The sequence below is a fragment of the Acomys russatus genome, chromosome 21 (genome assembly GCF_903995435.1).
Source record: "Acomys russatus chromosome 21, mAcoRus1.1, whole genome shotgun sequence".
In the NCBI taxonomy this organism is placed as follows: domain Eukaryota; kingdom Metazoa; phylum Chordata; class Mammalia; order Rodentia; family Muridae; genus Acomys; species Acomys russatus.
In genome coordinates this window covers 52,393,780-52,534,756 of record NC_067157.1, presented here as the reverse complement: position 1 = coordinate 52,534,756, position 140,977 = coordinate 52,393,780, and the positions used below count along the sequence as shown (strand labels likewise).

General features: G+C 47.3%; 7 protein-coding genes and 2 non-coding genes across 9 annotated transcripts; 4 read left to right on the top strand and 5 right to left on the bottom strand.

Moving 5' to 3' along the window:
* Window positions 1-16,683: 16,683 nt before the first annotated feature.
* On the bottom strand, window positions 16,684-17,680 carry Mas1 (MAS1 proto-oncogene, G protein-coupled receptor). The gene has a single exon (XM_051164310.1). It carries the CDS (start codon window positions 17,678-17,680, stop codon window positions 16,706-16,708), a length of 975 nt encoding a protein of 324 aa, XP_051020267.1. The 3' UTR covers window positions 16,684-16,705.
* Window positions 17,681-44,487: 26,807 nt separating this feature from the next.
* Window positions 44,488-53,743, top strand: LOC127205247 (mas-related G-protein coupled receptor member H-like). Its single transcript, XM_051164449.1, has 2 exons — window positions 44,488-44,791; window positions 52,736-53,743. The coding sequence occupies exon 2, from the start codon at window positions 52,765-52,767 to the stop codon at window positions 53,728-53,730; it is 966 nt and encodes a 321-aa protein (XP_051020406.1). The 5' UTR covers window positions 44,488-44,791; window positions 52,736-52,764; the 3' UTR covers window positions 53,731-53,743.
* An 11,645-nt stretch (window positions 53,744-65,388) lies between these two features.
* Pnldc1 (PARN like ribonuclease domain containing exonuclease 1) lies at window positions 65,389-88,867 on the bottom strand. Its single transcript, XM_051164488.1, has 19 exons — window positions 88,718-88,867; window positions 88,280-88,337; window positions 87,888-87,961; window positions 85,339-85,378; window positions 84,019-84,142; window positions 83,759-83,847; window positions 80,567-80,667; window positions 77,208-77,284; window positions 76,870-77,013; window positions 75,461-75,530; window positions 73,877-73,962; window positions 72,660-72,715; window positions 69,761-69,825; window positions 69,317-69,370; window positions 69,135-69,177; window positions 67,571-67,670; window positions 67,102-67,277; window positions 66,917-67,015; window positions 65,389-65,738 (listed from the first exon to the last, which is right to left on the bottom strand). Exons 1-19 carry the CDS (start codon window positions 88,791-88,793, stop codon window positions 65,675-65,677), a joined length of 1,596 nt encoding a protein of 531 aa, XP_051020445.1. The 5' UTR covers window positions 88,794-88,867; the 3' UTR covers window positions 65,389-65,674.
* A 1,698-nt stretch (window positions 88,868-90,565) lies between these two features.
* Mrpl18 (mitochondrial ribosomal protein L18) lies at window positions 90,566-95,143 on the bottom strand. The gene is made up of 4 exons (XM_051164451.1): window positions 94,939-95,143; window positions 94,471-94,657; window positions 92,709-92,940; window positions 90,566-90,740 (listed from the first exon to the last, which is right to left on the bottom strand). Exons 1-4 carry the CDS (start codon window positions 94,988-94,990, stop codon window positions 90,669-90,671), a joined length of 543 nt encoding a protein of 180 aa, XP_051020408.1. The 5' UTR covers window positions 94,991-95,143; the 3' UTR covers window positions 90,566-90,668.
* Window positions 95,144-96,730: 1,587 nt separating this feature from the next.
* Tcp1 (t-complex 1) lies at window positions 96,731-105,885 on the top strand. The gene is made up of 12 exons (XM_051164655.1): window positions 96,731-96,929; window positions 97,880-97,965; window positions 98,123-98,251; window positions 99,407-99,504; window positions 99,859-99,969; window positions 100,513-100,694; window positions 101,623-101,749; window positions 102,891-103,066; window positions 103,502-103,625; window positions 103,912-104,104; window positions 104,220-104,383; window positions 105,594-105,885. Exons 1-12 carry the CDS (start codon window positions 96,866-96,868, stop codon window positions 105,808-105,810), a joined length of 1,671 nt encoding a protein of 556 aa, XP_051020612.1. The 5' UTR covers window positions 96,731-96,865; the 3' UTR covers window positions 105,811-105,885.
* LOC127205462 (small nucleolar RNA SNORA29) lies at window positions 99,652-99,788 on the top strand. Its single transcript, XR_007832669.1, has one exon. It is a non-coding gene; the product is annotated as a small nucleolar RNA SNORA29 (small nucleolar RNA).
* On the top strand, window positions 103,682-103,809 carry LOC127205461 (small nucleolar RNA SNORA20). The gene has a single exon (XR_007832668.1). It is a non-coding gene; the product is annotated as a small nucleolar RNA SNORA20 (small nucleolar RNA).
* Window positions 105,886-105,942: 57 nt separating the features above from the next.
* Window positions 105,943-117,127, bottom strand: LOC127205379 (acetyl-CoA acetyltransferase, cytosolic-like). Its single transcript, XM_051164654.1, has 9 exons — window positions 117,020-117,127; window positions 116,620-116,754; window positions 114,736-114,917; window positions 113,081-113,198; window positions 110,587-110,730; window positions 109,572-109,694; window positions 107,829-107,983; window positions 106,529-106,639; window positions 105,943-106,155 (listed from the first exon to the last, which is right to left on the bottom strand). The coding sequence occupies exons 1-9, from the start codon at window positions 117,072-117,074 to the stop codon at window positions 105,985-105,987; spliced, it is 1,194 nt and encodes a 397-aa protein (XP_051020611.1). The 5' UTR covers window positions 117,075-117,127; the 3' UTR covers window positions 105,943-105,984.
* A 4,259-nt stretch (window positions 117,128-121,386) lies between these two features.
* On the bottom strand, window positions 121,387-138,519 carry LOC127205377 (acetyl-CoA acetyltransferase, cytosolic). Its single transcript, XM_051164652.1, has 9 exons — window positions 138,448-138,519; window positions 137,859-137,993; window positions 134,489-134,670; window positions 130,701-130,818; window positions 126,173-126,316; window positions 125,158-125,280; window positions 123,842-123,996; window positions 122,236-122,346; window positions 121,387-121,849 (listed from the first exon to the last, which is right to left on the bottom strand). The coding sequence occupies exons 1-9, from the start codon at window positions 138,500-138,502 to the stop codon at window positions 121,679-121,681; spliced, it is 1,194 nt and encodes a 397-aa protein (XP_051020609.1). The 5' UTR covers window positions 138,503-138,519; the 3' UTR covers window positions 121,387-121,678.
* Window positions 138,520-140,977: the final 2,458 nt, after the last annotated feature.

Sequence of the window (140,977 nt, the reverse complement as noted above, 5' to 3'; positions counted from 1 at the left end):
TTTCTTGCGGTTCAAAGTTATGTAGCATCCAAAGGCCCCCTGGTAGGACGCACCTGAGCAAGAGTGGGCCAGCCAGAGACAGACAAAGATGTCTCCGCTGCAGCTCAGCCTCAGGGGCCTCCGCTCCTTACTAGACGTTATGCATGTCACCAGAGGTTGAAGAAACCTCTCTCAAGTTATACAAACCCAAGACTTCTAAAGAGCCTGGAGATGCTTGGGCTCCCAGAAGGATCTGTGAACAGGGTTGCATATCCATCTATCTGGTCTTTTTGTAATCCCAGTCATATTGTTGTGGACTTCTAAGGAGTCCACAGCCATCATTAGATAAACAAAGGGATCCTGATATGATGTCCAGTGTTCGGAATTTAACTTCAAATTACCAGCCATACAACCCCTGTTCCCCACCCCACCCCCAAAAAGGTACAGACAATACAAGTCTACTGAATTTCGCTCGCTGCAGATAGTTAAGAAGCACAATTCATAAAACAAAACACCACCTATAAGCAGTGCTAAGGGATGAGTCCTGGCTTCTGCAGCCCCAACAGGCCAGGCTCAGCCACCAATCTCAAATGCTGATTGGTGAACTCAGAACGGTGAGACCAGAGATTGGACCCCTGCACAATGGAAGTGGGGACACAGAAGGGCTCTGGTGACTCGGGGTTCATCTTCTGAGTGTTGGCTCGATCCCTAGAGTTTCTGTTTATTGCTTTTCCCTTTATATTAATCTCCCCTTTTTCCATAGGGTCATAGTCTGCAGTGCCACCATGCCTGGTTTTATGGGCTGGCAACAGGACCCAGGACATTTGATGCCAGGCAACCCCTCTACCAGTGGAACTGCTTTTCCATCCTTCAAGTACTTCAGCCTTGAAGGAGATGCGATATATTGAATATTCCTGGGTTTTTTGTTTGTTTCTCTTGTTGCTGCAGGTTAAAGGCGTGTGCCACCACTGCCCAGCAATTATTGTTTTCCCCTCCCGCAGACAGGGTTTCTCTGTGTGTAGTTCTGACTGTCCTGGAACTCACTCTGTTTTGGTTTGGTTTGGTTTGGTTTTTCAAGACAGGGTTTCTCTATATAGCCTTGGCTGTCATGGGCTTGCACTGTAGACCAGGCTGGCCTCGAACTCACAGAGATCTGCCTGTTACTGCCTCTGACTCCCGAGTGTCAGGGTTAAAGGAATGTGCCACAATGCCCAGCTTGGTTTTTAAGTAGACACATCTTGAGTGATTGACACACCTATCTCATCTCTGCAGACTTTCACCCTGCCTGTAGTTAACCTCTGGGGCCAAATGAGTGTCCAGTGTTTTTTTTGTTTTGTTTTGTTTTATTTTTTGTTTTCCATTTTTCCTTTTTTTGAGACAGGGTTTTTCTGTGTAACAGAGTCCTGACTGTCCTGGACTCTCTTTGTAGACCAGGCTGGCCTCAAACTCACAGAGATCTACCTGCCTCTGCCTCCCCAGTCCTGGGATTAAAGGCGTGCGCCACCACCGGACATCTATTTATTTGTTTATTTATTTATTTATTATGTATACAGCAATCTGCCTGCATGCCAGAAGAGGGCAGGAGATATCATTATAAATGGTTGTGAGTCACCATGTGGTTGCTGGGAATTGAACTCAGGAACTTTGCAAGAGCAGTCAGTGCTCTTAACCTCTGAGCCATCTCTCCAGCCTCTGGCTTTACTGTTTTTACCAAGCATAATTTCCAAGTGTGTGTTTAATCACTGTCAATAATGAAAACAAAAATCAGGAAGCACCTAGGAATGGACCTCACAAAATATGTGCAAGACTATTAAAAACTACAAAAAGATTTTATATACATGTTTAAAAATACCTGATATCCCAATAATATGCTTCTTTCCCCAACACTGACCAACATATGCAATACAATTCCAAAGAAAATTTTAATAGAGTCTTAAATATTTATCTAGCTCCTCTACTGGCAGGACTGAATGGCATGAGGCCTCAGAAGCCCCTGCTCTCCAAAGTGCTGCCTGGGGACAACAGCAGGCACCGTGTTAAACCTAAGTGCTTTCCCAAGGCTGACTCTCCCAAGTCTGCCACCTCAGAGTCTTTCTGGCCTAAGGAGCTGGGGTGACCTACTTTGTGTGTGGAGTTAATAGGCCAGAAACCTATTGACTTAATAGGTGGACATGGATGTTGTTGAGGTGGAAAGCATTACAGAAACACCTCCATGGTGTTTGAAGGCATGTGGACTGTGCAGAACTCCTGACCCTAAGGACTTCCAAACTGTTTTTGCCAATTGTGTCAGCAGAGAATACAAAGAACATTCCTATAAGAACTGGTATTAAGCTGGGCATGGTGGTGCATGCCTTTAATCCCAGCACTCGGGAGGCAGAGGCAGACGGAGTTCGAGGCCAGCCTGGTCTACAAAGTGAGTCCAGGACAGCCAGGACTACAAGAGAAACCTTGTCTCAAAAACAACAACAACAACAAAAAACAAAAACAAAAAAAGGGCTTTGCAGCACAGTGTGCTTCCACAGTGTATACCTGTTTCTTGTCCACCAGAAGAAGAGAGTAAGTTAAAAAAAAAGGGAGTGGCACTATTTGTAGGTGTGGCCTTGTCGGAGGAAGTTTGATCTGAGGGTGGGCTTTGAGGTTTCAAATGCTTAAGTCAGCCCCCCCCCCCCCGCCTCCCCACCTACTGCTGCGGATCTAGACATAGGAACTCTCAGCTACCTCTCCAGCACCGTGTCTGCCTGCATGCTAAATGCTTCTTACCATGATGACAATAGACTAAATCTCTGAAGTATGAGCCAGCCCCATTTAAATATTTTCTTTTCCTTTTGAAGAGTTGCCACAGTCATGGTGTCTCTTCACAGAGACAGGACACTAAGACAAGGCTGTGGGTACGGCGCCTAGCACTGGGCACTGCATAATACCAAGTTTGGGGTCACATCTGCGATGCCAACCCAGGGGAGGTAGAGGCAGGAGGGTCGAGAAGTTTAAGGTCATTCTTAGCTACACAGTGAATTCCTGGCCAACTTGGGATATGGGTTTTGTGTCAAGGAGGCAGAGGCTGTGTGTGTGTGTGTGTGTGTGTGTGTGTGTGTGTGTGTGTAGGGGGATTTAGAGTAATGGTTAATGCATATATATATATATAAATTTTTATTGTATTTATTTTGTGGGGTTGGGGTATCAGAGAATGATTTTTCAGGAAGTTGATTCTCTCTTTCTCCTGTGTAGGTGCCAGGGATTGAACTCATGTCATTGGGCTTGGAGGCAAGCACCTTTAACCTACTGAGCCACTGTGGTCCACAACAACACTGAACAAAGACATTACAGGCGGCTTGAATCATCAGAACCAAAATTTCAGTATGACATACAGAAAGGGGAGAAAGACAAATCATTTCTTTGTTACTAGGTGCTTTTTTTGTATGGAGAAATTTTCCTTTGTTAATTCATTCAACAATTATTGAGAGATACAAGCTGTCAAAGAAGTAGCCCTGCCAGCACCTAGCTGCTGCAGGCCAAGGGTGAATGCCCAGCCTGGACCACTCCAACACAGGAAGAGGCTCCAGAAACAGGAAGTGCCCTAGGGCCCTTGAAGACTTTACATTTGTTTTAAAACATTTAAACTCTCTGATGAAAGATGTAGATAGTGGCTGATTATTACATAACTCACTTTTATTCATAACTCTGTGTACTGTTGGGGTTTTGTTTTTGTTTGTTTGTTTGTTTGTTTGTTTTTTGGTTGGTTGGTTGGTTTTGGTTTTTTGAGACAGGGTTTCTCTGTGTGGCCTTGGCTGTCCCAGACTTGATTTGTAGACCAGGCTGGTCTATGAACTCACAGAGATCCACCTGCCTCTGCCTCCCGAATGCTGGGATTAAAGGTGTGCGCCACCACACCCGGCCCAACTTTGTGAACTGTTAATTCCTCCTAATTCATTGTTCAAATATTTTTTTCATGCCCATTAGCCTTCTGTTTCAACATCTAATTTCTCTCCTTTTCCCAAGATGCTCCAGGGCTGCCCTTCATGTTACCAGCCCCATCTGTCTGTGTTTTCCTTCTGTTCTCTCCATCTTGCCACTTTCTGCTCCAGAATGTTGATGTCATTTGCTTCCCTCAGGGCCCAGACCCTGAGATCTGGTTTCAGTAGGAGTGACCTCTAGGCAGATACCACTCACAGAGCAAGGATGCTCACACACCAGCCAGGCCCTGATCCAGGCCCCAGAGAAGCATCCTGGTACCTGGCTCTCCTCAGCTTGAGGCAAGCGTAACATGGCCTGCCTCTTGAACCTGAGATAAGCGCTTTGGGTGGTCCCATTCCGCCTCCTCCCCAAACTGCAGCCATAATACACCAAACTGTGGCAGCTGGGATGGGGGAGGAAGGCAGGGACAGCGAAGGAGGCAGAACATTCAGGTTTGCTTTTCTGCCTGGCACTAGTTATCTCTCTGGACAACATTAAGTGTGAAGGGACAGCTTAATTTTCCTCAGTGACTTCCTAAATCATCTGTGTCACACAGACATTTCTCTTTTTTTAATTAATTTATTTATTTTTATGTGTGTGAATGCTCTATCTCCATGTACACCACCACGCCAGAAGAGGACACCAGGTCTCATTATATATAGCAGTGAGGGTGTAGGGGTAAAATTAATGCCACATTCTCTATTTAATCTATAATCTGCAATTTATGCCGTGGCCTGTGAATGTTCTGTAAGAACCTGTTCTCCAGGTGACTTCACTTCTCCCTGTGTCCCGGGAATAATCACACACTGCCATAAACTAGACCTGCCAGCAGTTTCCAGAAACGCCACCTGAGCGATGAGCTGAAATAAAACAACTTCCCTGAAGACTCAGTCCACCCAACCTGCCTAAGGAACTGTGAGGTTTCCACAGCCTCACCTATCCCACCCCTCCAGGAACTGTGACCAAAATCTGCCCAGCCTAAGAATATAAAAACCTTAAAATTGTTCAGTTCGAGGTCGCCTCACTCCTGCGTGCAGGTGGACCCCAGCGCGCTGGAACATTAAAGCCTCTTGCTTTTGCATCGACCCGGTCTCCGTCTCTCTCATTTGCTGTTTCCCGGTATAGACTCTCCCGACCAGAGTCTTATAAGCCACCGTGTGGTTTCTGGGAATTGAACTCAGGACCTCTGGAAGAACAGCCAGTGCTCTTAACCTCTGAGCCATCTCTCCAGCCCCCACACACATTTCTTATCTTCCTTTTCAAGATGAACACGGAGAACAAAGCCTTGGTCATAGAAATGAGTCTAATATGATTGAGTCAGTGGTCATGGTCTCATTGTGGGAATATTTATTGTCTTGTGAGCTGAGGAAGAGAGCGCACGCTTGTTAAGGCTGTAAATATTAAGTGAGGTAATGCGCATGTGCAGAGTGCCTGCAAACAGGAAACAGTCTTACAGCAGCGCCACTTTACGCAAGGGGGATACATTCCAAGACAGTCTGACTACTCAAGTGTTCAGAATCCTGTGGTGTGGCCAGAGGCAATCTACCCCTCCTTGTCTGCTCTGCAGCCTCTTTGTACCAGGACTTTTGTGGCCTTGGAGCCGTTATTAAGCAAAGTAAGAGTTACTTGGACACCTGCGCTGTGACTCTCCCGGCAGTCAATCTGATGAATCTGAAAACTGAGATGGCTAATAATGGAAAGTGGTAGATACGGGAATAGTGACTGTCTCAAGTGAGGTGGAGACTAGATTGGGCCAGACTTCATTGTGCTGCTCAAACTGGTGTTTAATTTAAAACCTATGAGTCACCGATTACTTTCCAGAATTTTCCATTTAGTGTCTTCAGACTGCAGCTGGCATGATTAAGCCTAAGGGTAAGCCGAACCTCCCTTCAGAGGAGACTACTGTGGTCTCAGGGCCAAGATGCAATTTCATGTGGACAAAGCCTTAATTCCATCCCCAGTACTGGACAAACAAAACCCAAAACAGCAACCACGCAAGAGACCGCTGTACTCTCTGCTTCTCACAAGGTAGTGAGATTTTATTTGGATGTTATTATTTATGCGAGTTAAACCAACCCAGGCATGTAAACAGTAAGGATGCTTGCAAAAATAAATAAATAAATAAATAAATAAATAAATAAATAAATAAAAATTAAAAAATCATAGACTTGTAAAAGCACCCACAGTGTAATTCCTTTTTATTCACTGACTTATTTGCATACAGATTATGCAAAAACTGTACCATAGAATCCACCATATTTAATATATAGATCTCTTCAACAGGATATGAAATGAATAAAAAAAAATCTTAATTTTGTTTCAGAGGCTTACTCAGGATGATGAATATTTGTCATACCGGCCTTGAACTTGCTACGTAGTCAAGCCAAGGCTGATCCTGAGATCTTGATACTCCTGCCTCCACCTCTCCATTTATATGGTGCTAGGTAGGAATCGAACCCTGGGCTTTGTGCTTGCTAGGCAAGCACTCTACCTCCTGAGCTCTGCCTCCGGCTCTTCTTTTTCAGTTTGCTGCTTCTCTTTAACCCTAGAGAAAGGACTTCAGAGCAAGGAGAGGGGATAAAAGGGACAGCATCCCCATACTTGGTCTTGAATCTGTACATAACTTAAAACTGTGAGCAGAGGAGGCAGGCGGCAAGGGGGCAGGTAACACAAGGCCAGAGAAACCGTGAATGGCTGCCAAAGGCACAGACAGAAAGACCCTTGTCACCTATGGAGGCCCAGCTCACACAGCGAGTGGAAGGGACAGATGCCCCCTTTTCCTGTCCCTAGCAGCTAGGATAGGAGCATGGACACTGACATTTTCAACTGCTCCCTCGCCAGCACTTTGGGAGGACAAATAAATGACTAGAATGTCTTGGAGGCATTCTGGGGCAGCGGTGGCAGTAGCCCAGTCTCCAGGGGGCAGTGCGGCCAGCGCCAGAAATAGCAAGCTGTCGAGGCTGCCTTGATCAGGTGACTTAGCCTCCCTGGTACAAATCCAAGAGTTTTCCCTCCTATAGGTCAACTCTGACCACTTAGCCTAAAATGTACAACAGCATACACAGCACACCACACAGAACACAGCAGATACAACCCAACAAGACTCAAGACAGGGCCCGGGCAAGGTAGCGCACACCTTTAATTCCAGCACTTGGTAAGCAGAGGCAGGTGGATCTCTGAGTTCTAGACCAGCCTGAAATGTGTGTGTGTGTGTGTGTGTGTGTGTGTGTGTGTGTGTGTGTGTGTGTATGTATTTCCAGGCCAGCCAAGGGTACATAGTGAGACCCTGTCCCAAAACCAACAACAACAAAAACAACTCAATACAGCACACCACAACACAAGACAACCAAGAGAGCACAATACAATATGACATGAAGGGTCTAATTTATATCAGAAATGCCCCCAAAGACCTTGCGCTTTGGCCTTGAAGACTTGGTCCCTTGCACGTGGTTCTAGGGTGGGAAGGAGTGGAAATCAGGCAGCTGGAACCAGAGGATCACGGGAGCCCAAGAGTCCAACACCAGCCTGGGAGCAGCACAGCCCTGAGTCATAGGATGGGTTACCATTGCTGTGATGAAACACCATGGCCAAAGCACCCTGCACGTGGGTGTGTGGTATTGCCTCACACTTCTGCAGCTCTTCATAGAAGGAGGTCAGGACAGGAACTCAAACAGGGCAGGAATCTGGAGGCAGGAGCTGATGCAGAGTCCATGGAGGGTGCTGCTTACTACTTTGCTCCCCATGGCTTGCTCAGCCTGCTTTCTTATAGAGCCCAGGACCACCAGCCCAGGGACAGCACCACCTACAATGGGCTGGGCTCACCCCATCACTAATTAAGAAAATACCCTACAGGCTTGCCTACAGCCTGATCTTACAGAGACATTTCTCTGTTGAGGTTCCTTCCTCTCAAATGACTCTAGCTTGTGTCAAGTTGACATAAATCTAGTTAGCACACACTGCATCAAGAAATGAAAAGTTAGCAGGGCACGGTGGCGGCGCACGCCTTTAATCCCAGCACTTGGGAGGCAGAGGCAGGCAGATTGCTGTGAGTTCAAGACCAGCCTGGTCTACAAAGTGAGTCTAGGACAACCAGAAACCCTGTCTCAAAACACCAAGGAACGAAGGAAGGAAGGAAGGAAGGAAGGAAGAGGTGGGCCCAGTTAGAGGAAGCTGAGTCACTACAGTTGTACCTTGAATGGGATATTTGATTCTCATTCTCCTGCTATCCCCACTCCCCACGTGGCGTGAACAGTTTCCTGTGTCAAGTCATGGGGTGCCATTCGTGGGTGGAGGAGGAATGCTTTCCTATTCGTTTTAATTTCTGAAGCTTTGAAGAAAAATTCTCTTGTTCAATATAATAAAAATGGAGACTTTTGAAAATAAGAAGGAGTCGTATGGAACCCAAGATATTTTAATTATGAAATTCAATGGGCACGAAGTCACTTTGTCAGTTACTAAGAACACGTCTACATGCTCACCCCATGGCCAGTAAGCAGCAGAGGGGCCTCTGCCCACAGTAGGGGACCTTCTGTAATTCAGGCTGTGTCCTGCCCACTGGCCTGTAGCTCCAGCTCCAGGAGGACCCAATACCTTTGGCTTCTGCAAGCATCTACACTTACACACACACACACACACACACACACAATTTTTCTTTTTTTTTCCAAGATAGGGTTTCTCTGTGTAGCCTTAGTTGTCCTGGACTCACTTTGTAGACCAGGCTAGCCTCAGCAATCCAACAGCCTCTGCCTCCCGAGTGCTAAGAATTTTTTTCTTTTCTTTTTTCTTTCTTTTTTTTTCCACACATACAATTTTTAAAGTAACAAACATTTTTAAAAGGAGCTGGACATGGTGGCACATGTCTTTAATGCCAGCATTCAGGACAGTGGCAGAAACAGGTGGATCTCTGTGTGTTTGTGGCCAGCCTGGTCTACAAAGTGAGTCCAGTATAGCCAAGGCTACACAGAGAAACCCTGTTTTGAAAAACCCAAATAAATAAATAAATAAAGCAAATGAAACTTATTTCTCACAGTTACAGAGGCCGGAGTCCAAGGTCAAGCCTGCGGAACAGTTGACTGGTGAGAACTATTTCCTGGTTCATGGACGGAATTTTCTGGCTATGTCCTGGCTCCCTTGGTCCACTTTTATTTTTATTTTAGGCTCAGTAGCAGTTTTATTAGAGAGAAAAACAGAAGCGGGTGCCCCTGGGACCTAATATAGTCCCCCCCCCTCTCTCTCTGAAAGAGGAGGGGCTAGAAGGGCTAGAAGCATAAACACTGAAGGGCTTTGAAGTTATAATTGTTAGCAGCTGTGGGGCTCAGGAAGCCTGATGAGAAGAAGGAGGACATCTGCATGGAGGAGGGTGGGGTGAGGAGGAGGGTGGAGGGAGGAGGGGCGTGGGGGAAGGAGGGGCGTGGGGTGAGGAAGAGGGTGGGGTGAGGAGGAGGATGAGGTGAGGAGGGTGGGGTGAAGAGGAGCATGGGGGGAGGAGGGGTGTGGGGGGAGGAGGGGTGTGGGGAGAGGAGGTGCCTGGGGGGAGGAGGGATGTGGGGGGAGGAGGGGTTTGGGGGAAGGAGGAGGATGGGGGGAGGAGGGGGGTGGGGGGAGGAAGGGCATGGGGGGAAGAGAGGTGTGGGGGGAGGAGGGGCATGCGGGGAGGAGGGGGTCTTCAGAGAAGGAGATAACTGACCAGAAGGTCAGAACACTGGTACTTAGGATTTGGGCTGGTACTCCACCCCGCCAAAACACACACAGAAAAAAGGAAAAGAAAGTCAACACCTTTCAGAGTTAGAATCTAAGAGAAGAGGCAGGCTTAGCAATCATTGTCTATAATCAACTGTCTGGGTTCTCTTTTATAAGACTGCTCATCCTAGCTAGGCATAGTGACATTCACCTTTAGTCCCGGCACTCTGGAGGCAGAGGCAGGCAGATCTCTGGGTTCAAGGCCAGTGTGGTCTAGAGAGTGAGTTCAGGAGAGCCAGAGCTACACAGAGAAATCCCATCTCAAAACAAACAAACAATTAAAAAGAGTGATCATCTTAGTCAGGATAACATTGATCTCATGACATAATTACTTCCTAAAGACCCCACCTCCAAAGACCGTCATGGAATCAGGTAGGATTTTAAAGTGTGACTATTGAGGGGGAAGGGAGGGATACAAACATCAGATCCTATCAGCTGAGTTCAAGGTTGGTGTCCTAATTAGCTTTAATTGTCAACTTGCCACAGCCTACAGTTATCTGAAAAAAACTAAGAATTGCCTAGATCGGGACTGAAGAGATGGCTCAGAGGTTAAGAGCACTAACTGCTATTCCAAAGATCATGAGTTCAATTCCCAGCAACCACATGGTGGTTCACAACCATCTCTTCTGGCCTGCAGGCAGAATGTTGTATACATAATAAATAAATAAATCTTTAAAAAAGAATTACCTAGATCATTTTGGTCTGTGGGCATGGCTGTGGGGGACTGTCAAGATTGCTAATTGGTGCAGGAAGGCCTTGCCCGCTGTAGGCGGCACCATTCCCTAGGCGGGCTGGTCCAGGACTACATAAGAAAACTAGCTAATCATGAGCTAGCTCCATGCGTTCCTCCATCCTTCTGGATTCAGTTCCTGCTGTGTTCTTGCCCTGGCCTCCCTCAGTGATGGACTGTGGTTGGCGTTACTCTGTAATAGCAAAGGGAAGAAACTAGAAGAACCAGGAAGGAAAGTCAGCAAGCAGGTACTGGGTAAGGATCACTGTGGAATTGTGGACACATCCATCTTCAGCCTCTTAGAGAATAGCTAGACTCAGAGAACAAGCTGACATAGAAGACCAAGATGTGCCACGAGGCTAACAGGCAAGCCTTGTCCTCTGACTCTTCTACATCTGGGCCCTGATAGAAGACCTTTCCAAGGTGAAATTCACCTGGAACAAACCGCGTCTTAGATCTGTGGAAGCAAAAGGCAGGTGAGGAGATGTTGGAAACCTCCAGAAATCCAGCATGCTTATGCGCTGGCTGGTGTAGCAAGTCCCCGAACCAGGGAAAGGAAAGTCAGTTGCCTTGTGGTCCTTCAGGCCTCAGCTGTTCTACTTCCACTTTTAAAAGAGTCTGGTCTGGGGGCTGGAGGGATGGCTTAGTGGTGAAGAGCACCGCCAGCTCTTCCAAGGGTTCTGAGGTAAATTCCCAGCATCTACATGGTGGCTCACAACCATCTATAATGTGATGTGATGCCCTCTTCTGGCCTGCAGGTGAACATGCAGGCACAGCACTGTATAAATAAATCTTTGTGAGAGAGAGGGAGAGAGAGAGAGAGAGAGAGAGAGAGAGAGAGAGAGAGAGAGAGAGAGAGAGAGAGAGAGAGAGAGAGAGAGAGAGAGAGAGACTGGTCTGCTGGGAAGTTCAGTTTGACACCTGTGAACACTGAAGCATGCCCCAGCAGCATGATGGGGCCTGGTAGATTTTAATGGTATCTCTCTGCGCCAGGCTTTGTAGTAAGTATTTCCACCTTTTGATCAAAAGCACACGCCAATAAATCAATGTGGTAATGAACGACCTTTGCAGCTGAGCCCCATGAGGTGTTTTTGTACCTGCTAACAACAAGGCTTCCATTCCCTGCTTAGGGCAGGGAAAGGAACAGAGTTTCCAAGTCTGAATCAGCCCAACATTAGGAGTGTTTGGGTTTTGAATTTGTTAGCAACTAAATTTGATTCATGTTGAACTTGGAATCCATATGTGAGATCTGCTTCTAGCTCCTACCAAAAAAAAATTCTTATGCACAACTATTTCAGTCCTTTTCTCTGCAAACGTCTCTTCATTCCTTCAGAACGCATAGAACACAGTTTGGTAATACTGAATAAAAATGAATCTAGAGGATGAATTTGGAATTGTATGTACAACCAGCTCACCACAGAAAATGTGTCCTTAAGAGCTAGAGAGATGGCTCAGCAATTAGGGGTGTTTGCCTTTCTTGCAGAGGACCTGGGTCATTTGTGTGCATGTGACATGGATCAGGTACCAGGAGAGAGTTTTCAGAGAAGGGCACAGAGGCTGGAAACCCTTTTCTTTCATCAAGAACAGGGTTGCTATTGTTGTTTGGCTGCTAAAAGATGGGGCCCTCAGGCAGCCCAGGCGGACTTCAAACTTGATAGGTAACCAAGGCTGGTCTTGAACTCCTGATCTTCCTGCCGTAACCTGTGAAGTGCTGGTGTTACAGGTGGTTGGAATGTTCAACACCCCCCTGGTCTCTGCCATTTGAATTTGAGGTCCTCAGTTAGTGGCCGTGTTTGGGGAAGCTTAGAAGGTATGGCCTCGCTGAGGGCAGGCTTTGAGAGTTTAAAGACCCCTGCCATTCCCACAGTGTTCTCACTGCTTCCTGTTTGTGATTCAAGATGTCAGCCCTCAGCCCTCAGCCACCATGCCTGCCTGCTGCCATTTTTCCCAGCTATGGTGATGAAGCACGTTTATCTCTTTGGGACTGTAAATCCAAATAAATCCTTCCTTCTATATGTTGCCTTAGTCATGGTGTTTTATCACAGCAGTAGAAAAGTAACTAACACAAGGTATATGCCACGTGCCTGGCTTAAACCTGTATTGTATCTGTGTGTCCTCGTCAGCCCCAGAGTCTACTAGAAATGGCTTCTAGTGATTTGGGCAAATTGCTTAAAAGCCTGGTGGTACAAATTACCTTTTCTTCTCTTCTATATTTGCAAATTTATTTATTATCATTTCAGTTTTTATTTATTTATTTTTGGTTGTTTTGTTTTGTTTTCTGTTTTGAGATAGGATCTTGCTAGGAAGCACATGGTGCTCCCCCCAGCCCGGACCAGCCTTTAACTCAGGGTGCTCCCCCTTGCCCAGCCCAACCCAGCTGTAAAAATATGGTGCTCCCCCCAGCCCAGCTGGTAATGCGTGGTGCTCCCCCCAGCCCAGCTGGTAATGTATGGTGTTCCCCCAAGCTCCTCCCTCTTCAGTGCTGGGATTACAGACCTCACCACAACATTTGACTCTTTTGTTGTGTTGTTGAGATGGTATCAAATGTAGCTCAGGCTACGCTAAAATTGCCTGTTGAGCTGAGGGTAGCATTGATTGGCCTTTCCCACCCACTTTGGCCTTTTTTGAAACAGGGCCTTATACTATAATCACCATAGCCCAGGCTGGCCTAAACTTACTATCTAACCTAGACTCAAATTTAGAGTATTCCTACCACCTTATTTCCCTAAGTGCTGAGATTATAGGTATGAGCTACCACACCTGGCTTAAATTTTGTATTGCATCTATTTATTTGTGTTTGTGCACACACTACACACACACACACACACACACACACATACACACACACACACACACACATACACACACACACACACACACACACACACACACTTTACATGTATATATGTTTGGGGGGAACATATACCACATCTTTCAGCAACCAATTTTCTCTTTTTACCACATGGGTCCTGGAACTCAAACTCAGTTAGGTTTGGCAGCAACCACTCCCAACTTCTGGTCCCTGTTGCTGGCCCTAGATTTAACCTATTGTTCACGTTGAGAATAGATTTAAAGGAAGAGAGAGAAATTTATCTTTTTGTTGTTGTTGTTGTTGTTTGTTTTTTGTTTTTCAGGACAGGATTTCTCTGTGTAGCCTTGGCTGTCCTGGACTCACTCGTAGACCAGGCTGGCCTCAAACTCACAACGATCCACCTGCCTCTGCCTCCCGAGTGCTGGGATTAAAGGCATGCACCACCACACCCTGCGAAATTTATCTGTAAATATTCTGACAGGCAGTGGTGGCCCATGCCTTTAATCCCAGCACTCAGGAAACAGAGGCAGGCAGATCTCTGAGTTCAAGGCAAGGCTAACCTGGTCTACAGAGTGAGTTCCAGGAAAACAAAACAAAACAAAAACAAACAACAAACAAAACCTCACACAGAATTCCAAATCCCACCTCTTCACAAGGCATTGCTTTTGGGAAATTGGGGAATGTTCAAACATTCTGTCTCCAAGCTTCATCTGTAGGAAGGCAACAGATTAGGGTTTCTGGCCAGTTCACAGTGTTTCCCTTGAGGTCTGTGTGGTTTGACTGTGTCCACAAAGCCCCATTGGTAAAGGCTTGGCCGTGAGTGTGTGACTTTACTGGGAGCTGCTGGGACTTTGGGTCCTCGCCAGTAGTGGGTGGGACTTAGGGGGAGGAAGTTAGGATATTGGAGGCTTGGAAGGGGATATTGAGGTGGTGAACAGCCCTTCTCCACCACATGCCCCAACCATGATGTCTTATGCCACCACAGGCTCAAAGGAATGGGGCCAGGTGATTGTGGACTGAAATTCCAAAGCAATGAGCCAACGTAAATACGTCTCATAAATTGGCTTATCTCAGGAATCTGTCCTAGTGACAGAAACCCGACTAACAGAATCCCTTCGGGGATGTGATGAGACTGACCCCCCTCCCCCTGTGCCAATAGCACAGAACCCTCCCCACCTCCCCCATACACTGCCGGCAGAATCAGAGGGGAGCCACTCTGAGTGGTATACTCCACTCTTCCCTAGTACAGAAAACTCCGCTCTCATCTGAAAACAAGATCGCTCTAAATGTCACCACTCTATAGCAGCCCATCTGGATTCCTGAACACAAGCTGCCTCTCTTCTGAATCAGATGTCACCACGTACCGCACCGAAAAGTCTCCTGCATCCAACTTGGCTAGCAACAGGGTCTCAGCTCTCCCCACAGCAAAGCAGCCCAGCAAAGACTGGCATTTTCTATCGCTTCTGACAAGGAAACTAGGGGAGAGGGCAGCAGAGAGGAGCCATCCCCCTAGAGATCACCTGGTCCTGCAGAGTACAAACAGTGGAAACAACTAACGGCTCGTTCATGGGTTTGAACATTTGCCCACATGAAGAACCCCAGCAAGGCCTGCCATCTCAGTGAGACTCCCAGAAGGCATGTCGGGAAATCGGCTCGGCCGGTGTAGTGGTAGTCTATAGGCTAAGACAGGGTTCAGTCAAAATCCAAGCTGGGTGGTCTGGGCATGGCAACTCAGAGCAGGCAGAAGACAGCTTGCCTGAGCCAGTACTGAGTGGAGAGGCCCAGTATGTCCCGCAGAGGTTAGTCTTGGGGAGAAGCATCCAGATACTTTCAAGATGTGCCAGCCTTCTTACTAGCTGCCGCCACGAGTCTCCTTCTCAGAACTATGAAGCCCGGAGGCTGGCGCAAAACCCTTGCCGAGCGAGAGTGAGGACCAGAATTTGGATTCCCTGGTACCCACACAAATGCTGAGTGGCCATGGTAGCCTGTCTAAGCCCTGTGTCTGTCTGGAAGGTAAAAACAAGGATGGGCAAAACTAGTGTGTTAGACTATCCCAGGTGGCGCCTCAATATTTGACTGAGAGAGCCAGTCAGTGAATAAGGGGGAAAGCAATGGAAGATTCCCTGCATAGCCTCGGGTGTCCGTGCGCACGCTAACATGCACGCACACCCACCGCATATGTAGCCATACATTTTCATATGTATGTGATCTGTACATGTGCGTCCATGTGCGCATGCACACACACTGAGGGTGGGGGTGATAACATGCACGCACACCCACCACATATGCAGCCATACATTTTCACAGGTATGCGATCTGCAGGGGTGCATCCATGTGCGCACACTCCTTCACTGAGATGGGAAGAGGCATTAGATGCAAGGGTATATATGAGGCTGCAGTCAAGAACTTCATAGCTATAAGTAACCCATCACTGTTGGGGAGCAGGCCTTCAGGAACCCAATAGTCCCCTGGATCTCCTGAGTTAAATTGCATTTGTGAAACTGCATGTGCAATGAAAAAAATCAAAACATAAACTTCCATTTCACCTATGGAAACATCCATTTCACACATGTTTGTTTCCAGAACTTAAAATGCTGTCTCAATATGTGGCTGTCTAACCTGTAGCAGTTGCTGACATTCTAGAAGAGGTGTCATACTGTCAAAAGCGTTCATGCTACAAACCAAAAGACCCTTGAGAATCTACATTCAACATTTAAAAACACATAGCTGGGCGTGGTGGCGCACACCTTTAGTCCTAGCAGTTGGGAAGCAGAGGCAGGTAGATCGCTGTGAGTTCGAGGCCAGCCTGGTCTACAAAGTGAGTCCAGGACAGGCAAGGATACACAGAGAAACCCTGTCTCGAAACCATGATAATAATAATAATAATAATAATAATAATAATAATAATAATAATAATAATACAGAATAAATAAATAAATAAAAACACAAGGCGATATTTATATAAGCACTTTGGGCTCTAGATAAAGGAGAAGGAGAGACAGACGTTTGTTGACTTTGACAGTGCACCAGGGTGCTTTCCCTACCGGTCATACTAAACAATAACCTGAACAGTGCAGACTGTTACTGTCTCCACTGAGGGAGGAAGTGAGGCTCCCCAAAGCCACTTGTCTGAGGTCACATAGGATCGGACAGCAGTCATTGCACGGCTCTCCCGGGTTCTCCAGGTCTCCAGGGAAACTCCTGCTAGAGCAGTTTTTATAGTTAACTGTCGATTGCTACCACACAGCTAAGAGAAAAACGAGTCTTTGATAAGGATGGAAAAGACAGGACTCCCTCATGTTGGGAGGCATTTCCAGAAGATACTAATAATGCAAGCTCATCATTGCTGAGACTCCCCTGCCCCCCATGCATGTGGAATGCTTCCTGTCTATATCGTGTTTAGGAGATTTAAATGGACCCAAATTGCAATCCAAGCACAAACTGAAAGCCACCCGCAACCCACTGCTCTGTCCACAATTCCCGCGGTGAGGTCCTCAGACCACCGTCTCGATGGAGACGGTGTTGCCATCGCTCTCCTGGCGTCTGGGCTGCGTTTCGTCTTTGAAAGCCCTGGTCAGAACCACTTTTAAGGACTCCCTGAAGCGCTTCTTCTTGCTGCTGCCCACAAAAAAATAGATGAAGGGGTTGGCGCTGCTGTTGATGGTGGAGAAAAGCAGAGAGATGTTATGCAGGTTCCCAAAGGCTGACCAGTATTCGTAGTACAGCAGGTAAAGGACCCGCATGGGCATAGCGAAGATGAGGAAGACGATGATGGTGACCATGATGACGATGTACAGCTTCGAAGAATGGGAGGCCCACGTGTTCTTCCGTATCTTCACCACCAAGATGGTGCTGGACACTAACATGAGCGGCGTGAACACCAGGAAACTGAGGATGGCGATAAAGATGATGACCGCCCGACAGTCACTCTGAGAGTGACTCTCCTCCCCGCTGTCGATGCACATGACATACTCCATGGTGGTCACCAAGCACGAGAGTGCCCACAGGAGGGCACAGACGAACGCCGACTGGTGCTTGGGGCGGTGGCATCTGTACCAGATCGGGTAGAGGACTGACAGGCACCTCTCCACGCTGATGGCTGTCAGCAGATAGAGGCCTGTGTTGTAGCCAAATAGGAAAGTCACCGATAACGTAACGATGGTATAGTAATGGCCGGAAGAGAGTTCGTGGTCTAAAGCGTAGTCGATGGACAGAATGAAAATGCAGAACAGCAGCGAGATGTCTGCAACGGACAAGTGGGCGATGTAGACAGTGAAGGGGTTCCTCCTCATCCGGAAGCAGAGGAACCAGAGGAGGATCCCGTTCTCCACAAATCCCAGAGGGGAGATGCTCATAATGGCCCAGTGCACTATGGGAATGGGTGGGTGTGAGCCTCCCAAAGAGGCGTTCCCGCCGGAGGTATTCATGGCTTTCTCCTCAGCAAGGGATGTCATATTTGACTGGTCCATGAAGGCCTTTGGCTGGGCCGCTTCAGCTAATTTTCTGTAAAGAAGTCAAACAAACAAAGCCTATGAAAGAGACAGCTTGGGGGCTTGGCTCAGTTAGGGAAGTACTCAATTGGATCCCCTAAACCCACATTTAAAAACCAAGGGCTGGGGAGATGGCGCAGTGGTTAAGAGCACTGACTGCTCCTCCAGAGGTCCTGAGTTCAATTCCTGGCAACCACATGGTGGCTCACAACCATCTATATTGTTATCTGATGGCTTCTTCTGGCCTGCAGGTGTACAGTAAAGCACTCATATCCATAAAATAAATGAATAAATCTTAAACAAACAAACAAACAAAGAACCTAGGTGTGGGCTCTACTCTGACCTCCAAAGACACCTGAAATAGGGTACACAAACATATAAGCAGGCAGAAAAGTAAATAAACCACTCATACAATCAAAATAAACATAAATAAATAGGGGCTAGAGAGATGGCTCAGTGGGTAAGAATTTACTGCTCTTACAGAGGACCTAGGCTCAATTTTCAGCACCTACATGGTGACTTATAAGCATCCAAATGGGGGAATCTGATGCCTTCTTCTGACCTTTGCAGATACCAGGCATGCAGGTGGCACACACACACACACACACACACACACACACACACACACACACACAGGCAAAACACTCATCTGAATAAAGCTAAATAAAATAAATCATGAGCCAGGCATGGTGTTACACTTCTGTAATTCCAGCACTCAAGGAAGTAGAGACAGGTGGATCTCTGCAAGTTCAAGGGTTAAGTCTAGGACAGCCAAGGCTACACAGAGAAACCATGTCTTGAAAATAAATAAATAAATAAATAAATAAATAAATAAGGGCTGGAGAGATGGCTCCGAGTTTAAGAGCACTGCCTGCTCTTCTGAGGGTCCTGAATTCAATTCCCACCAACTACAACCATCTATAATGAGATCTGATGCTCTCTTCTGGCCTGCGGGGTACATGCAGGCAGAACACTGTATATATAATAAATAAATAAATATTTTAAAAAATAATAATAAATAAAATCTCATTTAAAAGAAAAATAAACTAGTGAAATTTATTCTGGAAATCTATTTTATTTAACCCAATGAGTTCACAATAGCATTTTATCAAATAATCAATATAAAAATAAAAATGAAAAAAAAAGGTTACATTTCTCACATGCAGTGTATACTTTAGCAGATGAACCACTCTTCTTGTGCTGAATAGGAGTGGGTGGCCAGTGGCCCCCCCCCCTTTTTTTTTTTTTTTTTTTTTTTTTTGGTTTTTTTAAGACAGGGTTTTCTCTATGTAACAGCTCTGGCTGTCCTGGAACTCGCTTTGTAGTCCAGGCTGGCCTTGAACTCACGAAGATCCACCTGCCTCTGCCTCCCAAGTGCTGGGATTAAAGGCATGTGCCACCACTGCCCGGCCCAAAATCTTTTTTTTTTTTTTTTTAAAGATTTGTTTGTTTGTTTATACAGTGCTCTGCCTCCATGTACACCTGCAGGCCAGAAGAGGCCATCAGATCACATTACAGATGGTTGTGAGCCACCGTGTGGTTGCTAGGAATTGAACTCAGGACCTCTGGAAGAGCAGACAGTGCTCTGAACCTCTGAGCCATCTCTTACTGTCTCAGCTCAGGCTTTGAACTGTCACAAAATGAAAGTTCTCATACAAAGATGGGTAGTCCAAGTTCTTAGGCGCAAGCCCAAACCAAATACTGAGAATGTGTGAAATCAGACCTAAGCTGGGTTCTTAGGGAAGGTGGCAGGAGCATCCTCCTGCCTCACATGAGGCTCACAAGCCCAGTTCCCTCCAGACCTTGAAGGCAATCTGCTCTTGCTTCTCACCTGAGAAAAAAGGCTCTCCCGTTTGACTGTAATCACTGTCCATAACCTGTTCCTTTTGTCCCATGCCTTGCTTTTATGATCCGATTTTTATTTTCACTCAGCTTCTCCCCCTCTCCTCAAACACTTCTAATGACATTTACGAAAATAGTTGAGAAACCTGCTTGAACACTTTAAGCCCAACTCTGTCTGTGAAAAATCAAACCAACCGTATTCAAGTCTATAGTCAGAGATTCAGCTCTGTGATGACGGATGAGCAGACTTTCTCCATTCTCTCAGGATTTAATTGTCAGTTGTTGTACGGAGTGTTAAAAATAAGAGCCTCTGCGTGGTTTAGCTGGGGAGAAAGACCTATCTCTAATTCAGTTTGGCAAGTGGAATGAAGGAGAACTTGCCAAGACCAGGCAAGCGCACAGTAAGGCGTAGCTTTATATGGCTTGAAGGGAGGTCTTACATCACTGGGTCTTGAAGGGTCAGTAGGAATTCGTTTGCTGAATAAGCAGGAGAAAAGACATTATAAGAAAAAAGAATACTGTGCACAGGGGCATGCATCATGATAGGAAGTACAGAACAGTCCTGCTAGCCGGACAGGATGCGTGTTTGTTTGTTTGCTTGTTTGTTTGTGACAGGGCTTCTCTGTGTAGTAGCCCTGACTGTCCTGGAACTATCTTTGTAGACCAAGCTGGCCTCACACTCACAGAGATCCACCTGCCTCAGCCTCTGAGTGCTGGGATTAAAGGCATACACCACCACGCCTGGCTGGTACACACCTTTAATCCCAGCACTTGGAAGGCAGAGGCAGATGGACCGTAGTGAGTTTGAGGCCAGCCTGGTCTACAAAGTGAGTCCAGGATAGCCAAGGCTAACACAGAGAGACTTTGTCTCAAAAAAAAAAAAAAAAAGTGTGCGCCACCACATCCATCCAGCTCAGGCTGGCTTATATCTGTAATCCTAGCAGTCAGGAAGCTGAAAAGAAGATCATTACAAATTCAAGGCCAGCATGGTCTACACAGTGAGCTCCGGGCTAGCCAGGACTGTCTCAACCCCAGCACCACAGAAGGAATGGTTTTGGCCAGCTGGGCCTGATGGTGCACTCGCCTTTAGTTCCAGCACCTGGGAGGCAGAGGCAGGTGGATGTCAGTCAGTGATTTCCCCAGAGAAGCAGCACTCCCTTCTGTCCAGGACATCCCAGGAGTGCACACCGTTTCTGCAGGGATAGAGTAAATTGCATGCATTGCTTTGTTCTGCTGATTTTGATTGTGGGGTTGGAATGCAAATAATTAAATTATGAAAACTAATCCTCATTAAAAACAACAATGGGGATGGGGGGGATGAGGCCTGGAGAGATGGCTTAGTGGTTAAGAGCACTGACTGCTCTTCCAGAGGACCCGGGTTCAATTCCCAGCACACATGTCAGCTCACAACTGTCTGTAACTTCAAGAACTGACAGGCCTATACAGACATGCATATAGGCAAGACACCAATAAACATAAGATATATTTTTAAGAGATTTATTTATTATCTATATAGCATTCTGCCTGGTCACCAAAAGAAGGAACCAAATCTCATCATAGATAGTTGTGAGGCACCATGTGGGTGCTGAGAATCAAACTCATGACCTTTGGAGAGTAGTCAGTACTTTTAACCTTGAAGCCATCTCTCCAGCCCAAATAAATAAATTTTTAAAAAATATTTTTTAAATGTATATAATTCCTACATTATTTTTTTAAATAAATCTTTTTTAAAGATTTATTTGTTTATCATGTAAATAATGCTTTTGCCTGAATGTACACCTGTATACCAGAAGAGGGCACCAGATTTCATTATAGATGGTTGTGAGCCACCATGTGGTTGCTGGAATTGTACTCAGGACCTTTAGAAGAGCAGGCAGTGCTCTTAAACTCTGAGCCATCTCTCCAGCCCACATTGTTTATTATAGTGAGATTTTACTTAAATGAACACATTGTTAAAACAAACAAAAAAAAAACACATCCTAGTGCTGGAGAGATGGCTCAGAGGTTAAGACTACTGGCTGTTCTTCCAACGGTCTTGAGTTCAATTTCCAGCAACCACACAGTGGCACATAATAATCTATAGTGAGATCTGGTGCCCTCTTCTGGTACACAGGCACACATACAGGCAGGGTTCTGTATAAGTAATAAAGAAATACATCTTTAAAATAAATAAATAAAGCACATCCCAAATGTTACTTGAGCAACAGGAATTGCCAGCACACTACAGTAGCAGTTTGGGAGGCCTGGGAATCAGCTGTCCCTAGGTGCCCACCACCCCAATGCCCATCCTCCTCAAGGCTCCTGATTGTCTTATCCGTTATACATCTGATGTGAGTAGCTGGGATATTTGACGTTGCAGAGAGCAAGGTGAGTGGAACTGTAATTGCTGCTCATTGGCAAAACAGTCTAGCTTGGGATTACTCTAGCCACAGTGATGCTTTCCCAACAGCCCACAAACATCCCTGATGAGGGGGCACGCCTGCCTGGCAGGATGGCTGGTCTGGGGCCACTTCCTGTCTCCAGGTAAACCCAGCCCTAGGACTGCAGGCTCTTTGCCCAGACATGCAAATCATCTTGTTGTAGAATAACTGTGGTTGCAGGCTGCGTGTTTACCTGGCTGGCAGTGACAGTCGGAGCAGCAGGACAGCTCATCCCATCAGGTCTTGGAGGGAGCTTCAGTTAGGAACAGCTCCAGTGGAGCAGGTGGGAGCATCACTGTCAGTTGTGGGCAGCATCAGAGAGGTTTGCTCCCTCCTCGCTGTTCCTCATGGAAATGCCTCCTAGGGAGAATGGAATTTACTGGAGCATCAGAGTGTAGACATTAAGGCTTTAGCATCCAAAGAACCCTTCCTTGCTGCTTAACTGTGGACCCTTGTCACCAGCGTGGGAGACTGGAAAGGAAGCCAGCATCAACCTCATCTCACAGGGAAGGAAATTAAGGATTGATGCCAAGTTTGCAGCCTCTGCAAGGCACAACCCCACAGGCATTCCATGAGCACAGTGGTGCCCGAAAAAGCTCACAGATCCTAATCAGAGAGCTAGCCAGGTCTCCTGACTGCCAGCCAACAGCCAAGCCTGTTTCCCACTCACCAGAAAAGAAAGCATTGGTTTAGCCAAGCCTCTCACTTCACAGACAAATGGAAGCTCTCTAGCTTGGGAGGTGGACCAACACTCACGAGTACAGAGTCCAGCAAGCCAGAAGCCCTGACCCAGCTCTTGCTCTCTCACCCTGCCACAGGCCTCACCCCTTGTAGAAGTCTTCCTGAGCTTACGGTTTGCTTTTCCACCTCAGCCTGCCACTAACCTCCTATCTGAAGACTTGAGGCACCATGTTCTCTGACGGAGGGGACTCTTTTCCTTCTAAGACCTAGGTTTGATTTCAAATTATGATCTCATCTGTGGTGGGTCTAGGATTCCTTTGCCTCCTCTCTACATTGAAAGTCCATCGTGATGGTCAATGTTTGTAATCACAGAGGCAGGAGGATTACTACAAGTTGGAGGCCAGCCTGGCTTACATAGAGAGTTCTAGGAAAGCCATCAAGAAGCAGAATGACCTTTGGGGACAGGCCAACCCACTCCTACCTGCATAAAAGCCCCACCCCCAAGAGCCATCTTAGTGGGCTCCTCTGTAAACTACTTAGCTGTGATACAAAATGGGGGAATTTAATTTTTATTAGCTTTCATTCCCATTAAAAAACAGTATGTTCTCGCTACAGAGTATTAGGAAATTTCACATGCAAGACAAGTACTCAAAATTAACCTTATTTAAGGCTTGGAATACTCCCTTATCTTTTTTTTTTTTTTCCAATGTCTCAAAGACTTTTTTTTTTTTAATTAGGATCAATCTAAGATAAGGGTTGGTATCATCCATTTTCTCACTTGATGTCATATTATATTTCCTTCTATCAGGGTAGTCTCCAAAATGCATTTATTTTCAACTAATCCTCTAGCCTTGAACATGCCAATTGTTTCTGATTTTTTTTTTTCATTTTAAAGATTTATTCATTTTAATGTATGAGTGCTCTATTTGCATTTATACCTGCAGGGCCAGAAGAGGGCACCAGACCTCATTACAGATGGTTGTGAGCCACCATGTGGTTGCTGGGAATTGAACTCAGGACCTCTGGGAGAGCAGGCAGTGTTCTTAACCTCTGAACCATCTCTCCAGCTCCTGCTTCTGATTTTTTAGTCATTATTTTAAAAATACATATGCTCATGCTTACAATCATATTTATAAAATGTGTGTGTCCACACAGACACACGTACATAGCTCCCAAGCTCACTGATGACTTGGTTATCACCATGTTTCTAACTTCCTTCTCTGGCAGAGAGGGCTCCTGTCTGGCTCTTGTCATTTACCTATGTGCAAACAACCCTCTTAGAAGCCATCCTCTGAGCCAGGTGTGGTGGCACACACTTTTAATCCCAGCACTCAGGAGGTAGAGGCAGGCAGATCACTGTGAGTTCGAGGTCAGGCTGGTCTACAGAGTGAGTCCAGGACAGGCAAGACTACACAGAGAAACCCTGTCTCAAAAAACAAAAAATCAGGAGAGATCACTAAACTGTCACAACTGGTCTTATAGTCTGGGATCTTTTCTGGCATTGGGTAGCTCTTTGATGTTATGTACTTCTTGATAAAAATTTTTTTTTTCTGAGACCCAGACACACCTACACAAATTATCTGAGATCTTTGGGGTTTGTTTATTTGTTTTTGTTTTTCCAGACAGTTTCTCTGTGTAGCCTTGGCTGTCCTGGACTCACTTTGTAGACCAGACTGGCCTCAAACTCACAGTGATTCGCCTGCCTCTGCCTCCCAAGTGCTGGGATTAAAGGCGTCCGCCACCACCACCCAGCCTTGGCCTGCATGTTTGTTTGTTTTTTAAGATTTTGTTTTCCGACCTCTACAACTAAGGCTCAGAAACATCAAAGAAGAGAAAATGGAAAGATGGTAAAAGTTGGAGGACCAGGCTCTCTGTGTTAAGACAGTGGCTTCTGCTGGGGTTAGTGGTGCACGCCTGTAATCCCAGGTCTCCAGAGGCAGAGGCAGACAAATCTCTATGAGTTCAAGGCCAGCCTGGTCTGCAAAGCTAAGTCTATACAAAGAAACCCTGTCATGAAAAACAAAACAAGCAAAAAAAGATAGCGGCTTCTTTACATTCCAGGAAAGCTGCACCCATGAAAGTTCAAACATATATCTCCCTAAACAAGGTCTGTAAAAGGGCAATGCCAGTTGACATGCCCCAATAGATGGGGGAAATATTGTAAGACTTTACCTCTATATGAAAAGCTATAAGTTATTAATGGCTGCTGAGAAAGAGAAACACCATCTTCTCCAAGAAAGAGTGCCCTGAAACGCACACAAGCAACACTAAAGGGACTCTTAAGGTTATATGTATAAATTTATGTGTATATGTATGTATATGTTAATTAAAGAATAAGATTCCATGAATTTGAGAGGGAGTGGGGAATCACAAGAGGAGTTAGAAATACGAGAAAGGGGGGAATGACGTAAATACAGCACTCATACGTGAAATTCTAAAATAAGATTTTCATTGTTTTATTTTTAATTATGTGTTTCTCTCTCTCTGTGTGTGTGTGTGTGTGTGTGTGTGTGTGTGCGCGTGCGCATGTGTATACCTGAGTGCAGTACCCACAGAGGCCTGAAGAGGGTGTCAGACTCCCCTCCCCTGGCTGGATCTGGAGTTACAGGTGGTTGTGAGCTGCCCAGTGTGCACCAGGAACTGAAACTGGATCCTCTGCATGAGCAGTGCATGCTCTTAGCTGCTGAGTGGTCTCTCCAGCCTCAGATCTGTCTTTAACTGTTGTGGATGGCTCAACCACAGCAGCCATATTTGAAGCCAGTTCTGCAGGGTTTCTTTTAAGTACGACCTCACTTGTCCAGTCTCAGAGCACTAAAGAAGCACCACAAATCCCATATTTCAGCAAGAGACCTGGTCTCCAGAATGGTGAGGGGTGTAAAGGCAAACGCACGAGTTCCTTGTCTTGTGACAGAGCCCAAGCGTGACAGGCCTAATTGCCTTCTATGTGGCCATAGAGTACATGGCAGCCACTTATTATTTCCATGCCATTTGTCAAGTCAGAGCCTCTGCCTTTCCTTTCTGAGGAGACTAGAGTCCACTTGGGTGTAGCTCAAGCCCCCTCTGCCAGTTTCCTCTGGGGCCTTTGACCTAAGGGCCTAAAATGTGATCAACCCCATTGCTGAGAACGGTCCTCGCTTTCTCAGTAGAAGTGGCAAAGACTGCCAACAAGGCTTCGTCACGCACAACACAGCGCAAAGGTCTCTCTTGTCTGTGCCTAAAGCTGCCTGGCTCAGAGGCTTAGCTCTCAAGCCAGCTGATCACAGATGCAAGCCCTAAGCCAAGCAGCCCAGCTCCTCTGAACCTTGGCTCCTTCACATAATTGGCATTTTAACGTATTTCTGGAAGGCTGGGATATGAGACAAGCTAGAAAGTGAAAAATCTAGAGATTGGAAAGTTCTTTGCCAGCCCGAGCCTTGTAGAAGTGTCGGGCTGAGACACTGAATCAACACACTAGGGAAAACAAGCACGGCAAGTCCCATAGCTGGGAAAGGATAGGTGCTTGCATGGCCAGGTCCTGACAGCTCCTTCTCGGGCTCACACTCATCTCTCTCCCGAAGGTGTGAGCTCATAGCAGAATCAAGGGGAATGAGTGGTGACAGAAAGCTTGAATTCCTTGACTAGACCAATGAGAGGGCTCCAGCCCCACAGGGAAAGGCATTTGCTGCACAAGCCTGATGACCCGAGTTCAAGTCCCAGAACCCACTAAAGGTGGACAGAGAAAACCAAACCCATAAAGTTATCCTCTGACATCTACTCGTGTCCCCACACATATGCGCACACACAAGGGTAACACACTATAATTTTAAAATAACAAATGTCGTGGCTTTATATGCTTTATCTAGAAACTCAGGAGCAGGCGTCCCCTTCCACCTTCCTTCTCACTTAACCAGTCTTTCCTGAGCCCCAGACTCCCATTCTGAAACACTTGTTCTGAGGGGGAGGGGGAAGAAGAAGGGGGAAAAGAGTGTGTGTGTATGTTTGGGGTAGAGAAAGAAAAAATATAGGCAGAAAGAAAGAAAGAAAGAAAGAAAGAAAGAAAGAAAGAAAGAAAGAAAGAAGAAACAACAACAACAAAACTAGAGGTTGGAGGGGTGTGTATCTGAACTTGCTCCTGTTCCCAGGCAACCACAGAGATACAGACCCCAGGCAGGACCTTGTTTGGTATGCCGATGCAAAGAAAGGATGTTTTCTTCTCTCTGTGTGTACACTGACCTGCACAAATAGAAAGCCATTTGTGAGAGGAGATTTCCATAGCGAGGAATGGCACCGGAGGGAATGTGTGGGCTAGGAACACCTGTCCTGTATTAGGCACCTCCTCACATCACTCTAACACCCAGGGCACCTGACTATAGAAGCAAGGACCGGCCCCCTTCTAAGTACGCAGGAGAATCAACTTAGTGCACTGTTTTCAAGGGTCGAAGGAAGTATGCCTCCTTTGGGGGCATTTGGCACATCTGGAGGTTTAGAGTTCAAGCTGGGTTGGGCGTCCCTCATACATCTAGCAGCTGGATGGCCTACAAAATGTAGGAGACAGCCCCCCCCCCCCATTGCAGAACTATTCAGTCTTCAAATGTCCACAGTGCTGAGGTGAACTTCCCTACTCCAGAGGCCAGCTTGTGATCACCCTCTTACTGTCCCCCACACAGCAATGTGTCAACAGCTGGTACCCTCACGTCTTGCCAAACCGCCCCACCCACCTGGCTGGGAAATACTGTTAGTATACACCAAAGACTGCTCGGTGCACGCTCTGTCACCACTGGGCTGGACAGGGCTTCACAAACATTGGTGCCCACTAAGGAAAGCAGGGAGGAACCTGCCCGGCTTGCCTCTAGCCATGCTGGGTGCCTATGTCAAGTGGATTCTATACAGAAATCAAATACTGTTATAGCCCCTTCACTTCCCAGTTCCTGTATTATTCCTGAAGCAAGCTCAAAAGCATCCACGGCCACCATCCGATCTGTGAATCAATCCTGATTCTTCCGTACCTTCCAGTCATGAGTCAAGACAACAAAGCTACAGTAGAAGTTTCAGCCCTCAAGTTGGAAAGCAAACCCTGAAAACAGTTCCCCCAGCAGAAAAATCAAATTTCCCAAGATGAAGGCAGTGGGAGACAGAAGTTTTTGCCAACACACACTGACAGCAAATACCACTCCGCATAAAGTAACCGGTATGGAAATTGCTGCCGGGACGACAGCTCTCAGAACGGGGGTGGGGGCTGGGGGGTGGGGGGAGAGATCTTACTGTGCTTTTCAAAAGCCTCTGAACAACTCCACACCGAAGCGCAGACTCGCTGGTGTCCTTTGCTCAGGAAGGGTCAGAGGTGACAACAGAGAGACAGCTCCTTTGAATCCTGTGGCATCCATACCCAGCCAGCCCACCAGGTCCCCGGTCCCAGCGTCTCCAAGGATGGCTGCAGACTAGTCTCTGAAGTCAGAGCTGCTCTCCCACTGCTGAAAATATTTGAGCTGTGCCAAGCAGATGGTCCCACGCTTATCAGCTGAAGCCGTGCTTCAAATGGCATCATCCGCTGACACGCAAGTGAAAATCTGTACCCTGATCCATAGTAGGAGTGGGCTGCGGATAGCACAAGGTGGCTCATCACCTTGAGAGACTGGGGCCAGCCTGGGCTAAGGAGAACGGTGTCCCTGAGACTTGATGTATGAAAAGGCAGAACATGTTTCCTATTCCTAGCTGAGGTCAGAGGTAATCACGTGACCTGCACTGAGCTCTTGAAGACTCGGTGTTCCTCACTGTAAAATGGATTTTCAACATTACCTCAAAAAGGTGTGGGGACTAAAAGGGACAAGTATGTCTAAATCTGCATAGTGGGAGGACATGGGTAAAGAATTGGATACTCATCCCTCTTACAAGTCCTTAGAGGATATCGTGAACAGTCTAGTGAAGAAAGTTGGGCTGAGGTAATGGAGAGGAAGAGAAGGCAAGGACCTGGGGTCTGTGGTAGAGGGGTGCGTCTGCCCTGTGGAAGTACCCAAGCAAATTCCTTCCCAGGAACTCTTGTCAGATACAGATTCTCACACAGGAACTTGGAAACACAGCATTAAATGTCTTCTCCCTGTCCACTTTTCTCCAAGAACCCAAGATAAAACCAAGTGAAAGAATTTTAGACCACCTGGACCGTAGGTAGCCGCGCCCACAGTGAAGACACACCCTCCCTCCCTCCACTCTTGTCCACACTTCTTCTTTTCAGAGAGCTTCCTCCAGTCACCACAGAGAAGCAGCAAGGACCCTGGAACCAGTCAGGTCAAAGAGGATGGAAAGGCAATTCCAACGCATTGGAGAACAGGTGCCCAGTGTCCTGAACAACGCCCGCAGCCCACTGCCCGCCACCAACCCGCTCAAGCTGTTTCTAAAGCAAGTCTGAAGGGCAGGAGTGTAATTGCTCTTCAGGAAGCCCAGGGCTCAGTCCTCCCAGGGGAGGAAGGAAGCCACAAGACAAAGGGCTTACCCAAAAAAAAAAAAAAAACCCTGCAGACCACAGCTGGTCCAGATAGCAGGCACAGACAGACAGAGAGGGTAAATCAATCAAGAGAACCGGTGAGCTCTGGCCAGACATGAAGAAGGCTTACTGCTTGTTACCTGATTTCCATGTCTCAACAGAAGAGAAGGCCAGCCTCCCGGAGAAGCTTAAGTTTCAGGAGGAAAGTAAGGGAGAAAAAGGAAACCCCACCAAGGGCAAACTGCAAGGTAGAAAGGAAGGACACACCCCCGGGGAGGGATCCGTGAGTGAAGGCAGTAGGATTCAAAGCCAACAAAGGGGCTGGCCAAGAGGTCCCCAGCAGTGGGGGGGGGGGGTGGAAACAGGGGATGAAGGAGGATGGGATGGAACAGAAGGATTCTCTCTGCTCCTCTGTCCACAGTTGCTACTTCTTGGAACTGGAACTGTCCAGATTTGGTGAACAGTTGTCCCCAGGAGGGGAGTGGAACCCTTGAACAGGGTGACCAACCAGAGAGAAGACTCCAACGTCATTGTTTAAGTCAACAGAACAGAGGAGCTTCCCAGTTTGCTTTTTCCCATCTCTTGAGATGCCTGGCCACTCTGGCAGAGGACAAGCCACCCAATTTGGAAGTTGATACCCATCACTAGGTGAATGCAGTCACCAGGAAGCAAAGTGGTCAGATGGTCTCCAGGGAGGGGGGGAGTGCTACAAGGGATGGCTCTACCCCCACCCCCAACAGAGTGAGTGGGAGGGGGAAGGTGCCAATTGTTTTGTGACTAATTGGCACCACCAACAAAACAGGAACTATCACAGATGGGGCTGGAGTTTCATTTGTGGTAGATAATGATTTATGCTTAGAGAAAATACAGCAACTTACTGTAAAAATAAAGCTGCTTGCATTTAAGCCACAAATAGGATGGCTATTTCTGTGTTTGGTTTGTCTCTATGAGTAATGGTTTTCTTCAGAGGTAGGAAGATTTGGGTAAAAGGAGATACAGAGAGAGCGAGAATAGGGCCAGCTGAGCCCAGGGAAGAGAAGTCTGTGACCTTCCCGCACCCCCCATCCCCCATCTTTCCTTCCATAGATAACTCACACTTTCCAGAATTCCTTAAAACCCTAGATCCCCTGGTCAAATGACAGAAAGATGAGAAAGATGAAGAGGAAAAAAACAAAAGCCTTGAGGGGCTCAGGGGATGGGGGTGGGGGAAGAGAAAGTAGCTTAAGGAAGAAGGGCTTGATTTGGCTCACAGGTCAATGGGTCCAGTCTGCCATGTCACGGTGAGGAAGTCATGTTGATGACAAGAGCTTGTCACATTTCATCGGCAGTCAGGAAGCAGAGGGCAGTACATGTTGCTGTTCAGCAGGCTTTCTCCTTTGCCTTCAGTCCAGAGCCCTGACCCATGGAACTCGGCTCTGTCCAGATACAGAGTGGGTCTTCTAAACTGGCTGACCTAATGAGATAATCCCCACAGGCCTGCCAAGAGGCTCCTAGGTGAATCAAGTTAACAGTTAATGTTGCCTATCACACACGGTAACACGGGAAGCCAGGTGGTAGAGTCCATATGTGGTAGTGCCGCAGTGGCCCCTGGCCCCTGCGTTGCAATCCCTTCCTTCCATCTTAAGCCCTCTTTCTGAAGTTCCAGAGCCTCTTACTGCCCGTGGGGGGGGTGGGGCGTGGGAAGCAGGAGGGCTTGACTCTGCTCTGACCTAGGGAGCAGGAAGCGCTTGAGACGTACCCTCAAATGTGTTCCTTGCCTGGAACCAGCTCTACCCAATCCTAAATGTTGAGTGTTGATTTTGATGAGGAAAGCAACCTAAGAAAGGAAGGTTTGACTTGGCTCGCTGTTCAAGGGTCCAGTCCGTCACAGTGAGATGTGAGGAAGACCTGATGTCAGGAGCTTGGGGAAGCTGGTCACATTCCATCAGCAATCAGGAAGCAGAGGGCAGTGAACGCTGCCACTCAGCTGGCCTTGTCCTTTGCATTTGGCAGCGTCAAGTGGAAGGGAGACAGTGATTCACTGAACGCCTCATTCTGACTTAGAAAATTGAGAGCTGGAAGAGCTGAGAGCGGTAACTGGAGAGACAGAGGAAAGATGGATCAGACCCACAGAACACGCTGACAGACAGCCCAGGGCGCACTGTCCTGGCCCACCGCGTGGAACAGAATCGACTCAGGGATGCTGGAGATCGGATCTCGCCCACTTGACTAGAGTGCAGAGCAGTTCCGTCTCCCACCGTTCTGATTGACAGGCTCTCTGAGCAGAACCATCTTGCCCTCTGCTCTCTTCCTGCAACAGAGTCCTCAGATCTCAGTGACCTGATAAAAGTCAAAGATAAAATCCTGAGGACAGAACTCTCCCAGGCCCGTTTGATCCCATCAGCCTCGGGGAGATCCTCTTTGCTACCCTGTACAGGGATTGGCTGGATCTGTCCCAAGCAAGGAGTTTCATCTTTTGGAGCACATTCCTTAGACATCAAACCTGAAGGGGAGGGCCCAACCGCCCCCCTCGTGTGCTCTCCTCTCCACCTGGACATGGTAAGAACATGACAAGCTGGAAGACTCCTGGGAAGGAAAAGAGGAAGCAAACTGGTCTGGGAAGACAGGTGTAGCCCTCTAAGATAAATCCTAGCAAGGGTGCGTATGGCCCCAGCTGCAGCCTGAACTTGGCCCAGCCCTCAGAGCTCCCGGCCATCCCTGTATTTAGGATCTGTCTGAAAAGGAAGACAGTAGACTAGCCTTTGCTAAGCAATGAGGAGGGCAAGAAGTGACCCAGGACGGTGACAGTCCTAAGCAAAGACAGCCTTTGTGTGAAGGGCCCTGAGAATGCCCCGGGCTGCTCTCCTCCAACAGACTGCCTACAGCAGACAGGCTGTTTGGCTCCAGAATGAAAATGCTTAAATCAAACATAAAGGAAATAAACGGGTGCGTCTCTGAGCTCCTCAGACTCACAGGGTGCTACAGGGCTACGCTGTCTGAAGCAGGAAGAAATAATTAGAAAATTAGTTGATAGTGTATCAGACAGTGGCTTCAAATACACTGTGTTTCTGAGGATGACCTTGAACATTTTTTTTTTTTTGAGACAGGGTTTCTCTGTGTAGCCTTGGTTGTCCTGGACTCACTTTGTAGACCAGGCTGGCCTCGAACTCAAATGACCCACCTGCCTCTTCTTCCTGAGTGCTGGGCTGACCTTGAACATTTTTATGTGTGTGTGTGTGTGTGTGTGTGTGTGTGTGTGTGTGTGTAGGCGTACACACATATGTGCAGGTGCCCATAGAGGCCAGTTGGATGCCACTGGAGCTGGAGCCATAGAGAGTTGTGAGGTGCCCAGTATGAATGCTGTCAATCAAGCTCCAGTCCTCCAGAAGAGCAAGACCTGTCCTTAACCACTGAACCACTCCTCCTGCCCCAACCAAGAACTTGGGTTGTTTGTTTGTTTGTTTGTTTTTGAGGCAGGGTTTCCCTGTGTAGCCTTGGCTGTCCTGGACTCACTCTACACCAGGCTGGCCTTGCACTCACAGTGATCCATCTGCCTCTGCCTCCTGAGTGCTGGGGTTAAAGTCATGCTCCGCCACGGGGCCCGGCTCAACCATGAACTTTTGATATTCCCTCCCAGTCTTCATAAATGCATGGATTATGGGCGCACACCACCACACCCACTTTTATGGAAACTCAGGACTTCATGCATGTTAAGCAAGCATTCTATCAGCTGAACCGCATCTCCTTGCCCTTGAACACGTATCTTTTCAAAAAAATATTTATTTGGGGGTAGGGAGATAGTTCAGTGGTTAGGCACTGTAGTTGCTTTTCCCAAAGACTGGATTTGATTCCCAGATTGGCAGCTCACTAGTATCTATACTCTAGTCTTAGAAGATTCAATGCCCTCTTCTGGCCTCCATGGGTACTGCATAAATTTGGTGCACAGACATACATGCAGGCAAAACATTTAAATGTTTAAACTTTATTTTTATTTTACCTGTATGGGCATTTTGCCCACATGTATGTCTGTGCACCGCACATGTGCTGGATGCCTGCAGAGGGAAGAAGAGGGTGTCAGACCCCCTGGAGCTAGGTTACAGATGTAGGTGTGAGGAGCTGAACCCAGGTCCTTAGAAAAGCCGTATTTCCAACCCCATTGAACACATATTTTATAGAAGAAGTTAAACAAGTGGCCAGTGAGCTTATGAACAGGTGCTCAAAACATTAATCATCAGTGGAATGCAAATTAAACCCTAAATGAGATACTCTCTCATACCTGCAAAAGATTGCAAACAAATGTGGGTGCAAAAGATTGCAAACAAAAGGCAATTCATAACAAATGTTGGTGAAGGTGGGCGGGGGGGGCAGGGTGGACACACACACACATAATAAGAACTCTAGCAGCTCCGGTGGGAATGCAGAGCCAATTTGCAAAGCTGGGAAGAAATTTCTTTAAAAAGCAAACATGCACCTTATGAGCCAGAAGTCTCATTGTTAGGTACTTAGTGACAAGAAAATAAAATCTAGGGTTAGAGAAATGACTCAGAAGTTGAGAGCACTTGATGGTCTCCCAAGTTTGTTCACAGTGCCCATATCAAACTGTCCACAGTCCTCTATCGGCTCCAGTTCTGGGAAATCTTGCGCCCTCTTCTGGCTTCTGTGGGTACTGCACACACACACACACACACACACACACACACACACACACACACACACAAACACACAAACACACAATCTTTTTTTAAATGTAAATATATATCCACCAAAATCCTCACGTGAGACTATTCATAGCCAATTTTTTTGTGCCCATCAAGAATAAGCTGCATTAACAAAATGACATATATTCACACAATATAAAACTATTCTGAAAAGGAAAGACTCATATATAGAGACTCACAAAGTGAGTCCTCTTAAATAAAAAAGGAGAGTCTCACCAATATATGTAGCAGCATAGATATCCATCTATATAGAACAGTCAGGAAGGGGCCAAACTATCATATAGTGACAGAAATCTGATTGTTTTTTTCACTGGTCATTTCACTGGCTAAGAAAGGCAGTGCCCCGTGTCCAGGTTGGGACATCGCCCGCATGGGTGTGACTCATCAAGGTAGACCACAGGGAACAGCTAAGAGATATAATCTTCACTGGCTGTACGTTTTGCCTGGACGCAAGTGTTTCTTAGTTCAAAGAACTCTTAAATCTGAGTCTGTCATTGAAAACGCTACCCATTCCTACTTTAATGTCTAAGAAGGTGACTTGCTACTGAACCACAGACAATAAGTCCACATGCATGCAGGAGCCCACATGGAATAGCGAGTCAAAACGCCCTCCTTGCAAGCTCCAAGAGGAAATAAAAATTTACATATATTTCTTTAATAACTTCAAGGCATGTGCTAAAGTGGCAGGCTGTTTTCCCTCCTCGTATTGATTCCCCTCTGCTCTCCGCAGTTGCACTCAAAATAGTATGGGAGCAGCTTGTGTTTCCTGACAGAAGCCTTTGGGGGGAAAGCATAGGTTAAGGAATTAATTATACTCAGGAAGCTGACACCGAACAATCAGGAGTTTGGACCTAGTATAGGCTTCTTAGCAAGACTGTCTCCAAACCAAACCAAACCAAACAAAAACCTTAACAGGAAATGAAGGACTTTACATCACCCTATGATGCTTTATTTTATTTCATTTTACTTTATGTGTATGGATATTTTGCCTGTATGCACGTCTGTGTTCCATATACATGCCTGGTGCCTGCGAAGGCTAGAAGAGGGCATGAGATGCCCCCTGGAATTGGAATTAAATATGGTTGTGAGCCTCCATGTCTGTGCTAGGAATCAAACCTGGTTCTCTGCAAGAGCATGCAGTGTTCTAGATAGCTGAGCCGTCTCTCCAGCCTCATTGTGGTACTTTAAACCCGTGGAACCTCATGCATTTCCCGAAGTTAGTCCTGGATTTTGCTGTTCCCTTATGTTTCCACTAGGGGGTATCTAGGCCAGTAAGGATTAACACGCTTAGTCTATGAAAGTCTCCAGCCAGCTAATACACACACACACACACACACACACACACACACACACACACACACACACACACACACACACACACACACAAAGACTACCAAGAAAAATAATGTTAAGTTTTAAAAATACATTTGCCAAGCTGAGAATGGAGGCGCTCCCCTGTAATCCCAGCACTCTGGGAGGCAGAGGCAGGTAGATCTCTGTGAGTTCGAGGACAGCCTGGTCTACAAATTGAGACCAGAACAGCCAAGGCTACACAGAGAAATCTTGTCTCAAAAAACCAAAGAAGAAGAGGAGGAGGAGGAAGAAAAGGAGGAGGAGGAGAAAAAAGAGAGAGAGATAGAGAGAATGCTTTCATTAGATTGGCCTAAAGATAAGTCTGTAAGGCACTGTTTTGATTAAGGATTGATATGAGAGGGCACAACCCATGGTAGGCATTGCCACCCTGGGCAGACAGTCCCAGGTCCTACAAGAAAGCAGGCTAAGCAAGCCCCAGGGAACAAGCCAGTACACCTGGTGCTCCTCCCTCGGTCCATTTCACTTCCTACCTCCAGGTTCCTGGCCCGGCTTCTCTCCGTGGTGGACTGTGATGGGGGGCGAGGCACATAAGCCGAAAGACATCCTCCCCTGAGATGCTTGTGGTCACTATTTTATCACAGCAACAGAAAGCGAGCTAGGACAGGGGACCTCTCAATTGTCCCCCGAAGATGCCTTGCTGGACACACACACGCTTTGCCCTCTCTGACACTTGCCTACGTTACGATCATGTTCTTGTCCAAACATTGTGAAAAAGTGTCCAGCTGTGAGGAAAATATAATGTTTTTGGAGTCCTGCCTTGGATCATGGAGTCTGTCATTGCCGTTAGCTGTTCTAAATATTTCCCTGGGCTCAGCCGGCCCTGCATACTTGGCCAGTATTGTTTTGGCCCTTCATAGAAATATAACTTCTGAATTTTCCCTTGCAGATATTCATCAGCTGTCCAGGAAAAAAAAAGATAAAATGCTGAAAGCTGTGCTCCTGGGGTCATCCACACTGCTTCCCACAATCCGCTGACTTTGTGTGGCGACTCTGGACTTTCGAAGCGGTGCCCGCACCTGGCTTGGCCAAGTTGATAGAGTGCTTGTTATAAAAAGGGTAGTGGGCCTGAATCTGTTGCTTTTCTCCTTGCTATAACAAAATCCATGACAAAGACACTTTACAGAAGAAAGGAGTTGCTTTAGCAGCTGGAGTGCGAGGCGGCTGGCCACATGGCATCCACATGGCACCTGCAGTCAGGAAGCAAAGAGAGAGAGAGGATGGGGATGTTGGTGCTTGCTTCCCCTTCCCCTTTTACCCAGTCCAAAACTCACAGCAGAATAGCATCACCCACATTGGGGTAAATCCTTCCTACCTCAGTTTACCCCATCTACAAAGCCCCTTACAGCTACGCTCAGAGGTGTGTCTCCTTGGAAGTTAAGGGTATTAACCATCACAGGGTATTTGTTTTCCATTTCTTGCTAGAAATCATGAAGACACACATTTGATCTAAATTTGCAAATATACTCTTTGGCTGTCTGAAGTAATTTAGCCATAGGTCAACCCTGGGTACCATTAAAGTTTGTTTGTTTGTTTGGTTGGTTGGTTGGTTGGTTGGTTTTGGTTTTGGTTTTTCAAGACAGGGTTTCTCTGTGTAGCCTTGACTGTCCTGGACTCGCTTTTGTAGACCAGGCTGGCCTCGAACTCACAGCAATCTGCCTGCCTCTGCCTCCCAAGTGCTGAGATTAAAGGCATGCACCACCACCGCCCGGCCTTGTTTTAATTTTTATTTTCTCCCTACGACTGTTTTGTGGGAAACAGCGGGGTTTTTTTTTTTTTTCACTTGTAATATCTTCAAAAATACTGGAAAAAGAGTCACCTGCAAATGAGAGCAGCTTGCTTAGCGTCCTTACACAAGAGGTGAACCTCAACAGTACTGCCTGAATCCTTGCAGAAGGAATTCTCCAAATCTATGATAGCATGTATTAAATTTCACAGATTTGCTTACTGTGTTTCTGTTTTTCATATAAAAATAAGCACCTTGGAGCAATGAGCATGCCTCACTCATTTAGACTTAGTGAAACTGCAAAATAAGTTGAATAAATTGTGTTTAGGATTCATATAGAAATTTAAAATATTGGCTGTTTTATAACTGTGTGTATGTGTGTGTGCATGTGTGCATGTGCAGGTCTGTGAATGTGTGCAGGTGTGTGTACAGGTGTGTGTGTGCAGGTGTGTATGTGTGTGCAGGTCTGTGTATGTGTGCAGGTGTGTATGTATGTGTGCAGGTATGTGTACAGGTGCATGTGTGCAGGTGTGTGTGTGTGTGTGCAGGTGTGTGTGCAGGTCTGTGAATGTGTACAGGTGTGTGTACAGGTGTGTGTGTGTACAGGTCTGTGAATGTGTGCTGGAGAAGCAACATGGGCAAGCAAGCCCTCCTCCCAAACGTTCCTAGGAGAACACGCTGCTGGGGAAGGCCATGTGCTCTTGGCCAATAGGAGGAGATAACGGAGCTTCAGGGCTTCCCGTTATTTCTTTTGAACAGTTTGCTACCTGAACACATTAGCCCAGGTTAGGCTCTTGTTAGAGGCACCACAAAGGGCAAAATCGCCTGACTTCTGGGAAATGTACTTGTCCTCTGATGAACCTCTCGAATCCAAGATTGCAGTCAGAAAACGGAGAACTGCTGATGCAAACAAAACGCAGCTGACGCCAGGATCTTGTCAAGATTCATAGGAGTTACATGTAAACCTCTTAAAACGGTTCTGATACACAGGGAGCGCAAAAGGAGTAAGTTGAAGTGAAAGTTCTAGAAGAACATTCTAATTGGGATGCTATCCAGCTCCACACACATGGGCCCTTCGTCTTCCTGAGAACTCATTCTGTCACACCCACTGAGTCCCTGGAGGAGGCACACACTCCCTAGAGACCAGACTTGAGCATTTCTCTTCTAGCTAACAGGGTCAGCAGGACTCAGCTACCTGCTGTTACTACAGGAAAGGCGTTCTGACCCACGCTGTGAAAACAGATGCATTTACTCTCGTTATGCCCCGCCCCCATGAAGGAACATCCGGGAACACATCCCTCCCCAACCATCTCTTAACCTCCATCCTGTGCATTCAGCAAAGCTCAGCAAGCAGGTGCGTGGAGATTCCCAGGGGAGTGTGAGGGGACAGAGAAGGGAACGAGGAGCGGGTGAGACAGAATGTGGAGGTGGCAACAACCTGCAGGAGTTCCCACCTGACTCCACCATTGTCAACTTAGAGCAAGTCACCTGACTTCCCTGAGGGAGGGACAATGGCATTCTCACACCATAGGGTGCCCCAGTAAGTGTTCAAACATCTCAGCTGTTGCTTCGGCATTTGTGTGGGTCACGCCAGCGAGACACGCAGATGTTGAAATCTGAGTTCAATTTAAATTTTTCCGTAAGTCAGTTCATGGTTTTTATAATGCAGACTATAGGGAGGGGGGTTTGATAAAGTTGGTCTGACTGGTGGGCTGTGGAGAAAGCCGCATAGCAGAGCACTGAGGGAAGGGTGCGGTGGTCAGCCCTTGTGTATATTACACATGTGGGGTACAGTGTGACATTTCAACACATTATGTACAAGGTGTAACTGGCCTGTCTATCACCTCAGATGCATATTCACGCTGGGAACAAGAATCCTCCCTCTCAGCTGTTTGGGAATGTTTAATCGAATGATGTCATAGTTAATATTGCCAATGTGATCGATATAGAGTCACTAGGAACCGATGCCCCTGGGCAGGGTGAGATTTCACAGACTAGGCTAGTTGAGTTGGGAATACTCATCCTCATTGGAGTTGCAGTATTCCATAGGCTGGGGTCCTGGGCTACATAAAAACACAAAGTCATCTGAGCACCAGCATCCATCTTTCTCTGCTTTCTGACAGCCAATGCAACATGTCCAGCCACCTCACTGTCCTGTGAATGAGCCTCCCCATTGGGATGGACTGTATCTCTTTGAACTGTAAGCCAAAACAAACCCTTTTTTCTACTAGTTGCTTCTGTCAGAGCAACAAGATGACAAACCGTTGGGATGACATCTTTTGTCAGAGTGCTGCATCAGAGAGATGGAGGAGACATGTTTGTTGACTGCTCCCTGAGTGCCTTTCTTCCTTCCTGGTTCTCAGGAGCCTATGGAGTCAATAGCCTGCTAGATGTCACTAAAAGAAACCCAGAAGACACTCTACAGGTACTCTTGGTCCTGAACTTTGCAAGTACATAGGGACCTGCAAGCAACACAAACAGCCACCAACTTGAGTAGAAAAAACATATTAAAGGAATGTTAGCTGGCTCACCGAATCTCCAGGAGGCAAAAATAACCCAGGATGTTAAGTTAGGTTGCCAAAAAAAAGAAAACCAACTGCATGAGCTAAAAGCGTGCAGCAGATTTAGCTCCACCAAGATGTGGCTGCTGCCTCCACGAAGCACAGTGAGTCAGTGATGACCCCGCCACCTCTGGTCCCTGGCATTGTGTGCTGCCTTCAGTCTTGCCATTGTCACCCCCATGCTAGAGGCGTTTTCTGTGTCCCTGTGCCTTATGGGCAGAGTATTTGAGGCAAAATGAAGCATGCCTGTTGTGCCATGCCAAGGTCAGAAGCCCATGGCCGGTGTGTGGATAGGTCAGAAAGAGACTCACACAGTGGGGAATCCCCCAACCCAGGAAGGCCAGACACAGAGTGGCCAAAAGGAGGGAGACACCTCAGCTTTTGGTAATTTCTCTAGTTCTGTCTGCAATGGCAAGCAATAATTATCCTAAACTACTCATGCTGATAATTTGGGGGGCCCTACCTGGAGCCTTCTCCTCATAGGCCCCCAGTAGCCTTCTCCACTCCCAAAATCCAGGTGCCCTATACACACACACACACACACACACACACACACACACACACACACACACACACACACACGACGGAGGAACAGTCATCCTTATCGGTGGAAAGAGTCACTGTTTTCTAACTTTTAGGCTCCCTCACCTGAGTCTGTGTTCCTTAGGAGCGTGTGGAAAGCTCTTAAGGACGGAGGCTGGTTGCTACAGGAGCTGCCAGTGTGATTAGTAGGCCAGACTACTACGTTGAAGGAGGGAGGGTGCCTGGAGGTAGAGTTCACCTGCCTCTGCCAGTGACGTAACCGAGTACCTCTGTGCAACAGGGTCTTTGTAACCGTCTAAAGGGATGGGGCTTAGAAAGCTGGCTAAAGAACCCATGGAGATTCTAAAGACTTCGGTGCCTCCTCCATCCCACCCCTTAAGCATCTCCACTGGCTGCTCTGATCAGTAGGTGCACATAGGTTAGTGTAGATCTTTGTATCACACTAACAAATTTGAAGAGGGAACCCCAAGAGTCTCAAAGTACAGGTCATCCAGAAGACTTGCCCTGGCAACTGCCGTCTGGAGGAACAGAGCCTTCCAGCTGGAATTTTACACTAGCTCCAGGTGGGTGATGTCAGAGCTCAGTTACGAGGTCACATATGATTTGATTGCACGTGAGCATATGGCATCAGGCTAGCGCCTGCACAGAACAAACAAATCGGCTGGTAGGGGAACCCGCACATCTGCCATCAGAACTGACATGTGTGAGCGGAGAAGGAAGAGCAGCTTGTCTCCACCCCCCTTAGACTCCTTCGCCCACATCAGCCCCAAATCTCCAGGTCTGTCTTAAAATAAACACCCTATACTTAGTCCTCCGTGAGAGACCACTGATATTTTTGCAGAACAGCCTTGGAAGTTCCCAGAACATTTCTCCTTCCACTGGCAACAACTTTGAACTTAAGCACTAAGTTTCAACTTTGAAATTAAGCATTAAACTCAGGCTGGGCAGTGAGGTCTGTCGGACCCTGCTTCTCAGATAACACAGCCCCAGCCTAGGGCAACAAGAGCCTCTGAGAACAGAAGCACATCAAAACCACCTCAAAAAATAGCATCCCTCCTCAGTCCCTGGGAAAATATATAGGACTCAGCCAGATGGCATGGGAAGCCCCTGTGGGTTCCTTACTTTCAGTTGCCATCCAGTGGTAGTTTTGTTTGTTTGTTTGCTTTCTAATAAATGTTGTTTGGCAGGCTTCGTGACAATCTATGCTCAGATTAGTTTATGTCATTAAGAACTAGAATTGAGAGTAGGGATTGATTCATTTAACAGAGTGCTGGCCTGGAATGCATGAATTCCATGGGTTCCACCTCTGGCACTGCATAAAACTGAGTATGGCTATGTGCACCTGTAAGATCAGAGGTTCAAGGTCATCCTTGGCTACATAGTGAGCTCCAGGCCAGCCTGGGCTACAGAGTAAGATCCTGATGTTGTGGATATTCACCAGGGAAGGCTGCTCAGACATCGGTTTAAGCCAATGGAAAGTCTTTATTGGCTGCAGGCAACTACACCAGGTGTTCAGGATCCAGTGTAGAGCTAAGCCTTTCACAGGGTGAGATTTAAAGTACAAAACCATGTTCTGGGTTGACATAGTTCAGTTAAGAAGGACAGTTAGCCAGAAGCAGAGCTACAGAGGCTAAAAGGCAAGGTTAGTACATTCAGAGACTTTCTCAGAACTTTGGACTTGGATGGATAAGCTGTTTTAGTTTTTTGTTTGTTTGGTTGGTTTGGTTTGGTTTGGTTTGGTTTGGTTTGGTTTGGTTTGTTGACAGGTGGTGCTATCTACCTGCTGAGCTTTACAGCCTGAATGGTACTTCCATCATGGAGTCAGTTGTGCTAAGGAATGGAGGCCTACTAAGGTCTGGGGGGCTTGTTGCACCTGTCAATAAACAACAACAGCAACAACAACAACAACTAATAATAATAATAATAATAATAATAATAATAATAATAATAATAATAGAATTGAGGATACAAGGGATACGCTATGACTGTAACATGAGCTCTTTAAGTCTTGTTACAGCCTGGCTATGGGATGTCTCCTGAGGCTCACACACTGAGGTCTCCTTCCCCAGCTGGTGGAGCTGCTGGAAAATGGTGGAAACTTTAAGAGTGAGGCTCAGAGAAAAAGGGTCCCTGGGAGTACGCCCTTAAGAGGGTATGGGTCACTGGTCGCCCCCTCCCGTGCCCTCACTGTCCCCATTCTTGGATGAGCACCTTTGCTCTGTCATGCTGGGCCCCGAAACCTTACAGATAAGTGACTATGGGCTGACATCTCTGAAACCAGGAGCCAAAGAAACCTTTCCTCCTTTTTTGTTTTGTTGTTGTTTGTTGTTGTTTTCTTTGGCTGTCCTGCACTTGCTTTGTACACCAGGCTAGCCTTGAACTCACAGAGATCTCCCTGCCTCTGCCTCCCTGAGCGCTGGGATGACAAGGTGTGTGCCACCCTGCCGGGCTCTTTTCCTCCTTTAGCTTTTTTATCTCAGTTGTTTTGTCACGTCAAAGGAAGGTTGACTCACAGAAGATTGGTACCAAGAGAGAGGTCATTGCTGTGGCTTTTCTCACTGCTGTGGTGCAATTCTTTGAAACCGGTGAGGGGTGGGCATTTAGAAAGGGTTGGAGATGCTGACAAGAGGAGCTCAGAATCTCATAATCAGGGCTCTGTAGGCGATTGTGGTGTGAGCTTAAAGGATCTGAATTCAGAGAGAGATGTGGACAGGGGACTGTGCTCATGAAGGGGGGGTGGGAACAGGCTCTTTTTGATAACAGTGCTGAAGTCCATCCATGTTACCTTCTGGCAAACACCTTGTCTACACTTTGTCCATGTCCTTGGACTCAATGAGACTGGGTTTAAAGATGACAAATCAGTGTATTTGGCAAAGGGATTTAAGAAAGCACACAAATACAGATATTTCTGCTGCTTCTCGCCAAATTTATAGCAAGAACGATGGGCAAGAGCATAGCAAAGCCATTAGAAAATCTTGCCGTTTGGTCCAAAAGACCCTCAAGTAAGGTGAGGCCAAGGCCAGCAAGATGATACGCCAAGTAAAAGTGAATCTGTGGAAGCCTGGGCCTGATGCAAACCCCAGAGCAGCAACTCCTGAGAGTGTTCTCTACTCTCCACACACACACACTGTGGCACACATGTGTCCACAGTCATGCACTTCATACACACACACACACACAAGAATATACATATGCATACCCACAAAATAATTAATAATAATAATAATGATTATTATTATTTTTTTTTTATTATTGTGATATCATTCTTATTATACATTTTAAAGATGGAGCCAAGGAAGAAGCAGCTGCTGAAAAATTAGCTCCAGGGCTGGAGAGATGGCTCAGCGGTTAAGAGCACTGTCTGCTCTTAGGTCCTGAGTTCAATTCCTAGCAATCACATGGTGGCTCACAACCATCTGTCCTAGGATCTGATGCCCTCTTCTGGCTTGCAGGTGTACATGTAGATACAACATTGAATGTATAAAAAAGAAAGAAATCTTTTTTTTTTTTTAAAGGAAAATTAGATCCACTAAATTAGGAGCCGGGTGGTAATGGTGTACGCCTTTAATCCCAGCACTCAGGAAGCAGAGGCAGGTGGATCTCTGTGAGTTTGAAGCCAGCCTGTCTACAGAGTGAGTTCTAGGACAGCCAGGGCTACAAAGAGAAACCCTGTCTCAGAAACCAAGAGGAGTAAAAAAAAGAGGAGGGATTACAAAGGCTGTGATTCATATGGAGGGGGAATCTTCCACAAATACCATTGACTTTTTGTTTTTTTAATCCTCAAGTAGGCCAGGCAAGATGACTCAGTGAGTAAAAGCACTCGCCACCCAGCCCAACATCCTGACTCCGATCCCTGGGCCTCACATGGCAGAACTCGTCCTCTGACCTCCACTTGTATGCCATGACACATGTGTGTGCACACACAGCCTGCTAGAGGTAGCTAGCAACAGCACCATCTTCCTTCAATGCCTCTTTTCATCCTCTTGCTCAGTATCTGATGAAACCAAAACCACACTGCAGCCCCAAGAAAGGAAATGATATGCTGGCTGGGACACTGCCTGCAGCACCACCCTCCCCTCCCCAGCAAACATACCCCCGGGAACACCACTTTCCGTTCTGTGGCTCACCTTCCCATATTTAGTCTGATAATCACGTTTCTGGCCATCTTCAGTAGCAGAGCAGTGCCGGGGAGAGCGGGTAATTATCTGAGTGGTAATAGGCCAAGAAACCCCACAGTGCCTGTCCCGGCTGGAAGGCTGAGAGCAGGTGCTGCTAGCCTGGCCTTCTCAGTACCCAGGGAGCTTTCCTCATCCTTGGCCCCCTACAAAGAGTGCCAGGCAGGGTGGAAAGACAATCCATTCTGAGAAGATCCCAAGGGCTACCAGTGTGGAGAGTAGAAATGCAGGGAGTAAGACGCAACAGTATCTACAACCAAAGTGCTGATGCACACATCCAATTCACTTACAACCTGAAAGTGATGGATGCCAGGCTCCTACTGGGGTAGGTCAGGATATTTCTCCCAAGTGTTGGGGGATTATCTATTGGTTTGACTGACAGGTCTCAGAGGGAAACTGGCCCCACCCTCTACCCTCGGGGCTTGCCAACAGGAATTTCACTTGCCAGATCTGCGGCCAAAATAAGACCCTGAGAACAGGCTGGTGGCAGACTGGTGTGGGATCTTTCAGCCTTCTAGAACCTTCTTGTCTGCCGAGCAGTGTATGAGAACCGGCAGAAATAGCAAGCCCTAAGGGAAGAACCGGAGGTCGCCACAGTGGCTCCACACCAGCGGACCGTGAGTGCTCAACTTGCCCTTTCCTGAAAGAGCTCTGTGACTGGGTGTGAGGGAGCTTTCTTCCTCCCCAGCCCTCCTCAGAGAGGGTCATGCTGAGTGGAAAGAAAATCTACTCTGAGAGGGTCCCAAGGGGGCTACCTTGGGGGCCGTATGTCTCCTGGTCTGACTACAACCACAGAGCCTCTCCTAAGAGCACTGTAAAAAAAATTTTTTTCACACCTAATAATCGTGCCCCATATATATGTGGGCATGCTCACAGGTCTGTGCACAGTGTGCATGGTGCTGGTTCTGCACACCCACTGAGTGATACTTGGTTTGGAACACTGAAACAGCACCAGAAATAAAACCTGGTTCTGTTCTATTTTCTAATTTTCTATTAGAACACTGTTGCACAGATGTGAGCATATTTAGCTCTAGCCGAGCCTCCTTGATTGACTGGATCTGAGAGCCGGGCTACGAGGATGCTCGAGAGAACTCATTAGAAATTCTAGACACCAGGGCATAAATTCAAAACAGGGTGAGGGAACCCTGCCCAGTCGCCACCACAGCATGCGGCACCGTCCATGGCAGGTTTCACAGACTGTATCCCGAAATGAAGGCAAACTCAGTTTACCCCCTTTCAACACCTTTCCCCACTAGGCTTTCCTGCCCTCTCTGCAGTGAGAACCTCCACAGAGAGTTACAGTGCTGACTGAGGTATCTGTGTGCAGACAGGAAGTTGGGGGGCACTTGCCTGTAGGAAATGGTACGGTAGCAGGTTGGGGAACCCAGAGTCCTCCCTTGGCGTATTAAACAAGGATGGCCTCCAGCCTCACTGGGTTCCTCAGCAATTGTGTGGAATCAGCCAATCAGAATGATTAGTATAATTGTACTTATTTGCTCTGCTCTCAAGTCTATTTCTCTCTCTCCCCCAACCCCTCTGTGGTTTTTGTTTTTTTGAGACAGGGTTTCTCTCTGTAGTGGTGGCGGTCCTGGCACTCAATCTGTGGGCCTCGAACTCACAGAGATCCACCTGCCTCTGCCTCCCCAGCGCTGGGATTAAAGGTATCCACCACCACCGCCCAGCTGTACTTTTCCTCTTTCTTAAATTATGCTTTGTTCCTACGGCCAGAATATTAAGACTTACCATTCCAGTAAGTTCCCTTTTGTTTACTATTAGGCTTGGATCCAGGCAGAAAGGTTAGTGTGGACAACGTTCCACAGACAGCCCCATCCTCTTACTTGTTGGGACGTCTGTGGAAGCACAGCCACAGGATGAGCTGCTTTACCACACTGCTCCGCACACAGCAGTCCGCCTCCAGGCAGGCTGTTGCAAGTGACTCCCCTGGCGGCTCCTGGTCTATGGAGAAGACACCCTGTGGCGTCTTTCTGCCCTTCGCCCAATTCTGCTCCTCCTCTAGGTGAGGTTGTGAGGGTTAGTGAAGAGGAGGGGAGGACTAGAGTGGGGTTTGAATAAGAAGGAGCTGTGCTCACCTGTGTTTGGACCAGGTCTGAGAAGCCAAGCCGGCCTGCCCAGGGGTCTCAGCTTCACCAGGAGAAGACCCATAGAAACCATAGGGGGAAATCAGTGCACCGGCCAGGAAGGACCCAATTCCCACGGGATAAAACACGAGCAAAGCACACAGGACATTCTGTCTAAGAGGAAACAAGACCAAGCATAACCTTGCTAACTGCTCAACTGGCCAGCTAACGCTTTCAGATGTCTTATTCCCTATCAGGTTAGCAAAGTCAGTTTTATTTGAGAAAAATGACCAACACAGAAAAAGGCTTCACTGTGCAACTTCTCTCTCATGTTGATTCCAAAAAACAACCTTCTAAAAAATTTTATTTTAATTATTCTTTGAGAATTTCAAATGCACACAATGGGCTTATTTTGTTTGTTTGGTTAGTTTGGTTGATTGATTTTTCAAGACAGGGCTTTTCTGGGTAGCCTTGGCTGTCCTGGACTCACTTTGTAGACCAGGCTGGCCTCTGCCCCCCAGAGTGCTGGGATTACAGGCGTCCACCACCACGCCCGGCTCACACAATGTAATTTTATCATGCTTACCCCATCTCCTCTCTGGTCCACTTTCCACTCCTCCCAACTACCCCCCCCCTTTAAGATTTATTTATTTATTTATTACATATACAGTGTTCTGCTTGCACACCAGAAGAGGGCACCAGGTCACATTACAGACTTCTGTGAGCCACCATGTGGTTTCTGGGAATTGAACTCCAGGACCTCTGGAAGAACAGACAGTGCCCTTAACCTCTGAGCTATTTCTTCAGCCGCCCTCCCACCCCCCCCCCCCCCCCCCCCCCCCCTTTTTTTTTTTAACTCATGAGTCCAGTTTGAACTGTCCACATGAGTTTGAGTTCACCCACTGGAGTCTAGTTGACCTACCAGAGGCCGTAACTTTTTGTGTGTGTTTTTCGAGATAGGGTTTCTCTATGTAGCCTTGGCTGTCCTGGACTGCCTTTGTAGACCACAGCGATCTGCCTGCCCCTGCTGGGATTAAAGGCGTGCGCCAGCACACCTGGCTTCAGGAGCCGTAACTTTGACGGGAGTTTGTTTCTCCTTCCTTCAGCCGTCAATTGTCATTAGCTCTTCAGCTGGGAGGAGGTGCGTTATGAGCCCTTCCCCACTCCGTGCTAGCATGGAGAGGCTTGATCTTGTGCTGGTTGGTGTTGCATGCAGCTGCTGGGTCTCTTTTAGCCTAGAGCAGTTTCTACCTCCCTAGATAGATAGCTGGGTATAACACTGACTTCTGAGATTCCTGCCCCTGCGGCCTTAATACTTATGTTGTGCAGGGGATCGAACCCAGGGCCTTGTGAGAGATAAAGAAAAAAAAAAGCACATTATCAGCTGTGCTACAGCCTCAGCCCTGAAAACCAAACTTTTTGAAAAGGGTCAGAGTAGTGACTGCCGTGGATCTGTGCTTCGTGTTGAACACTTAGAGTAAAAATGCTTTAATGAGTGAAATTGAATACCGTGGAAATGGCTCTGGGTAAAGCCCTTGCTTGCCTGAAACTGTGAGGACCAGTGTTTGGAATCCCAGAAGCCCTTTAAGACCCGGAAGATGTGATGGCTGCCTGAAGCCTCGGTGTTTGCGAGGCAAAGAAAGGGTCCCTGGTGCAACTAGCTAAGTTGTTGAGGTCCAGGCTCAGTGACAGACCTTGTGTCCTAGCTTGCTTTCTACTGATGTGATAGCCACCACAGCCAAAAGAAAACCAACAACAACAACACAGGAAGGAAAGGGTTCATGGCACCTCACCTTACGGTGTACAGTCCACCATGAAGGCAAGCTGGGACAGGAACTCAAGGCAGGAACCTGGGCTTGGAAACTGAAGCAGAGGCCGTGCAGGCATACTGCCTTCTGGCTTGCTCTCGGCACCGCACACAGTGGGATGGGCTCTCCCACATCAGCCATCTATCAAGAGAAAGTCCTGGAGGCTTCTCTACAGGCTGGAGCCATTTTCTCAGCCGAGATTTCCTCTTCCCAACTTCCCAGATGAAGGTAGTTTGTGTCAAATTGACATAAAACCAATGGCTGGCACGCTCTCCCTCAATTGATATAACAGAGAGCTATGAGGAAGACGCCTGATGTCAACCTCCGGCCCCCACACACAAGCGCACACACATACGCATACACAGGTACAACACACACATATGCGCACGTGCACGCACACACCAAAAGGTCAAAGAGGAGGAGAAAATCAATTAATTTTTTCGGTAACTGTGGAAAGAGCTTTGCCCTCCCCTTCGCAGATGGGGAAACAGGTTTACAGAATGAAACCTTCCCCAGGACAGATAGTCCTGCCCTAGAGATGGAAATTTAACCCGAAATCTCTGAGCCCAAAGCCCGTGTTTATGTCTATGATGCTTTTCTGACCCAGAGCCTTCAAGTCCCTCATGAATCATTGTTGCTGAAGTAATACATCCCAAGGAAGAAATTAGAGAGACAGGAGTGATAAGTATTTTAAAATGTCCCTTACGCTGCAATACATGAAGACGTGTCAACATCCCATGTGTTTACAATAGCATATACAGAAGATAGAACATCTTATCATACAGTTATAAACACTCATCTTTTTGAAGAATTTTTAATAGCAATAAAATATCAATAATATGACATCAAAAATTTTAAGATTTGTTTACTATTATGTGTACAGTGCTCTGCCTGCATGTACATCTACAGGCCAGAAGAGGGCATCAGATCCCTTTATAGATGGTCTTGCGCCACCATGTGGTTCCTGGGACTTGAACTCAGGACCTTTGGAAGAGCAGTCAGTGCCCTTAACCTCTGAGCCATCTCTCCAGCCCTGTCTGTTTGTTTGTTTGTTTGTTTTTGGAGACAGAGTTTCTCTGTGTAATATCCCTAGCTGTCCTGGAACTCTTTCGTAGACCAAGCTCACAGCGATCCACCTGCCTCTGCCTTCTGAGATGATATTAAATTTATAAAGGTAGGTACAGCTAATTAGAGGCGCTTGCCAATCAAGCTTGATGACCTGAGTCCCATTCCTAATTCACATGGTGGAAGGAGAAAACTGAGTCCTGCCTGTCATCTTCTGACCTCCATATGCAAACTGTAGTATGCCTGCACTCCACACACACAGATAAATAACTAAATGTAACTTTTAAAAGTTTGAAGGTAGGTATTGAACTATGTTGACTACAGCTTCTGGGAAATCTGCCAGCATCTTGATAGAAGCGATCTTTGATATAACGATCAAGTGACTATTTCCCACAGACAGCCAAGTGGATTTTATTTATTTATTTATGTATTGGTTTTTTGAGACAGGGTTTCTCTGTGTAGCCTTGACTGTCCTGGACTCACTTTGTAGACCAGGCTGACCTTGAACTCACAGCGATCCGCCTGCCTCTGCCTCCCGAGTGCTGGGATTAAATCCACCATGCCCAGCTGCCAAGTGGATTTTAAATGTCCTCAACACTAAGGAATGATGAGTGCCTGTGATGACAGGCGCCACTTGCTCTGATCTGATCACGGCACAAGTCCACATGGGCTCAATCCTCACAGTCACAGCATGTTTGGCAAATGTGGGCTGTTAGGTGTGGCAATCAGAAATAAGCATCTGGGCGCGGTAGCGTGTGCCTACTGTGGGTGCAGCACTCAAGAGGTGGAGGGAGCATTCTGAGTTTGAGGCTAGCCTGTGCTACATAACAAAGCCTTATCTCAAAAAACAAAAACAAAAACCAACAACAACGACAGAAGAAGAAGCTATCTTTTGAGTGGCGAGGCAGGAAAGTCAGTGAGGTTTGTTTTCTTCTGCCCTCTCCAAAGTTTGTGAAAATAGTTTACTTTCCTCATCCAGAAAAGTCACGCATTTTTATCAAAACCACGGAGGTTGTTGAGACACTCCCATGCTAAGGCAGGCAGGGTTCATCAGTGGCAAGGGACGATCTGGCTGTGGCTGGACTTCAGGAAGGGCTCCCAGAAGGACAGAGTGACAGGGTGCCCAGATGCAGGGACTTAAAGGAATTGCCTCTCTTGCTTTATTTCGCCTCTGTTAAACCACAGGTGCAGATTACAGGAAAGGCTTGAAGAGAGGGGTCGGTCCTCTGCTTGCTTTAGAAAGAAAAGGGGCCCTTGGAGAACCACCCTTCTGCAAGGTGGGGTGGAGCACCTCACTGCCCGCTGTGACGGCAGCTGTGAAGACGGAAGGCCAAGAGCCACTGCATGGATCCAAGTACAGACAGGATCATTAGTGGAGCCAGCCCAACAAGGGGAGAGGAAGGGAGGGGCGGGGGGAGCCCACTAAAGATTTTTTTTCAGCCCTTGGTGGTCTGCTACCTCAACAGAGATGACAGCACTGCACCCACCATTAAGGAGGAAAGCAAACCTCTCCCTCACTCACTTACCATGTTGACCTCTGTGAGCCCGAGGCACGTGGGGGTTCCTCCCTCTTGGCATGACAGCATTCAATTCTACAGGCACTGCACCAGCTGACCCAGGAGATCTCTGACTCCGTGCCCTTAGAGACACAATGTCCATACCCACAGCTCTGTCCACTCATCAGATGTGGGCCACAAGTCCCATTTGCTTTCCCTATGCTTCTGACCCACTAGCATATATCAGGGTCCCCTGCATTAAGCAAATCATAGAAATCCAGGGAAAACCTTAATAGCCACAGTGGCTATGGATGAACAGATATAAACTGTGAGGTGTGGAGGAGGGACACAGAGCTTCCATGCCCTCTCCGGGCACTGCAGAAGCTCCATGTGTTCAGCTGCCTGGAAGCTCTCCAAACCCTGTTGTGTCTGGGGAGGGTCTATGGAGACTCTAACACAGACAGGACCAGTGTCCACTGGTGGTCAGCTCAGCACTCTTCCTGCACGGTGAGCAGTGGCACTAAAGTCCCAACCTCCAAGTGCTGCCAGGACCTTCCAGCATTCAACTCTATCTGGAAGCTATCTAGTGGGCAGCCAGGCATCAGTCACTGTACACGAAAGGCACGCCGCTCTGGAGGTCGCAAAGATGTTATGGGGTCATACAGCAAGGAAAGGAGGAAGAGCCGATATGAGGTCCCCAGCAACACAGCTCTAACTGAGCTTAAGGCAGAATCCATCGTAAACCCTGATGACTATCAAAAATATGCATCCTAGGTTTCCAGGGGAAACTGAAAGCATCTTTTAAAACAGTATTCATCTGGGCTGGAGAGATGGTTCAGTGGGTAAGAGCCCTGACTGCTCTTCCAGAGGTCCTGAGTTCAATTCCCAGCATCTACACGGTGGCTCGCAACCATCTATGATGTGATCTGATGCAAGTGTACATGCAGGTAGAGCAGTGTATACATAATAATAAATAAACCTTAAAATCTCCACACACCTCCCAGTCCTGACAAGGTTGTCTCCTCAGCTAGCCCCCGGGGGAATGGCCATTAATGTCCAGGAGAGAAAGATGCAACTGTATACTTTTTTTATTTGCTGGTGAGTTGGTAAATGACAGTAGCTGTAATAGACTGACAAACTAAGGCATGGAACAGAAGAATGGCTAAAGAAGAGAGAGGTTTGGCAGGAAAGCCCAACAAAACTCTACCTATGTTGTAATCATTTGTTCTGTCTCTGTCTCTCTGTGTGTCTGTCTCTTTCTTCCTCATCCTCTCTCTGCCTCTGTCTCTTGTCTCTGTCTGTCTCTGTCCCTCTGTCTCTCTGTGTCTCTGTCTCTGTCTCTGTCTCTCTCTCTCTCTCTGTGCATGCAAGGGTGTGCGGTGGCAAACACACATGCATGCCACCACACACCCTTGCATGCGTGTTTGTGCGTGTGTGTTTCTTGTCTATACAGGCACCTATGGGTGTCAGAAGAGGATATTGGATGTTTCTCTTAGTCACTTCCCACTTTGTTTTTTATGATAGGGTTCTCGGTGAGCCTGGAGCTTGATGTTCCTGCTAGCCTGGCTGGCCGTTGAGTCCCTAAAATCTATCTCTACCCCTTAGTGCTGGGGTTAGAAACACACGCTGCCATGCCCAGATTTTTCTGTGAATGCCGGCATTCCTTGAGCTACACATTTTTCTGATATTTCTAGGGCTACAGTTTCTTCTTTTATTCTTAATGCATTAGCTTTTGACATGTATTTTAAGTATCTTTTTTTTTTTTTTAATCCTGTTGCAAATTCTGTCACTTAGCTCTGACAAGAACTCTTAGAAGTAAGAAACACAGTAGGTTTGCCCAGGGAACAAAGAACTGTTGTGGGTGCCAGTAGCTGGAGCTAAGGTTGGAGTCAGCCCTAGTGCTGGTGGAGGGGATGAGGACATTTGGTGGCATCTGCTGAGTGGAGAACTGAAGAAGGGAGAATGGGCAGGGGGTGCAGGAGGTGAGGAGACACAGCAGGGGACTTTGGTTTCCCACATCCTCACCATGGGAGAGAGCCTTACGAGCAATACAAAACCATTTTTGAGGTGCAGGGCAGATGACACCTGTCACTGTCTTCCTTTTCTGACCACAGGAGGCCACAGAGAAAGCAGTGTCATAGGAATGGAGCCATCAGCATCAACCCTTTGTCCTCTGGAGCCCACACAACACACCAGAAATGAATCCCTAAATGAAACCACCTTGTCTTCAGATCTTATAGATGACTACAGTTATGTCTTCACCTTCCTGGCCATTTGTTTGCTGGGACTGGGTGGGAACGGACTTCTGATATGGTTCCTGATCTTCTGTATCAGGAAGAATCCATTCACCATCTACGTCCTGCATCTCGCCATTGCCGACTTCATGGTCCTCCTCTGTTCGTGCATCATTGAACTGGTGAACACCTTCCACATCCGTGATTTCATCTTACTGGTCTGCGCCGTCGTCTTCATGGTCTTTGGCTACAACACGGGCCTGCACCTCCTCACAGCCATCAGCGTGGAGCGATGCCTCTCGGTGCTTTACCCAATCTGGTACCAGTGCCAACGCCCAAAACACCAGTCCGCTGTGGTCTGTGTGCTGCTGTGGGCCCTCTCTGTTCTTGTGTCTTTTTTGGAAAACTTCTTCTGCATTCTGAGTTGGCAGTCCCAGACCCCAGAATGCCGACACGTGTACATATTTTCCTGTACCTTGACTTTCTTGGTCTTTGTCCCTCTCATGGTCTTCTCCAATTTGGTCCTCTTCATCCAAGCCTGCTGTAGCCTGAAGACACGCCAACCAGTCAAGCTCTATGTGGTCATCATGGCCACGGTCATTCTGTTTCTTGTCTTCGCCATGCCCATGAAGGTGCTGTTCATTGTGGCCTTCTGCTTCAGCCCGAGCGATGGGTCTGTATGGCAGTCCCTCCCCTACCTAAACATGCTATCCATTATTAACTGCAGCGTCAACCCAATCATCTACTTCGTGGTGGGCAGCCTGAGGAAGAAGAAGAGTAAGAATTCCATAAAAGAAGCACTGCAAAAAGTCTTTGAGGAAAAGGCAGTGGTGGGCTCGAGGGAGAACGTCGCCCACTCCTCTCAGCCTTCCTAACCTTCTTCTAGGACATCCCAGAGGAAGGATGCGGGATGTTGTCCCTGTGTGGGGATACAACACTGTTGTGAAATCATTCCTTTATCTCCCCACCTGGTGGCTCACCTAAGATAAAAGGGAAAGGCCTCCATTCCTCCTGGAAATAAATGACAAGGTACACTGTACACATCACACACTTGGCCACTGATAGCTTGCTGGGAGCTAGTGTTTTTTCCAGTACTGGGGATTGGATCCTGGACCTCCTACGTGCTAGAAGTTCACGTTAGCGCAGAGTTCTGCTCCTGGCCCTATCCCATCTTCCCAGCACCAAGCTCTACATGTCACAAACATTGTCTCACTTAATCTTGTCAATCTTATGAAGCACTGTTGTTACTCTGCTGTCTCAGATAAAGGTAAGAGGTCTAGTAAGGCTACAGGATATGGATGGCACTGAGCTGGACTGTAACCCAAGGAGTCCAAACCTACCCTTGAGACCACAACACCCAGGGCAGCCTTGGAGAGGGGCATAAACTATGTGTACTGTTGCCATGGAGCCACTCCCCACCTCCGGTCCCTTGGTCACCTCTCTCCATTTTGTTTTGGACACATCAGAAGAAAACACGTTAGTCCGCATAAAGAACAGCCATGCTGTCCTACAGAGCATCTTCATGTTCATGCGTTGAGAGTTTTTCATGGGACCAGTTGATAGATAGATGGGATGTGCCTGGAGTCCTGTAAAGACAGATGTCATCCAGCCAGGCACTGGTGGCGCACGCCTTTAATCCCAGCACTCAGGAGGCAGAGGCAGGTGGGTCGCTGTGAGTTTGAGGCCAGCCTGGTCTACAAATCAAGACCAGGATAGCCAAGGCTACACAGAGAAATCTTGTCTCGAAAAACCAAAAAAAAAAAAAGAAAGAAAGAAAGAAAAGAAAAGAAAGGAAGAAAGAAAGAAAAAGAAAGAAAGAAAGATGTCATCCTATAAGAGTTAGAGAGCTGGGGTTGGAGAGATGGCTCAGTGAGTGAAGAACACTGTCTGCTTTTACAGAGGACCCGAGTTCAATTCCCAGCACCCACATGGCAGCTCACGACTGTCTGTAACTCCTATTGCAGGAGATCCGACACCCTCATACAGACACACATGCAGGGAAAACACCAATGTACATTAAAAAAATAAATAAATAAAGTATAAAAAAAATAGAGGAAACAGCTGGTCTATGGTGGTACATACCTTTAATCCCAGCGCTTGGGAGGCAGAGGGCACACAGATCTCCGTAAGTTTGAAGCCAGCCTGGTGTATAGACAAAGTTTTCAGGACAGCTAAGGCTACACAGAGAAACTCTGTCTTGAAAAAACAAGCAAGCAATCAGAAGAAGCCTCAACAAAAAAGAGTGAAGCTTTGCTTAGGCATCAAAATTTTCACTTTATCTCCCTTCTTGCCTTCTGTTCCCGTCTCCCCCACCCCCTGCTGCATCTCCTTCCCTCTCTGATTTTCTTTGATCCTTAGTTTTTTGAGACAAGGTCTTACTATGTAACTCAGTCTGGCCTCAGACTTTCTTTCTTTCTTTTTTTTTTTTTTTATTTTTTATTTTTTTATTTTTAAGACAGGGTTTCTCTGTGTAGCCTTGGCTGACCTAGACTCAGTTTGTAGACTAGGCTGACCTCAAACTCACAGCAATCCACCTGCCTCTGCCTCCTGAGCGCTGGGATTAAAGGCGTGCGCCACCATGCCCAGCTTGGCCTCAGACTTTCAATGCTCATGCCTCAGGTTCCTGAGTGCCGGGCTATCAAGCACCTCCCACTATTCCCAGCTTCTTTTCTTTCATCCTCTCCTTCTCCTTCTTTCTTTTGCTTAAATATGAGGCACTTATATGTCTAGGAACAACATGTAATGCATTTTTGTTACAAAATGTATACAAAGTTAATCCCTGGTTTTTCCTTGACTCTCTCTCGGCATCCAGCTGCTTTGCCGCCTCCCAGCACACCATCCCTTCATCCCCAGCTCTTTACTGAGCGGCTGACTGGAAATGCTGATGGTGATACTTTTGAAATACAGTTTGATTTTTTTTTTTTTTAATTTATTGCAAAGAAAACATCCTGTGGCAGTCTCAGGGCACTGCGGATGGACTTTGCTGTTTCAAGGTCAGTCCCAGCTTCTTCCCAAGACTATTACTAGATCTTGTTCATCTAGTCATTTTCGTACTGGGATAAAAATCCCACAATGCAACTGTATTTCATAAGATAAATCCTTAAATGTAAACCCAACAAACTAGGGAGTAGATTGACTGCTCTAGCATTCGGTGGCTTTGGGCCTGCTCCAACTATGATGAGAAGTTCCAACTATGATAAATCCCAAACTAGAAAATGTATTTTAATATACATGGCAGCAGGGTGATGTCCCTTAACACGTGGAGTGTTCAAGTAAACAGAGAATAAAATAGTGGAGTGAATACCAATAGATAAATGGGTAAAGGTCAAATGGTGGGTGACTTATAATCTCAGTGTCTACAAGCGAAAAATGACCCATAGTCTAAAGTGTTTGAACTCAGTAGTTACCAAAAATGTTAAGACAACAGAATGGAGCCAAGCGTGATAGTCCATATCTGAAATGAAAACACTCGGGTGGAGGCAGGAGGCTTCCTGTGAGTTCGAGGCCATCCACAGCAACTTAGTGAGATCCTTTATAAAGATAAATAAGAAAACAAAATAAATTATCTGAATGCCATTTTAGCCCAGACACATGTCAGAGCCTAAAATCAATTGCTGTATGTATGTGTGGTGCTGGAGGGACAACCCAGGGCTTCTCGTGCTGGGAAGACACTGTCCCAAGCTACACTCCCCGCCAAGTGTAATAATAGTCAAGTGCTGAGAGGGGCCGCTGCAGACACTTTTCTCTGTGAGGCTCTTTGTGGCCTCCAGCTCACTCCATCCTGAAATGGGTCTGGTTTGTTGAGCTGAGAGCTGTGAAGAGAACTGAACCGTTGCTTCGGCCCTGTTGCTGCCGCGTCAGGAGGGTGGCCTGTCTTTCCGTCAACTCTCACCTGGGAATACAACTTTTCATCCTTGTCAAACACACAGCTGTGAGAAAGTGACTGAAGTCACTCCCTGCCAGCCTGAGGCTAGACTGCGGCTGGAAGGTGAGCCTCGTCAGAGCTACAGACCGGAGAACATCGTTTCTCCCTTGCCAGCTACTTTTCTTCAGAAGCTTGCCTGAGAAATGCTGTAAGAGACTGTCACAGAGACCTTCACCCTGAATTTGACATGAGATATAGCTGAGGAGAACATTCCTCATGTCACCGTGTCCTTCTCAATCCCAGGATCAGCAGATTCTAGTACTGTGAAGCCAGAAGAGTGACTATGAGAGCCAAGTGGTTTTCTCTCTTTGTTTTTTAACGTCAAAAAGCCAAGAAACAAACTATGACTCTCCCAAAGCAACTCCAGAGAGCTGCACGCTGGGTTGTGTGTTTGTTTACTTTCTGCTTCTGTCAATGGCAGGTACCTATCTCAGCTTCCAGGAGTCACTCTGCTCTGGGGAACCCCTTCAGTGACGGAAGGAGCTATACATGGTGTAGGTAACCGAAAATAAACAACCCCCTTCGGTCGGGAGCTTCCCTGAGAAGTGAAGGAGGCTTTTTGAAAGAGGTAGGAAATCAGGCCAGATCTGGAGGCTTCTCTGGCCCCACCCACCCTTTCTCTGCCCCTCATTCCATGTCATTTCAGGGCAAGTGTCATACTTTACATCACTGGGGATCCGAGAAACACTGAGTATTGCCAAGTGCAGGTTTCTCTCCGTATTGGTAAATGCGCATTTAATAGCTGGAGCCAGGCTGCTAAGATGGCTCCTAAGGTGAAGGTGCTTGCTGCTGAGCCTGAGGTGGATTCCACAGGGTGACAACAGAGAACTGACTTTTGCAAGTTGTCCTCTAACCTCCACGCGTGTGCCTGTGGCCTGTGTGCACCACGCGTGTGCCTGTGGCCTGTGTGCACCACGCGTGTGCCTGTGGCCTGTGTGCACCCCCCGCACACACAAATAAGTCATATAAATATTTAAAAATTAAATAGCAGAATGCAATCATAAAATGCCTTTGATCCCATATAAAAAGAGATGCTGCCAAGAACTATTATAACACACTATCATCATTTATTCAATTATAAATACTGTTAAAGTAGTTATTGTCTATTCGCTCACAAACATTTCTTGAGCATGCACAAGTAAGCCTGTGCTTGTCTGGGTCCCCTCAGCCTCTAGGCCAGTGGTTCTCAACCTTCCACAGGCTGCGACCCTTTAATACGGCTCCTCGTGTTGTGGTGTCCGCCAACCATAAAATTATTTTTGTTACTACTTCATAACTTTACTTTTGCTACTGTTATGAATCGAAATATAAAATCTGATATTTCCAATGATCTTAGGAGACCCCCGTGAAAGGGTCATCTGACCCCTCCAAAGCGATGGTGACCATAGGTTGAGAGCCACCACTCTTGGCTGATCCATCCCCGAGGTCAGGGCCTGTATTCCATCTCTCTCCAGCGCTAGGAAATTCCAGGCATCCAAGAGGGACTCTTCTTCTAGTGGACCTGAGTTCAGTTCCCAGTACTCCACATCAGGTGGTTTACAACTGCCTGGAACCCCAGCTCCAGAGGATCCAATGCCTTTGTCCTCTTGCCTCCTTAGGCACCTGCACCTTCATGCTTATACCCTGTAACAGACACACACATACACACAACAGACACAAATTAAAGCAATACAAAAATAAATCCTTAAAAACAAACAAGCAGCCGGGTAGTGGTGGTGGTGGTAGCCCACACCTTTAACCCCAGCACTCGGGAGGCTGGGGCAGGCAGATCTCTGTGAGATCAGCCTTGTCTACAGAGTGAGTTCCAGGATAGTCAGTGCTGCACAGAGAAACTGTGTCTCAGAAACAAACAAACACAAAACCCAAACAAACAATTAAAAATGTCATCAGGCAGCATTAGACATTCAGTTAGCCTTATTCTTCGCAGCAACTAACTGGCCTTCCCTGACCTTACTTAAGGGGAAACACCTGGGCGCCCACACATTCTAGCTGCCTCAGAGCTCTTACCCCACTTGATTTAGAGAAAAAAAGTAGAGTGGGCCCCACACTGCACTATTCTCTGTGTGTTTGCCCTGCCTCCAGGTGGTAGAAAAGGAGCAAGCTAGCCTGCGCAGGCGTGGGCAGACAGGGGTCTTCCTTCCCCCTGCCCAGAGTCAACAGGACTATTTTGGAATTGGGGCTCCCTTCCCAGGCTAAGGCCCAAAAATTACTGGGGTGAGGGCACAGGAGAAATGCCAGGTGCCGGGTGAGTCCCTGCATGTGCAAGTGCCAGTCTCAGAGGTGGCCCCCTCCATCCACTCACCACTCACTCCCTCCCCAGGGAAGTCTGGAGCATGTCTGGATACACACATTGCACTGAGCAACTGTCAACACAGCAAAGGATGAGCAGACAGCAATCCTTGTTTGCTGGGAGGATTAAAGTTGAGTGGCATGGGGCTGGAGAGATGGCTCAGAGGTTAAGCCGCACTGCCTGCTCTTCTAAAGGTCATGAGTTTGATTCCCAGCAATCACATGGTGGCTTACAACCATCTATAATGAGATCTGGTGCCATCATCTGGCATGCAGGTGTTACATACAGGCAGAACACTGTATACTTAATAAAATTGAGTGGCTGTTTAAAGTTATATTTTGGGTTTTGCTTTTTGTTTTTTATCATTATTAAAACAGGGTTTCCCTATTTAGCCCTAGTTGGCTTAGAACTCACTTTGTAGACCAGGCTGGCCTCAAACTTATAGATATCCCATCTGTTTCTCTGTGTAGCCTTGGCTGTCCTAGACTCACTTTGTAGACCAGGCTAGCCTCGAACTCAACAGTGATTCGCCTGCCTCTGTCTCCCAAGTGCTGGGGTTACAGGTGTGTGCCACCATACCTGGCTTACTCTTAGCTTTCTTGAGACAAGTAACTCGCATCGGTCTTGAACTCAGCAAGTAGTGGAAGATGGTCTTTAACCCCTGATCCTCCTGTCTCCAACTCTAAAGTAACTTTAAAAAATTATTCCAAGAGAGAAAGAGAATGTAGCTCCGTTGGTAGACTGTTTGATTAGCATGAGTGAATGCCTGCCTTTGATTCCATGGCCCCATAACTAGGCACATGACACATGACTGTAGTCCCAGCCCTGGGATGGTGGAAGTAGGGCCTGGAGAGATGGCTCAGTGGTTAGGAGAACTAGCTATTCTTCCAGAGAACCAGGGTTTGATTTCCAGCACCCAAGGGGCAGCTCACAACCACCTGAAACTCCAGTCTCGGGCGGGGGTGGGGGGAATGTCCCACACCCTCTTTCTGGACTCTGCTGACAGTGCATACACATAGTACACAGATATATGTGCAGGCAGAACACCCATACAGGTAAAAATAAATATTTTTTAAAAGATGGAAGCAAGCCGGGTGTGGTGGCGCATACCTTTGATCCCAGCACTCTGGAGGCAGAGGCAGGCAGGTTGCTGTGAGTTCGAAGCCAGCCTGGTCTACAAAGCAAGTCCAGGACAGCCAAGGCAACACAGAGAAAGCCTGTCTTGAAAAACAAAACAAAACCAAAACCAAAACAAAACAAAAAAAAAAAGGAGGTGGAAGCAAAAAGAGTAAGGAGTTCAAGGTCATCGTAGTAGATTTGAGGTACCACACATGAAACCTTGACCAAAGGCATTATGGATCTGCTCAGAACCAAGGTGGCCATTGGGGGAAAAAGCTTCTACTGGCAACCCCAAGTGAGGGCTGAAGAGAGATGGGACTTGGCTGAAGAGACATCAGACCCTCCGTTGTTCATTGGAAAAATCACACTTGCTCCATTTTTAAAGCACTGAGGCAACATTTCCTGTTGAAGCCAGAAGGGCATAGCCAAAGTGACAGCAGGAGAAGGAGAACTTAGTACCTGCCCTTCAATGGGTACCAGAACACCTGACCTGCTAACCTAACTGGATGGGATGCAACAGGGGTCTGGGAGAGGTTGGGGAGGTGAATTCCACCACAAGAGGGAGTGGTGGCCCCTTGGAATGCTGGGAACAAAAGTGATAAAGACACAAAAGACCAGTATGGCCCTGTCCAAGGCCTAGGAATACAAGATGGCTGAAATAAGTAGGTGTGAGGCCAAGCGTGGTGGCACACACCTTTAATCCCAGCACTCGGGAGGCAGAGGCAGGCGAATAGTGAGTTCGAGGCCAGCCTGGTCTACAAAGTGAGTCTAGGACAGCCAAGGCTACACAGAGAAACCCTGTCTTGAAAACACCAAAGGGGGGAAAAAAGTAAGTGTGAGGCAAGGAAGAGCTCTGGTGGCTGGCTTAGGACTGGTAACAGCTCATCTAATAAGGTGGACGGTGGTGCCATTGGCTGCTTTGGCCCGTCCAGACTGCAGATGCTATAGGGAGACTCAACACTGCAACCACAGCTCTAGTCGCATCTTGTTGCAGGACCCAACACCACTCACTACCCCCAGAGCCAGGCCAGGAAGCCTGTTGGAGACACTCACACACTCCCACCCCACCAGACCTTTTACCCTGTGGGGTTGCAGAGAGAACCAGAGACCCTTGCCCCACCCCCACCCCGCATTGCCTGACAAGGCCCCTCTACAGGTCACACACTGTGTGACTCCACCACACTCCACACATGTGCCCTGGGGTAGCCAGTCCTGGGTTCAGACCCTGCTCAGCTCTGTGCCCCTGGGGCTTTCAGGCACTTCCTCCGTGGAAGGAAATGACGTGCCTGGGGGACTCTGGGTCCATCACGGAAATGCTTACCATAACAACTGTCAGCAGAGGGCCACCATGGTGGACAGTTCTTAAATTTTCACTCTCTCACCTTTTGAGAATTTGAGGAACACTTTGTTTACCTAAGCCAAAGAGTTCAACATGAGGACCAGCACACTGTCTGCACAAGTGATGGTGCTGGTGACAGACACACATGCTCCCACTGTGAGCTCTAGGCACTGTGACACATTTTACTGAACCAATTTCCCCTTTTGTTTTGTCAGATGTATTTCATGATGTGACTTTCAATTCCATCAGCACATATCTGTGACACCATGGCACCCACTCACCATCCATGGGACCCCTCTGCCCACAGCCCTCCCAGCATCATGTGACTGCACCACAGCCTTGGTTTAGGACATGCAGTGTGCAAGCTTTGCTCTGGATATGCCATCCCAAACACACAGTGCCAACAAAGGCTGCCTGAAACACAGACCCAAGACAGTTGTGGGGTATGAACTGTAGTGTTTACCGTACACACAAAGCTTCCTGCATGGACAATGGTCTCACTAGGGAAAATAAAGGGTGACTATTCCCTCCCACAATCCCTCAGCACGTATGAGTCCATCAGTAGTAGTGTATCCTTGGACTGTATTACGATGTTAGATTCAAAATTTTGAAAAATTGAGTTGCTTAAATTTCATCTCTCAAAATGTAACATGAGTTCTGGCTTAGGATTAGGACAGAATTCCAACAATTTCTGAAATGGCCCCAAACATACTTCTACCACTTTGTACTATGAATTTATGTAACACGGAATCCTCAAAGCTGACAATTATAAAATCAAAATATCAGCCAGTTCTGAGAAAAACACTGAGGAGGCCCTCAAATATTCAGCCAACATTTAGTTCTTTATATAAAAATAAACAAGCCATTATCTCATTAGTTTTTAAACCTGTTATTTAATATTAAAATTATATGCATGCCAAAGAAGAAAATTGTGAGTAGTAAACATGTGTATTTTTTTCTGTTTGAAGATAAGAGTCTCACTACATAGCTCTGGCTGTCTCTAACTCAGGCTGACTTCTAACACAGAGATCCACCTTCCTGTATGATAAGATGAAAGGAGTGCACCTTTACATGGCTTAAATGCTTGACTTGTGTACCTAATAGACTTACATGCCTGAATTACCTGAAAGTATCTTGAGTGAAAATTGGCTGAGTGGAGGGGGGAGGAATCTAAGAAACTTGTCCTAGCTAATGATAAAAAATATTACAGGAGGAGATCCACCTCCCCGCCCGCCCCCGCTCTCCTGTGTAGCTTATCTCCCCCCCCCCCCCCGTTCTAACAGTCAAAGCTTCCCTGGGGGACTGAAGAGATGGCTGGGGGGTTAAGAGTACACACTGCTCTTGCAGAGGCCCCAAGGTCAGTTCCCAGCACCCACATGGGTAGCTCACAACCACCAGCAACTCCAGTTCTAGTGGGTCTGACATCTTCTGGACTCCACGGGCACTGCATGTGTACACACCATCAGTCACATGCATACACACACTTAAGATATTTTTTTTTTAATGACTTTGCCAAAAAGCAGAAGGCATACTGTTCCTTTCTCTCCTCAGTGACAACTACTTGGACACTGGACTGAGGTCCATCCTGTCAAGGGTCTCTGTCCAAAAGTTTTATTTGTTCTTGAAACGATGGTCACGAAGTCCCATGCAGGTGTCACACTACCTTGGGCACTAGAGTTTTTGTTTGTTTTTTTAAGCCAAGTAAAGACCAAAGACAGATGAGTCCTTTGTCCGACAGGGTGGTCAGACTCTCTGTATAAGTGGCATTTGAGGAAACACTTGGCTGTCCTGAGGTCATGTGACTTGGACACTGGCAGTTTAGAAATTCTATGTTGAAGCTACATTGGTCTTGAAAGGCTTTGAGAGTGTCCCCACCCATCCAGGACAGGGCGGAATGGGTACACACAACCTGAAGCTCACAACTGCCACGAAACAGGTTTAGGAAAACAGTCACTAAAAAGGGAACAAGGAGCCAACAGCTACACTGTTGAGCTTTGGACAGTGCCTGCTTACAGGAGGTCCCCTACGAGGGCGTAGTAATTAAAGGCTGGGTTGCTGGGTGGTACTAACGGGAGGTGCTTGAGCCCCAAGGCCCTGAAGGTAGACTTACACTTTCTCACCATGTTGCACTTCCGTCACAAGAGAGGGAAACAGGGCCCCCGTGACCTTGAACTTCCTAAACTGGGACCTAACCCTTTTCCCTTTGGTAAGATCGCTGCCTCAGGCACTCATAAGCACTGTGTCACTAAGGGATATGGCATCATCAGGTCAGAGGTCAGCAAGTATAGCTGCCTCCCAAATCTCACAATACTGATTGAAAAGTTATTCTTTATTTGTAAAACAGCAGTAATGGGGGTTGGGGTGGCTTCTGAGGGTCTCTGCACTCCCCATTAGTGGTCCTGGCCATCAGTCGTCTCATGGGAGAATAGGCTTGCCTCAAAAGTCAAATTCTTGGCTTCTGAGCTTTATTTAGAAATGTGAACACTGGAGCAGAGGCAATAGGATGGATGCCAAAACGCCTGGACTCTCAGAAGCAGCTCAAGAGAGGCTTTATTTGGCTTTTTTCTTCTTTTTTCACACTTCTTAGCGTGGCCTGTTCATGGCAGATCTCCTACATTCTAAGAGTTTATGAGTGAAGTTATGGACACAGAGAGAAAATAAAAAGCATGCTAACAAAACAGTAATTTTCCACCCAAACAGAGATAAGCATCCAAGCACCCGGGCTGGTGGGAAGCCAGGGCTGGCAGTCCACAGGCCCATGTGGGCAGCAGGCTACAGACGCCTCAAAACTAAGTGGGACCTTCATTGAAAATCCCACGTCCAGATACAGGAAAGCCATTAAGACAGGCTCGCCCTCAAGGTTAAGCTGAGTTCTGCCAGGCATCATGGCCATCAGGGAAACAAAAGCCTCACTGAGGAAGCCAACACACTGATATGTTCCTAGCGATGAGAGAGCAAAAAGTCAGATGACCTTTGGTCCAGCACCCATGAAGCAGTGGGCATGCAGCCTGAGGAATGCGGCCTCTATCTTGGGAAGCGTGGATACCAGGGCAAGTGGGCTCAGAGCCAGCCTAGCCCCGGGGGACCATGCCAGCCCTGGTGGAATGAAGGTATAGGATGGGAACCTCCAAACTAGAGCCCAGTAAAGGTGGGTGCAGTAAAAGGTGTCAGCGCATGACTGACTGTGGGGACCGGATGAGAGAGGAAGTCTCAGGAGATGCCAGGGGGTACAGAGGCCCATATGTTTGCAGGCAGCAACAGAAGCCACCAGAGAGCCGAGGTTGCTTCAAAGGAAGAGTTGGGGAGAAGAAAAGGGATGAGACTTCTGACCCCAATTCACTGAAAATCTCGAGGAGGGAAACTGAGTCTGCTCTACCCCACAACTTAGAGAAATGGAGCTCAGGCCATCTGTCTTCTCAGGTCTGGAGAAAAAAGGGTAGTCCTCCTCTTCATCTTGAAAGCTGAGGCTTTTACAGCACTCTGGTGAGATGGCTGTGTCCAATCTTTGAGCAGTACCATGATAGTAGTGCTGTGCCCACTCCGACCGTGTAACTATGAACTTCACTCCCTGCCTGTGCCGCTCGCCTGAGACAGAGGCAGTGGGAGTCGAGCCCTGGGAGCCCCAGGCATGGATGTGACTCCCCAAGCTTGGGTGACTAATGTCACTGCACCCTGTGAGAGTGTCTCCTGCTTTTCCTTCATGGCAATTCTGTCTGCAGTTTCTCTCATGCTGACCTGTTCAGTGTTCACGCTCCTGTTTTTCTACCACGAGTTCCACGAGCCCGGAGCCCTTGGGTCTTACTGTTCTTCGTACCCCAGTACTGGCCATCTGCCAGCTCCTTGTCCAAATAGTCCCTTCACTCACACATAGCCACTGCAATTCTGGGCATGCTGGAGTGGTGGCTCCAACCCCAGAGGCCGGGACTTCCAGCAGTTGACAGGAAGGAATGTTTTGGCCACATACAGAAGTCCCACATGCAAGGGTTTATCATCAGTCATATTTACAGATTCCCACATTCATAACAGAACAAAATATCTACAGAGGACCATACAGGTCTGCCTGAAAACAAAGTGGTTTATGCAAACGAGCCCTGAGGGTCGTCTCGGGAACCTAGAGCAGAGGCTGAGGAGCTGAGCTCACAGCACTCAGGGGCTGGATCTTCCCAGGAGAAATGCAACCATGGCCCAGGAGGTGACTATGCTGCAGACTCTGTAAGACAAAGACACAAGTCAGAGGCCTGAGCGACGCAATGTCTTCCTGGGGACACAGGCCCTGCTCTCCGACTGTCCTCCCAACACTGTTCAACCAGATTTTTTTTTTTTTTTTTTTTTTTTTTTTTTTTTGAGACAAGATCTCAAGCGTCCCAGGCAGATTTCAAATTTGCTTTGTGCCCAGAGATGACTTTGAAACTTCTGATCCTCCTGCCGCCACATCCCAAGTGCTGGGGTGACAGTGTATATCCCACATTTAGTTTAGGTGGTGCCGGGGATTGAACCCAGGGCTTCAGGCATGCTAAGCAAGCACTCTACCACCTGGGCTGCAGGCCCAGCACAAACGTCCCTTCAGGGGCCGATGCTTCTCCTTCCGTCCCTAGAGGTCTAGGTCAGAGACTGGCAGGGTAAGAGGCTGCCTGCAAGGAGACCATCCGTGATAGCTACGGCTCCTGAGGAGAGATGCCAAGTCTGTTTTTCCAGTCACTTGGGCCCCCACCTCAAATGTGACTTAGCTCTTGTCACCTGCTATTGGCTTGGTCCCTTCCCATCACCTCAGATGGACCCTTTCACGGCCACACTTGCTCCCTGATGCTCCTGATCCTCTGCCTCCTCTGTGGCCTCCACTGGCACAGGAGACAGCAAGGCTTTGCAAATGAGAGTTGGAGTGTGTCCCTCCTCCTGTCAATCCTTCAACGGTCCTCACCGGTGTAGCCCCATTGGATGGAACCCACTGCTTACCTTAGCCCCTCTTTTCTTGTTCCCCTTCATTGGCCCTTCACTCGCCAAGCACCTCCACTCAAGAGCTGCTGGCCTCAATCATGGCCTGGTTCACTCCTTACTTCCCTGAATCTTTCTGAGACTCCCATGCATCCTCCCCGCAGGTCTCGCCCCACCCCACCCCACCTCACGTTTTTTAATCTGCATGTCACCGCTGTAGCAGTATATGGTCCATTCACTTGCTTTCTGCATTGCTGTTACCTCCCACCAGCTGAGAGTCCCCCTTTGGTTCAGTGATAAAGCAGGGCTCAGCACTCCAGTGGGATGTTCTGAACAAGCTTCCCTTCACACCTGTCAACAACTGCTTGACAACTCGTAGCAGCTAGTGGGCTGGGCCAGAACCAGGCCGAGTGGGACCCTAGCTCACAGAAGAGCAGCCTCTGCCAGGTCACTCACTGTAACAGGCAGGTGATGTTGGGGGAATGTCTCCAGTACCGGTACAGAGAGACCTGCAGGGTCGGGTGGCTCCTGTACTCCTTCAGGACACTGCGAGCACTGCCAAAAGAAGTTTGCTCAAGTCAGCAGGCAATATGGCCACAGCCACTGAGGATAAAGAGGGAGGCTTGGAGCGAGGCACCTACTCCTTAAACTTATTGGTCAGGAGCAGGAACTGGCTTCGAGTGAACCGCCTGACGTCGAACTTGCAGAGATTCTGGAACTCACGGTAGACCTGGTGCTCGCTCAGCCCGGGCCACCTCCTGACGGTGAGGATGAGTACAGGAGGGCGGATACTGGGATAATCTGGGCCTGAAAAATTCTAGGAAAACAAAACCAAGAGAAAGTCTCCATGCTTCTTAACGCTACTTCACACAATTTGGAAACGCTATCAGAGCCTAGAAATGGCTGTTTGGGGCTGGGAACAGGGAGGAGAGAGAGGAGGAAGGAGTGAGTCTATGTGGGTTTGGACAGAAAGACAAGTGTCATGGGGTGTGAAGGTTCTCCTTGGCTCCCACTGTGTCATCATCAGAAGCCCTCAGCACATCCCAGGGAGCACTAGGCTGCCACCTGCCACAGAGCTGAGCAAGGTGAGAGCCCAAGAGACACACTCACGATTTTCGGAACCCCAGCTCGGATAAGATTCACTTGGTTCACATAGGGCGCCAGCACTCCGAGGTACTGGAGGAAGGTGGGCTCGCACCCGGAACCGCTGCTGCAGGGACAGAGAAAACGCTGAAGCGCCCGGAGCACGGAGGTTCGTATGCAGGTCCTCAGCCATAGCTAAGGTCCTGGCGGCAAACAGGGAAAGGAGCTGCCTCAGGCACCTCTCCTTTCCAACCCTCCCAAATCCTGGGGCTCATTTTAGAAGGTGTCCCCTGTACACACAAGCAGAGCTTCGACTAAGAGCTCTGGTCTCTGTTGACCAGCACTGGCAGCAGGCTTGGAGAATGTGAGGCCCCTGTTTGGAGGAAGCTCCACTTTATAATCGCTGACATGACATCACTCTTGACTCCAAATGCCCATCCCCTGTTCCTAGCTGCACCAGGCAAGGCATCAGGTGGGCCTGTCAGCCCTAAGCTTCTCTAACCCAAAAAGGGTTGCCACTCCCAAGAGTTAAAAAGAAACAAAGGGATTGAGGTCCAAGCCCAAACCCGAGCCCCCTCTGTACCAGCTCACAGCACCTGCCAGTGAGCAACTCAATGCTGCCACACCAGAGGAAAGAGCAAACCAACTGACAGATTCCACACATAAGCTATAAGCTTCACATTAATTTGTCATGTGGTATTTGTATTGGTATCTGTGGCCGAGACAGACAAATAAAGGTGGTTCCTATTTAACAGATTATGGTCCAGGCCATGTCAAGGCCAGTCCTGAAGAACAGGTCACAACTGTGATCAGATCCTTCTGTGGACCCACCGAGTCATGTCCCATGGAATTAATGTGACCTACATAACAGCTGTCAGACATCAAAGGTGCCCTTGGTATCCATGTGCCAGCTCAGGGCCGTTGGGGTGCCACCATCAAGAGCAATGCATTTATGTTCTGATTTGGGTTTCTGGGTTCATCCATCCAGGTGCCTCTCCAGCCTCTGTTCTCCCTACAGCCTTTATGAAGCCTTGTGTTGTGTCCGCTTTTCACTTGAATCTTTTTTTTTTTCTCCCTTTCTCTCTTTTAAGGTTTTTCAAGACAGTTTCTCTATGTAACAGCCCTGGCTCTCCTACACTCGCTTTGTAGACCAGGCTGGCCTCAAACTCACAGATATTCATCTGCCTCTGCCTCCCAAGTGCTGGGATTAAAGGTGTGTGCCACCACGCCCAGCTTCATCTGAACATTTTATCCTCTCACCTCACTGTAACCTCTAGCAGCCATGAGAATGCTGAGGCTGACAAAGCCACAGGACTGAGCCGGGGAGTTCTGTAGGAGGAATTAGGACTCTAGTCCAACCCTGCTGTGTGGGTTCCAGTCTCCCCATCACTAAGATACTGCAGGACCCAGGCAGGAGGAGGGCTCTTTGGAGCAGACTGCCTACTCCAGCACTGCACTGGCTATGGGAGAGACACCCATACACTACACATCCCTTCTCTCCTGTGGTCCTGTGACCCAGAGGTCCTGGTTTATAACAAGGGCTTGCTGAGACCCGAGGAGTGAGTAACAGGAGGGGAGGAAGGACACTCACCCGTGCACCCTCTGCAGGAGCAAGTGTGCCACTTTCAAAAGAACTAGAAGAAAAAGCTAGAGATGTAACTCGTCTCAAGGCTTGTGGAAAGTACAAACACAACTCTGTGCACAAGGCAACATGAACCAAACAAAAACCAGTGCACATCCCAGAGCAGAATGCCCTTTGAAGGAGCATGTTACCTGAGCCGCAGAGGAAGGCGTCGTACGCCGCTTCGTGGGGGCACTTGGTCTCAGCTGGAGTGGTTTTCCGAAAGAGACAGATGATCAGTGACTCGAGCACATTCTGAGAACGCTGGCTCTCTTCCCGTCCCACTCAACAGCTGTGGTGCCTGCGGTGCACACCGTGTGCCCTTCTCCCTGCTCATACACATGTCCTACCCGCTTGCCATGGCACAATCATACCCCGCACATCGAGAGCAAACAGGTTCCTGACCCCTGAACGGTTCTCTCCGGCTTAGCATACTTTTTAAGGCAGAGTCATGTGGAGCAAAGCAAGGCAGGCCAGGAAAGAACCCCCACCCAAACCTCCACAGCCTGCTGCCAGGGGGATCGGAGTGAAGAACCCTCAGTTCAGCCCCAGGGCACCTTGCCAACTGTGCAAGGAGCCAGAGCTCAGGGACATACCGTATTTTTTACACTGTTTCGCATGAATAATCACTGGTCCAGAATTCTTAGTGGGATTCAAATTACTATTAGAAAAAAAGGGGGGAGGGGGATAAAGATCAATCTACTGAAAGTGGCTCCTCTTCCCTGTCCCCAAGCCTAAGTGCTCAGCGCGCCCTTTTTTTAAAGACGCAGATCTAAACATGGACAGATGCGGCCTTGATGGGGCCAGGGACAGGACAAAGATAAAAGGGACTCTAGCTGGATTGTTCCAGGTATGTGGCAAATGGCCTGTGGAGCCTGCAGTCTCATGGTCCAAGCAGTAAGTACAGAGATAACTACATAGTGTTCTGGCACAGACAGAAACTGCAGGGTCACCAGACTGCCTGAAACAGGAGGCACTGGAGCAGAGTCTTGAGGCAATGTGGACTGACTGGGGTGAGGCAAGGCAGTGGCAGCAGGCATTCCAGCCGAGAAGAGCTGGTACAAGTGAGGAGCAGGTTTGGCCTTTGTGGAAAGCATGGCTGAAGAAGAGTGAGGCTGCTCCAGAGCACATGGGGACTTCACTGAGACCACACAAGCCGAGGCACACCTGAAGGTTCAAGCTAACCTGGGCTACATGCTGAGCTAAGAGATAGCCTGCACAACTTAGAGAAGCCCTGTCTCAAAATAAAAATAGTTTTAGGAGTGTTGGGGATGTGGGCTCAGTGGTTGAGTGCTTGCCTAACATGGAAAGGCCTGAGGATGAACCCTGAGCAGCAGCGAAGAACCTGAGAAAAGAGAGGGGAGGAAGGAAGGAGAGGAGGGGAGGAGGGGAGGAGAGGGGAGGAGGGGAGGAGAGGAGGGGAGGAGAGGTTATAAAGACATCTACAGAGGAACGCCAACTGGACACAACTGAGCAGACAGGCGTGGGTGGCTCAGCTCTGAGCCCAGAGGAGCCACAGCATCTGGCAGGAAGGAAATCTCTACTGCTGTGGGCCTCCAGCCAGAATCTTTCACACCTATGGATGCTCAGCTTCTCTGGGCCCTGACTCCCTCACTGTGAAATAGCGGCAATGACTGGCCCTGTGGCACACACAGCTGTCAACAGCAGTGATGGCAGCTAAGTTTCAACAAGTACAGACCAAGTGTGCGGCCCCGCCTGACCCTTCCATGTGGAGGAGATCATCCGGTCTCACCATCACCTCATGATGGTTACTTCAGGCTTTATCTGCTCATTTCACAGGTAGTGAAGTGGAGGCTTGGAACAGTGAGCATCAGAGCCTGGACTGAAATCTAGGAAGCCTGGGATCGTAGTTAGGGAGTTATAAATCAATCAAGCAATAAAAATTTAGAAACGTCTCCCCTCACTCTAGTGCCCACTTCATGAACAGAGCCTGGTGCCCTGGAAACTTAGCAGACATTGCAAGGCCTGGAATGGGTTTACGGGACAAAAATGAACTTCAAGTTGAAGTCATGCGAGGTAGGAAAATGGAGAAGGAAGATGGTAACAGATTTCCCTGAACTGCCTACTCTGATAGCTGTGGCTCGGGGGTAGAGCTCTTGGCTCCAAAGCAGGAGGCTCTGGGCTCAATCCCTAATACTTCAAACAAACAAAAACACAAGACAAGACACAGCCAGCCAACTGCAAACTGGAGCTGCACAAAGGCATGTGGTGATGACTCAAGTGAAAGAGTGGTAAAGGCCCTGGGGTGGGGGGGTGGGGACAGGCAAGGGGAGGACTCAGGAGGGAGCCTCCTGCCAAGACACAATGTAGGGGGGAGAAACAAATGAGAAAACCAACCAGCCCTCCCACCAGAAGAGAAATCCAGAACACCCAAAAAGGAGGAGAAAGGCCAAACCCCAAGGCACTGAAAAACGACTCTTGAACAGCACAGGTGCCTGAGGTGCGACCTCCTGTCAGGTGCCAACACGGGCACGCTGAGTAATTGGTTGAGAAAACCTAACGCACTGGTGAAATGAAGGCTGCCAAAGGGACTAAGGGCAGGAGGGATAACTTGACTCAGGGGAGCAGCTCACCAAAGGCTTCCCACCAGGGAAGAGGTCCTGACCCTTTTATTTCACAGTCCCATCACACATATTTCCTATAAGTCCCTGTGAAAATCACAGGGTTACCATGAAAGCCTGGAAGAGGGTCAGAAGTTGAGTAGCCTGGTTGTAAGTTTTAAATGGTGACTTGATGGTAAGAGAAATGAGAGATGGCAGCTTGGGACCCCAGGGAAGGGACAAGTAAGAGAGTCTAGAAGAAGCGAGCTGGCAAGAAGATGGTGAGCCCAAAGAGACAGCCCTGCTGGCCTCAAACAAGGAAGGAGTGTGGGATGCAGATTAGCTGTTCCAGGGTTTGCCTAGCATGTGCAAAGCCCTGGGTTCTACCCTCGACACCCCATTAAAACAGGGCATACTGACACACCCCTATTATCTCAACATTTGGAAGTAGAGACGGGAGGATCAGAAGCTCTGGTCATTCTTAGCTACACGTGAGTTCAAGGGCAGCCTGAGACACCTGGGATCCTGTCTCAAAAGAAAAATAAAGGGGATTGTGTTGTTTGCTGTTGACAGGAGAGACATGGCAAAAGTGACAGCACTTGTAGGATGTTCAGGAGGACAGGCAGCAGGCTGAGACCTTGGCCTCTGACCTCTGACTTTTTTTTCCTCATAAGTGGGGGCAAGATTGCTGTCAGAGACAGGGACAGAGGCATGAGGAGCTGGACAGAGGGACATTAAGTACAAGCAGCTGTGTCACAGGGAGCAGTACCTCAAAGTTACAGTTTTGTTGTCCAATGAAATGCATGCCAAGTGCAAACACACACATCAGAACCAGGGCACCTGGGATAAGCTAAAATCAGAGAGAGGTCTCGAAGGTTCCTCACGGCCTGGGCAGCTGAGGCCACAGGCCTTGCTCCAGAACTTCCTTCCTCACCTGCTCAGGACTTCGTACACTTCCAAGAGGTTGGAGACTCGTGGGAAACGCATTTCCTGCAATCATGAAGAACGAAGCACTGGGCCTGGGGTCACCATCGGCTGCAGGCCTCACTAAGGGTCACTACATGCACCTGGCAAATGCCAGCCTCAATATCATTACAGAGCCGGGAGACCAGGACCTGCGGGCTTCCTGATCCTCCTGGCTAGAAGTAGCATCACTCACAGAACTCAGACTTTCTGTTTAGGGAGGTATGCAAACCCAACAATCTGAGACGCAGGACTAAATCTGGGCCATACATGCAGAATGTCTGGCACTCTGGGGATCAAAAGACCTTGGGCAACGTCAGATTCCTGAGTCCCAATGTCAAAGACGGAACAGGTGAAGCTCAAACACTGTGGGCCTCTCTGGGCAGCAATGCACTGAGGAGCCAACGCCTTTCTAATCTCTGCTATCCCCTGCCCCCAATAGCCCACTTCAAGTCATTATCCCAAGACAAGACTTTAAAATACTGATGGATTCTCCTTGCTCTGTCATTCTGTTTAATTCCTAAAAGCATTTAAAGTAATTGAGTTCCCTCCCTCTCTCTCTCTCTCTCTCTCTCTCTCTCTCTCTCTCTCTCTCTCTCTCACACACACACACACACACACACACACACACACACACACACACACACACACACACACACACACACACACACAAGGAGTGTGTGACCTGGCCAAAGGACAGTCACCTGGGGAGCTTTCAGAATAGCACCTGGCTCCAATCTAGGCCACACATGAACCAGACAGTGGAGCTGGGATCAATTTGCAACCTCCCCTGTGAGTCTGTCAGAAAACCCATGACTTCAGTGCTTGACAAAAACAGGGTTTTCTCCAGATTTTATGAGGGGCCCTCATCCTTAACGCTGATACTTTCTAGGCAACCCTTATAGGATTATAAAACATAAACTATTTGAGCCACTCAAGATGGTGTACACCTTTAATCCCAGTATGTGAAAGGCTGAGGCAGAAGGGCTGTCGTGAGTTCAAAATCAGCCTGTGTCTTAAAAGCCAAAACAGAACAAAACCCCCACAAAATGACTGCTCCGTTGTATGATGAAAAACACACCATTTACCTACAAATGCATCACAGCTGGGGGCTTGGAATATACATCCAGGGAAAGGTGCCACCTTACAGGCTGAACAGCCCCAGCCCCAAAGCAGGCCACTCATTACCTTCCAGATGTCCTTCGTCACGTTCTTCGTGTCAATGAGGACAGGGAACAGGCTGTGGATGTTCTGCTTGAACTGACTGTAGCTTTCTGAGGGAGAAGTTCCAGATAGGGACACGTGAATTCTGTGGGTCGGTGGAAACAACACGTAGCCACCCTCTAGCCCAGCTTGCTGCCACCACCCCTGACTAGTGACGCAGAGAGCACAAGACAAGAACTGGAGAGATTTCTAATCCTCAAGGACGACTTTGAGTCTCCAGCCACGCCGCCACTTCCACTTTCTACGGTAAAGTCACATAGTTCCCCGCCAGCCTCAAGGTCTTGCCTACCATCATCACCATCTAACACATCCCCAGAGGCTTGGGAAGACAGGTGTGAAATCAGTCACAAAGGGCGAGTCAGAGGACAGTACAAGACAAACCAACTCAACCTTATACTTAAGTCAGGCACCTGATGAGAAAAGGGCTTCCTAACAGACTCTTAGGAGGTCACACACTTAAGTCAGGCACCTGATGAGAAAAGGGCTTCCTAACAGACTCTTAGGAGGTCACACACTTAAGTCAGGCACCTGATGAGAAAAGGGCTTCCTAACAGACTCTTAGGAGGTCACGCACCACTCATGGGGTTTACTACGAACAGCACCGCAGCACACACACTTCCCAGACAAACAGCCGCAGGGCTCCTCTTCCCACCACACTCCCTTTCCCTCCCTGCAACAGTAACTTCTGCCAGGTCCTCTCCCTGGGGTCCCTGTGTCAGCTCACTGTGGTTTTTGACACCTACTGTTGACTTGTGTAAAGGTCCTGACCTCCTCCCTCCACCTGCCCATCTCCCACAGGCCCCACGGGCACTGTGTGGCTACAGCACCTGCCACAGCCACAGGCCCCATGGGCACTGTGTGGCTACAGCACCCACAGCCACAGCCACAGCCACAGGCCCCACCAGCTACAGTAACCTCTCTCTGCATCACTTCCCCTCTTCCACTGAACATTTTTTCTGTTTGCTCAGGCTTTCTGAGTGCATCTTACTAATTTGCCTCCAATTCTCCCAATGTGCTGTCCAGTAATGTTTGGCTCCTAGAGCTTTCAGTCCCTTTTCATCTCTGTACGCCATGTCTTTAGGACTTCACTTTCTTCCCCAACCACGCTGAGACTGTTACTGCTGCCTCATCTCATGGCTGAGCAGAGAAGGCAAGGGAAGCAGCTGGAGGTCGCACTCACCCTGAGGGATGGACAGTACCCACTATGCTACACTGCCATTTGTCCAACAACAGAATCAAGCATGGGAAAGGAGGCCAGGGAGTCAAGGAAATGACATCTGTTAGGCTTATGATGGTGTGAGGGAAAAAGTCTCCACAAGTACGTGAAGACTCAGAACAGAAGAGAAAGGCCAAAGCATTAAGCAGTGAATGGTGGGTTCTTTGCATCATACATTTCTGATTTTGACCAGTGTCACACCATGAGCCTAAGTGGCTCCAGCCACAGGAGAGGATATGCGATTGGATTTGCCCTCCCTGAGGTCTCCTGGTCTCTACCCAGAAGACCCAGATGCAGACATGCGGCACAAGGAGAGCACGGCTTCCCCTTACCTGGAAGAGGCCGGAAGAACTTCTCGTGGAGATGCAGCAAGTCCATCATCATGTTGTGTCCTACCAGGGGCTACTTGGAGTAAAGCAACAGGGGAGAAAACGGCAATTCTAAGAACCAGCTCTGAGACCTGAGCCTAAAGCAGGCTCTGAGCCAGGTGCGGTGGCGGTGGTGCATGCCTGTAATCCCAGCACTCAGGGAGGCAGAGGCTATCTCGAAAAAACAAAAACAAAACCAAAATAAAGCAGGTTTTTGTTTTGTTTTTTCAATAAAGATTACAGCTTTAGATCACCTGATAATGCAGTTTATTGTCCCCCAGCTGCCACTTAAGCTGACAGGACTGCTGAGCTGGAGGGAGGAGAGGAAGCAGGGAGGGAGGGGGAGGGAGGAAAGGAAACAGAGAGGGAGGGGGAGGAAGGGAGAGGGAAAGAAGCAGGGAGGGAGGGAAGGAAACAGGAAGGGAGGGAGGGAAGGAAGCAGGGAGGGAGGGGGAGGGAGGGAAGGAAACAGGAAGGGAGGGGGAGGGAAGGAAGAAGGGAGGGAGGGAGGGGGAGAGAGGGAAGGAAGCAGGGAGGGAGAGGGAGGGAGGGAGGGGGAGGAAGACAGCCGAGAGGCAGAGACAGACAGGGAAGGGAGAAGGGGAGATGAGTGAAAAGTAGAAACTTGAGGCAGGGTCCACAGTGGGAATCTATGAGGCAGACACAAATTCTCTAAGCATTTTAGGTAGTTGCTGTAAAAAATTCCTGTGCAGCTGCAAGGTACGATGACACAGGAGCCTCTCACACAGTCTTTCCTCAAACTAACCTACCCTGGGAAAAGCGAGGCTGTGTCCAGGTAGCCAGAAGCCAGTTACCAAAATCAAAGAGCCACCTAAAAATCTACTAGTAACTTATTTTATGTTATGTGGGTGTTAAGGCTGCATTTCTGTCTATAATCAGGTGGCCTGGTGCCTACAGAGGCCAGAAGAGGGAGTCAGACCCACTAGAGTTACACATGGCTGCGGGAGGCCCCGTGGGTGCTGGGAATTGAACCTGGGTCCTCTGCAATAGCAACAAGTGCTCTTAACCACTGAGCTACCTCTCCAGCCCCCCAAGAAGCACTTGGTTTTAAAAAGGATATCTTAAAACACTTCTTGGCCTTTTGTATAAGGTCAAGTGAAGAAAGATTTTTTTTTTTCGAGACAGGGTTTCTCTATGTTATCTTGGCTGTCCTGGACTCTCTTTGTAGACCAGGCTGGCCTCGAACTCATAGAGATCCATTTGCCTCTGCCTCCCAAGTGCTGGGATTAAAGGCATGTGCCACCATGCCCAGCGAAGAAAGATAATTTTATTGACAGAGAAGCCTTCAAAATCTACCACTATAAATACAAAACATGATGAAAAACAAAAACAAGAAAAGAGAAATTTCCTACCTTCTGGGCTTTCACCAACATCTGAAAAAAGACGGAAAAGCCTCTTGCGGAGAGAAGAATCTGCTCCTTCCAGCAGCTGACTTTGTCACAGGTGGCGTGCTCAGGATACCATCGGTATGCCTGGCTGACCTTCTTCACAATCACCTGCGGTGAAGACAAACAGGCCGGCTCTGCAGGGAACACAGCCAGGAAGCAGGTGTCTCTTTACCACAGAACGAAAGGATAGAGAGGGACTGGAAGCGTCTAGAGGCCAGATTCAGCTGAACGAGAGAGAGGGGGCGGGGGGGGGGGGGCGGGAGAGGGAGCTGCTAATAATGTGCACCTAGGTAAGGACTCACCCCCTCGTCTTTTAGCACTGTCCAGATGTTGGGGAGGGCCTGCCTCAGCACCAATTGGACCTCAAAGGCTTGGAACCCTGCAGCAAAGACAAGGAAGCAGAAGGCACATACAGAAAGAATCTGGGACACTAACTATTGCACTTCCCTCCCTGAGGGAAAAGTCTGAAAGCAACAGAACCTGAGAGAGACACGGGCACGGGTGGGCTGTGCCGGAAGCTGAGCCTGCGTTCCCACGAGCCTGTCATGACACTCTAGGACAACAGCCTCAAAGGTTTGGATCTCAGGAATATGCACGTCAGTTGGGGACACTCAATGTGTAGTTTTTTCAGTTTGTGGCTGGGGATATTAACCATGGTAGAAATTAGTACTAATCACAACTTATACTTGAGCAGTGGTGGCACACACCCCAAGCACTTGGGAGGCAGAGGCAGGTAGATCTCTGGGAGTTTGAGGCCAGCCTGATCTACAGAGCAAGTTTCAGGACAGCCAAGGCTGTTACACAGAAAAACCCTGTCTCAGAAAACAAAACAAAACAACTTGGGCTGGAGAGATAGTTCAGAGGTTAAGGGCACTGTCTGCTCTTCCAAAGGTCCTGAGTTCAATTCCCAGCAACCATCTATAATGAGATTTGATACCCTCTTCTGGTGTGCAGGTGTGCGTGCAAGCAGAACACTGTATAAATAATAAAATAAAAAAACCTAAAAGAAAAAACCCAACAACTTATAAAAGGTTCTTTAATAGCAAAAAAGTTAAACATCACAGTTGTGACAAATAGTTTTTCCAACAAAAATATGCAGTAAGTTGTACGGTGGGGCATGTCTTTGTCCCTCTCACTCTGGAGCAGAGGCAGCCAGATCTTTGGGAGTTTGAGGCCAGCCTGGTCTACACAAAAAGTTCCAGGCCAGCCAACACTACACAGTAAGATCTGTGTAAAGAAATAAAATCAAACAAGGGGCTGGAGAATAGGCTCAAATGGTTAAGATCACTTGTTGCTGTTGCACAGGACCTGGGTTCTGTTCCCAGCGCACATGGTGGCTCACAAGCACCCAAAACTCCAATTTTAGGAGATCTGATGCTCTCCTCTGACCCCCAGGGGCTCCAGGCACACGCATGGTGCACTTACATACATGGAGGCAAAGCACTAATATATATAAAATAAATCTGAAGGAAAAAATCTTTTTTTTGTTTTTGTTTTGTTTTGTTTTTGTTTTTTGAGACAGGGTTTCTCTGTGTAGCCTTGACTGTCCTGGACTCGCTTTGTAGACCAGGCTGGCCTCAATCTCACAGCGATCCACCTGCCTCTGCCTCCCGAGTGCTGGGATTAAAGGCATGTACCACCACGCCCGGCTGAAAAAAAAATCTTGTAAACAATAAATTTAGTGGAAAGAGCTGCTGCTACACACATTTCAAATGTCAGACTGGACTTACATCTCGTTCTGCATTTCATCTCCTGTGATATGCTGTGATCCTTAAACACATGAAAATGAAACAAACAAAACCCTAGGCCCAAACAGACAGGAAGGTGGAAAAGAGAAAGTTGCCAGCCCCAAATGACCTTGGGGGTTGGTGGGTTCTTTGAGGGCTTTTGGGAGGTAATGGTTTTATTGTGAAGCAGGGTCACACTGTGTAGCTCTGGCAGGTCTAGAAGTTGCTATGTAGACCAGGCTGGCACTTATAGAGATTGCCTGACTCTGCCTCCACCGTGCTGGGGTTGAAGGCGTGCACCCCAGGCTGCTGGCTGCCTATGGTCTTTGCACGCTGTGTAACGTGCAGCCTGGTGATCCCGTAGGTGCTGGCTGTTACTAAGCAACTGTAGCTATGATGTGAGAACCACTGGCCTGCTGTGTGCCTCGCTTTTGGAACAGCTCAAGTCCTTTACTAGGGGGTGACTGGTTTGCATTCTGTCTTCCAGACACTCACAGGGTTCAGTACGCCAACACCAACAGCGAGTGTGTGTACACATGGCCTCTGACCTCATCAGAAGGCCTCTGTTGAGGGACTGTCAAGCTTATGGCAACAGATCCAAGTTTTTGTTTTGAACAGGCTCCTGCCTCAGCCTTCAGGGTGCTATGGTTACAAGTGTGTGCTACCACATGAAATGCTGGGGATTGAACCCAGGGCCTAGTGTATGCTGGGTAAGTACTCTACCCACTGTGCTACAGTCCCAGTCCTCTACATACCTACCTTTTACTGAAAGCATAAAGTTACTGCCAGCAAACACTGAGTCTTAAAGTGACAGGCTTCTCCATTTGAGGAAAATGACTGAAAACACCCAGGCCTAAATAATCTCAATTCAATTACTTCCAGTAAAAGTGAAATTCCATTAAAATACATTAAAAAAAAAAAAAAGATTCTGGAGAGACAGCCCAGCAATTAAGAGCACCTGCTGCTCTTACAGAGGACCTGTGTTTGGTTCCCAGCACCCACATGGTAGCTCACAACCATCTGCAACTCCAGTTCCAGAGGATCCAATGCCCTCTTCTGCCCACCTTGTGCACCAGGCGTGCGTGTGGTGCACAGACACGCGTGCAGGCGAAACAGCTGCACACATAGAATAAATATAAACATTCTTGCAACAGGGGCTAGGGTTGTCCTTCCTTAGAGTGCACAGGCCCTGCATGTGATCTCCAATTCGTGCACTCCTGCACCAGCTGAGCTAGGTCTCGACTGAAGATGCCACCCAGTGCTTGTCCCCAACACAGCCATTCTCCTGCGGGCCACAGCAGCAATGCTGTTGGCACACTTGTTGTTTTCCACCTATAAGCTGACAGATAGAATTTAAGTAAAAGATGGCCCACGGCTGGGGCTTGGGAACTAATTACGTTGCTTTCCCACCAAGGAGCTTCTTGTGTAGTTTCCTTTCCAAGCCTGAGAGGCCAGGAAGCATGCAGCGACTGCCAGCAGAGGCCGACCCTGCCAGAGCTTGTGCAGCAGTGCGGACAGGTTCTGCCCCCACTGCTACAGCCCCAGGACCAATGGCACAAAAACGCTAATAAGCCACAGCTCAACAACACTCTGAAGACAGGTCTGACCTCACAGACTCCACGGCACAGGGTCCACAGGCCAGGCTCTGAGCACTGCTACACTAGGACACGTATTACCGAGTCAGTGAAAACAGGCATCCCACTTCGATGGAGAGGCTTGCCTCAACAGTCAACAGAGGTCCCAAAGTCTCTGAGACTCGGGAATTCGGTCAGGACTTTCACCCCAACATCAGCTAGCTACTAAGCAGATAGATGCCTCAGGGGGGAGGCATTTGTGATCAGGACTTCAAGGAAAGGGACGATGGTCCCCACCTCCTGGAGCACTGCCGTGACACCCATGCACACCCAGGTCAGGAGGAATGGCCTCCTGCCTACCAGAGATGCCAGGCAGAGTCATCTGGTCACCTTCCTCAGCCAGGTCCAGCCACCGAGTCACCTTATCAATCACCACCTTAATTTGGTCTTTATCCAGAGAGCTGAAAATGGGCACAGAAAAGCAGAAATGTTGGCAGAGATCATACTAGATTCCTAAGACAATCTTAAAATTAACATGTGTTTGGAACCTCTGCTTTTTGTTTTTCGAGACAGAGTTTCTCTATGTAGTCCTGGCCGTCCTGGAACTCGCTTTGTAGACCAGGCTGGCCTCCAACTCACAGAGATCCAGCTGCCTCTGCCTTCTGAGTGCTGGGATTAAAGGCATGCACCACCACCATCCGGCAAAACTCTGCTTTTTAACCCTGTGACCTCATCGTGAAAATTAACAGCACCAATGAAAATGGCCGTTTGTTCTCCATGTCTTTTTGTGGAAGAAGGTACACTCTCGATCTTCAGAGGTCCACAGAAACACAAGTCGGCCTTGATGGGGTGCATGGGGAAGAGCAAGGGGTTGTAGCCGCTGAGCATGACAGCTGCCTGTGGCTCCCAGAGAACGTGTCATGAACTGGCTGGAAATGTGAGAAAAAGGCAAGGACGTGGACAAACCCTCTGCTCCTTTTTCAGATATCTAAGCTCTCTTTCCAACACTTGAAACTAACAGAAGATTAAAAATTCAAAGTGTTGGGGCTGGAGAGATGGCTCAGAGGTTAAGGGCACTGTCTGCTCTTCCAGAGGTAGTTGAGTTCAATCCCCAGCAATCACATGGTGGCTCACAGCCACCATCTAGAAAGTGAGCTGATGCCCTCTTCTGGTCTGCAGTTGTACATGCAGGCAGAACACTGTATACGTAATAAATAAATAAATAAATCTTGAAAAAAATTTCAAATTGTTTTCCTCCATTTTTCTTCTTGAACCTTGAGGACCATTTAATTGGAGCTTGAGAGGAAAAACAACGGAGGAAGTAAGCTACACCGGGCAGCTGTGAGAGGAGGAGGCAAGCAGGCGTGTCTTCGAGTTAGGGTTAAAAAAAACAAGCCGATTTGGCAATGGAGGTCAACAATCAGCTTGGAGGGAGGACAGAGGCCTCAGAGAGACAGTGGGAAAGTCCAGAAGGTTAGAGCAGGCATGCTTAGAATTCTGGCAAGTATTGAAAGAGAAAAAAAGGAAAGCTACCCGCTTTTGAGTCTGAACAAAGAAATGCAGGAGGGCTTAGCAGTAAAGTTCTGTAAGTGATTTCCCGGTTTTTCTTTCTTAAAAATCTACATTTTTGTATGAACATGAATACCAAATACAAAACAAAACAAAACAAGTCAGCTGGGCACAGCTGTAGTCCCAGCACTTGGGAGGCAGAGGCAGGCAGATCTTTGTGAGTTTGAAGTCAGCCTGGTCTATAAAGCAAGTCCAGGACAGCCAAGGCTACACAGAGAAACCCTGTTTGGGGGTGGAGGGGGTGTAAAAAATTCAAAGATTACCTAGACCATATGAAAACATTTCAGAATCAAAGATAATTTTTCCCCTTTCTGACGAAGGTGAAATTTCTCAAGCCCAAAAAGCTTAAATAATTCAAAACTGAGCCAGGCGTGGTTGAACATGCCTTTAATCCCAGCACTCAAGGAGGCAGAGGCAGGTGGATAACTGTGAGTTCAAGGCCAGCCTGATCTACAGGGTGAGTTCTAGGACAGCCATGGCTATAGAGAAACTCTGTCTGAAAACAAAAACAGAAACAAAAATATTCGTAACTGGCAACTGACTAAGACCCAGGCTTCACCTCAGTGTGGTCACTGTGAGCAGGAGGCTGCAAGGTCTGGGCCTGCCAAAGGAGAAGGAAGCAACCTTGTCCCAGTGACAGACAACCCCCGCCCCATGCTGAGCCGGGGCCCACACAGGCACACTAGAGCCTTAGCTGGTCTCCTCTCTGCCTCCCACAGAGTTATCCTGTACATTCCACAGACACAACTCCTAGCTCTTTGAGTACCAAACTAAAGAGTCAATTTCTTGAGCCAGACATGGTGGTGCACACCTTTAATCCCAGCAGCATTCAGGAGGCAGAGGCAAGTGGATCACTGTGAGTTCGAGACCAGCCTGTCCACAAAGCTAGTCCAGGACAGACAGGCTACCCTGTCTAGAAAAAACAAAGACAAAAACAAAAACAAAAACAAAAACAAAAAAAGAGTCAGTTTCTTGGCTGGGCAGTGGTGGCACACACCATTAATCCCAGCACTCAGGAGGCAGAAGCAGGCAGATCTCTGAGTTCAAGGCCAGTCTCGTCTATAAAGTGAATTCCAAGAACACCAGGGCTACACAGAGAAGTCTTGTCTCAAAAAAAACCAACACCCCACCCCAAAAGAAAGTTTTTTTGTTTTTAAGAGATGAGGGTCTTTCTCTGTAGCTCAGGCTCACCTGGAACTCGGGATCAGCCCACCTCATTCTCCTGAGCACTAGGGTAACCAGTGTGAGCCACTATTGCTGTATGTAATGGTGTGAGTGCTGGGGGTGGCACAGACAACAACCTGTCTTTCCTAAGTGTTCCCTACCATGCAGAGTTTCTGTCTCACACTGGCCTGAATCTCACCAAGTCGGCTAGGCTGAACAGCCAGCAAGCCCCAGGAAGTCACCTCTCTCTGCTTCCCCAGTGCTGGGATTATAAACACACAGAAAGAAAGAAAGAAAGAAAGAAAGAAAGAAAGAAAGAAAGAAAGAAAGAAAACAAAGAACAAAAAAAGAAAGACAGGCATGTGTTTTAAGAATCAAGCTGGGAGCCAGGCGGTAGTGGTGCATGCCTTTCATCCTAGTACTCAGGAGGCAGAGGCAGGCGGATCACTGTGAGTTCGAGGCCAGCCTGGTCTACAAAGCAAGTCCAGGACAGCCAAGAATACACAGAGAAACTGTCACGAAAAACACACAAACAACAACAACAAAAAAGCAAGCCAGGGATCCTCCAAGAAAAGCATTTTACCAATTGAGCTTCACCTCCCAAACCACCATGTTTCCTCATCTTAAAGATTAAAATAATGTTCCCAAAATGATGATGATGATGATGATCACAAGGGAGCTGAAAGAAGGTGGGTAACGTGTTTTTTTCTCTTCTCAGGAGAGTACAGGTGGTCAGAGCGAGCCCCCCTCCCCATCCACAGAGGAGCCCGGAAACACAGCCATAAGGAAACCAGAGGCACCTGGAAAGGCAGACCCTACCTTCGGACTCTCCAGTTGCCTCTCAGGATGCTGTGCTTAATTTTCTTCTCCTGCTCTTCATTCATATATGGGATTCCGTTCTTGAGGAACTGGAGACAGGAAGAGAACAAGATGTCTACTAGTGAGAGCTGCTGCTGAGGGCCAGGCAGCGGGGAGGAGGGAAACAACTCGGCTTTGGGTAGAGGAGGAGGAGGGAGCGGGAATGGCGAAGCAGAGCGTTTAGGGTACCCCTCCACAACCACCGCCCCCTCCTTGCATACCTTGTTATAGTCGAAACCATACTGGTTCAAAAACTGAACACTAGACGCCTGGAAAGAGAATTCTGAGTCCAAGATGCCAAATGTCGTCGGGAAAAGAAAGAAGTTGCAGGAGTGGGCTACATACCTAGAGAGCAATGACCCTGGTGAGGAGGAAAGCCTCAAACTAGTATAAAACTCACAGGCAAAGCATCCTGGCTCTACAGTAGGCCCCGTGCTGGGCCTGATTTTCATTTGTTGAGAATGTAAATGTTTTCTGAATGCTGAATGTATTTTAGATGCTCTGTCTAGGGACCAAAGAAACCAGGCAGTGATACTGCTATTGGGGAGCCAAGTCTAAAGCAGAAATAGGCCCATGACCCACCCAAGGGCCCAGGTCTTCCCCACCTCCCTACAACACACACACACACACACATATCAGCCTCATCCCCTCCCCACCCCAACACACACACATCAGCCTCATCCTCACCTCCCCCTCAACACACACACACACACACACACACACACACACATCAGCCTCATCCCCACCTCCCCCTCAACACACACACACACACACACACACACATCAGCCTCATCCCCACCTCCCCCTCAACACACACACACACACACACACACACACATCAGCCTCATCCCCACCTCCCCCTCAACACACACACACACACACACACACACACATCAGCCTCATCCCCACCTCCCCCTCAACACACACACACACACACACACACACACCAGCCTCATCCTCACCTGCCCCTCAACACACACACACACACACACACACACACACACACACACACACATCAGCCTCATCCCCACCTCCCCCTCAACACACACACACACACACACACACACACATCAGCCTCATCCCCACCTCCCCCTCAACACACACACACACACACACACACACACACACACACACACACACACACATCAGCCTCATCCTCACCTGCCCCTCAACACACACACACACACACACACACACACATCAGCCTCCTGCAGCGGCAGTGTCCCAAAAGGTACAGCATTCCCCCTGACTGCTGGTGCCTGAGAGCTAGCAGGCAGTTCCAAACATCTCTCTAGATGTTAACATGCTTTACTGCTTTCCCAAGATGCACCAGGACCAGGTGAAGGAAATAAGCACCAGAACACTTCAGACAAGGGGCAGGGGAGGCCCCACAGAAAAGGTACTGCTTCCAATCTTCAGCACATGCTCAAGAGCCAGAAGTCAGAAGAGAGTGCCCAGGACAGAGTGACTCAGACAACCACGGTGAAGCTGCCAAACACAGATGGGAAAAGCTGGGTGTCTTACGGTCGTTTTATACATACTTGTTAGACTCTCCTTCAACGCTGGAAAACACAGACAACCCTAGAACAACAACAGCAGAAGTAATGAATTCCGAAGCAAGGCCACGTGGGGCCAATCAAAGACCAGAGACTCCCCATCATGCTTTGCATCCAGAAGACAGGGTGGGCGCTGCAGAACAACTGCTGAAAAACAGTCGTGCAGCACGAGATCTGCCACACCATAGCTTGTGCCGAAAATACAAACTGTAATTATAGCACAGGAGTATTGAATCAAAGTTCTCATAGCTTTAAAACCAGCCAAGAGTCAGGCCCAACGGCACACACCTGGGAGGTAGGTGGAGGCCGAAGGATCAGCACTTAAAAGAGTTTGGCTACATTCCTTTTTGAGAGGCCAAGGTAGAAAGAATTTTATGAGACTGAGGCCATCGTGGGTTTTGGTGTGACATTCTGTCTCAGGAAAACTAAAAAAAATCAGGGCCAGTGAGACAGCTCAGTGGGTAAAGGCACTCATACATAAACCTGATGACCTGTGTTTTGTTTTTGTTTGTTTTGTTTTGTTTTTCTTCTCGAGACAGGTTTTCTCTGTGTTAGCCTTGGCTGTCCTGGTCTCGTTTTGTAGACCAGGCTGGCCTCCAACTCACAGTGATCCACCTGCCTCAGCCTCAGCCTCACGAGCACTGGGATTAAAGACGTACGCCACCACGCCCAGCGATGACCTGAGTTTAATCCCTGGGGCTGAGGTAAAAGAGGAAAGACAGAATGTACCCATCAAATTACCTTCTGACCTCCATTCGTGTCCCACAGTCATACATCATAAATAATGAATACATTTTAAAATTAAGAAACTCAAAACCAAAAAAGGAGCAGATTTGACCACTTTAAAATCTCTGCTTTACAGGGCTGGAGAGATGGCTCAGAGGTTAAGAGTACTTGTCTGCTCTTCCAGAGATACTGAATTCAATTCCCAGCAACCACATGGTGGCACACAACCATCTATAATGAGATCTGGTGCCCTCTTCTGGCCTGCAGGCAGAACATTTTATACATAATAAATAAATAAATCCTTAAAATCTGTTTTACTACATTACATAAGCCACTCAAAGTGGAAATTTCCCAAAGTGGTGTAGGGGAAAAAAAAAGCAATTTCTTATAATTCGGAAATAGATCTTGTAAGAAAAAGAAAAAGGCAGCAAAGCATCAGAATAAAGGGGAAAGCAGACACAGGCATGCACTCATATAAACCACTGTTCACCTCTGCAGAAAGCAGGAGTCCGAAAAACCCAGCCCATAACTTGTGTTTTATAATTCATCTTACTGAAGAAGTCAGGACCCCATTACAAGGGTTTCATAAAAGAAATCATAGGACCTGCAAAACCTCAATGCTAGCTAGCCCTTCAAATAAAGCTGTAGACCCCAGTATTAGAAAATGTAAAACAGAATCGAACTTGAGAATTTCTCTTTTTTTTTTTTTTTCCAGAGCTGAGGAACGAACCCAGGGCCTTGTGCTTGCTAGGCAAGCGCTCTACCACTGAGCTAGATCCCCAACCTCGAGAATTTCTTAAGACTATCAGCTGGAGTTCAAAAATTTCAGACTCATAATCCCCAGGGCTTCTGCACGTGGTTGTACACTCACTGTTGCTGGTGTCGGTCACTGAGAACACTGAATGCCTGGCAGTATTCATCAACTCTTTAATGCACATACTCCAAGTCACTGGTCCCGCTGATTGAAGTCTCCCAGATGCACAGAAGTGCAATATTGTGTAAATATGAAGACCGTCCATAACAAAAACACATTTCCTTGTAAACACGTGGTTACTAAATCTACCTTATTTAGGACGCCAAGTCCTAACCTGTAGTTTGTAACACTACGGAACTGTGAAAATGAGCTGGTCTGTACGGTACCACAGACAGACTTCCAAACTCCATCAAATGAAAAATCAAAGAGAAACCAAAGTATGTAAAATATGTGTACAATCCTGTTCCTGTAGGTTTTCTCTTTAAAATAACACACACTAAGCTTAGGAAGGTGTCTCGGTGGGGACCAGAGATCGTCCCAGCACCCAATCAATCCATCAGTAACTCCAGTTATAGGTAACCTGACGTCCTCCTCTGACCTCTGTGGGCACTGCATGCACATGGTACACACACACATATATACAGATTAAACACTAGAGACATAAATCTAAAAACAAATCTTTTAATTACCTATACCCACTGACACAGCATCTATTTTTGCTCAAATGATGGAATAGGCTTAACAGTGACTATGGCTGGCATTGGTCTGTTTAGGCCACAAAATAAGGCTGGTAAATTCCTGCTTGGCCAAAAGCCACTACCTTTCACACTGTAAATGCTCCAGGTGGTATGCACACACACACACCACAGGTCACCACCTTTTACATTGTAAATACTCCAGGTGTTTTACCCACACACTCGCACACATGACTGAAAACGGAACAAGCATGTAAAATGATACTCAGCATCTGTGAAAACGGTCCAAGTTGATTTTACCCACAGAAAACTCAGACAGCAAAAATGACCCGTAATAGAGAGCTGAGCATCAGACTCACCAATCTGACAGATTGTAAACTGCTGAACACTCTGCCGGGTCTTCAGATACCAGTCAGATGGCAAATCAAAAAGACTGTGAAGAAAGAGGCATCTCATTGCATAGACAAGGGAGTCAGGGGCGGGTGCCATGCCTCTTCGGCAAGCTCCTCTCAATCAGGGGCCGATTATCCTTGTAACCACAATTAGGGAACACCTACCAGCACTTAGCCAACAAAAACCACATCTCTCAACCCACCAAAAAAATACTCCCCAACCCCCCCCCCCCCCCCCCCCCAAAAAAAAGCCAACAAGAGCCTGCTGAGAAACAGTGTCGGTTGGTCTGGCGAGGTCTGACTAAGGAGACACAGGTGAGGCCTTTCTCTGTGGGCTGTAAGACAGCACATAACAGTACCTGATCTGTTGGGGCCTGGACAAGTTTGAACGCAGACCCGTGAACTCTATGTCCAGACCTACAGGAAAGCAAAACAGAGAAGAGGTCTCAGGCACAGAACAAGCCACCACCTTTTACACTGTAAATTTCTAGGTGGTACGCATGTGTATACATGTATGTTCCTGTAAGGGAGGGGGGAGAGGGAGAGAAAGAGAAAGTGGGCGATGTACACCTGTGTATTCAAGAAGCCACATTAGTTGAGGGAAATCAGGAGCAGGGGTGTATCATCTGGAACGGAGCTGTCCGAACGAGAAGCAGAAACTGTGGGTTTGATTGCTTCAGGCCCCCTGCCGGAGTAGGGAGGAAGTCTCTCTCCTGCCTCAGGAAGCTCTCCGAGCTCCTCTGGCCTGGAAACCCATCCCGTACTGATGACAGGGCCTGCAACCCCTGGCACCTTACCCACGAAGTCCGCACCCGCGACAAGCTCCTGCAGGAGTGGGAGGCTCTGCTCAAACTCATCAGCGCCCACGTCCATAGCCGCTAGTCCCAGGGCGCGCCGGATGTGGCCACGTGCTGCCCACGCGTTTCCGCTGCGCGGGGCCTGAAAGCTCGTGCACGTGGCACGCTTCGGCCGGAGCCGGATGGGTGCGAGGTTTTACATGTGGCGCTCACAGCCTTGATCTTAATGTGCTGGGAAGTGGAGCCTGTTGCAATGAAGAACTGCCAGCTGTGCCGAAAGCATCTATGTATGGTACCAGCGATCAGCTAGTGTGGTCTTTACCCTGTAGAAATGCCTATGACCAGTCTCCACGGTCATAGTCTGATACACCCTCTCAATTCTAGACTTAGTCTCCAAGAGACCTGGGCTTCTAAGTGAGATGTTTCAATCCACATTTAACGTGAGGGGAGGAAAAAAAAAACCATATATATATATCTCCACTTGGGTGTTTATTGATCAGAGGGTGACTCTTACGCTATTGAATGAATGTCTTCGAACCAATGCTTAAAAAAAAAATTGTACATGCTGGTCATTTTTCTAGTTAATACACAAATAAGATATTTTACCCAAGTAAACCTATTTAGGTACACAATGTCTGGGAAGTGTGCTAAAAGCCACCTTGTTTACATGTTTTTTTTCACAGTTTTGGGGTGTTTGTTTTTTTCCTGAGACAGGGTTTCTCTGTGTAACCTTGGCTGTCTGGGGCTTGCTTTGTAGACCAGGCTGGCCTTGAACTCACAGCGATCCACCTGCCTCTGCCTTCCGAGTGCTGGAACTAAAGATGTGTGCCACCATACCTGCCTCAAATGACAATTTTTTTAACACATATTTATTTATTTTTGGTTCTTCAAGACGGGGTGTCTCTCTCTGTGTAGCCTTGGTTGTCCTGGACTCGATTTGTAGACCAGGCTAGAATTGAACTCACAGTGATCTGCCTGCCTCTGCCTCCCCTGAGTGCTGGGATCAAACGCATGCCACCATGCCTGGCTTAACACATAATTATATATATTATATCAAGCGTTCTTAACCGCACTGAGCCATCTCTCCATGCCCTTGTGTGACTATTTGTAAAGCATTTTCTAGAGCCAGATTTGAATTCTCACTTCAAGGCCAGGTGAACATTAACCACTGTCATACCCGCCTCCCGCTGGCTGCTCCTCACAGGCGTTTCCTATGATTTGCAATCACCAGGAGTGAGTCCAGGGAGGACTGAAAGGCATTTTTGGTGTACCTCCACATACTATTTCTGAGTTTACAATTACACTGATATTAAAAACAAAACAAGGGCTGGAGAGATGGCTCAGAGGTTAAGAACACTGTCTGTTCTTCCAAAGGTCCTATGTTCAATTCCCAGCAACCACATGGTGACTCACAACCATCTATTGTGAGATCTAGTGCCCTCTTCTGGTGGCAGACATGTGGGCAGAATATGTATCAATAATAAGTCTTTAAAACAAAACCCATCCCACATCCTGGGCAGCAAACAATCCTCTTTCCCTGGATTGGCCAAGAACCGTCCATGATCTTCAGTGCCTTATAGAAATTTCACATTTGCTCTGTAGCCGCAAAGTGTTTACAGAGAGTAACACAGCTAGGACTCACAGTTTGTTGTAAACATTTTTAATTTGTTCTTTAGTGGCTGTAACGGGTGACTTCCCTTAAGTACTTCTCATGTCCAAGAAGTGGACAAATGTAGCCCTCCATTAAAACAACAAAACCACACAAGCACGCACACTAAGTGGGAGAAGCTAACTTTAAATAACTTTCCACTGTGGCATCACTGCTATGAAGCGTTCGGCCTGCTCCTCCCTCCAAACGTTTTTCTTTCTTTTAATGCAGATGATTTCTTTTGATGGCTGTAGCAGCTGACACTTTTATATTTCCACTTTCGGCGCAGTTAATGCTTCTATTTCATTCATAGATTCTCCGGGGCTCCCGAAGCATCACGCCACTTTCTGTCATGGCCTTTTGTAGATGTTTCATCTGGTTTGCAGATCACGGGAGAGAGGGGGAAAAGGAAAACAGTTAGCCTTGAGAAAACCTGAAAAACAGTTTGTTTTCCAGAGACAACGAAACCATTGATTTCATCTTGTTTTTCTTTGAGCAATCTTAAGAACAGAAGTCAAGGTGGGGCAGAAATTATGGGAGTGGTCAACCAATGACCGATCCAGCTTGAGACCCATGCCAAGAGAGGGAGCCTACTCCTGACACTGCTGGGGTAGGGCCAGGAACCAGATGCTGGATAGCCCAGAGACCTAGACAGAACCAAACATGACTGGCCAAAATAAATAAATAAATAAATAAATAAATAAATAAATAAATAAATAAAGTCAACGAAATGATATCTAATGTCATAGGCAAGAGCCTAGCATAGCTGTCATCAGAGAGGCCTCATCCAACAACTGACAGAAGCAGCTGCAGAGACCCACAGCCAAACATGTGACAGAGTTGGGGTCTCCTTTGGGAAAAGTGGGGAGGAAGGTTGTAGGAGCCAGAGGAGGTGTAAAGGACAACACAAGAAAACCCACAGATAACCCGGGAGCCTGCATGGGTCTGACCTTGGTCCCCTTCTTATGTTATGGTTTTGTAGCTTTGTCTTCTTGTGGGATGGGGGGAGGCTGCTTTTGGGACCCTTTTCCTCCTACTGGGTAGCCTCATCCAGCTTTACTATGAGGGGAGGTACCCAGTCTTACTGCAACTTGATATGCCGCGTCTGGTTGATCTCCCTGGAAGGCCTGCCTTTTTCTGAAGGGAAATGGAGGCGGAGTGAAGGGGGGGGGGGTGGAGGGGAGGGACTGGGAGTAGAGGGGGGGAGGGACTGGGAGTAGAGGGGGGGGGAGGAAGGGACTGGGAGTAGACGGGTGTGGGGGTGGGGGGGAACTGTGGTCAAGAGGTAATATATGGAAGAATAAAAAGATAAGCAATAATAATTTTAAAAAAAGAACATAGGAAAAAAGAAATGGAGAGATACCGGGTTCAGCACATTCAACTGCAAGTGAAGTGTTAACATCCTGGACTACAGGTTCTCAGTCATTCAGCATTTGAAACTTGCAACACTGACTGACATCAGCTTGTGCAGAGAATGGAAAGGCAAGCTCCTATGGACTGCTGCAAAAATCAAATGCTGCCACAGTATCCAGCCAAGGCCTAACACATGGAATATCCTCAGAAAATAATGTAAGTATATCTAATATCAAGAACTGACCAAATGCCGACTGTGGATGGCGTACACCTTTGATCCCAGCACTTGGGAGGCAGAGGCAGAGGCAGGTGGATCTCTTGAGTTTGAGGCCTGCCTGGGCAGTCAGGGCTTCACAGAGAAACCCTGTCCCTAAAAACCAAGTTAAAAAAAGAGAGCTGACCAAATACTCCCCGTTGTCTGTGTGTGTGTGTGTTGCTGCACGTGCCAGGCAGCACTCAGAGCCACACCTCATCTCTGTAGCTTGTGTGTTATGGATGAACACACCCTCTACACTATGCTCTACAAGATGAGAGCTCTACCACCGACTTACAGCACCTGCCTTCCCTTTGAAATTTTTGAGATAAGATCTTACTAAGTTATTCAGGCAAACCTTGAACTTGAGATTCCTCTGCCTCAACCTTTTAGACCTGTGTCATCAACAACTAACCACACTTTTTTTTTTTTTGAAACAGGATCTCCTGACTTGATGGAATTTGCTTCATAAGCCCTAAACTCAAGAGATCCATCTACTGCTCCTACCGCACCAGACCAAATTTTTTATCTTTTCTTGTTTTGATTTGTTTTGTTTTTCGAGACAGGGTTTCTCTGTGTAAAAGCTCTGGCTGTCCTGGAACTCTGTAGTCCAGGCTGGCCTCGACCTCATGGACATCCGCCTGCCTCTGCCTCCCAAGTTCTGGGATTAAAGGCATGCACCAGCAATGCCCAGTCAAATGTTTACCTTTTGGGTAAATACATATAAATAAAATTACCGAGTCAGAGGATGCCTCCCACGGGGTTGGTTGGTAGACCATGAAATTGATTCCGGCTTCTAAGCATCTCTGTGCCAGCACTCGTCCTATAGTCTCACAAGCCACCACATTTCTGGTATTATAAAGGTGCTTCTTAATAGCCCATTCGCGAGTGGATGCCGAAACCACAACCTGGCCGCCAAGGTGCTCCACCAGCGCTTCCACGTGATGCTGAGTCTTTATAACACGCAACCTAGATGAAAAAAGAATAAAATTGTAAAACAATCTGCTCACCACAAAAGTTAAATTCCTTCAGGTGAATAAATGCCTATGTGTTTCTCAAGAATTCAGCGACTAGGTTGTTAAGATAGCTTAATGGTTAAAGGTGCTCCCTGCCAAGGCTGACAACCTACATTTAATACCCAGGACTTACAAAGTGGAACGTGATGTAAGAATATGTGGCATGTGCGTGAAACTGTGTGTGTATGCACACACCAATGATAAAACTGAAAAAACAAAACCCAGATAAATTCCACTCTAACAAAAATATTCACCGAGAAAGCCAGTGGCAGATAACACCTACACTCTGCAGCGGAAGATAATAATCTAATGATCTGGCTCTACAGTGACATACAAACATGTCTGAATCCTAGCTCTGGCATTTATTCATCTAGTCTCCCTCAGTTGGATTCCTCTGTTTCTGTGAAGTGAAGAAAACTGCTACACCTGCTTCATAAGTAGTTTAAATAATTAAATGAAAAGCAAGCAAACAAACAAACCATACAGTCAAAGCAAGTAGCATAGCTCCTGGTAAATACAATGTTTTCAATAAATAGCCATCGTGGGGCCAGGGAGTACACTTTAGAGGCCGGGCACCTGCTTTGTGAGCTGAAGGTCCTGGTCTAATCCACATCATGCCTCCCCCCGCAAACAAAATGTAACATTTACATTTATGTGCATGAGTGTTTTGTCTGCGTGGATGTCTGGGCACCACCAAGGGCAAAAGAGGGTGTCAGATCCCTGGGAGTTACAGATGGCTGTGAGCTGCCATGTGGGTGCTGGGAACTGAACCTGGGTCCTCTGCAAGCTCAGTAGGAGCTTTTTTAAAAATTAAACATTTAAAAATTTTTTTGCATATACATTTATATTATTATACATATATACAATAAACTACCTATACCAAGAAGAAACACAAAACAATCAGGAATTATATATCAGTAGGTGCTTTTAACTGATGAGCTAACCTAACCCTCCAGCCCCCACAAATAATTTTTTTTTAATTTCAATAAAGCAGCATCTCATTTCTACTAACAGACTTTTAACTGGCCTTCCCTTTATTCCCCACTTTAAAAATCATTACGGCTCAACCCTTATTCTCTAGTTTACCCTAGTTAGCAAGCTAACTAACCTAACTCTGCGTACCGTTCTTTCTTCACACTACACTCACCCCTTTATTTATAGAACCCCAGGTACACAGGCCTGTCATTTCCTCAGACACTAAACTCAATCGCAGCCTAGTAGCCTCCTCTGCTAGAATGTCCTTGACGGCACACCGATTCAGTGTCTTCCTGCCCTTTAGATCTCAGCTTTTTGACATGTCACCCTCAGTACGTAGTCTCTTACTCCCTAAGTTTTCTTTGCTCCCTGGTCGTTCTCTATCCACCTGCCATCCTCTTGACACAACCTGGGGCTTACCTGACAGGGTCAGTCACGGATTGATGAAAATGACGTTAAAGGCGCTATGCACAGCTTTGGGAGTCAGTCACACGCCGATTTTATTTACCTGTGCCAGAACTCACGGTTGGGCCATACCGTCGCCCAGCCCCGTTCTTTCCTGGCTACACCTAAGAGCTCCAGATTCCGAGGGTTGCGGTTGGTGAACTCTGGGGCCACCGCTTCGTTCTCCTTAGTCTCCACGTCAGGCTGCACCGCCGGCGTGGACCTGGTTGAGAGGGCTGCGAACCCACACTCTAGGAAACGAAAACGGCCACATGGCTCTTTAAAGTGACTATCACGGGCACGAGAGGAGCATGTTCTAACCATTCCCATCACAAGGGCCAGAAGCGGAGAGATACGGCCGCCTGCCCACAGGCTGTCACCACCACACACCCATAACAACGCTCGACAGTCACCCCGGTGCGGTTAGTGCGTTCACTTTCCCACCCGGAACCTCGGGTACAAAATGGGATTTGCAAAATTACGTATACTGTGCACGGAGTTGCAGGCAAGGAAGAGGGGCGAGATTAGTTACCCAGGTTCCTGAAAACAGACAGACATTTCCAGACCCGTGGCTGAAGCGCCATCGCTGATGGGACGTAGGCAAAGCCCCGCAGTGCCCTGCCTTCCTTTGCTCACGGTTGTCCCAGTGAGAAACTAGTCGCAGCCATATTAACTAAGGGAAAGGCCAGAGGCTCCCGCGGTTCCTCGGTGCCTCCAGGACCCGGAACTAATACTGAGTGGCCGAACGAGCGAGCCGTATCTGCGATCCACCAATCACCGTTGACGTTGAGCTAGGGGGGCGGGCCACGCTGGTTTCCCGACATCCGGAATGCTTCCTTGGGCCACGCTTAACTCCAGGCTGTTCCAGGGCTTTTGCCGCGGAGCTGAGGATCACCGAGGGGCGCAGGAATGCACGGTTTCCTCGGTGTGGAAGAGTCTTACCCGCCCCGCTCCCGGCGGGACCGCCCAATCTCATTCTCGTTGAGCCTGGAGCGAGTCTCAGCTGACTCGCGTAATGCTCCCTGACACCTGAATATGATGAAAGGCGCTCGAGCTCCCAGCTGTACTTAAGGGGCGGGTCCATTGCCTCCTCCTAGTACACCGTAATTCCGCCCTACCATCTTGTCTATAAGGCGCTAGAATGTACAAAGACGCATGCGCAGCCCTAGCAAGAGAGCCAGACTCCTCCTCCGACCAACATACTGACTTCCTTCCGAACCTTTTAAATTTCTTATGTAATTCTTTAATTTTAATAGGGTTATGGATAATCTAATAACTATATCCAGGTGCATGCTAACCTCATAAGTACCCTAACTGTATGAGTTAACAATGATTAGAAAAGCATAGTCCAACTATCGGGTGATGCTTTGCTCCCATGAAATCTGGGATAGGATCTGTGCAGGGGGTCCTTTTGCAGAGGGCCTAGTCTTGTCAACGGTGTACGTCTCTGTTAGGTCCTGCTGCAGGGCCTGGCTGGCATGGCATGGCCTCTACCTAGGGGCGGGGCTCCCCTTCTCTTCCCCTTCTCGTGCTGCTTCTAATAAACCTGCATGTATATTATAGCTTCGTAGTCATTAGCTCATTCTGTTTAACCAATCAGCTTCAAGATCGACTTGAGGACGGGCTGAGGGAACTAGACCTAGTTAAGGTCTCTCTGCGCCTTACGTCGCCCATAAGTCTGGGGTATTTAATCTCAGGGCCTTGTTGATTGCTTCAAGATGACGAGACGCACGTCCATTCAGCCTATCATGAGTCCTTCAACGGCGAAGTGCAACGCTGAATCTTGCGTCCGCTTCTCTAATCAGGTTGCACTCTCCCAATGCACTCCCGACATGTTCGTGCACACCACTTAAGCCTTCTTTTTCTTCGATTGGACCTATATCTCTTCCGATCTTAGTTGCGGCTTCGGCGAGCGCTCTCTTTCGTCCGTTTTGGGTATAAGCAATGGCCCATTTCGCGCTGTCACCATCGTTTTCCGAGTCTTCTGTCCAAGGATTTCTTCCTCTTCAGATTCCTCACAGTTACGCATATTCAGTACTGGACTCTGTGCCATCGACCTGCTCGGACTCTCTTCTCTTGGATTCATCTGGAAGAATCTCAAGTGCTTTGATAATCGAACCAGTTGAGATAACGGTGGAGACTATGCTCCTTCCCGCCTTTCTTATCCAGTCTCTAAATGAATAAAAACTGTACACCTAGCTTCTGGTAGCCCCTCCTCACTTCCGGCGTTTTCAGATTTTTTTTTTCCTTAATCGCCCCGCCCTCCACGTCTTTTTTCCCCAACATGCCCCGCGGCTGGTGGAGCGTGCAAAGCGGGCGGGGCGTCTTACCCAGCAGCCCGCGCGGCGTCGCTTCGGTCTCTCCACGCCGTGGTCCCCGCCGTGGTGGCCGCCGTCCGGCCTCGGAGCGGAGCTACCTGCTGCCTGCGTTGTTAGTGAGATTGGCCTGGTCCCCTGAAGATGGAGGGCCCTTTGTCCGTGTTCGGGGACCGCAGCACTGGGGAGGCGATCCGCTCCCAGAACGGTAAGGGCGAGAGAATCCGGGGTCCGGCCCGCCCGCGGCGGCGCACGCCGAGGCCCGACTGCAGCCGTTAGGCCGGGGCCGCCCGCTGGACACTGCGGTTCCCTGAGGAGAGAGAGGGGCTCGGCCGCACCGGTGCGGCCCTCAGTAGCGGGCCGATTCGGCGCCTTCGCGCCCTTCCGCCTAAGGGAAGAAGGTTCGAGAGCGCCGCAGGGTTAGGGGAAGGGCACGGGATGGGTGTGGGCGTCCGTGCCCCGAGTGAGGCCCGTTGTAGGCGGAAGACGAACTCCAGACGTACATGCCCGCCACGCCCCACGGCCCCTTTGTTCTGGTTCCGGCCCGTTTGGAGCCATCCTGACATGACCAGGAGAGAGTGGCTTCCGGCGGTTCTATTTGCCCGTGAAAAAATGTGCACAGAATTTAGGTGGCTTTTGCATCGCTTCCCTCCGCCGGTCGGGTTCACGGGTGTCCAAACCCTGCCGTTGACAGCTGCTCCCCCAATAAAATTGAACGGAATACAAGTTGAACGCTAGTAAGAGATACTTAGCTACGTTTATCGTCGTTAACGTTAATTCAAATTAGCACGTGGTTTGCTGTGGTTGAACCTGTTTTTTTAAAGCATTCACCTCTTGAAATCGTGGTTGCTCATTGTGCCTTTTTGTTGTCAACTTTCCTCAAAATACAGTCGCTATTTTATCAGGATGAACTATCTGACACTCTTATCAAAACTTGCCAGAGTGGTGATTGCTTATTTTTTGAGGAATTAAACTTTATGGAACACTTGACATACCAGTACTCCAAATAAAAAGTTAACCTTAACTAGTCCTTAAATAAGTGATTTTTAAAAATAAAATAGTAATTACAGATTGGTAAATTTGAGCAAATCATAGGTGTCTATTAGTTTGGGAATTGTTCTAATTTTTTTTTTTTTTTTTTCCGCTGTTCATCTACAGTTATGGCTGCAGCTTCGATTGCCAACATTGTTAAAAGTTCTCTTGGGCCAGTTGGTTTGGATAAAATGTTGGTGGATGATATTGGTGTGAGTATATCTAATTGTTCTTAGTTGCCTTGGTTGTTGTTTTTTTTTGTTTTGTTTTGTTTTGTTTTTTTAATTTCAATTTTTTTTCTATAAAGTCTTTGAGTACAGCATCATGGAGCATGCTTTCTCTGTTGACTTCTTCCTTTACAATTCCCAGGATGTGACCATCACTAATGATGGTGCCACCATCCTGAAGTTGCTGGAGGTAGAACATCCTGCGGCCAAAGTTCTGTGTGAGCTGGCTGACCTGCAAGACAAAGAAGTTGGAGATGGAACTACCTCAGTGGTGAGGTGCTACCTGGGAACAGCTAGAGGGTCGTCAGTGTGTTAGGGTTGAATGCATGACTGCTGAGTCATGCACTGGATCAGAAATTGATGTTTTAAGGAGGTCTCATAAACATTTGAACTAGTTGTCATTAGTTTGCACGATTTAAGTAGGAAAAGAACATAAGGTGATTAAGTACAGGTTTGTTTTAAATACTGGAGTCTCATGAATTTGGAGGCTCATTTTCAACCCCCTTACCATGATGATGTTCACATGTAGAAAAGAGTTGGTTTGCTTTTTGCAGCAGTGGGGGGGGGGGGTTAAGACAGAGTTTCTCTGCATAGCCCTGGCTGTCCTAGAATTCCCTCTATAGGCCAGGCTGTCCTCAGAGACCCACCTGCCTGTACCTGGGGAGTGCTAAGATTAAAGGCGTAGGCCACCACCAACCGGCAAAGAGTTTGTTATGTAAAGAAAATCTTACCAGGTTTAGGATTTTTTGTCGTTTAATAGATACTTTTGTATTTTAAATATGGACAGAAAATCTTGGGAATAGAAATTGGAGGAAGTTAATTTGCCACTATATAGTGTAATATAGCTAGTTAGAAAACGTGGCTAATAACGTAACACTTCATGCGATAACCTACAAATTAGTATAATGCTGTTTGGTGAAGAAGAAACAAATTGTGGGAGAAATGTATAGACTTAACGTCTGCTGTGAAAGAGTGAAATCTGTTTTATAAACAGTGAAGATGACCTTTGTCTAACATGTTATAGTGTCTTTTGTTACACTCAATCTCTACATGTAATGGATGTAATAGTCTGTTGTACTAGGTTTTCACCATTTTCTAGCTTTTGCAGCTTAGGTCATTTTCACAGAATGCTTTGGTAGTGGTCTTCATTTTATATTTTCAGCAAACTGCTACTCAGTTTCTACCGTGGCTGTTCCAGTTAGCATGCTAGGTCATAGTTGGGCATGTGACATAAGCCTTTAATCCCACCACTTGGAAGGCAGAGTCTACAAAACACGTTCAGAATGGTCAGGGCTATACAGATAAGCCCTATCTCAAAAAATGAGTAAATGAATGAGGGGAAATAACCCTGGGTCATTGTAGTGCTGTCCTCTAGACACCATGTGCACTGAGCGCCCGTGTGCTTACAGCAGTGCTTAATCAACAGGTCATCATTGCAGCAGAACTTCTGAAGAATGCCGATGAGCTCGTCAAACAGAAAATACACCCAACATCCGTTATTAGCGGCTATCGTCTTGCTTGCAAGTAAGAAGATTGCATTCAAAGAAAATGTTCATTTATGTAATGACTATGAGATGTATCTTAATGTTTTGACTAATCATTAAGTTGGAAGCGTTGTGTCTTGGCATTCAAGTGGCGCTACGTAAGTGCTAAACCCAGTGTGCTTTATTTTTTCCCACTTGACTACCACATTTTCTCCTAATAGATTTTAGTGGCTATGCTTATGGGATAGATGAAAGGTGCCACGATCTGAGGGGGGAGGACTCTTCAGTGTCCACCCTCTATATGAAGTGGCTGGACAAACCATTGCCTGTGGCATTTGACAGTTAAATGTGAAACTCAAAACTTGTGAGTGACGTTTCTGTTTTTCTTCCCCAGGGAAGCAGTGCGCTATATCAGTGAGAACCTAATCATTAACACAGATGAACTTGGAAGAGACTGTTTGATCAATGCTGCTAAGACATCCATGTCTTCCAAGATTATTGGAATGTATCCTTGAACATTCTGGTGAAGTTTGGCCCTAACCCCTTTTGCTCATAAAAATAAGACTTCAGCCAGACGTGGTGGCGCACACCTTTAATCCCAGCACTGGGGAGGCAGAGGCAGGCGAATCTCTGTGAGTCTGAGCCCAGCCTGGTCTACAAAGTGAATCCAGGACAGCCAAGGCTACACAGAGAAACCCTGTCTCGAAAACTAAAAAAAAAAAGAAAGAAAGAAAAAGTAATAATAATACTTTAGATTTTCTGTGGTATCAGTTTTATGGAATAAAATTTAAAATGCCAATCTAATGCAAATTGGTTGTAGAGGAAAAACAGCTGAAACTGCTGCTGCCTTTCCCACATTTCCAAGGGGAAATGCAGATGGTGGTGAATATGCAGAAGTCGCTTGATAATGCTAATAGAACCGTTCCCCATTGGTGATTTGTTTTGCTCGAAGAAAGTCTAGTTGAATAGTTTTCTGTGTCCCTGGGCTTTTCTTTTTTCTTTTTTTTTTTTTTTTTTAATCTATAGCTGTCCTTAACTGTTGTCTCAGAAATGGTGATTTCTTTGCTAACATGGTGGTAGATGCTGTGCTTGCTGTTAAATACACAGATGTGAGAGGCCAGCCTCGCTATCCAGTCAATTCTGTTAATATTCTGAAAGCCCACGGGAGAAGTCAGATAGAAAGCATGCTGATTAATGGCTATGCCCTCAATTGTGTGGTTGGGTCTCAGGGTAAGTAATGTTCAGTTATTTGGAAATTGACATGACTACGAATCAGAGTACCTCACTGTTTCACACGCCACCCCATCACCACATTTGTGATTTATATAGTATAGATCCTAATAAGCTTAAAATGTTGTGATAGGGGCCAGGCATGGTGACACAGGCAAATTTAATTACAGCACTAAGACATGAGAGGCAGGCATGTCTCTGAAGTTAGAGGCCATCCTTGTCTACCTAGTGAAACCCCACATTAAAAAAAATAATAAATTGGCCGGATGTGGTGCCACAGAATTCAAGGCCAGCCTGGTCTACAAAGTGAGTCCAGGACAGCCAAGGCTACACAGACCCTGTCTCAAAAAAAAAAGTAAAACAAGAAATAAATTGTGTGCACTTGGAACCATCAAAACTTTACTAAGGTTTTTGTCTGTTTTGGGTTTTGGGGTGGAGGGCAGAGTTCGAGACAGGGTTTCTTTGTGTGGCCCTGGCTGTCCTGGAACTCAACTCTGTAGACCAGGCTGGCCTCAAACTAAAAAAGATCTGCCTGCCTCTGCTTCCCGAATGCTAAGATTAGATGTATGCACCACCGCCAATTGCCACCCAGCCCATTACTAATGTTTTAGTTAACAAATTGCCATGCTGTGCTGGGCACGATGCCACACACTTAAATCCCAGAACTCAGGGAGGCAGGTGAATCTCTGTAAGTTTGAGGCAAGCCTGGTCTACGAGCAAGTTCCTGCACAGGCATGACTACACAGAAAAACCATGTCTCAAAAAAACTAAAACTAAAAATTTTTTTAAGAAAGAAAAAAGAATTTATCGTCTAAATTTAGTTTGTATGTAACATGAAATTTTTTATTATGCTCCTTTTTTTGGTTCTAAGGATAGTGTCTTTTATGAAGCCTAGCAATGTTGTAACTAACCTTTTGTTCATTTGTAGGCATGCCCAAAAGAATAGTAAATGCAAAAATTGCTTGTCTTGACTTCAGCCTACAGAAAACAAAAATGAAGCTTGGTGTACAGGTGGTTATTACAGACCCTGAGAAACTGGACCAGATTAGACAGAGGTATTGTGGAAAGTACCTGTGAAAAGGGTGCTTGCAAATCAGTACTTCTGCTAGGTAGAAAAAACATTCTGTTAAGGGGGGAAGGTGTGTCATTTAAACCCAGGAATTGTAGTCAGTATGGGCATCATGGTATAGCTTAATGTTACAAACAAGAAAATTCACATAAAAGAATAAGGACAGTTAGGCACACAGCCTGCTGTTTATTGTCAAGTGTTAGATGCTGTGTGACTGCTAGCTTCACCTAAGACTCCCCGTGCTGTGCCGTTGTGATACAAGTAGCAGTGCACAGTGCTGACTGCAGCTGCAGACATCAGTCCAGCATTGCTCCCGTCATCTTGCTGTGCGGGGACTGCTGTTGTATAATGGGCCTGTCACTGCCTAATGTGTCTGTTACTTAGATGTGACGTAGCTTCTAGTCTGTCTCATACTTGCCTATGATTTCCATGGTACATGTGACTTCCCCTTGGCTTGTTAGAAATGTCTACAATTGAGCTAGGCAGTGACACCTTTCATTCCAGGAGGCAAGGACAGAGGCAGATGAATCTCTCAATTTGAGGCCAGCCTGGTCTACAGAGTAAATTCCAGGACAGCCAGGGTTACACAGAGAAACCTTCATGTTAGGTGTTTTCATTTATTCTCGTTACCTTCCTAGCCACCTTTCTTCTCTAAGTCCTACCCTTCCTCCACCTTCTGTCCTCCTCCCCTATTCCTCAGAAAGGGGAGCCACCCAACCTCATCAAGATGCATCAGCACATCCTCTTTTGAAAGACTTATTATGCATACAGTGTTCTGCCTTCATGTGTGCCTGCACCCAACCTCATTACAGATAGTTGTAAGCCACCATGTGGTTGCTGTGATTTGAACTCCGGACCTCTGGAACAGCAGACAGTGATCTTAACCTCTGAGTCATCTCTCTAGCCCCACAGGCTCTTTTTAAACCGCCTAATTAGGAATTCAAATTGTAGCTAAAAGAGCGAATGTTACTTTCAAGTCTTTGAAATTTACATAAATTGGACTGATTCATTCCTGGGTTTAGTGGGAAAGAATAGTTAATATGATTTAATATATAACTAGTAAAAGTTACAGCTGCATTATTGAAAATACTAAATAATTTTGGTTTATTGAAATATTTCCTCTGTAGAGAATCAGATATCACCAAGGAGAGAATTCAGAAGATCCTGGCAGCTGGTGCCAATGTTATTCTAACCACTGGTGGGATTGATGACATGTGCCTGAAGTATTTTGTGGAGGCTGGTGCCATGGCTGTTAGAAGAGTTTTAAAAAGGGACCTCAAGCGCATTGCTAAAGCTTCTGGAGGTATGTCTTCTCCCAACCGGAGACAAACCAAACTACTTCTTAGAACTATATGTGCTGGGTCAAAAAGTATATTGAAATGTTGGCACTATGTGCTGTAATAGCTTACTAGAGCTTTTTTTTTTTTTTTTTTTTTTTTTGTCTTGGGTTATGGTAGTGGCTTGTTTGGAACCTTGAGTTAATGCAAGGCTTTCTTATAAGAAAGTTTTCTTACAGTAAAATCACATACAAAAAGCTGGGCGTGGTTGTGCACGTCTTTAATCCCAATACTTGGGAGGTAGAGGAAGGTGGATCACTGAGTTCAAGGCCAGTGGCCAGCCTGGTCTACAAAGGGAGTTTAGGACAACCAAGACTACACAGAGAAGCCCTGTCTTGAAAAACCAAAAAAAGAAAAAGAAAATCACAGGAAAAAGTTATATCATTATGACTTTTTTATAGCAAGTATTCTGTCCACACTGGCGAATTTGGAAGGAGAAGAAACTTTTGAATCTACAATGTTGGGACAAGCTGAAGAAGTGGTACAGGAGAGAATTTGTGATGATGAGCTGATCTTAATCAAAAAGTAAGAACTACTTTTATAAGTTACAAAGCATTGCAGATTTGTTGTAGAGTGAATTCTTTCCCATTTATTTGCTGCTCTAGTCTCTCGGTGACAGGAGCAGTTATACGCATGGGATAAAACAATATTGGGCCACTGTAAATTGAGATGAAGTCTGTTTTGTCTCTTCTGCGTGGTCTAGACATTGTTTTTGGTGCCTTGTATCTAAATGTCAGCAGGACTTAATCAAGGGTGTTGTAATTAATGTGTTTTCACTAATTAAAAAATTAATAACTTCACTTTTGTGTAGTACTAAGGCTCGTACGTCTGCATCAGTCATCTTACGAGGAGCAAATGATTTCATGTGTGATGAGATGGAGCGCTCTCTACATGATGCTCTCTGTGTGGTGAAGAGAGTTCTGGAGTCCAAGTCTGTGGTCCCCGGTGGAGGTGCTGTGGAAGCTGCCCTGTCCATATACCTTGAAAACTATGCAACCAGTATGGTAAGGGTAGTTTCAAAAGGCGCTGGAGGTAGTATTGGGTTTTACCATGTGCCTTGTCAGAGACGTGCTGCTGTGTGTTGCCTTTCGTGAAGATATCTCATGTTTTTCTTCTTAGGGATCTCGGGAACAACTTGCTATTGCAGAATTTGCAAGGTCTCTTCTTGTTATTCCTAATACACTGGCAGTGAATGCTGCTCAAGACTCCACCGACCTGGTTGCCAAGTTAAGAGCTTTCCACAATGAGGCTCAAGTTAACCCAGAACGTAAAAATCTAAAGTGGTGAGTATATGATTTCCTAGTGTTCCATTATCCATTCTCATGGGTCTGTTTTAAGTTCATCACAGCAGCCTTTTCTCTCCCTGCACCTTGGGAAATATTTGAAGGGACTTGTCAATAAAACATTACAGGTATTAGTGTTGTGTCTGTGTGACAGTGGCCTCTGAATTTTATTTAGTGCTATTGTGTCCTAAGTGTCAACTCTGGATCCTGTTCTGACTCCCTGGGTAGTACAAGCAGATGGTCTTAGGGTACGCTTACTCACTTCAGTCAGTCCCTTCAGCTTACAGTGAATATAATTTCAGAGTAGTGTGTCATTACACAATCTAGTCCTTAATGCCGATATCATAAAGCATACTTAAACCAACCCAAACAGCTGTGCTATCACTAGGCCAACCTGTACACACAGCTTGGCTGAACATAATAACAGGGTGCAGCTAAATGTTTGGCAGATGATGTGTCTGCTACATTACTGCCTATTTCGGTCCCAGAGGTGTGCTTGTTAGAACTCACAGTCTTTTGTTTCTGGGGTTTAGTTTTTTTTGGGGGGGAGGGGTTGGTTTTTTGTTTGGTTTTGGTTTTTGGTTCTTCAAGACAGAGTTTCTCTGTGTAGCTCTGGCTGTCCTGGACTTGCTTTGTAGACCAGGTTGGCCTCGAACTCACAGTGATCTGCCTGCCTCTGCCTCCTGCAAGACTCAGATCTCCGGAGGGAAATCTTTAGTCTATTCTTGGAGTCGCCAATGAGAGACAGAGTCTCTTGTCGATGCAAATACATAGGAATTTATTGAGCCGATACAACGGGGTCAGTTAAGCTCTTTTGAGCTGGAGATCCCAAGGAGCAAAAGCATGGGCTTTTTATACCCTTTACAAAAGCAGAACTTAGCAGAGAAACTTGATTGGTTAATAGACTAGCACTGGGACTTTTTTAGTTAGGGACGGGTAACTACAATTTTGGGTTGGTGGAAATTTTTAAACACAAGCTGTAACACAAACTAGCTGCCTTTGAGTCAAGCTGGACCCTCCAGAAATTTACATGCTTTAGCCTTAATGGGGGTCCTTAAGGGGGGGGCTGGTTCTTTCACTCTCAAGTGCTGGGGTTAAAGGGGTGCATCACCACACCCAGCTAAGAACTGGTCTTTTGGTCTAGAATAGCTGGAATACCACATCACATCTGAGCTTAGAAGGTCATTTAATCAGATTTCCACCATTTCAGGATTGGTCTTGATTTGATCAACGGAAAACCACGAGACAACAAGCAAGCAGGCGTGTTTGAACCAACCATAGTCAAAGTGAAGAGCCTGAAGTTTGCAACAGAAGCTGCAATCACCATTCTTCGAATTGATGATCTGATAAAATTACACCCAGAAAGCAAAGACGATAAACATGGAGGTTACGAAAATGCCGTTCACTCTGGAGCCCTTGATGACTGATTGGATTTTTATTTATAAGTGTCAGGTGCAGTGTCTTAGCCTTGGGTATCTCACATTAAAGTACAGCAATCTGTCCACCTGTCTTGTCCTCACTTTGGTCCTCTGATTTCACATTCTATTTAGTGTTTCACTGATTTAGCAAGAACCGATCAAGGGTGGTGGCCGTCCAGCAGATCATCCTCTCTGAACACACATTGCTATTCCCATCCCACCCCCAATGCACAGGGCTGCAACCCCACGGCTCCCACCCACTCTCTCCAGAGTGTGTAACAAGGTCACTAGAATCCTACAGCCAGACGCTCCCAGAGGATGGCCCAAGGCAATGGCTCCTCCATCCATGTTGACCTACAGGGAAGAAGAGCTTGAAGTCAGTCTCTGTGGACACAGGCTAATACCCTAGTTTTATGTCTCCTCTCGGTGTTATTCTAGTGAACCAGCCTTTCAAACTTAGCTGCTTCCACGGCAAAGCTTGGGAGTAAATGATGCCCATGTGACACCTGCTGTCCTGCTGTCCTCTCTGGTTTCTCGAATGTTCCATGCATTCTGGTGTGTGAACTAACATACTCAGTGACAAGCAACAAAAGTCACCTGAAACTTAACTACTATTTGCTCATGTCTTGCCAAGGTGACCAATGCTGGGAAAGTAACCCATTTGTTGTTTTTTACAGCTTTGAGGATTATGCAAGTTCACTGGCAAACAAGACAGCTTGGTGTTTACCTTCTCGGGGTTGAGTCCAAGTTCTTTAGCTATTGCAACAGAGAGAGCTGCGTAGGCTTCATTGATTTCAAACGCATCGACATCCCCTAGGGACCAGCCTGCCTTTGTAACCTATAGAAAGATGAACTATTAGTGATTGGTAACATGTATGGAGCTCAGACTACTGTAAAGTTAGGTGTGCCATAGTGGCCCCTGCCTAAGATACAAGGTTGAATAGACTAAGCTCAGCTGTCATGGTATTCCCAGAAGAGCACTGTGACAGACTGGACTCTCTTAGGTGCTGCAGTGTACAGCTGCAGTGGCTACTTGTTATCTCAGCATTTAAGAGGCTGAGATGGGACAAGTAAGTTTGAGGCCAGGTTGGGCTGCAGAGCAAGGCCCAGCCTCAAAACCAAAAGCATGTAGTCTGAAATACCTGTAAGGTACAAAGTACAAATTCTGTTCGTATACGTAGTATAGTTCTTTTTGTTTTAGGATTTATCTGTTACATATAGTGTTCTGCCTTCATGCCATAAGAGGACACCAGATATAGTTGTGAGCTACCATGTGGTTGCTGGGAATTAAATTCCAGACCTCTGGAAGAGCAAACAATGCTCTTAACCTCTTAGCCATCTCCCCAGCCCTGAATCTACTATTTTTAAAAACCTTGAGGTAGCAAAGTGATTTCAGGTCAAGTGCTTTGCAAGGGGTGGAGATGTGTGCTTGCCATCCCTGTACTGGAGAGGTTGGGGTAGGCAGGTAATGAAACCTGGTAGCAAACTCAGTAAAATTGGCACACCCTCACATTCCAGACTGGAAAGAGAAACAGGAGGGGTTTAAAGTGCTCAGTAAAGTAAAGTAGTTACACACCTTTAATCCCAGCACTCAGGCAAGTGGATCTCTGAATTCTAGGCTAGACTGGTCTACAGAGTGAATTCCAGGACAGCCAAGGCTACACAAAGAAACCCTGTCTAGAAAACAAAAAACCAGGCATGGTGGCACAAGCCTCTAGTCCCAGCACTTGGGAGGCAGAGGCAGGTGGATCTCTGAGTTTGAGACCAGCCTGGGCTAGACAGAAACCCTGTGTCCAAAACCCAAAACAAAATAACTCAGTACAAAGCAACACTCTACATTCACACAGAAGCTAAACGTTTTAAGGTTGGGGTCACCAGTGGCCATACCTGTAACAGCATTTGGGAAGGTACTGGGTAGAGGAGCAGGAGTTCAAGGCCATCCTCCAACTACATGAGTTTGAAAGTCTAGGCTTCCTCAAACCCTGGCACACATGTGCCCACCAACACACACATTTAAAGACACTCACAGCTTGCTTTATGGCTGGAATTGGTCCAACTCCCATAACGGAAGGCTCCACACCAGCTTGTGACCAGGAGACTATTCGTGCTAAAGGTCTCAGCATTCGACTCTCGGCTTCTGTCTTCTTCATAAGAACCACGGCAGCGGCACCATCGTTCATTCCTGTAAACAAGGGACCTGGTTTCTACAGTGCTCCTTGATTGCAGATGCAGACCCGGGACCACCTCTTTTCCTCCTGAAACATTAAGCTGCTGACATCTTGGCAAAGCCATTTGCTGTGATTCATCAGACTACACAGTGTGCTTAGATATGGTCATGTCTAGACCATACATTATGAGAGTCCCCCCAATAGTTTTGGGAGCTGAGGAGGCCAAGGATGAAAGAAAACAAACAATCCTAGGCCTTACTGTGATCATGGGTACTGGGATTTCCTGGGATGGGAAAAGTATGAAATGAATGAACATTGGAGGTTTTGGTTTATTTTGAGACTAACACTCTGCAGCCCTGGCTAGCCAAATTTCTCTGAGACCAGAATGACCTTGAAACCACAGAAATCCACCTGCCTTTGCCACCTGAATGCAGGAGTAAAGGTGTGTGGTTTTTGTTTTGTTTGGGGTGGGTGGGCATCTTGACAGGATATCTCTAACAGCCCTGGCTATCCTGGAACTTACTTTGAAAACCAAGATGGCAGCGAATTCAAAGAGCTACCTGCTTCTGCCTCCCAAGTGCTGGGATTAAAGGTATGCACCACCTGGGGGCTGGAGCAATGGCTCAGAGGTTAAGAACACTAGCTGCATTCCAGAGGTACTGAGTTCAGTTCCCAGAAACCACATGGTGGCTCACAACCATCTATAATGAGATCTGGTGCCCACTTCTGGCATGCCCATACATGCAGACAGAACACTGTATACATAATATTTTTAAAAACAAAAGACAGGGTTGAAGAGATGGCTCAGAGGTTAAGAGCACTGGCTGCTCTTGCAAAGGTCCTGACTTCAATTCCCAGCAACCACATAGTGGCTCACAACCATCTGTAATGGGATCTGGTGCCCTCTTCTTGTAGGCACATATGTAGGCAGAGCACTGTATACATAATACATAATTTTTTTAAGAAAAACATAAAGGTGTGTACCACCATGCTCTGCTATTATGGAGTATTTTGGGGTTTTGTTTTTTAAAGATTTTATTTACTTTATGTATGAGCACTCAATAAGCATATACACCTGCATGCCAGAAGAGGGCATCAGATCCCAGTGTAGATGGTTGTGAGCCACCATGTGGTATCTGGGAATTGAACTCAAGACCTCTGGAAGAGCAGAGAGTGCTCTTAACTACTGAGTCCCCTGCCCCTACTCTGGAGCTTTTTTTTTTTTTTTTGGTTTGGTTTGGTTTGGTTTGATTTTTCAAGAGAGGGTTTCTCTATGTAGCCTTGGCTGTCCTGGACTCCCTTTGTAGACCAGGCTGGCCTCAAACTAAAAGAGGTCCACCTGCCTCTGCCTCCTCAGTGCTGGGATGAAAGGTGCGCCACTATGCCCAGCCCTACCCTGGAATTCTTAATTTTACTCTGTTCACTTGATATCCTGTATAGATGTCAAGAAAGCAAATCACGTCAGTATAAACTGAAGAACAATATAGAAAGGATAAGCGTTCCCTTAAACTCAGCTTTAGGAATCATTCTGTGTAAAGACATATTCACTTGGTAGACCTCACCACAGTTGGCACTTCCCCAAGTGCGTTTCAGAAATCAAACCTGTTGCATTAGCAGACGTGACTGTCCCCGTCCCATCAGTAAGAAAGTAAGGTTTTAGCTTGCCCATGGCTTCAATGTTGCTCCCATGACGAGGAAACTCGTCCACTTTCACTTCAGTGAGACCTACAAAGAATAAATCCGGTGACTTGGGGTGAGCACAGAGAAGGCAGAACGCTGGGACTGAGGCTTCTCAGAAACAAGAGGGTTCACATTTGAGAGAAAGGACTGTTCCGTTTACCCACTTCCATCCCAGTAGGAAATGACTGGCTCCCTGCATCTACCCCATAAGAACTCACTGTGAAGACACTCTCCCTGTGTTCAAACCCACAGCCCTCTCTGAGGACAGCAGTTATGCGTATTGTATGGATGTAGGTTTGGTCACTACGTTCAGCTGGTTGCATCTGAGCGGGTGAGGTGTAGAGCAATCCACCTTCCACCACCTGGGCACAAATGGCAGTTACTGCTAAGGGCGCTGTCTGCAGGGTCCTCTTTAGATCATGGAGTGGAAGCTAACAAGATGTGTCATCTGCAAGTCACACACACGGGAGCAACTGGAGAGGCTTTATTTAGACTGCACAGGAGAGGTGTGTCTTCTGAGTACCACAGATGACACTCTACTTCTCATGACACCACCGGGATGCACACTGCACCTGTGAACAGTCTGAAGAGGATGGTTTCCATGTGACCATACCCCCTGTAGACAGTATTTTACAGCCAGGTGTGGTGGTGCACACCTGCGATGCCAGCACTCAGCAGGTAGAAGCAGGATGGTCACCCACCACCTGGAGGCCAGCCCGGTCCACACAGGGAGCGTGAGGCCGTCCAGGCTTCACAGCAAGACAAGACTGTGGCTGAAAACACACAGCATCCCCACCTGCCCTCCCGCGTTCAGATGTGTAATGCCCACACCTTTACTTCCTGTAAAGTCCAACATTCACAAACCGCCCTACACATCACCCTTGCAGTGTCATTCGTGCCTACAAACAGCTTCCTGGTGTGTGATCCCAATACTCACCTTTTCTGGAGGACACCAGCACTGGCACAATCTCCTTGTCAAAGTGGCCAGCTTTCTGCGCATGCTCTGTCCTGTTCTGGGACAGAACTGCAACCTTGTCCTGGGCCTCTCTACTCACTTGCCATTTTTTGGCTACATTTTCAGCTGAGGAGAAGAAAAGACAAAAACAGTATATTCATGAGCTGGCCTGTGGTAGCTCAAGCCACTCACACTTAGACCAGTTTTAACAGTACACAGCAGCAGGCATTGTCGGAGAAGGAGAAGCCTTGCTCTGTGGCCAGACCCGGTTGCTCGGATAGGTCTGAAAACTATAGTTTTCTTTATAATATAATCTCTTGAGAGGTATTATCTTTCTTTTCTTCTTACCTTTCTATATATGGAAGTGTAAACTTGCAGAACTCAGTATCTAGACTCACATTGACATTTTTCCCCATTTACCTAACATCCTTTTTCCTAACCACCTGAGGGAAAGATAGAAATACAATTCTCTTTCACCTCTGTATTACAATCTCACAACATACTTCCCTTGAACAAATTATTTCCCTATGTAATGGGTTGTCTAAACAACTAATAAAATCCGGGCTCTTGATATGTTTCTGCACAAAGCAATGCTTGCTCCCAGCCCTGAAGAACTGGATGCCACAACAGTGGGGGAAAGAACTGACTACTACCGGTTGACCTGTGACCTCCATACGTGCACTGTGACACTTGTACACCTGTATACCCATGCACACACAAATATACATGTTAAAACCTTAAAAAAAACAATTAGGAAATATAACATTAATACTAATTCTTAGCTCATCTTCAAAGTTTACCTACTGTACTATTAAATCTTAAAAGTAATTAATCTTTTAAGAAGTCAGGAGCAGTAGCATGTACATTTATCCCAGCACTTGGAGGGCAAAGGCAGGCGGGTAGATCTGTGAGTTCCAGGCCAACCTTGTCTACAGAGTGAGTTCCAGGACAGCCTACACAGAGAAACTCTGAAAGAAGGAAAACAAAAAAGTAATTTGTCTCATTGCTCAGTACCCTGTGTCTTAGTGTGTGTGGCACTTCACTTTAAATCCCTATGTGCGATATGTGACAAGCTCGGCTGCCTGTTCTGTCACATTGGCTCCTGTTTCCTCAGACTTGACTAAGATCAAGGCATGAACACCACTGCTGGCGTAGGAGGTGGTGGTAGCTTTGCCACATACAGAAGTGGCCTTGCCATGTTTATGTACTGGTTTTGCTGTTTTAGTATTTTGAGACAGGCTTACTATGGCTGGCCAGGAACCTGCTATGTAGACCAGGCTAGCCTGGAGCTCATTGGGTATATGTACCTCCGCCACTCTTATGAGTGAACATCACCATACCAGCTCAGGTCTCTGGAAAGTTACCATTTTCCATTTAAAGCTAATCAGTAAATCCTGGGAATTACTTGTTTTTATTTTTGTTTGTTTTGTTTTGGTTTTGGTTTGGTTTTGGTTTTTGAGACAGAGTTTCTCTGTGTAACTGTCCTGGCTGTCCTGGACTCACAGCGATCCGCCTGCCTCTGTCTCCCGAGTGCTGGGATTAAAGGCGTATGCCACCATGCCCAGCTAATCCTGGGAATTATTATGTTTTGAAAAATACCTTTACTTGCTGAACATGGTGATACACACCTTTAATCCTGGTATTTCATAGGCAGATATGAGTGGATCTCTGTGAGTTCTTGGCTAACCTAAGTCAATGTCAGCTAGGACTACAAAATGAGAGCCTATTTAAAAAGAAAACAAGGAAAGAAAAAGAAACAAACAGCCAGGTGTGGTGGTTCATGCCTTTATTCCCAGCACTTGTGGCTGTGAGTTCAAGGCCAGTCTGATCTACAAAGCGAATCCAGGACAGCCAAGGCTACACAGAGAAACCCTGTCTTGAAAAACTAAAAAAAGAAAAAAAAAAAAAAAAAAAAAAGAAACAAACAAACCCTTTTTGGGCCAATGAAACAGATTAGTGGGTAAAGACACCTACTGCCAAGCGGGAAAACCTGACTTCAGTATCCTGGATCCACATGCCCACACATTGGACAGGGAGACACACACACACACACACACACACACACACACACACACACACACACACACACCTCCAGGTGATGGGGTTTCTCCTGTTGCATCACAGCTAAGCATACTCAAAGCTTTTCCAATGGCACTCTCTGACACATGCTCTTGTCAACCTTTTTTGGGGATCAGGGGTTCAAGACAGGTATTCTCGGTGTAGTCTTGGCTATCCGGGACTCACTTTGTAGACCAGGCTGGCTGTTTGTTTTTGTTTGTTTTATGAGTACTCGATCTGTGTATATATCTGCATGCCAGAAGACAGCATCAGATCACATAATAGATGGTTGTGAGCCATCATGTGGTTGTTGGGAATTGAACTCAGGACCTCTGGAAGGACAGACAGTGCTCTTAATCACTGAGCCAGCTCTTGTCAACCTTTTAGATGCTAGTGTCTGCAGCCACATCAGCCTTACCTGTAATGCCCATATGATAGTTGTGAAACGCATCTGTGAGACCGTCACAGAGTATGCTGTCAGCTAGTGGCACCTCACCCATCTTGACTCCTGTTCTCAGGTGAGCCAAGTGAGGGGCCTGGAAACAGGAAGTAAGAGCAGACTTAGGCTTGCTTGTCACCTGTCCTCTCAGGATCCCACTCAGATACAGAATGAGCTGGCCAGTACCTCCTCCCTCTTTATTACCCATGAAGCCCTTTTCCACACTACCTGTTCTCTCCACACCACAGCCTGAAATGAAACTCTGCCTTCACTTGGGGTTCCAAAACAGCCAGGGCTACACAGAGAATCTTACTTCAAGAAGGAAACAAACAAATGTGTGTGTACTATTTACAATATGTGTGTGTGTGTGTGTGTGTGTGTGTGTGTGCATATTTATATATATGGTTGGGATGGCTCAGTACATACGGGCACTTACTGCAAGGCTGAGGACCTGAGTTCAAATCTCCATCTGATGAGGAGAGAATCTATTCCAGGAAGTCATTCTCTGACCTCTCTATGAATGTGGATGCATGTACCCATACCCCAGTAACATGGTAATAAACGTTACTTTATTATTTATTATTAGTTCTTTTTTTGAGAGTGAAGGTGTGCACCACCACACCCTTTCTGTATTTTTTTTAATAAGTGGAGAATGGCAGTAGTGCATGATGGGAAACAACTCACCACGAGAAGTGAAGAACTAGACAGCACCTCAAGTGGACAAGTTGGGGACCCAAGTAGGAATACCAATCTGGAGCTGTTTCTCCTTTATTGTCCTATCTAACTTTTATTCTTTGATAATAAGCAGAGCTGAATTACAGGTCTGGATGACTCAGGTGGCCTTAGACCTTGGCATCAACTCCTAAGGATGACACCCCTCAGAAGTTAGTCAGTTGCCTGTGGAATTAAGTATCCTTTACCTTTCTAATGTTCTCAAAATGAATTTGTAATGGACATGCTTAATAACTCTTTGGGCATGATTAAAACAAAAACTTTCTCGCCAGGCAGGGCAGCACATGCCTTTAATCCCAGCACTCGGGAGGCAGAGGCAGGTGGATCTCTGTGAGTTCGAGGACAGCTTGGTCTACAAAGTGAGTCCAGGACAGCCAAGGCTACATAGAGAAACCATGTCTCAAAAAACAAAACAGAATCAAAATTAATAATAATAATAATAATAATAACCTTTCTCAAACTTTTAAAATTATATGGAAGATAACTTTTAAAAGTTTGAATACTTCGAAAATATCCAAAAACTTACAAAGGTTTTTCTGAGCATGGCGGCACATGCTTGTAATCTTAGCACTCAGGAGACAGAGCAGAAGCAAGCACTTAAAGCTAGGCTAGGCTACATAAGAAGTCCTGAGCTAGCCTCGGCTACATAGTAAGCAGGGAGAGCAACCAACTAATCTTGTGTGTGCATTCAGCAAACACTGTCTGCTTCTGGAACAACAGCTTAGAGAGATTCTGCTCTGCTGCACCGGCCTGGCTGACAGGCTGTTCTTCAGTAGGATTTCTCACCCCACCTGGAGAGCAGTGAGCACTCAGGCAGGGTGAGGCTCAGCCACTTTGTGTGTGTCCCTCAGCAGGACATGGCCTAGGCGATGAGGGTGGTGAGGCAGCACCTCTGTACTTACCTTGCTCATGTTCTCCATGCCTCCTGCAACCACGATGCTGGAGTCGCCTGTGGCTATGGCCTGGGCTGCAAGGCACACGGCCTTTAGGCCCGAGCCACAGATCATCTGGCAGCTCCACGCTGGAACTGAGTAGGGGATCCCTGCACCCACACTGGCTTGTCGAGTAGGATTCTGCCCACAGCCTGGAACAAGGAACACAGAAGCCTCTGAGCCACCAAGGAGAAAGGGGAGACAGCAGGGCTCAAGTGTGGGCCAACTGCAAGGAGATGCCTGCACTGCAGCATGCCTTCAGGGCAGGCAGCACAGAGGCCTGGTTCCCTCTCTGCCTGCCACTCTATGCCTGGGACACATGCCACCTCATGCAACACCTTGGTGTTCCAGAGAGAAGCTTCCTCCTCCACAAACAAGTTCCCAATACCCAAGACGGAGCCAAAAGATCTGTATCTCAGCCTGGCGAGGTGGCACAGGCCTTTAATTCAAGTGCTTGGGTGGCAGAGGCAGGCGAATCTCTGTGAGTTTGAGGCCAGTCTCATCTACAAAGTAAGTTCAAGACATTCAGGGCTACACAGAAAAATCCTCTCTTGAAAATACACACACATTTCAGTTCTGAGATATATATATATATATTTTACATTTAATGGATGGGAGGCTCTTCAGTTAGAAATAAATAGAACACATACTTAAAAGTAGCAGGAGGTCAGGGAAGTCCTGTTCTTCACATACCCAGGATACGCAGGACACAGTAGAACCCCCGGGAAAAGACTCACCATCTCCCCTCCCCTCATCACAATGGAGGCTGCAGACAGCAGGGGCTCCCTGTGTCCGTGCCACACATGTGGAACCTAACAGCCAGAGAGATCCGAGAACCTTACCTTTCAGCTCAGCTCAGCTCAGCGGTGCCCCCAAATCACTCCCTGAGTATTCTGTTCCTCTGATTGCATTCTTGCGTATCTAATGACGCCTTTGCCTTTTCTGTATCTTGCTCTTAGGCTTTAGGCCTGGTTTGTGTTTCTTCGCCCGCTTTGCTATTTTACTGTACTCTTTGGGCACACCTCATGTACTGCCTCTCATACGCCTACACCCTCCCACTCTCGGTCTTTTTTTTTTTTTTTTTTTTTGGTTTTTCGAGGCAGGGTTTCTCTGTGTAGCCTTGGCCATCCTGGACTCACTTTGTAGACCAGGCTGGCCTCGAACTCATAGCGATCCACCTGCCTCTGCCTCCCGAGTGCTGGGATTAAAGGCGTGCGCCACCACGCCCGGCTGTGTCTTTTTAATTGAAATCCAGTACATGCCATACTATCCTTGCTTGGTTGCTCTTCATGTTATTGAAGTCAATGGTGCCCCTGTTGTTCGTTGGCTAGTATGAAAATTGCTTAATGACACTAGCAAGCCGCTGGTGTTGCTGTCCCGGGGAATAATGTGAAGCTATGACAGGCATGGAGAGCTCCTGGTTTGAGTAAGTTTTTCTTTCTTTCTTTTTTTTTTTTTTTGGTTTGGTTTTTCGAGACAGTGTCTCTCTATGTAGCCTTGGATGTCCTGGACTCACTTTGTAGACCAGGCTGGCCTCGAACTCACAGCGATCCGCCTGCCTCTGCCTCCCGAGTGCTGGGATTAAAGGCGTGCGCCACCACGCCCAGCTGAGGCATTATTTTTTTGAACTACACATTCAATACTACCAATTCAATTCTAGCAGAGAGCACTCTAAGCAAAGAGATGTATGGTGGTGGTGGTGGTGGTGGTGGTGGTGGTGGTGGTGGTGGTGGTGTGTGTGTGTGTGTGTGTGTGTGTGTGTGTGTGTGTGTGCGCGCGCGCGCGCGCGCGTGCACGCAAATACAGGGTCTGTCTGTAATGGACCTGACCTCTCCTGGGCTACTGAGGAGTTACCTGCCGTCAAAACGTGTCCAAATATGACCTCGGACACCTCTTCTGGAGCCACCTTGGCCCTCTGCAGGACTTCTTTGATGACAGTTGTCCCCAGGTCATGGGCGGGCACAGTGGACAGGGCACCATTGAAGGAGCCTATAACGGAATGGTGAAGAGGAAGGGCATCTGAACCAAGAGCACACTTTGGACCACCGAGGGAGCTGATGGGGCCACATGCGATGGGGACTTTAAGCTGATGCTTTACCAAGCCCAGGGCTGCCCAGAGCCCAAACTCTGACCACCAGTGCCTGGCACCTGGCACCACAGGGTAACCAATGGGCCACCATGCATGCAAGCAGGCAGTTGGCCTGGTTTTCTGTGTACATGCCGGGTAGGGCGGAAGGCCTCCGGGGACACTCACCGATGGCAGTCCGGACCGCAGAGACGATGACCACGGGGTCGGAGTCTGCACTCATCCTGCTGCTCTGCTGGCGTCTGCCCTGTACTGGGGACAATTTAGGAAAACTGCAGAGTCTAGGCTGCTCTGGGGGAGGAGCCTACCTAGAGTTGCCCCGCCCCGCCCCGCCCAGCAGCTGCCAAGCACTCCTCTTCTCTGTTGAGGGTTACCTCGCTGTGAATATCCCGGGTTCTGTTTTTGTGTGTTTTTGGAGCAGTGAGGGTTACTAAAAGTCTACCTCTCTCCAGCCAGAACTGGAATGCCCTGGCTAGAATTCTCGAACTCTGCCGGGTTCCAGAAGGAGCAGGGTATAGAGTGTCTCAACTCACAGGGACTCTGAGACTCTTCCATGTGTGCCAGGGCGCTGTAATATGCAGTTCACTTGCATGAGAAGAACTGGGTTCTTGTCCAGGGGGAACCCCAGGGTTCTAGGGTGGGGCTGCTTCTGGAATGTGTTCTGTGGATCCTCTTCACTAAAGGTCCTTTAGGGCCAACGGATCACTGTTGTTCAAACCACCTGCGGCCAAAGTCAGACTTTGCCAGGACTTCCTAATTACCTTTAGGATGCCAAAAAAACAGCCTGGGTCCCCCCTGCCCCCCTTCCTGCCCCCTAAACGGCCCACACAATCTACAATATGTGGGCAAGCAAAAAGTTTTATTTCTGCAGTGGGCACAAAACTATACTAAAGCCTACAGAGTGGGGGTGAGGCTGGCCTTTCAGATAGAAGGGCCAATGCCTCACTCCAGGTGCTTAGAGCTTGGCCACACATTTGTTTTTCTCTTTTCTTTTTTCTTTTCTTTTCTTTTTTTTTTTTTTTTTTTTCACCGAGACAAGTTTTCTAAGTGTAGCCATGGCTGTCCTGGACTTGCTTTGTAGACAAGGTTGGCCTCGAACTCAGAGATCCGCCTGCCTCTGCCTCCCAAGTGCTGGGATTAAAAGTGTGTGCCACCATGCCCAGCCGCTGTTTTGTTTTTCTCAATGCAGGGTATCTCCAAGTAGCCCTGGCTGTCCTGGAACTTACTCTGTAATCCAGGCTGGCCTTGAACTCTCAGAAGGCTGCCTGCCTCTGCGAATGCTGGGATTAAAGGCGAGTGCCACCACTGCCTGGCCCTTCTTCTTCTTCTTCTTCTTCTTCTTCTTCTTCTTCTTCTTCTTCTTCTTCTTCTTCTTCTTCTTCTTCTTCTTTTTTTTTCTTTCCAAAGGGAAAAATCTTATTAGATATATTTTATGTAGATCAGTGATTTTGTTTGTTTGCCTGCATATATGTATGTGCACCATGTATGTTCCTAGATCCCCCAAATAGGTCAGAAAAGGGCGTCTGTTTGCCTGGAATGGAGTTGTGATGGTTTTGAATCACCAGGTGGGTCCTGGGAACTAACTCAGGGCCTCTGTCAGAATAAGTGCTCTTAATTTGTGAGCATCACTCCACCATGTCTCTCTCTCCCCCACCCTCTCTCCCTCCTTCCTTCCTTCCCTGCTTCCCTCTCTCTCTAGTGCCCCCCTCTCCTTCCCTCCCTCTCTCTCTGAGACATGACTTCATAATGTAGCCCTTAGCTTACCTGGAAGTCACTATGCAGGCTGGCCTGGAACTTAGAGGTCCATCTGCTTCTACCTCTCAAGTGTCGGGATTAAAGCTGTGTGCCACCGTGCCTAGCCTTGACCTTTCATACTTACATAGATGGCTAACTCAAGGCCAACTGCTAGTGTAATGTTTGAAAGCAGATGTAACCTTGGGCACATACTATTATGAGAAAATGTTGACCAGTGAAGGGATTTTTGTCAGGTGATGTCTTTTGTTATTAAAGAAGGAATGATCTTGGCCTCATTTAACCTTTTTGTTTTGTTTTGTTTTTCAAGACAGGGTTTCTCTGTGTAACCTTTATGTCCTGGACTCGATTGGTAGACCAGGCTGGCCTTGAACTCATAGTGAGCTCTGCCTCCCAAATGCTGGGACTAAAGGCATTTTGATAGAAGATATTTCATTTACATTTCCCACAGTGCCTTGTGTCATTCCTTTTGCATAATCCCTCTGACTACTTCCCCAACTTCCTCAGAGGCTGGCTGCAGGACTCCTAGGGTTCTGAAAGGATAGCCATTTTGGCTTGCTTCTGCAGCTTTATGCTTTTTTCATTTCATCTTCCTTGTATGCTGTGGCTACTCTTTAGTGTTCTTTGTGGGCTTACTCTGACCGCCCCTTACCCAACTCTGCAGCAGCTCCCTAGGAAGCACCATTTCCACCCTGTCCCTTCAGTTACCACACATTGTGCTGAAGTTGCGAGCATCCACACTGTGGCTCACAACTCCAGTTCCAGAGGATCTGATACTCCCCTCTGGTCTTCAAATGTGCATATATAAACATGGGAACACACATATACACATAAGTAAAATCTTGGGTTGCTTCTGCTAAATTTTTACATAACTGTATTACAAGTTCATGAGACAGAGGCAGGACATGCTCCTGATGTATAGTCCTGGCCCTGCAGTGACTGGCTAGGCCACTTTTCGTTAAGGATGTATGTGCTACGCAGTGACAACTGGCTGAGCAGGTTAGTGCACACCATGTTGGCTGTAGCTGCCATTACTGACGGCACTGACTACAGCTGCTGTGACATCACTTGGGTGGACATTTTCACTCCACTATATATTTAAGTATCATTTCTTATTATAATTTATTCAGATTATATCTAGATTGCTTTTATCTTCTTGTTCCCTCTCTTCCTCCCTTTATGGCCCTATTCCCCTCCCCTAGACTTCTGACAGAAGGGGACCTCCTCTCCCACCATATGATCACAGCCCATCAGGTCTCATCCGGATAGCCTGCTTCCCCTTCCTCTGTATGCTGCTGGGCCTCCCAACCAAGGGAAAATGATCAAATTGGGGGCACCAGAGTTTATGTCAGAGGTAGTCCCTGCCTCTCCCCATAAGCATGGAGAATGAGCTGTTCATTGGCTAAATCTGAAAAGGGGGTCTAGGTTTACTGCATGCATTGTCCTTGGTTGGTACAACAGTTTGTGCAGCTCCCCCCCCCCCCCCCCCCCCCCCGTCTGGGTCCACCAGCCTTGATGGTCATCTTGTGTCCATTATACTCTTAGGGGACTACAGTTATATTTGGCCCATCACTGGCAATTGTGCAAGTATGACACTTGGTTTCAATAACTGACTTTTGGAATTTATTTCTACTAAAATTTGCTTATGATTTTCATAGTACATGTGACTGCCTCCTGGCAGGTTCATCTGAGTGACATTCAGGCTTGTTAGAAATGTTTGCATGAACTCTGGTTGCCCAACCTGCCCCCAATCCTGTATTTTGCTCCTTGAGTCCTTGGATGTACCTCTCTTGTTACATGTTTCGAACTAGAGCTTTTCTGTTCAAGCTGTCTGTCGTAACACATCCCCGTGGTCCAGCTTTAGTTCTGTTGTCATGATAAAACTCCTTGACAAAGGCAACATAGGGAGGAAAGAGTTTATTCGGCTCTCGACCCCAGGTTACAGTTCATCGTTTTGGGGAAGTCAAGGCAGAAGTTTGAAGCAGGTAACATCCCATCCAGTCAAGAGCAGAGAGAAATACAGCAAAGCTGCTGCTGCGCACTTTCCTACACCCAGAGGTGCACCTGTTAGAACTCCCGGACTTTTGGACTAAAACAGTTGGAATATGACAGCACTTCAGGTTGGAAGAGGTCATGAATCTGACTTCCAGTATTACAGGATTGGTCTTGATTTGATCAATGGGCAACCACGAGACAACAAGCAAGCAGGGGTGTTTGAAAAAGACATTAAAGTAAAGAGCCTCAAGTCTGCAGCAAAAGCTACAATCCCCATTCTCTCTTTTTTAAAAAAGATTTATTTATTATTATGTGTACAGTGCTCTGTCTGCATGCACACCTGCAGGCCAGAGGAGTGCATCAGATCACATTATAGATGGTTTGTGAGCCACCATGTGGTTGCTGGGAATTGAACTCAAGACCTTTATAAGAGCACACAGTGCTCTTAACCTCTGAGCCATCTCTCCAGTCCAATCTCCATTCTCTTAATGGATCATTTTGGGTGCCTGCTTTTAATCCAAGTACTCAGGAGGCACAGACAGGTGGATCTCTGGGAGTGCAAAGCTAGCCAGGTCTACAAAATGATTTTCAGGCCACATGGTGAGACCCAGACCCAAAAACAAACAAACAAACAAACATCAAAATCGCCGGGCATGGTGGTGCACACCTTTAATGCCAGCACTCTGGAGGCAGAGGCAGGAGGATCACTGTGAGTTCGAGGCCAGCCTGGTCTACAAAGCAAGTCCAGGACAGCCAAGGCTACACAAAGAAATCCTGTCTGGAAAAAAACAAAAATAAACAAACAAACAAAAAATCAAAATCAATGATCGGAGCAAATTATACCTGGAAGGCAAATATGATAAACATGGAGACTACAAAAATCCGTTCACTCTGGAGCCCTCGATGACTGACTGGATTTCCCTTCTATTCAGTGTCTTAGCCTTGGGTGTCTGACATTAAAGTACAGCAATCTGTCCTGTCCTGGGTTCCTGTCCTCACTTTGGTCCTCTGATTTCACATTCTATTTAGTGTTTCACTGATTTAGCAAGAACCGATCAAGGGTGGTGGCCGTCCAGCAGATCATCCTCTCTGAACACACATTGCTATTCCCATCCCACCCCCAATGCACAGGGCTGCAACCCCACGGCTCCCACCCACTCTCTCCAGAGTGTGTAACAAGGTCACTAGAATCCTACAGCCAGACGCTCCCAGAGGATGGCCCAAGGCAATGGCTCCTCCATCCATGTTGACCTACAGGGAAGAAGAGCTTGAAGTCAGTCTCTGTGGACACAGGCTAATACCCTAGTTTTATGTCTCCTCTTAGTGTTATTCTAGTGAACCAGCCTTTCAAACTTAGCTGCTTCCATGGCAAAGCTTGGGAGTAAATGATGCCCATGTGACACCTGCTGTCCTGCTGTCCTCTCTGGTTTCTCGAATGTTCCATGCATTCTGGTGTGTGAACTAAGATACTCAGTTCTTTGCTGTGACAAGCAATAAAAGTCACCTGAAACTTAACTAGTATTTGCTCATCTCTTGCCAAGGTGACCAATGCTGGGAAAGTAACCCATTTGTTGTTTTTTACAGCTTTGAGGATTATGCAAGTTCACTGGCAAACAGGACAGCTTGGTGGCGTTTACCTTCTCGGGGTTGAGTCCAAGTTCTTTAGCTATTGCAGCAGACACCGCTGCAAAGGCTTCATTGATTTCAAACACATCAACATCTTCCAGGGACCAGCCTGCCTTTGTAACCTATAGGAAAGATGAACTGAAGTCAAATTGAGATGTGTGTGTGTGTTTGTGTGTGTGTGTGCTTACACAGGACAGCTGTCTATATTTAAGGCTAGTCTAGGCTATAGACCAAGACCCAGACTCAAAACCAAAGGGATGCACTCTAAAATATTCCTTCAGGTAGGCAGGAAGCTTGATGTGTCCTAAGTTACATACAGGTGATGTAGCATCCTTGAGTCTGACTTTGAAGAGATTAGGGGCTGAAGCGATGGCTCAGCACCAGCTGCTCTCCCAGGGACCCATGCATGACTCCCACACTCACACCGCGGTTCATTATACAGTCTGTAACCACCATCCAGGGATCCAACCCCTCCTTAGCACACAAGTGGTTTGCAGACTTATTTGGAAGCAAAACACCTATGCATATAAAATAAAATAAAGTAAAAATTTTGACCTGGGGCTAGAGAAATAGTTCAGTAGGTAAAGTTGCAAGTGTTCTGAGGTCAACCCACAGAATCCAATTAAAAAATAAAAGCATGAAGCATTGCTGGGAAGGCTGAGATGGGCTGATCTCTGGGGCTGGACAGCCACCCAGCGTACTTGGAAAATTCCAGACTAGTGTGGGACTCTGAGCCTCAGGGGGAAGGAGGGTGCAGGGAGTCAGCTCTAAGGATAAGACCACTTGATGTCAAGTCTTACTCTTGAGTTCTCCATATCCACAGAAGATGGCAAGAACAGATGGCTGTCCTCTGACTTCTACATGTGCGCCAAGCTTGCTTACACACACATACACTAAAGAATAAATGAAGGTTTTATTTTTGTTATTTTTTGTGTAAGAGTGTTTTGCCTATATGTATGTAAGTGCATCACAGCCTGGTGCCTGTGGACTTTAGAAGAGGGCCCAAGGTCCCCTGGGACTAGAGTTACCAAGGTTGTGAGTTGCTATGTGAGTGCTGGGAATCAAACCCAGTTCCTCTGGAAGAACAGCCAGTGCTCTTAACCACTGAGCCATCTCTCCAGCCCTCATATATGTGGGGTTTTTGTTGTTTATTTGCTTAAGATGGAAGAACACCTAGTGTGTCTTCTGCCTTCGCAGAAGCCCAAAGACACAAGTACATGCACAAATATGTGACCCAAATGTCAGGAAGAGAACTAAATTCACTTAAGGCTTGTGAAGACAATGTTTCAAAAGGCAAACAGCAAACAAAACCTGGTGGAAGTAACACAACTGAGCAGTTCCTTATACTTCAGAGTGGGAAAAGGGAGTGGAGAGGTTAAAGAGTGCTTAGTACAGAGCTGCAGGTTAGCTGTCCTCAGTGTCTCAACAAAGCCAAGGACAAGGTCTGCAAAGATGAGGCAGACACACGTGGAGGTGCAAACCTGTGGTCTCAATAGCTTGGAGGAAGAGGCCAAAGGCCCTGGAGCTCAAGGCTGTTCAAGGCTACCCTGTTTGAAGGCACCCTGGGCTACCCTGTCACACATGTGCCCATCAACACACACACTTAAAGACACTCACAGCTTGCTTTATGGCTGGAATTGGTCCAACTCCCATAACGGAAGGCTCCACACCAGCTTGTGACCAGGAGACTATTCGTGCTAAAGGTCTCAGCATTCGACTCTCGGCTTCTGTCTTCTTCATAAGAACCACAGCAGCGGCACCATCGTTCATTCCTGTAAACAAGGGACCTGGTTTCTACAGTGCTCCTTGATTGCAGGTGCAGACCGGGGCCACCTCCTTTTCCTCCTGAAACATTAAGCTGCTGACATCTTGGCAAAGCCATTTGCTGTGATTCATCAGACTACACAGTGTGCTTAGAAATGGTCAAGATCAGCCAGGTGTGGTGGTGCACGCCTTTAATCTCAGCACTTGGGAGGCAGAGGCAGGTGGATCACTGTGAGTTTGAGGCCAGCCTGATCTACAAAAGTGAGTCCAGGACAGCCAGGGCTGTTACATAGAGAAATCTCGGAAAACCTAAAAAAAAAAAAAAAAAAAAAAAGGAAGAAAGAAGAAAGAAAAAGAAATGATCAAGATCAGCTGAGTGCAGTGGCACACACCTGTAATCCCAACACTCTGGGAAGCACAGGCAGATGGATCTCTGAGTTCAAGGCCAGCCTGGTCTACAGAGTGAGTCCAGGACAGCCAAGGCTACACAGAGTCCCTTTCTTGGGAGGAAATATGGTCAAGATCAAGTTTGGAATATGATATTGATCACACAGTATTACAAGATTCTCCAAAAGCAATGGGGGATAGGAGAAGGAAACTGAAGAAACAAGCCTGAAGAAACAATCCCACACTACTGGGATTTTCCGGAATTAAAAAGTATAAAGGCAAATAAACTCTGAATCCCTGTCTTTCTTTCTTTTTATTTGTTTATTTTTCTTGGAGACAGGGTCTCTTTAGCCTTGGCTGGCCTCGACCTTATAGAGCTCTGATGCAATGCTGGGAATAAGGGAGTGCCTCACCATGCCTGGACACTTCAGAGGATTTTTGTTTTGTTTTGTTGTTTTTGAGACAGGGTTTCTGTGTGTATCCTTAGCTATCCTAGAATTCAATCTATTTGGAACTCACAGAGTAGTGGGATAAAAAGTGTACACCACCATCACCTAGACAACTTCACAGTATTACTTTTATCCTTTTTACTTGTATCTTTAATCTAGATGTCAAGAAAGCAAATCACTTCATTCAGCATACATTAAGAAATTGGCCAAGCATATAGGACTATAAACGTTTCCCTTAAACTCAGCTTTAGGAATCATTCTGTGTAAAGACATATTCACTTGGTAGACCTCACCACAGTTGGCACTTCCCCAAATGCCTTTCAGAAATCAAACCTGATGCATTAGCTGGGGTGACTGTCCCCGTCCCATCAGTAAGAAAGTAAGGTTTTAGCTTGCCCATGGCTTCAATGTTGCTCCCATGACGAGGAAACTCGTCCACTTTCACTTCAGTGAGACCTACAAAGAATAAATCCGGTGACTTGGGGTGAGCACAGAGAAGGCAGAACGCTGGGACTGAGGCTTCTCAGAAACAAGAGGGTTCACATTTGAGAGAAAGGACTGTTCCGTTTACCCACTTCCATCCCAGTAGGAAATGACTGGCTCCCTGCATCTACCCCATAAGAACTCACTGTGAAGACACTCTCCCTGTGTTCAAACCCACAGCCCTCTCTGAGGACAGCAGTTATGCGTATTGTATGGATGTAGGTTTGGTCACTACGTTCAGCTGGTTGCATCTGAGCGGGTGAGGTGTAGAGCAATCCACCTTCCACCACCTGGGCACAAATGGCAGTTACTGCTAAGGGCGCTGTCTGCAGGGTCCTCTTTAGATCATGGAGTGGAAGCTAACAAGATGTGTCGTCTGCAAGTCACACACACGGGAGCAACTGGAGAGGCTTTATTTAGACTGCACAGGAGAGGTGTGTCTTCTGAGTACCACAGATGACACTCTACTTCTCATGACACCACCGGGATGCACACTGCACCTGTGAACAGTCTGAAGAGGATGGTTTCCATGTGACCATACCCCCTGTAGACAGTATTTTACAGCCAGGTGTGGTGGTGCACACCTGCGATGCCAGCACTCAGCAGGTAGAAGCAGGATGGTCACCCACCACCTGGAGGCCAGCCCGGTCCACACAGGGAGCGTGAGGCCGTCCAGGCTTCACAGCAAGACAAGACTGTGGCTGAAAACACACAGCATCCCCACCTGCCCTCCCGCGTTCAGATGTGTAATGCCCACACCTTTACTTCCTGTAAAGTCCAACATTCACAAACCGCCCTACACATCACCCTTGCAGTGTCATTCGTGCCTACAAACAGCTTCCTGGTGTGTGATCCCAATACTCACCTTTCCTGGAGGACACCAGCACTGGCACAATCTCCTTGTCAAAGTGGCCAGCTTTCTGCGCATGCTCTGTCCTGTTCTGGGACAGAACTGCAACCTTGTCCTGGGCCTCTCTACTCACTTGCCATTTTTTGGCTACATTTTCAGCTGAGGAGAAGAAAAGACAAAAACAGTATATTCATGAGCTGGCCTGTGGTAGCTCAAGCCACTCACATTTGGGCCTCTTCCCTTTCTATGTCTGCGAACTGTACCCAGATTCACCACTGATGTCTGCCTCATTTACTCAGCATCTCCTATAGGAACCCTCTCAGGGAAAGAAGGACACAGCCCATCCCTCTGTGGATGACACACAGGTGAAGATGGCTGCTGCCAAGCATGATGACTTCAGTTTGACGCCGGGGATGGACATGATGGAGGGAAAGGAGTGTAGCATGTTGTAGGATATTTGGTCCCATTGTGAGCCCTGAGGTTGTGAACTGTGAAAACCTATCTGGTGTAGTTCCATACTTTCAATCAAAGAGCTTTCTATACACAGGATTTAATAAAGTTAACCTAGGTCAAGGGGTAGAGCATAGTTGGGCGAGATGGTGCACACCTGTAATCCCAGCACCAAGGGAGGCAGAGGCAGCCAGATCTCTGTGAGTTCAAGGCCAGCCTGGTCAACAAAGCAAGTCGAGGACAGCCAAGGCTACACAGAGAAACCCTGTCTGGGGGCTGGGGAGGGAAGAGATGGTGCAAGAAACCAGCTGATAGGGACTAAGTAGAAAGGAGGGACTTTAAGAGAAGGGCAATTAAGACAGCGTGGACAAGACGTTCTTGGGCTTTTTGCCTTTTTCTCATGGGTTGCTGGCTGAGCTACCAAGCTTTCAACCTTGGGCTTTGGCTTCTTGGCTTTTTCTAGCTGGATGTGAGCTGAGTAGGAAGGTCAGCAGGGTGCTTTCTCTGCCTCTCTGAGCAGGTGTTTACCCCAGCATCTGGCTCCTGAGTCTTCACTGGTAAAATCAAATGACTTGGGAGTTAGTCTTTCATAACAGGTTTTCCCTCTTTCTTCATACCTGCCCTTTTGTTGTCAAAAGTCAGTCAGCTTGATGGCATGATGGCGCACAGTGAGGCAGCAGATCTGGGAGCTTCAGGGCATCGCACTGTTTGGAGTCTGGTGCTCTTCACTATCAATTTCTTCCCCCCCCCCCCCCGCCCCCCAGACTCACAGCGATCCGCCTACCTCTGCCTCCTTGAGTGCTGGGATTACAGGCGTGCGCCACCATGGCCGGCTCACTGTCAATTTCTTTAGATTGTAAGCCTATCTGTGTTCCTGATGCTGGACATTAAACACATATGTCTTTTTAACTTATCTTTTTTAAATTCTGGACTAACCTTAAAGATTTATTTATTTTTATGTACATTGGTGTTTTGCCTACATGTATGTCTGTGAAGGTGTTAGATCCCCTAGAACTGGAGTTATGACATTCTTTTTTTTATTGTAAGAAGACATTATTTATTTTGTCTATGTGTGTGCACATCTGCCAGTGGGGAAAACAGGGCATCAGATGACTGAACTAAGCCACCTGACATGGTCGCTAGGAACTGAACTCTGGTCCTCTGAAAGTGCAGCAGGCACTTTTAAACAGGGAGCTGTCTCTCTTACCTATAGCTTGATATTTCTGAAGAGTAGGGCCCCTCTCTTCCATCTCATTGTCTTTGTTTCCTCACTGAATAATGAATGGCGTGTTGGCACAGGTGACGGTTCGTTATGCCTGGTGCCCCTGGAGATCAGGTTTCCGGATGTAATAGGCGCTCTGACACTAAACCATACCCTTGGCTTCAGGATCTAAGTATACAATAATCATCTTGGTGATGTGAGGCAGGTAGTCTGAGTATCACTCAAGAAATTGGCTTGTCAGGAATGGGAGCACACACTTTTGGTCCCAGCATTTGGGAGGCAGAGGCAGGTGGATCTGCACAAGTTTGAGGCTAGCCTAGTCTACAAAGCAAGTGCTAGGACAGTCAAGGCTACACAAAGAAATCTTGTCTCAAAAAACAAAACAAAAAACCCAGCCGGGTGTGGTGGCTCACGCCTTTAATCCCAGAACTCGGGAGGCAGAGGCAGGCGGATCGCTGTGAGTTCGAGGCCAGCCTGGTCTACAAAGTGAGTCCGGGACAGTCAAGGCTACACAGAGAAACCCTGTCTCAAAAAACCATAAAAAACAAAACAAAATAAAACAAAACAAAAAAACCCACACCAGGCGTGGTGGCACACACCTTTAATCCCAGCACTTGGGAGGCAGAGGCAGGTGGATCTCTGTGAGTTCGAAGCCAGCCTGGTCTACAAAGTGAGTCTAGGACAACCAAGGGCTATTACACAGAGAAACCCTGTTTCAGGGAAAAAAACAAAAACCAACCAACCAAACAAAAAACCCAGAAAAATAAAAGAAGGAAGGACAAACTGCCAAGATGCTAGGACAACCAGAATCCAGGGAAGATGCATGGCTGCTCCTATCATCTGCTGGATAGCCTTTTAGCCTTCTGTGCTGTTGATCTCACTGGAGCAGAGAAATCTTGAGTCCCTGTTTGTTACATCACCAGGACTGCTCTCCTTCCTTGCACTTGCACACACTGTCTCGTGTGCTTACACTTTTAGCCTTTTCCCAGTACCCTATTTATGTGATACAAGTCACCAAGGTGCTTCTGAACAAGGTGCTTCACAGTCAACTCAAAGTCGGATGTTATTTCTGTCTGAGTTACGTTTATATATAGTAAAGGCATTGTTTTGATTTTCCAATTGCTTCAACTGTCAACATAGGACACAGGACCTAGATACATGACTAATGACACAACTGTGCTTAAGCAGGACTAGTTTATCTGACAGCACCTGTCTTACCTGTCAGCTTGTGGGTCCTGCTTCCTATCTGGTAAGATGAGCGAATTGAACCAGAGAATCCTAACATTTCCACACCAAGGACTCACAGCTATAAAGTATTGATTTACTCATTTCTGCTCCTCAAACAGGAACTGTATGTGTACAATTCTAAAACCACGAGGAAAAGCTGTCCTTTTTTTTGTTTTGTTTTTCAAGATAGGGTTTCTCTGTGTAGCCTTGGCTATCCTGGACTCACTTTGTAGACCAGCTGGCCTCGAGCTTATAAAGATCGCCTGCCTCTGCCTCCCAAGTGCTGGGATTAAAGGTGTAGGTCACCACCAGTGGCACGAAAAGCTCTGTTTTAAGAGTGCAGCTAGGCATGGTGGTGCACACCTTTAATCCCAGTACTCAGGAAGCAGAGGCAGGTGGATTGCTGTGAGTTCGAGGCCAGCCTAGTCCACAAAGCAAGTCCAAAACAAAGAGTGCACATGGAGGCAGAGGCAGGCAGATTTCTGTGAGTTCAAGGTCATCCAGATCTACAAAGTGAGTCCAGAACAGCCAGGACTACACAGAGAAATCTTGTCTCGGGAAAATGAGAGAGAGGGGGGTGGGGGTGGGTGGGGGTGGGTGAGCGAGTGTGCACTCGAGCATGTGCACACATGAGTGAGCACACAACTCTCATGATGGCCTGAGGTCTTTCTGGGCTGGGGCAGACCCTGCTAAGCTTCCTCAAGATGTGGTCCCTTCCACCATCAACTTCCTGGGCAAGAAAAACCTTTGTGCAAACACCTTCCTCCCTTCCTTCTTTTCTTTTAAAAATTAATTTATTAAAAATAAATAAATAAAAATTAATTTATTTCATTTCATGCAAGAGTGTTTTGCTTGCATGTATGTCTATGTACCATTTGCCTGCTTAGTGCCCTTTGAGATCAGAAGAGCAAATTAGATGGAGTAAAATCACCTGTGGACTGGACTGACAGATGGTGTGGGTGCTGGGAAGCAAACTCAAATCCTTTGGAAGAACAGCAAGTGCTCCTGGCCACTGAGCCATTCCTCCAACTAACAGTCCTCTTCGTGCTGGCCGTTCAGCGGCAATGCTCAATGTTCATTAGCAACATGTGTCTGTCAGGGAGTCGCCGGCTGCTCCTTTAGGTTCCTAACTTCATTTCCTATTACTGTCACTTTTTTGCTCTTAAGACCTTCAAATCTGGTGAAAATCTGTCATCTTGCTTTCTTTTCTTTTTCCAGTCTTATCCCACCATGTGGTTGGTCTCTGCCCTCTGCCAGTGAAATGTGGGTCATAGTTTCAGCAGACACTGAAGGAACTTTAAGGATAGAATGAGTGAACTACATACATTTGGAAGGCATGACCTTCCAAGGTCCAGCCACCAAAGTCCTAGTCTGACCAATGACACATAGGATTACCACAAGCTTCCTGCATCAGGTCAAAGGTAGACCACAAGCCATCTGGGGAAGCTTCATGAAGCACCCAACAGCACACATATCCCAGGGCTCTCTCAGTGCTACTGTATGCCTAGGCTTCCTGACTAAATAGGTCTTAGACAGTATGGTAGCCAAATGGACACCAGACTCAGAGCCTATGCAATGGGCCTCTCTGTCACATGCTCTTGTCAACCTTTTAGATGCTAGTGTCTGCAGCCACATCAGCCTTACCTGTAATGCCCATATGATAGTTGTGAAACGCATCTGTGAGACCGTCACAGAGTATGCTGTCAGCTAGTGGCACCTCACCCATCTTGACTCCTGTTCTCAGGTGAGCCAAGTGAGGGGCCTGGAAACAGGAAGTAAGAGCAGATTTAGACTTTCTTGTCCTCTCAGGATCCCACTCAGATACAGAATGAGCTGGCCAGTACCTCCTCCCTCTTTATTACCCATGAAGCCCTTTTCCACACTACCTGTTCTCTCCACACCACAGCCTGAAACCTCTTGGCATCAGCTGACAATCCCACCTACCCTCATGTAGCAATCTATTCCCATACAACTTGCCCATTTCCCTTTCTCCCTCGAACTGTCCATTCTGTGTCTGAATTCCTTGTGATCCCATTTTCTAGTTCTAGATAGACAAGTCTTATCTAAGGGGATGGCATAAAACCCTAGCTCTTGTACCTGCTTTTGAAAAAAATGTTACGCGTGTGCACCTGAGTGAGTTTACGTGCACCACATGAGTGTATGCCTGAGGAGACCAGAGGGTACTGGATGCCCTGGAGCTGGCTAGCAGGCAGCTGTGAGCACACGACACGGAGGCCAGCCACTGAACTTGGGTCCTCTGCAAGAGTAGTGCAAGCTCTTCTCCACTGCCTCGTTGCTCCAGCACATTTCCTATCTATCCGATAAGAGATACGACAGCCACAGGGAGAATACTCCTGCTGCAGAATGAGCTGACGGGAGCACTTCGGGGTAGAAGCTAGTTCTAACTTCCAGCCATTCAAAGCAGTCAGAATACAATTGGAAGAATAATGGGCAAGGAGTCAATAGAGGTGAATTGATAAAAGTACAATAATATCTATGAATGAAAATGAGATAATTAGAAGCTGGAGAGATGGCTCAGTGGTTAAGAGCTTGTACAGCTCTTCCAGAGTTCCACGTTTGGTTTCCGGCTCCCAGGTCAGCTAGCTAGGTACAAGGATCTCCAACTTCAGGGAACCAGGTGCCTCTGGCCCCCAAAGGATACTTGAACTTACATCCACCCCTTACCCCAACACACAAAGAAAAACAGGAAATGACATAATTAATTAACTCATAATTTTGTGTATAAATTATTTTTAAGAAGCAAAGAAACCAAAGCCATGCATCTAAGTGGTGGCTCTGGACATCAGTGTTCCCACTTGTAAGTTGGGAATAACAGCACTGATGCCATATTGGCTTGTGTGACCACACGCAGCAGTCCTCAGAGCAGGACTGCATGTTGGTCTAGCCAACCAGAAGGACTCAGCTCACTTGTGACCTTCAGCCTGCCTCCTCCTGAGCTCTGCTGGGGCTGAGCTCACTAGGTCTCTGACCAGTGGCTCCCAAGGTCAGACCTTGAAGATAAGAAGATGCTGTCCCACCACAATGCTGGCTTAAGGATAGCACCTGGCGAGACAGAGGGGGACAGCAAGCGTCCTGGAGAGGGGCAGTTCTCCATGATCCTCGGCTATGTCCTTTCTTTTGCTTTTTGAGTCTAGTCTTGTAACTCAGGATGATTTGAGTTTCAGGGCTCATGTAGTTCTCAGCCTCAGCTCCTGAACAGCAGGAACTGGCATGCCTTCTCCACAGGCGGCCTTTACAAGTTCTGCCCTCAACCAAGTACGGTCCCTGTGTCTCTCCTGATCAAGGGCCATGACAAGAGTAAGTGGCAACATGTGACTTGACTGTTCCTCACAGTGGAAAAGCAAGTAAAAACCAAGCTAGCCTGTCTCCTGCTTCCCTCAGGTCTGAGAGCTGAGATGCTGGAGATTGGTCCGGCTACTGCTCCTTATGTGCTGTGTGCAGACTGTCATCTAGATTATTCACATGTGGACTGTTTGAACTCTGGCTCAAAGTCAGAAGAGCATTTTCTAGGGATGAGCTGGACCCGGACTGATGAGCTGTGTCTAAGAACAGGACGCTCCCAGTTCGCAGAATCCAACCTGGCGAGTTTGAGTTCAGGTGCCCTGATGCCTACAGCTGTGGTACAATCTCTCTGAAGGTCTGAGTGTGAACTAGGGCTTCTAAACAGCAGAGCTTATGTTCCGCTGTCCAACTCTGTTCACACAACATTTAGGTTCACCTGTTAAAAAAAAAAAAAAGTCACGCCAGCGCTCGGGTGGGCAGTGACAGGTGGAGTTTTGTGAATTTGAGGAGAAGGTAGTATATATGGGGGGTTCCAGGCCAGTCCAAACTACACAGGCTCCTGTGCACACTTGGGTGGGGACGGGGGAGTAGGGCATGGTTGTGCAGAGCTTTGACCCCAGCACACAGGAGGCAGAGACAGGCAGATCTCTGAGCTGGAGGCTGGCCTGGTCTACAAAGAGTTCCAGGACAACCAGAGCTACACAGAAAAATCCTGTCTTGGAAAGCTAAATAAGTAAAGGAAAAGAAGAAAACAAAAGAATGGCAGTGCTGGTGAGATGGCTCAGTAAATACAGGCACTTGCACCAAGTCTGATGACCTGAGTTCAATCCTCAGCTGGTGGAGGGTGAGCACCTACTCTGGTTAGGACTCTACAGTGCCTTTTATTTTAAGTATTATTATTAATTTTTGAGAAAAGGTTTCTTTGTGTAGCCATGGCTATCCTGGAACTTGCTCTGTAGACCAGGCTGGCCTCAAACTTAGCCGGCTCTGCCTCCAGAGAGCTGAGAGTGAAGGTGTGCACCACCACACCCCTCCCGTATTTTTTTTAACGAGTGAAAAATGGCAGTAGTGCATGATGTGAAACAACTCACCACGGGGAGTGAAGAACTAGACAGCACCTCAAGTGGACAAGTTGGGGACCCAAGTAGGAATACCAATCTGGAGCTGTTTCTCCTTTATTGTCCTATCTAACTTTTATTCTTTGATAATAAGCAGAGCTGAATTACAGGTCTGGATGACTCAGGTGGCCTTAGACCTTGGCGTCAGCTCCTAAGGATGACACCCCTCAGAAGTTAGTCAGTTCCCTGTGGAATTAAGTATCCTTTACCTTTCTAATGTTCTCAAAGTGGATTTGTAATGGATATGTTTATTAACTCTTTGGGCATGATAAAAAAAAAAAAGGCTTTCTCAAACTTTTATTTTTACTTTAGTTACAGACAGTTGTGAGCTGCCATGTGGGTGCTGGGAATTGAACCCGGGTCCTTTGGAAGAACAGAAAGTGCTTTTAACCTCTGAGCTCTCTCCCCAGCCCCCTCAAAGTTTTAAAATTATACGGAAGATGGGCTGGAGAGATGGCTCAGAGGTTAAGAGCACCGCCTGCTCTTCCAGAGGTCCTGAGTTAAATTCCCAGCAAACACACCCATCTATAATGTAACAATAAATAAAAAAAAGAAGGAAAGAAAGAAAGAAAACTTAAAAAAAAATTATACGGAAGAAAACTTTAAAAGTTTGAAAATATCCAAAAACTTACAAAGAAGGCTTTTCTGAGCATGGCAGCACATGCTTGTAATCTTAGCACTCAGGAGACAGAGCAGAAGCAAGCACTTAAAGCTAGGCTAGGCTACATAGGAAGTCCTGAGCTAGCCTCGGCTACATAGTAAGCAGGGAGAGCAACCAACTAATCTTGTGTGTGCATTCAGCAAACACTGTCTGCTTCTGGAACAACAGCTTAGAGAGATTCTGCTCTGCTGCACCGGCCTGGCTGACAGGCTGTTCTTCAGTAGGATTTCTCACCCCACCTGGAGAGCAGTGAGCACTCAGGCAGGGTGAGGCTCAGCCACTTTGTGTGTGTCCCTCAGCAGGACATGGCCTAGGCGATGAGGGTGGTGAGGCAGCACCTCTGTACTTACCTTGCTCATGTTCTCCATGCCTCCTGCAACCACGATGCTGGAGTCGCCTGTGGCTATGGCCTGGGCTGCAAGGCACACGGCCTTTAGGCCCGAGCCACAGATCATCTGGCAGCTCCACGCTGGAACTGAGTAGGGGATCCCTGCACCCACACTGGCTTGTCGAGTAGGATTCTGCCCACAGCCTGGAACAAGGAACACAGAAGCCTCTGAGCCACCAAGGAGAAAGGGGAGACAGCAGGGCTCAAGTGTGGGCCAACTGCAAGGAGATGCCTGCACTGCAGCATGCCTTCAGGGCAGGCAGCACAGAGGCCTGGTTCCCTCTCTGCCTGCCACTCTATGCCTGGGACACATGCCACCTCATGCAACACCTTGGTGTTCCAGAGAGAAGCTTCCTCCTCCACAAACAAGTTCCCAATACCCAAGACGGAGCCAAAAGATCTGTATCTCTAGAGAGAGCCTGACTTTTCCTCCTAGTCGGCAAGAAACTTAAGACCAGGATAAGAGCCAGCCAGTTACTCTGCCTGTAACCACAAGGCATAATTCAGACATGTGGAGCATACTGCTCCCAGGTTCATGCATAAGACACCTATAGAGAAAAGAGGGGTTACTTACAGAGGAAATCTGTGAGTAACAGCTATGTACTAAGTCATGCTGGTGTGGCAGCTCACACCTATAATCCTAACATTCTGTAAGCTGAGGCAGAAGGCTCACAGTAAGCCTGAGACCAGCATGAGCCAACTGGTCAAAGGCAGTCTGCAGTACATTATGAGTGAATTCTAGGCCAGCATGGAGTATATAGTAAGGCCTCCTCCAAAGTGAAAAAATCAAATTAAACACATATAACAAAATCAGAACCAACAGTTCACTTGAGATTTCCTTCAACTGCCAAAGCAAACAAACAAATAAATAAAAATTCACTTCCTTGGACACAGCAGAAAAGGGATGGAGGCCAAATCCTGCAATGCTATCAGTTGCACTGTCTTTCACTGTATGATGAACGGCAAAGCATGGTTCTCTCCCTTGCAAGCTCCAGATACGACCACATCTATGACCGCCCCTTAGTGTGTTTGCTGGAAAAATACTAATAGGACCCTGTCGAAAACTCAGAAATCCTATGAATTACCATCACTAACCTGAAGTTTGGTAAAAAGTGAAAAACACATATAATTATTCATGTCTTTAATCCTTGCCCTCAGGAGGCAGAGGTAGATAGATTTTTGGGTTCAAGACAAGCCAGGGGCATCAGCAAAGTTTCTGGATGAGGGTGGTGGTTCATGCCTGTAATCCAAGGATTGAGGAGTTAAAGGTAAGAGGTTTGCATCAAGAACTGCACATGTTCAAAGGCAGCCAGAGCTACAGTAAAAGACTGCCTCAGAAATTAAAAAATAAAGAATTCTGAATTAAACTAATAAGATACTATTCAATAAAGATATTATTATATAAGGTACCCACTCTTTTCTTTTTTTTGAGACACGGTTTCTCTGTGTAGCCTTGGCTGCCCTGGACTCATTTTGTAGACCAGGGTGGTTTGAACTCACAGAGATGCACCTGCCTCTGCCTCCCAGAGTGCTGGGATTAAAGGCGTGAGCCACCACTCCCTGCTTCTACAATAGTGTTCTAGCTGGAGAGATGATGGTCTGTATTGTTCTGAGTTTGGTTCCCAGCACTCACACCAGGCAGCTCACAACTGCCCGTAACTGCATCTGCAGGGATCTGACATGTGACTGTGTTTAAAGAAATGGGGCTGGAGACATAGTTTGGTGATTAAGAATGCTGGCAACTGTTTCCGAGAACCCTGGTTTGATCCCACCCACATAGTGGCTTACAACTGTCTGTAACTAGTCTCAGGGGATCCAATGCCTCTTCTGGCCTCCCTGGGCACCAGGAAAGCACACAGTGTCTACATACATGTAGACAAAATAGCCATATACATAAAAGTAATTTTGTTTTAAAAAGAAAGAGCAAGGTGGTAGTGGTACACATCTTTAATCCTAGCACTTGGGAGGAAGAAGTGGGCAGATCTCTGAGCCCGAGGCCAGCCTGCCTCTGCCTCCCTGAGGACTGGGATTATAGGCATCAGCCACCTTGACTGGCTCCATTTAAAGTTTAATGTCACTTCTGGACCATGAAGATGGACATGAGGGAGTCAGTGGATCTCTTTCCAGCCTAACCAAATCAAACACATCCCCCTTCCTCCCACTGACTATCCACTTTGCTATTCTGCTTAGTTTAGGATGGACAACTGGCTGAACCTAGCTTAGGATGGACAACTGGCTAAACCTAGCTTATGATGGACAACTGGCTGAACCTAGCTTCTTGAGATAAAGATTGTGACACCAAGTTGGGTAACAAGACTATTTCACCTAGCCGGGCATAGCTGTGCCCACCTTTAATCCCAGCACTTGGGAGGCAAAGGCAGGTGGATCGCTGTGAGTTGGAGGCCTGCCTGGTCTATAGAGCAAGTCCAGGACAGCCAAGGATACACAGAGAAACCCTGTCTCAAAAAACAAAAACAACAACAAAAAAGACTACTTCATTATATATATAAAGATGTTACAAATTTTGTATGTGGTGGTATCGGAAATCAAAACAACTCTGGCCCCAATTGTTTCAAGTACAGAATATTCAAACTGCACGCATATGATGGTCTCAGGGCCAAGAACAAAAGTTGGTTTTGAATATTAACAATTTTCTCTACAATTGATTCAATGTATACAGAGTGAGCACCGGGGAGGGGAGTGAACACATGACCACATGCATGCTAACTGTACACTTCACCACTGAGCTACAGAGTGAGCACAGGGGAGTGAACACATGACCACATGCATGCTAACTGCACACTTCACCACTGAGCTACAAGGCCCCAAGCCAATTATCAGCAAGGAATGGTCAGTGGTCACTGGCCTACAAACCCAGCAGGAAGCAGAGGTCAGATGAAGGCATCCTTAGAGTCTCCTGTCTTCCTCCAGGGAGTGACTAAGTCCCCAGGAGCGAGGAACAACCTCATGACAAGTGGACAAGGGTATTCTTGCTCTGCTTCAGCCATGCTCACAGCTCTGGCACAGTGCAGGTCCACACACTTTTACTGTGTGACATTTTAGGGCTGTGTGGAGGGCTATGCATCAGGCTGGCCCTGCTTCTAACAATATAAAGGCAGTACAGATCAGTGGTCTAGGACCACTCGGGGGGAAAAGCTTGTAAAGAAGCTGTGACTTCAACTAGAGGAAGGAGGAGGGACACAAAGAATTCTAGCAGAGAGCACTCTAAGAAAAGAGATATATGTTGTGTGTGTGTGTGTGCGCGCGCGCGTGTGCAAATACAAGGTCTGTTTGTAATGGACCTGACCTTTCCTGGGCTACTGAGGAGTTACCTGCCGTCAAAACGTGTCCAAATATGACCTCGGACACCTCTTCTGGAGCCACCTTGGCCCTCTGCAGGACTTCTTTGATGACAGTTGTCCCCAGGTCATGGGCGGGCACAGTGGACAGGGCACCATTGAAGGAGCCTATAACGGAATGGTGAAGAGGAAGGGCATCTGAACCAAGAGCACACTTTGGACCACCGAGGGAGCGGATGGGGCCAAATGCTTTCTAAACAAAAAAAAACTGGCACCGAGAAGGACAAAAGCTATGGGGACTTCCAGGACAATGCCAAGCCCAAAGCCAGCCGGGAGCCCCTGCTCAGACCACTAACTCCTGGCCCCCGCCACCACAGCGTGACCGATGGTGCTTCCCTGAGAAGGCCAATCAGGGATCGGGAGAGAGAACGCGTCCGAACCTCAGCCAATAGGTGAGCCCGGCAGAGTGGTGGCTCTACCGCGAGGAGCCAATCGCAGCCCGAGGGGCGGGGCCGCGGGCGCGGCGCGAGGCAGCGGGCTGTGGAGTCCGAGGCCGATGGCCCCCCCTCCCCGTCTCGTGAGCCCGGTTCTCCACGCACCTGTTGGGGAGCAGGACACTTACCTATGGCGGTCCGCGCCGCCGAGACGATGACCACGGGTTCCGAGCCTGAGCTCATCCTGTTGCCCTGCTCTGCTCTACTCTACCAGCTGCCAGCTCGGCGCAGTGTGTGACTGAGGTAAAACTTCCTTGAGCCTCCTAGGTCGTCTTGGGGGGTGGGGCTTTGGCCTCCCTGACACGCCTCCTCGCGCCTGCGCACAACGCCGGGCGGGTCTAAATCCTAGAGTAAGATGGGATGTAGGTCGGGTACCCTGGTGGTAGCGGTTGTTGGGGCGCCAGCGCCACCTAAGGGTGTGGGGTTAGGGTGGGGCGTAGCTAATCCATGGGTCTTGAGTTGGACGTAGGCGGTCTAGGCGTGTCGGAGAGCGATGTGGTGTGCAGTCTAGGAGTCTTAGGTGGGGGCGAGTGTAAACCGTCTAAGGGTGTCGCCTGGGCTAGGGCTCTTCTCTAGGCGATACTCTCCAGGGAGCCTAGCCTAGCCTAGCCTTTTTGAGTGGGCACCTCCTGCCTCTCCTACAAGGCTTTCCGCTATGCTGACAGCTTCTGGGCGCATGGCCTCTGTACTAACAGATCTTTAAGACAATGGATCACTGCTGTTTAAGACTTTTTTTTTTTTTTTTTTTGGACACAGGGTTTCTCTATCTTGGCTGTCCTGCACCCTCTTTGTAGACCAGGCTGGCCTCTGCCTCCCGAGTGCTGAGATTAAAGGCGTGCACCACCAAGCCCGGCTCCTTTCCGACTTCTTAATAATCTATTTACCTCTCTGCCTTGTATCTTTCATGCCTTCTGCAGACTTCCTCCCGCCACTTCCCACCCCCAGCCCACCACCGCCCCAAGCCAGCTGCAGTGCCCCAGTGTTCTGAAACACCAGAGGCACCCGGGTTTGCTTCTGCAGCTTGCCAGCCCACAGAGAATGCCAGCTATTTAGGACAGAAGAGTCATGTGCTTTCTAGGCAAGCCTTGACGTGAGTGCGAAGAGTGGACAGTGGAGTATGAGAGAGGTACCACAGGTTGTGAGAAAGCAAAAAGAAAACCTGTCAAGCTGGGGCAGCCTCCTGAAATGTAGAGCAAACTGAAAAATCAGTACTATTTTGAGAGATGTGGATGGATCGAACAAAATGGGTAAGTGTAGGATCCAGAGGTGGGGCTAAAGAGAAGGAGAAAAGTCAGATAACAGTTTCCTTCTAGAGAAATCCTTAGGATCTTGAAGCAGTGGTCCTCCCTACTGTGATCACTTTACGTTCCGTCTTTCTAGTAGTCAAGATTCTATTCCCTGTTCCCACATGAATCCAAGAAATGCAAGGGACATAGTTTCATGCTTAGTATATTTTAAAAGATTTGCTTGTTTATTTTTATTCCACGTGTATGGGTGTTTTATCCGCATGTCTGTCATGTGCATACAGTGCCTGAGTAGGCCAGAAGAGGTTGTTGGATTTCCTGGGACTGTAGTTAGAACAGGCTGCTGGCTGCCTAGGAATGGAACTCTGGTTCTCTGGAAGAGCAGTAAGTGCTCTTAACCCCTAAACCAGCTCTCCAAACCCCACAGTTATTACATTGTTGACTTCTTTAACAATTTATTTTCATGTGTTTTTGCCCACATGTATGTATATGCACTTGCATGGGAGCCTAGTGTCTGCAGAGGCCAGAAGAAGATGCTGGACCTCCTGGAATTGGAGTTGCAGGCAGTTGTGAGCCACCACATGGGTGCTGGGAACCAAACCCAGTTCTCTGCAGGAGCAGTAAGTGCTCTTAGCCATTGCCATACCTTCCGCCCGCTATTTCCCCACCATTCTCACTCTTTAGTCCTCTTTGTGAGCTTACTCTGACCGCCCCTTACCCTGGGCAGCACCATGTCCACCAGTCGCTTCAGTTAGCACCCATCGTGCTGACCACTGAAATCCTTCTCTTCAACCCAGTTGCCTATGAGCAGACTGGCCCTCTCTAAACTTTCTATAGAAATATCAAACTTACCACATGCATTCCAAACTCATTATGCTTACCCCTTCAGTACATGTCTGATGTCTCTGTGAGTGGTGTAACCTCCTGTTGGCTAAGCTAGAAATCTCTTAACTCCACTTAGACTCTACTTCCTCTGGGAAGCCTTCCTAAATCCTACCTTTGGTGCCCCTTCAGCTCTTACTCCTAATCATCTCTTTGTACCTAACCACATATAATCCTTAGTTTCCAGTTTCCTCTCTTATGCTATACGAGATGTTATTGATCCCTTAAAAAATTTTTTTTATTTATTACACAGTGTTTTGTTTGCTATACACGTGCATGCCAGAAGAGGGCACCAGCTCTCATTATAGATGGTTGTGAGCCACCATGTGATAGCTGGGAATTGCACTTACCACCTCTGGAAGAACACACAGTGGTCTTAGCCGCTGAGCCATCTTTCCAGCCCATATTTATCCCTTCTTATACTATGTTTTATTATATATTCCTAGCACATTTTAGGCAGTAAATCTGATGAACAGTAATATATTCTTTATGTTGTGTGCATAAGAATAAATATATACTTGGGGAGGCAGAG

Excerpts from the sequence above, each read along its gene's own strand:
- Mas1 (XM_051164310.1), bottom strand. The coding sequence starts at position 17,680 with ATGGACCAGTCAAATATGACATCCCTTGCTGAGGAGAAAGCCATGAAT.
- LOC127205247 (XM_051164449.1), top strand. The coding sequence starts at position 52,765 with ATGGAGCCATCAGCATCAACCCTTTGTCCTCTGGAGCCCACACAACAC.
- Pnldc1 (XM_051164488.1), bottom strand. The coding sequence starts at position 88,793 with ATGGACGTGGGCGCTGATGAGTTTGAGCAGAGCCTCCCACTCCTGCAG. Across the intron at positions 72,716-73,876 it reads TGACGAAGGACATCTGGAAG|GAAATGCGTTTCCCACGAGT; the intron begins GTAATGAGTGGC and ends TCATGATTGCAG. Across the intron at positions 65,739-66,916 it reads AACATCACCTGCCTGTTACA|AGTCTGCAGCATAGTCACCT; the intron begins GTGAGTGACCTG and ends TTTGTCTTACAG.
- Mrpl18 (XM_051164451.1), bottom strand. The coding sequence starts at position 94,990 with ATGGCGCTTCAGCCACGGGTCTGGAAATGTCTGTCTGTTTTCAGGAAC. Across the intron at positions 94,658-94,938 it reads GTCTGTTTTCAGGAACCTGG|AGTGTGGGTTCGCAGCCCTC; the intron begins GTAACTAATCTC and ends TTCGTTTCCTAG. Across the intron at positions 92,941-94,470 it reads AACCGTGAGTTCTGGCACAG|GTTGCGTGTTATAAAGACTC; the intron begins GTAAATAAAATC and ends TTTTTCATCTAG.
- Tcp1 (XM_051164655.1), top strand. The coding sequence starts at position 96,866 with ATGGAGGGCCCTTTGTCCGTGTTCGGGGACCGCAGCACTGGGGAGGCG. Across the intron at positions 96,930-97,879 it reads GGCGATCCGCTCCCAGAACG|TTATGGCTGCAGCTTCGATT; the intron begins GTAAGGGCGAGA and ends GTTCATCTACAG. Across the intron at positions 99,505-99,858 it reads GGCTATCGTCTTGCTTGCAA|GGAAGCAGTGCGCTATATCA; the intron begins GTAAGAAGATTG and ends TTTCTTCCCCAG.
- LOC127205379 (XM_051164654.1), bottom strand. The coding sequence starts at position 117,074 with ATGAGTGCAGACTCCGACCCCGTGGTCATCGTCTCTGCGGTCCGGACT. Across the intron at positions 116,755-117,019 it reads TGCGGTCCGGACTGCCATCG|GCTCCTTCAATGGTGCCCTG; the intron begins GTGAGTGTCCCC and ends ATTCCGTTATAG. Across the intron at positions 110,731-113,080 it reads CTATCATATGGGCATTACAG|CTGAAAATGTAGCCAAAAAA; the intron begins GTAAGGCTGATG and ends TCTTCTCCTCAG.
- LOC127205377 (XM_051164652.1), bottom strand. The coding sequence starts at position 138,502 with ATGAGCTCAGGCTCGGAACCCGTGGTCATCGTCTCGGCGGCGCGGACC. Across the intron at positions 130,819-134,488 it reads GCATGGAGAACATGAGCAAG|GCCCCTCACTTGGCTCACCT; the intron begins GTAAGTACAGAG and ends TCCTGTTTCCAG. Across the intron at positions 122,347-123,841 it reads TTCCAGCCATAAAGCAAGCT|GTTACAAAGGCAGGCTGGTC; the intron begins GTGAGTGTCTTT and ends TCTTTCCTATAG.